The sequence below is a fragment of the Cyclopterus lumpus genome, chromosome 13 (assembly GCF_009769545.1).
Source record: "Cyclopterus lumpus isolate fCycLum1 chromosome 13, fCycLum1.pri, whole genome shotgun sequence".
NCBI lineage: Eukaryota > Metazoa > Chordata > Actinopteri > Perciformes > Cyclopteridae > Cyclopterus > Cyclopterus lumpus.
Genome location: NC_046978.1, coordinates 7,247,472 through 7,391,650, shown reverse-complemented (window position 1 = coordinate 7,391,650; position 144,179 = coordinate 7,247,472). Strand labels below are relative to the sequence as shown.

The following is a 144,179-nucleotide window of genomic DNA, read 5'->3' as shown; positions in this document are numbered from 1 at the left end:
TTCATCATAAATGTGAATTTCTAAACTCAAGTTTCTACCCCTTGGCTCATGGTATAAAGTGGCCAGTATTGGTGTCCATCTGTGCATTGCTCGAAACATCGCCATGACACAAGCCATATCACTTACCAACTACGGTGGTCAGGAGAAGGCTGCATGATAGTGGCAGACGATTTGCTGGTTATGAGCCACAGCTTTTCCATTGTCTATCATGCTGGAGAAAGAGTGTGATCCCCTAAAGAGGCCTGGCAGAGTCTCTGCTTCCATCTGCCTGCATGCCTCGCCATGGAGCCCAGCTCGCACCACTTGAGATTATCCTCACGTCCAAGCTGTTACTGTAATTTGCATTGGCTCATAGGCAGAGGAGAGTGGAGAGGAGGAGGAGCTGCACATGAGGCAGGGATGGTATAAGTGGTCCTGGCAGCACAATGAGCTTTCCTGGGTGAAGTATTATGTACAAGTGGCATGGGCAGAGCTATATTAAAGTGCAATAATGGTGCAGGTTTCCCTTCTGTCTAAGATTATTATTTGTGTTAGGGCATTAGTAAATTACAGAACGGTACATTCAGTATTGGTGTTATGTGTGTTATAGCTGCATTATTCTCAGTTCATTCTCCATGCCTGTCAAAATGATCAGTCAGAATACATCAAACAAATTAAACATCTAAAGACTGTTCGCTTTGTAATGCATTCTTCTAATTATGAAGTGTAATGTTCGTTTGTTTGTTCGTTCGTTGTAACTTAATTTAGATGAAAAATTAGCAAACACTGAGAAAATAAGCAACATGAGAGAGGGCCATGGCCGAGGATCAAACAAAAGTCAAAAACGTACAAGCTACTGTGCCGCCGCCCTCTTTGTTTTCATCATGAAGCGTGAAACCTGGCAAGTGAACATAAAAATGGCCTTGCAAACCTTTCTGAACTGAATATGGCCAAATTTAAAATGGAAGGAGTTCATATTTGGAAGGAGTTGAATATGTTGACTGCTTGATTTTTTTATTAAATTCACGTTTTCACTCAATAAAAGGGAATGAAAATATAACAGCTCTGTCCCGTTCAATTCTACTGAATGTTCTCTGATGTCCTTAATTTTCCAGCTTAATTTGTTACTCACGCTTTTGGATGGCAATTTACTTCAGTGGCTAATTTATCAAATTGATTAATTAGCGAGAAACAATTTCTGATGATACCACCTCCAAAAAATGGGTTGTGAACTAATTATTTATCGCACAGCCACAAGAATAATTGCCCATAATGAACTTGGTGGTAAAGCATCTACATGTGCAGCATTTAATGTGTTCTGCCCATTAACATCAGCCAGTGCAATTATTTCACTGAATCAACATTAACTTTTACGTACGTGTATTGTAGTTACAGCACATTTACAATATTTCAAAGTTTACAAAATGTACATTTTAAATAAAGTCAAGCTTAATTTTTATGAAGACTAGGATGGAGGTTCAAATGTCAGACCAGTTATAATCCATTTTTCATTTAAGATGTCAACAATTTCACACAGCAGTTTGTAACACTGACTTTCCATCATGGAGAAAGTGAAATTACCAGGATTCAGCTATATTAACTTTTGTGCACAGCTCTGAAAAAATAATATAGATACAAAAATAATTTTGTGACAGATTAGAGAAAGCTAAATATGCCTTTCAGTCTCAAAAAACAGGGCTGATAGGTTTGTGAGTAGAGGCTCACAAAGTGTAGGATGAGCTTGTCTGCAGTCACATAATTACTAATTATATTGTGCATTGAATACATTGACCTGATTTCCGATTTTTCAGAAAGTTGTAAACCACTGGTGCCACCAAGAGCAATGATTCTAATAGTTGTCATGACCGAACAAGGACTAGAACCCATACGCACGACTCAAGGCAAAGTAACAACAAAAATCTCAGTTTTATGAAAATGGCTGGTTCTCTGGCACAAAAGATAAGCCGAAATGGCACAGGACAAAGGGAGACGCAGACAATAGATACACAGGGTAAGGGCACAGGTGGAAACAATCAAGAGCGAGGCAGACAATCAGACCAGAGGAGAAACACACAGGGGAAGGAACAAGTTGCCTGAAACAAGAGGAGAGTTGACCTTCAAAATAAAACAGGAAATCACGAGACAACATGGACACAAGACACAAAACTGATTAATTTAACATGACAGTTTCCTGGACATGACAATAGTGAGTCACCATTGTGTTAGTATCTTATGAACGTGCACAAGGACACACAAAAATCAGCTCTGCAAATGTGTTATTTATGTTTATTAGGCTTGACAGATTGTTTTGGTGAAAGCCACTGACTGAAAGCATAGCTGGGTTTACCCCAAAAAAACTCTGCAGGGTAACTTTTACTTGAATGTGGTTAAAGAGTAATTCTGGTTTATTTCAATTTAGCATAATTTTCCATAAATATGGCTATTGTGGCTCTATGCGTCGAGCTAACTTTTCACTCACCAGCTCCGTTGCAGAAACAAGGACTCACACGAACAACATATATCACTGAAAGTTATGCAAGCCTTCTACAACAACTTTGTGAACAAAGATAATCTTTACATTAACCATTTCAAATACGTGTCTCTCAGTCTGACGGGAAGTAAACACAGAAAGTAGAAACCGGCTCACTGCATAGGGATCTACATCCAGGCCTCCTTGCACATTGGTTTGTTAACATGGATCGCTCTCCATTTAGTTTGTGTTCCTGCTAGAGAAGTAGGAGCAAACGAGAGGAGAACTTCATTATCTAACGCTACTGCTGGTCCATAGAGCGTCCGTTGTGTAATTTTTCTGCAAATGGACCAAGATGCCACTTTGGATATTTTTGTTTACCTGAGGCTTATCCTTATAGCTGCCATTGTAATTTCGGATCATAGTGGGTCCAGCAAATTGAATTTTTTTTTGTTAGGCAAATTACTCACTAACCGTTTTGCGGTACATTTTGTGATGACTTTTCTGTTCCAGTTCATTTTGGGGACATCTCTCTAGGACAACAATTTTAATACATTTTATTTTCCACAGCTGTGATCACCCTCATCTATTTTACTTGTATCTTTGCAACACATGTATTCCTCCTCAGTAAAGATAGAACAGTGACTACAGGAACAACACAAATTTCCCGCAGTTTCAGCCATTGCATTTAGCATCCTGAGTTTCCTTAGAAGACAGTATACCGCAGATAAAGTCAGCCTCACACATGCAAACAAACCCGCTTGTGCAGATTAATATGCAGGGTTATTGCTGGCCAGCCAGCAAGTTGCCCTAGATTTAGATCCCTCTGCAGTTTGCCATAGAAGATGCTCCAGGCTTCTATTTTCTTTATTTAATTTCAATCTAGCTTGGAGATGTTTATGTGGAAAGGAGGCTCCTGTAGTTTATCTGAAATCCTATTTACCTGAATCAGTGGTGGTGAGTGCAAAGACAGCATGACCCACAGAGCCTCAATAGTCTCACTTGTGGGAAATATGCTGGGTTGAATAAACGGGAATCATCCTCTGAGGATTGCGTTTAAAGAATATAAAAAATACCTACATGAAACAAGGATGATACAAAACAGGAAAATAAACAAATGCTTCTACAAAAGCAACGGTTTTACAGTCTGCGCAGAATAAAGTTGAATTTGTTTCTTTCTGAGCAGTCACAGTTTACAGTTGCTGGTTCATACTAACAAGTTATTAGTGATAAAAGTAACACCGTATGTATATTTACTGCCCGACTGCCACTGCGTATACATTGCAATGTGCGATTTTTGGCGCAGGGAAGGGATTAGTGAAGCTCAAATGCCCTGTAGATTATATATGAATATAATACCTACAATGTCATGCGTTTGACAAAAGTTCTGCCTAAACCTGCTCTGCATTAGCTTTCCTTTGGAGTTTGTCAAATTGAAGCTGTGCGGTCCATTATTTGTCTGCACTTAGTGAACCACATGCAGTCATAGCTACCTCATTCTCATAAGCATTACAGCCTTGAGTGAATTTGGGCCACTGTCTTCTATATCAATTAGAGCTGTGTGAGTTTTTCATTATTGCGTCCGGCCCTTACTGTAGATGTATTCATGTGTATCCTGTTGGTAATAAATCTCAATTGTTGTTGTTAATTAAATGATATCATAGTCATAAAGCAGAAGGTGCACACTGGGAATTTACTTTTTTTATTGGACTTAAGAAACCACATGATAAATGGGGTCATGTACATTTAGACGGGTCTGGTTGGAAAGCCACACAACGCACTAGTTTAACCAGATTAGAGTCTCCAGCCAAGCTAGCAGTTTAGTGACAGCGGTGTTATGAGCTAAGTGCTAACATCAGTATGTTAATATGTTCACAATGCTAACAAGCGGTTATGTATCTGGTATAATGTTCACCATCTTAGTTTAGCCTGTTAGCATGCCGCTGAGGTTGTTGCGAATGTCATTTGTTTTGCAGATGCTTGGCCATAAACCAAACACAATTAGGAACACAATTACAGTAATTGTATTTACAATTCATCCTGATGGGGAAATGGATTTCGGAAGCACAATCTATCTAACAGTTGTTTATTAAAACTATGAATGTCAACCACATGGTGGTACTAGAGGAAAGGGGAGAGGATCACCAAAGCCTTGAAGAAACATTGACGTGAAAACTTTGAGCTGCTGGTGGCACTAAATACAAAGGAGGATTAAAATTCTAATTATTCCAGTGATCCCCTGACTTTGTATTTAGTCACTGTCCCTAAACTGCTAACTTATATAAATGTTTGAACACAATTGTATTTCAAAATATCCAGATATTTCAGTCTGGATCAAAGTGACAATACCGTTCCTAGAGCCATGACATTATTATGACTAAAAATCCAAGGTATATGTACTGTAAATGTTAGTACCTTTACACCTTAATGACAAAAGCCTTAGTGGTCTTTGACTGTTCCTTTTTAATACAATTGTAATATTAGCCTTATCGTAACTGTTATAGTGGATATTTTATAGTGAATATTTTTTTTTAATTCTAATAGAAATTTTTCGTTGTTTGTTTCAAACATGACTCATTTATTATCGAACAAGCTGATTCGTAATCCAGCTACAATGCACAGACCAGCTTACATTAATGAATGCTCAGTGCGTTGCTGTCTTTTCGTAAAAATGAATAAAGTGTATTCGAACCAGGAAAGGTTTTTAGTTCAGCCATTTGATACATTTTCTCTCTTCTGTAAATCATCTCTTCTCTCCAGTCATCTGTGGCAGCGGAGCACATAACGGGCGAGCATAATGCCTTGCAAGGGTACATACAGAGCAGGATCAATGCAGTATAGGAGCCTTGGGAGGAGGCTTTGGGACCAAGTGTGGATTCCTCAGCATTCGCTGTAGCACAAAGTGGCACCACAAGGCACCAATTCAGCGGGTCTATTTAGCTCGTCTGCACAGCGTGAGGAGGCCACGCAGCCGTTATGCTGGGGAACAAAGAACACAATTATGAAGTAAAACAGCAAGTTGGGAGATAATATGATACATGTAGCAGACCAACAATGAGGTAAAAAGAAACGTCACCACGTGGGGACACATGCAATACAACTATAGAGGAGACAATCACGCTGCTACAGTGTTTGTACTCTGCTTCCTCCCCGGAGTCTTTGTGACTTCATGTCTCATAGGGTCCATTGGACCTGGCAGTGTCTGATGCCTCCTGCCTGGTGAGCCGGCCTCCTGCCATGCCCCTGCTGATGCAGAATCACGATCTGATATGGTTGTCGAGCAGCTCCTGCTTTTATCATGGCTTGTTTGTTTGTCTGTGCTTTTTTCTTCTTTCCGACAAATATGTTGAAGGTGTCAGTAAAACCGATACACAGAGAAAAGTGTAACAGCCAAACTGTTTTGTGGAGACATTTACTGTTCGAACCTTCTAAAAATGACTCAAAAAAAGAACAAATTCAGGCTGAGCCCTTGCAATCACTAATTCTTTCTCATTTTTTAAAGATATAGATTCAGAGTAAAGGAGTAAAGAAAATATTACACGTCATTATATGAAATATAATGCATGTTTATTTCAATTTAAGAAAGATGTTACTGCATCAATGATGATAATCTAATAGTGTGATACTGTATATGATGATGAAACACTCACAGACTTTAAGTCCAATTTCCAATAATACTTGCATACCTCAATCCAAAGTGTGAAATTCAAAAAGCCCAGCTTCCTCTGTGAGTGTGAAGCTCTGCAAAACCTCTCACAGCCAATCTAAAATTGGCAAATGACCACTGTAAACCAGAGGGAAGTGCATTGTCCTATGTATTCTATTACTTGTGACAGCTAGCAGATGGACTGCAGTCAGAGGTTCAGTTGTTTGGGGGCTCAGTTGTGGAAGCAATGTGCATAAAGTGGATCGACTGGAACAACACCATATCTAATAATTGTATGATGCATCAGGTGCTTTGGATTAGTTTGATTATTTCAGTGAAGAACAGTGTGTATACATTAATCAGGAACGTAGTGCGTGAAACCAAAAAAGCAGGAAACAACCACCTCACATGGAAAAGCACTTGTAGGTCATTAATGTAAATCAAGATATATAGTTTTTTGACATATAGCGCATAGAGTATTTGTGAAGATTGTCTGATGTGAAGAAATCATCTTAAATAAATGGTCGTCAATAGTTTGAACACATTTTCAGTGGTTTCAGCTTCTCAAATGTGAATAGTTTCTGGTTTTATTCGCCTTCTGTGATCGTAGACTGGATATTTTTTGGAGTTTTAAACTGGAATTCAGACTAAAGAAATGTGTCACACATGTCAATTTAAGGCCCTGAGAAATGTTTCACTATTTTCAGATATTTTACTGAACCATTGATTGATGAGTCAGTGAAGTAGTTGGAAGATGAATTGCAGGTTTGTGAGATTTTCTTCAAGACTGTATGCCAGTTGTTAGAATAAATATTAGGTGAAGCTAAAATGAATCACAGATATGTCCTCCAATCCTTCCCATGCTATTTCCTTCTTATATTTGAATACATATTACTCATCATTTAGCAGGTCCTCTTTAAGGGGACATAAAATGACTTACCAAACCTAAATCATAAGCTGCTTTTTCAATATATATTAAGTAATTTGTAACTATAGCAGCAGCTATTGAGGGTTGATTATGTTATTGAGGGGAGGTATTTATATTAGAAAGCAGGTAAAGGTGTAATAATCTATTGTGTTTTCAATCAACAAATGACACATTTTGCTCTATCTTGTTTAGGAAAGCTCTTACAATTAAAGTTGATGGAGCTCCAATAGTTTGTGCTCCTCAATTCTTCCTCATTGAAGGTTTTAAATGGGATGTAATTGAGAAGGCCATCTTTGCACGGATACATAATTATAATATGCAAATACTCCTCCTGTTTACAACGATATTCCACATCCCATTTGATGAGATAGGACCATAAATCCCTTGGGCTGTGGAGCCTCGATTTCGGTGATCACTGGTGGATATGGAGCCGACTCCAGTGAACTCAAGCTGTCAATAATTATGCCTGCTGCCTGACAAGAGTCACATAAGGGCAGCTAGCAGTCCACTGCCTGCAACTCCTAATTGGCATTTACAGTTCCTGTCAAAGTCATGTCCAAAAAACATCCTTAATGCATCGGCTCGGGCAGATGTTTTCTTGGGTAAGGGCAAACTCTGGCATTGTTTATCTTCGATCACTGTTTTCAATGTCACTTTCAAAATATGTTTTAGTTAACTTGTTATGCATTGTCTGTATTTTATTCCATGTTATTCATTTAGATTTATTATTTAATCAAGTGTATTTTATTTTCCATCTTATTTTTCGTTGTTTGTGACATTCTCTCCCTGTTTTTATGTCAGTTTTTTAAAATCACTTCACGCTGCATTTCTTGTGTGAAAGATTTTAAACAAATAATGATTGTTATTATTATTATTATTATTAGTCGTAGGAGTAATATAAGTAGTAGAAGTAGTACTGCTAGTAATAGTACTAGTAGTAGTAGTAGTAGGAGTGACTGTAATCCAGGTTTGCCACTAACAAATCTTTCCATTTTCAATCAAACTGCTGAATATGTTTTTCATTAATCAATAGCAAAATGCATTTTGACCTAAACTAACTACACTAACTCAATGAGTAATTTGTCTATAAAAAGTCATAACTAATGTCCAAAATGCCTTGCTTACATTCCTAAAATCCACAATGGCATCTTCAAATAGCTTGTTTTGACCGAATAACAGTAGCCCAAACATATGTAACTATCACATTAGGTAAGAAACACAGCAACAAAAAAGCTCTATTGTAATCTCATCTCATATGAATGAAGATCTTAATGGCCAGAGGTGAGAAAGCTGCCCTCCGAATATCGTTACCACGTTATGTATGATGTCAAAATTTCATCAAGTATGCCATATTCTGAGTGAATAAAGATGGTAGCTAATTGCACATTCCTGTACAGTTTGATGATGGTAGTTAACATGCATAGATTATTCTCACAGAGGACAATTATTTAAAAGATACTATTTGATTGGTATATTTAATCTTTTTGAATGTGACAGTTTTGTGATTAGTTGATTTGAGTAATTGTTGAATTTCTAAAAGCCCGTACTTCTTTCTGGTTATTTGATTATGAGAATATCCTGGTGAATTTGTGCATGCACTAATTGAAGCAGTTTTTTTTCTTCTTCCGGTTTATAAAGAACGGACTGCTGTTTTCACGCATTCCATAACTTTCTCAGAGGTTGCAAAGATGCCTCATCATCCTTGCAGCTGCTTATCCTGTTTAACGTGTAATCTGGATGCTACGTGTTAACAATACAGCATCAGGCAGGTGTCACAGTCAGAAATAGGACGAGCTGTTTGAGAAGGCATCTTTCAGCTTTCCTTTCCCCCCAACAGCATTGTTTGTGACGCGCTCAAACTTCTTACTGCTCATCTTTAATTGAGCAACTGATTATATTAGAAATTGCACAATTTCTTCCTTTTTTTGCTCTCTTTATTTGTTTCTTTTCAACATGTTTGTCTTAATGTGAAGATGGACATGGACAATGTATCTATTGTGGTTGTGTGGGCCGGTGTGTGTTGTAATGTGCTCATGTGTACATGCCTTGTACAGAATTGTGCTTGCATGTAAATATGATGTGAGAATTGCTAAAATAGTATTTGTGTTTAAGATCGCATGAAGAAAAATCCAGACAATTATCAGCTACTTTTAAAAGCCATGATCTGTGTCATATCATATGTTTTCTCCAATTGGTCAGTGGCAAGAACCCTGTAAGACCTTATGTAAAATGAAAATGTCAAGAACCTCCAGAGAAGCACAATGTTATCATTAGGGCTGCAACTAATTTTAATTCATTATTAATCAATAGAATATTCTTTTCAATTATAATATTTGAAAATACAAAGAATATGGGAATGGGTCAGTACGATTTCCCTGATTTGATATAATCAGTTACTTGCTTTGTCAAACTAACAGTCTAAAACCCCCAAATGTTCTGTTATCCAGTTTGGTCCAGTGTGAGAGGCAAGAGGACAATCGCCACACATCCAGATGTTAGGTAGAAAAATGCACAACCTTCATTCAGGATAAACAATGCAAGGTCTGAATGGGCTAATGAGATGTATAGACAGACAGACTGAACATGGTGTCTAAGCCTGCTTGCTTGCAGCACTTTTAAATAGAACTTCAGCCCTTATTCCAAAGAAAAAAATATAATATAATAAAATATAATCTATATATACTTCTTTTTTTTTTAAACGGAAGCATAGCAGGCCAGGCATGAGGCCCTATGCAAGGCTGTACGGCAACGGTTCTGGGTGTAAACTAACCCAAACTCCACCCTGTGTTATCGATTTAATGACCGCCAGTGATATTAAGCAATAAAACAGAAATAGAAATGTAAGGTGGAGCTGCCCTTTTCTTTTAATTCACTCGGCCATTCATACATCTGTTCACGTCCCTTCTTACCTTCTTACCCATTAAGTTTGCGGCCTTGCGTTTCGGGCAGCTCGTCTTAATGCAATTCAAAGACCTACATTCTCGACTACAGTTGCCATGGCAACAGAGCTCCACCCACCCCGAAATACTGAAAGATCAATAGAGTATCCTCGACGGTGTGGCAGGAAATGCTCTGGCACAGATGTACCTCTGAGAAACCATGAGCTTTGTGGCCTAGTTACCATCAGACAACTAACACAATCAAGCAAGATCAGTATTATATTGTAATAATTATACAAACTTTGGCAACAATATTAGATTAAATCTGAACTAAAGATCATAACCATTGAAATTATGTCACCCAACTAAAGCGAGAGTCTTTTGAACAGGAAGTATGATCTGCCTTGCTGTAGCCTACTTTATTGTTTTAGCTTTCCCAGCATTATAAAAAAAAAAAAGGATATTTATTATTGCTGCCAACAATAAAGGAGCATCGCTAAATAAATAAATTCTCTCAGGGGGGTTTTGAATTTTTCTTTTGCTCTCATATTCTTTGTTGAATAAATTGCACAGGAGAAATAGTTTTCTTTTTTTTCAATTTCAAACAGTGTTTTTTTTTTGCGATGGAGTATTAGCTAAGCCTGTAGATTCATAACAAAAAATAAGTGAAGCAAGCAAAGTTTTGGGTCCAATTTTTTTAAATACAGTCTATATAACACAGCATAACAGAGAAGAAAAACAGCAGTTGGTGTCCAGAAAAGGACATGCATACAAACCAATCTTTTAATACGAGCTCTGATTGGACAGCCGTATTTCATAGTTAATGAGGTGCCGTGTTTTCTGTCAGACAGAAGTATGTATGAGTGAGTGGCTGTGCAAGAGGATGAAAAGGGAAATAATTTTCAATTTTCTTTGCCGGCTGTCAAATGAAGTCTGATGTAAAATGAAATGCATTCCCAATTCTTCACTTATCTAATGATTTTGAACATGCATAACAACTCTCATCACACCAAATTTATTTAGTTAGTAACAGAGTCATTGTGCAAAGGTTATGATTATGGCAGAGCTTGAGAGATGGAAGAAGAGAGCTTGGCTTGTGCTTCATTTCTGCTATGACATTTGACATGTGACATTCAAAATATTCCATGGATGTCACCACCAGCGTTTTTAAATCAAATTAAACATTTCAGAAAATACATGAGGCAAAGGAGACAATGCCATATACGCAATGAACACAATAGAGGAATGGAAAATTACAAATACAAAATAAAGCAGAACAGACAAACTAAAATAGGGGAACCAAAGAACTGCATAAAAGAACGACATCTTGGAGTGTACCAGTCCGGTTTTGGGGAGTGGAGTCAGCAGGAAGAGTAGAGGGTGCTGGGGAGCTGTAACAGTTCCTAATTTCGTGCCACCATCTCGCTCTTGGGGATTGTTGTTGTGGTGACGAGCTGCAGCGATGCGCTCAGCCGACCAGAGGGAGGGGATGGAAAGCGTGGAGCAATCAGGCCAGGAGCAAACAAACCCTCCGGGGGAGGCTCTGTGGATGCAACGGGGCCGACGAAGGAGTCCGAGTGCCCCGATGGCCGAGACGAACGGAGGAGCAGAGAAGTCGTTGAGCCCGAGGAGCTGCGAGGTGGAACACTGCAGAACCACGCCAGCCGGGGAGGATGCAATCGCCAACCACGGACCGGACCACCGGAGCACCAGGACCACTGAGAGGCGACCAAGCCTCAGAGCAACAGCATGGAGCAGGGAGTCGGCCGGCTCACCCGCAGCCGCCGGCCAGCAAGAGACCGTCGGCCAGCCAGCAAGAGACCGTCGGCCAGCCAGCAAGAGACCGTCGGCTAGCCAGCCAACGCCAGTTGTCCAGGATTGTCCAGGCGGCAGCGGTGGAGAGCATCCAGCAGGGAGTCGGCTGGCTCGTTGGCAGCTGCCGGCCAGCAAGAGACTGTCGGCTAGCCAGCCAACGCCAGTTGACCAGATCGCAGTGGTGAAGAGCAGGAGCCAACGGCAATCACAAAATAAAAAATAATCCAAGATTTGCAGAATAATTAAGTCAGAAGAATGGCTACACTGTTAAATAACATTTTAAATAATTGAAATTAATGTTAAATTGTAAAAAAGGTAGAAAAAGAACATATAAAAACAGTCCTAGACGGAGCGGCGTTAAGTTTCGCCAGCGTCCCCGTTGCCAGGACTACACTCAAAATGAGTCATGACTAATTGGATGAAGCATAAAAAATGTAAAAAACTCAATGTAAAATCCTCAGCCAGCTTCTCCTGCGTGAATTCAAATAATTATGTTGGTCCTCTTCAAAAATGAAGGGGGATCAAAAGTGTCACCCTGTGGGGTTGGGTGGGTGGTGGGCTGTAGCAAACCAAAATGTAATTCTCTAAACCTAGAAAATAAGTCAGTTGTCATCGTGCTACTTTATCAGCATTAACAGGCTCTCTCATCATCTGTGAAGCTTAAAGTGTTCACAATCAAGATGGATGCCAAAGAGGGTAAAACCACTGACAATGTGGCATCAGCACATTACCATTTTGTGTTCCACTGCGGTCTGTTATTACAGCCAAGGTTAATTTTTTACTCCCCATCACCACAGGCGATTTCAAGACTGAAATCAATACCTTTAAAAGGGAATCAGAGAATCAAAACATCCTCAATGCCTCCATTTTACACGACTCAAAAACAAGCTGTATTTCCGGCGTTTTCACCATAACTTTTTGCTGTCATGATTTACATGACAGGTTTATGTCTAATTTTGCAATACATCTCAGACGCATAGGGAGAGCAGAGAGCATGAAAAGGTCATGAAAATCCTTGAGCGCTGCTGACAAGCACCCTTTTCCACCCTTAATTCTCCTACCTGATGTGGAATTCTGAGGAGAAAAAGTATACACGCTTTGTTGTATGATGGAAGTGCAAACAGCATATAGTTACCCAATATAGGGAAATTGATGGTTGGTGGTGATACAGCCTGGGGTTGGGGGCACAAAAAAAGATTCTGTTTTTTCCATTAAAAGGCTACAGAGACATGTGCTTCTGACAGCATTGGTGCAGCCTTTCATCATCCAATCCCAGGTGCCATTATTTCAGAAAAGCTCCATTTCATTGTGTGATTGATACCTTGCTGGCTGTCTCTGCAATCTTGGTCACACTCTTGATTTTTGCAGCAGGCTATCTTAAAGGCTATGAGGCTATGTATTAATTCAATGAGCTCTATTTTGTGATTCAATGTCTGTCCTATTTTTCTTTCTCTCACACATAGGACCTGGAAACTGATCAAAGATGGACCGTCTGGTTATTTGCGTGCTGCTGTGTGCATTTCTGGTGAAGGGATACAGCTGCCCGGGCCGCTGTATCTGTCAGCACCTCTCACCCACTCTGACTTTGCTGTGTGCTAAGACGGGTCTGTTGTTCGTACCACCCACCATCGACCGCAAGACCGTAGAGCTGCGACTCACAGACAATTTCATCACCGTCATTCGTAGGAAGGACTTTTTCAACATGACTAGTTTGGTCCACCTCACCTTGTCCCGGAACACCATCAGCCAGATCATCCCCCACTCCTTTGTCGGCCTGCGGTCCCTGCGGGCGCTCCACATGGATGGAAACCGCCTGAGTGCAATAAAGACTGACCAATTTAAAGGCCTCATCAACCTGCGGCACCTCATCCTTGGAAACAACCAAATCGCGGAGGTGGCCCCTACCTCCTTTGATGAGTTTGTTTCCACCATAGAGGACTTGGATCTTTCCAGTAACAACCTGCGCACCCTCCCCTGGGAAGCCATAGCCAGAATGACCAACATTAACACACTCACACTGGACCACAACCTGATTGACCACATTGGAGCTGGCACTTTCACATTGCTCACCAAACTGGTTCGCCTGGACATGACCTCGAACAGGCTGCAGAAACTGCCGCCAGACAGCTTATTCCAGCAAGCAGAGGTCCTGTCTGACACCAAGGGCTCCAGCTTCTCTACGCTGGCAGTGAGCTTCGGTGGAAACCCTCTTCACTGTAACTGTGAGCTGCTGTGGCTGCGCAGGCTGACAAGAGAGGATGATCTGGAGACCTGTGCCTCGCCAGAGCACCTCATGGACAAGTATTTCTGGTCCATCCAAGAAGAGGAGTTTATCTGTGAGCCTCCGCTGATCACCAAGTATCTTTCCACTAAGCCTTATGTGATGGAAGGGCAGGGTGTGACTCTTAAATGCAAAGCAGTGGGTGACCCAGACCCAGATATTCACTGGCGGTCACCAGACGGCAAGCTGGTGCATAATAACTCCCGCACCATCCTGTATGATAACGGCACCCTTGATATTCTCATCACCACGCTGAAGGACAGCGGTGCATTTAATTGTGTGGCATCCAATGCTGCAGGCATCGCCACAGCGGCTGTTGAGATCAACATGATCCCCTTACCCTTGTTTGTTAACAACACAGGCCACATGCGTGAGGACCCCGGCCTCTCAGACATCACCACCTCTTCTAAATCTGGCAACGACACCAAAGGCTACGACAAGCAGGACAGGAGGGTGATGGTCACCGAGCTGACCTCCTCCTCCACTGTGATCCGTTGGCCTTCTGAGCGCCATATCCCCGGCATCAGGATGTACCAGATTCAGTACAACAGCACGGCAGATGATACTTTGGTGTACAGGTAAGCCATGGTGGAGGGGGTGCATGGATGGGGAGAGGAGAGGGTGGTAGAGCAGGGACATGAGGAAAGGTGAGACATCTGGCGTTACCATCTGCTAAATGACACAACGGTTCATTATGGCAGATTAGCCGATCCCAAAGATGCAAACTGATAAAGTGTGTCCAAAAATCAGTAGTCAGAATCATTTTTTCATAAATTAGAATGCATGCAAATGCATTGAAATAATAATATGCATAAAATGTACAGTTACTTAAGATATTTACAGATCCAGTAAGCACTTTTTAGTCTCTGATATTTAGATTGTTGCAATCACCTGAAGAGATTGTAGAGTCCAGCACTCTAAGGACAAAAAGGTCCTGTCAGCATCATTAAAACATAATGTGACAATAAACAACAACATGATGCCCAACTATTTCACTGCATGTAACTGTATCATTAGCAAGCGCATACATTAATTGGTTGAAACACAGAGTGTAATTAGTTGTGGTTGTGTAATGATAGGCTTGACTGCAGCGATGAAAGAAGTATTTAGATAATTTACTTAATGAAGATAAAGCAGCAATACCACACTATAACATAAATATTTATCACAATTAAAAGTCCTGCTTTCAAAATTCTAAAATATATTTCAAGTAGTAAAAGTATAAGTACTTGGTCTGCAGAAAAACATATGCCATCATCAGGCTCTAACTAACTAACTAGTATTATTTTAAGCATATTTTAATGCAGAATATTTATCTGAACGGTAACGAGTTGTCATATTAAAAATATTAGATATTTCGCTGTGAAAGTCCAAATTGTCCCTAAGTATAGTGTTTGAGTAACATTACTTTCCACCAAAGAATATTAGCAACAAAATATACTGAAAGTTTACTTTTTGTTTGACTATAGTTGAGTTAAAAGAAGAAAGAAAATTCTCTGAAATGTGGTGGAGGAGGAGTAGAAAGTATCATACAATGAAAATACATAACATTTGTAATTAAGCACATTATTTGAGTCTCTTTCTACCACTGCAGCACATAGAGTTAAGTTAAGCTGCAATGTGTAATATATAAAGTGCACATATATGAAAATGACAAAATCAATAAAGTTGAGTTACACTCTTTTTAAATAGTGCAAACCTTCTTAAAATAGTCTTGAATATACGTATGATGTGTTTATTATGCAATATGTAATGCACATGAACTGAATCTGGGATACAGAGAGTACTTTAGGATTTATGTATTCATAGAGCGAGTTAATAATAGTGGTCGACTTTCATTTCTTTTTTTTCTCTTTTTTTCTAGGTTTTATCAGATATAATGAGTCGCTCTCCTGTATAATTTTCTCATCCAGTTTAGGCATAGAGCTGAGTGTTGTTTTGTCTTTAGGAGGTACATTATTACCTACAAATGATAACCATCAAAGTCTCCCAGTAGGGAAAAGGAACACGCTTCTAATTATATTCACACCAATATTGACCTGAAGGCAACGCTTTTCTTCATCGTATTTAGAGTCGTGTAATCTTACAGTTGCCGACAAAATGTGACCTCAGGTACTCACACATCAAAACTGCCTTCACATCATGTGTCACACAGCTGTTGTGGGGTATTTAGGCAGCGAGTCTCCTCTGCCTCGTTTATCACCTTGGTGTTTACCCTTGCTGTCATTTTATACACAAACCCACTAGTGCAACTTCTCACTACTTTTAGGATATAACATATTTTCCCATAAGTCAACTGTAAGATTACACGACTCTAAATCACTGTCGTACATTTTATGTGTGTCTACCAGAATGAGTGATATGTAATGCTAGAGCTGTGATGGCCCTGTTGTCTTTTTGTTGTGTGGAGCTGACACCTTATGTGTGATTTAATACACTTTATGCAAATCAGTAAGTGTGGGCGTTTTAATTCCGTTGATTAAGTGTATACATCTTCACCACCGCACTATATTTCTCTCCTCTACAGAATGATCCCATCTACCAGCAAGAACTTCTTAATCAATGATCTGGCCGCAGGACGAGAGTATGACCTTTGTGTGCTGGCGGTTTACGACGACGGCATCACATCATTAACGGCCATACGTGTGGTTGGCTGTGTGCAGTTCCATACGGCCAGTGAGGTCAGCCAGTGCCGCTTCATGCACAGCCAGTTTTTGGGAGGCACAATGATCATCATTATCGGTGGTATAATTGTTGCTTCAGTGCTGGTGTTCATTATCATCCTGATGATCCGTTACAAGGCCTACAGCGACCCAGAGGACAGCAAGACCAAGGTCAGTTCCAGCATGCACTCGCAAACCAATGGCAGCCAGCAGCGGCTTCAGCGCTCCGCCTCCAAGCAACTGTCTGATGAGGGCCAGCGTGAAGCTCACGCACCCAAAGAAGTCATGGCGCTGGTGCTGAGGGTGGATAATGAGAAGAAAGAGAATCCAGCAGCCACCACTGCCATCCTGGAGGTGGAGCTGCCGCCCATGACTGTCGACAAGATGCAGAGAAGAACCAGTCTGGATGCACAGCGCTCTGGCCCCCCATCTGAGGACACACAGACGGACAGTAGCCTGACGGGCTCCACCATGTCCCTGTGTCTCATAGGCCCCAACGCTGGCACCAAGGAGGCTCCCAGGCTCAAGGACAAGAAAAGTGCTCTGGCCAACATGGGATTGCTCCCTAATGAGCTGGCACGAACTAGGCACAGATTCTCATTTGACGGAGGGGATTACTCCATTTTTCAGAGTCATAGTTACCCACGCAGAGCGAGGACGAGGTGGCACAAGTCCACCAACCAGCTCAACATGGAGTCATCGCCGCTCGCCAACAGGAGAGTTACATTCAGCAGCACTGAGTGGATGCTTGAGAGCACAGTCTGAGGAAAGCAGCGTAGCCGTGAAAAACTAAATCGGCTCAGCCACACACAGACATGTTAAAACACAAATATCTCTCTACATGCCATATAGCACACACATTTTTCCTGCACACAGCAAATGATGAACACAAGCACATGTACAAACTTTTTGTGAGTTGCTGGAGAAGATCACAGTCTCCGTGTGTCCTGCCTCCCCATCATACCAACAGAGAGGTTTGTTGGCCATGTTGTTTCTTCATGCAGCAGTGCCTTACTCTGAAAAATGTACGAATGGAGGATGCTGCTCACTGTAGTCATAAACCGTCCCATCATTGCCTCCCACCCTGACGATGGGAGGCGTTTCTTTGGATTTTCATTTTTTCTGTGACAAGGGGAGTGTGGCGTTTGGATGTGACTGTTTAATTGTTTCAACAACAAAAAAAGAAGAAAAAAAACTCATAAAAACTGTAAAGTGAACAGCCAGGTATCCTGTTATGTCAATCATGTTTTGGGTTCTTTCAACAACAACAACAAAAAACTTTTGCACAGAAGACACGAAATACAGGAACAAGTAACACCACCAGTCTATACAATAATGAGATTTTAAAAAAGAACAGGATTTTACAGATGCCGATTTCTAATGTTAGCAAAGAGAGGATGAAACAAAGTTGATTCCTCTATGACGGTCGGACTGTATGATGTTAAATAGGTATTGTTCCAGATGTGGCTGTATATTAATCAGTACTGTATCTGGCTGGCCTAGATAAAAAGACAACAAACAAAAAAGAAAAAATATATAAGTATATTAAAACATTGGTGTATGTGTACTAACTATGTAAGTAAGTAAGTCATACGTCACATGACTTTTTACAAAGCATTTGGGTGTTGGCTGCAAGTTTTTACATTAAAAACCTGTGTCATGACACCTCTCCCTATTTAGTATGTCAAAGTTTGGACCATTTATCCCCTCACGAAGGGTATTAAATTTTGTGTGTGGGTTAATTGTATCAGTTTGTTCTTTTGCTTCAGGGGCAGCAGTGTGTTTCCGCAGGGACACACAAATTGTGATGATAAATATTTGATTCCTGAGTACTATTTATAAGGCCTCTGTGAAAGCTGCACAACAACCACGGAAGCAGAGTGGGGTGTGAGACGACGAGGGACATGATAACTGAACGTGAAGAAATGCAGCCAGTTGTTATTAACAAGGGTGTAAGATCAGTTGCATCCCACTAGGGGGAGACGAGGCTCTGTAAAGTTTCCAATAACTTGCAGACTGCAGGGAAGACATATAATAATCGTTATTAGCAGAAAGCCTGAGTAGCATCCTGCTTTAAGATTCAGTTTTCTCTCACTCTGGACAAAGCTTAGATCTTGAAAAGGAGGTAACACTTCACTTAAATCCCACCCATTTAGCCCATGTAAGCAGTACTGTATGCACACAGTCATTTCATGCCTTTATTGTTATGATGCAGTTGCAAGCAGAGATAAGGACATCGTTATTAATGTGTTTGTCAACATGTATAACTCCTTTTGTGAAGCATCTGTAACTGGTGTATAAACAGATAATGGATGATAAATATCACCAAGCTATAATCACATTTAATGATAAGTAATAACACACATGCACAAATACTCAATGTGTTGGAAAATGTATGATTTATACACATGACAAAGAATTCCACCATTGTATGAATATGTTCAATGTGCTTTCAACTGCATCTTGTGGCCTTCACTGTTTGTCCAATTGTCATGGAGAGGGAAGAAGACAGGTTTAAGAAGAGATAAATACAGCATCGAAAAAAGAATAACAAATATATGAGGACATTTTTGTATTATTAAAACTGTGTTTTATTGTAAATTATTCATTGTTTATAAGCCAGTTACAAATGCATCATAAAAAGAGTCATCGTTGACTCAAAAACACTTTAAAGTGTACTTATATCTGCGTACATCTAAATTATCATGTGTTATAAACCACTTAAAATTGTTCATACTGCACATAATGCAGGGGGTGAAATAAGGTGTAACGGAAAAAGGCATGACAGTGGTAAAAGATAAGATCACAGTGTGTGAGGGTTATTTGTTTTGCTGCCACCCTCTTCCCCTGATTACAGCTACTTACACAGGCTGAGATGAAACTGAGCTGCGTGGGCAGCAAAGATAAAATATGGAGCAGCGAGATAAGCCACACTGAAGGTTTTCAAGCCTCTCGAATCTCCCATTTCCATCCTCAGTGACAGAGCGGATTGAGTCGAAGAACTTTGGGATCCCTTCCTTTTTCGTCATCGTTCTCAGCACAATTTCTGTCCAAAAAAAAGTTAACATTTCTAGTCTAAAATCTTGTTTTCCACCTGGAAGAAGACTTAAATGTAGAGTTTATATTCTCAGCTGTCAATTTGTGGTGCACACATTGTTTCAACCCCGGTCCGTCTCCTCATTAACTACTGATGGTTTCCATTGTGGAAATGTGCTGCTGACCATTTCCCACAACAGGGGAAGTGGTTATTTCTATTCTTATGTGTAATCATTATTCAACACAAAATCTGCTCAGGCAGGAGGAGGCTGAGACTTCACACAGTCTTCAAAATTGGCCAGGGCAGCCAAACTAGCAAACACTGTACGGCAAAGCGTGTTTTGTCTCATCAGCAGTTATGTCTTTAAAAGTTACTGCAAAAAAAGTGCCTCGACCTCATTTAATATTTAATGCATAGTAATGTGTGTTTGAAATGTCCAATCTGAACAGGGTTTTGTAGGTGTAACATTTAAAGTCCTCCGTGCTTACCATGCTCGATAAGTTCATACCATATGTCATATTCCAACTGCTGAAATGTTTTCCTTATTTTCTGATTAGCATGTATACTTCATCATTGATTATCATTGAATCCAAGCTGCAATGTTTCGATTCCAATTTGTTGCTTTTGTTGTTGGTCTCCCAGTAGCCTTGAACCTTTGCGTAACTCCACTTGTTATTTTCTGATCTTAACATACTTTCCATTGTAAATAATCAACTTAACATTTCTGGATCTAAAAACCGAAACACTTCACTCACAGTTTTTGTGGAGAGAAATGTGTTTCAATTCAAAGATTAATGTTGTGTAAAATAGCCATTTTCTAAACTTGCTACCATTTAAGGAGAATTTCAGTTCAGTTTCAGTCAGCCAGGAATGTCTTTTTTGGGAACAACACATATTTCATTATTTATTATTTAGCCTGTATTTATCTGCATTCATTTCTAAAGAAGACCAGTGAGTCTCCAGCCATACGAACACTCCTATGACTCTGTGCTGCTTTGGTTTATATACTTACATAGGCCTGCTACAGTGAAGATGTCTGACCTGCTGCTGCTCGTCACACACCACAGGAGGAGCCTGCAGCCCTTTTCAGCTCACGGTAGCTGTTTGTACAGTTCCTCCCTCCAATATGTTAAACTGATCTACTGACCAAATAGACCTGAATCCCAATACAAGCGTCCCGCGGGTTCACCAGAGGAATGCGTTTAGTGTAAAGCGGCAACAGCGGGAAAGGATTTGATTTACATCAGCAGTAACTTATAACAGCTCCTGTACGTCCGAAAGTGGTCAGCAGAAAAAGGGGGATATCTGAAAGTACAAACAGGAAAACAACCCTTTAAACCACAAGGATTCAGACATAGGAGTCACACGACTACTAAGAGCTGAGCACTTTTAAAACAGAGATGTCTCTCTAGTCTCCAGCACAGGACACAATGTAGCTGTTGAGGACACTTACTGATGTTAAGCAGGTAATGTACACCATCGTAGTTCAACGCGTTAGCATGCTAACATTTACTAAGGTAAAGGATCACCAAACTTAATACAGTTCATCCTGAGGGCAACATGAATGTCTGGACCCATTTTCATGACAATCCATTCAATAGACATTTCAAATCCACATACCACCCTTATGGTCATTAGGATGCATCCTCTGGGAACCACGAATGTCAGTACACATTGTTATCTATGTTTCCTGGGACCCTCTTGAAATCACAAGAAGAACTTTCAAAGATTTTATATTCTCCAAAATGTTTTTGTTTTTTTTCCCCCTTGGTTAAATGTTCCAATGTATGTTTCCCTGGGTCAATAAGTTGGAATCGCCCACTGACAACTCATAGCATACGGATGTTATACTCCTTAATACGCCCTCACATTTGTGGTCAAGACATCTTTCTTGATTTTGGCATCCATATCTCCCAAGTGGATGAATTTTCTATTCAAACTTTTAAACGTTTGTTCTTTTGAAATTCTCACTGCAGAGAGCTGTTACCAATCTCTTACAAACTCACACAAATAGTGGAAACGACACCATTACCTCTGCAAAGTAAATTATTTTCGAAGACTTGCAGTAACAGACATTAGAAACTTAAGAATGCAGCCTGTATCCATATCCAAATGTGTATCATTATTTGTAATGTAGCAAGAACATAAATCTTTTTATTGGGAGTTATTTGGATGTAATTCTTTTATGAATAAGATGCCTTGAGTAAATACATGCAGCCATACAACACACTCAATGTAGGATGATGCCCTCTTGCCAAATGCTTATTAACCGTATAATGTATTTTAAAGACCTCCGTCAACATTGATTTGACCAGCTGAATTTCATTTTGCTTTTTTCCATTTCCATGTTTTGGGCATTTGCAGCCAGGCTGAAGACCGCCCACTCTGCTACTCAGAGAGAACATTTAGCCTATTGACACAGACTCAGTAAAGTGCTTCAGGCTTCTCCAGTTCGCTCACACTTCTACCAACACGTCCTTCAGCATCACAAGGTCCCAAAAAAATACTCACAAGGCAAAGGCCTACTACTTGATAACAGATTTATTTTTTGCATAATGTTTAATGCAGATTTGATCTGCCAGCAGCATAGAAAGCTAAATTAATGTTTTTTTAAAAACTTTTTTCCCCCAGGCATTAAATGCACCCACAGTACTACCTAAGCAATACCTTACTGCTCTTCAATATTTATAGAAAATCCTTAAATAAATTTAATTTTGTTTAAGAATAGCAGCTGATTGAGGTACATCTCCTGCATCATAAAAAATGGCATGCTCAAACTGGAACAGGTCTTTGATCCTCTGGCATTTGTAAAGAAATACATCTATGTCTTTCTTTACAAATGGCCTGACGGAAAAAAAGACTTAAAAAAAAAATATATATATTAATTAGAATAATAAGTATTAATATATGACTTATGAACTCGCTTATCTACAGTTAAAACGTCCACCGTATTACATTTCTGTATATGGCTCTGTACACACGTTACCTTGACAGATGGGTGGTCGCTATTACATTTATAATACATTATTTTTAGGAATCTAAATCAAAAAAGCTGGAAATATTCTATATTTTACTCAATAAAGTGGTCTATTATTTATGAAAATGGTTTGAAAAAACTATATGAAAATTAAAATTATGAAATAAAATGTGGTCCACCCTGGGGTTAATGTTTTCTTTGATCTTCAGAAAATATGCAACACCCTCACAACAATAATATGTGTTAAATATTAATCTATTACCCCAATTTAAACCATAATATCTTAATGGACTGTGTGCCCCCAATGCACTTTAATAAAACCGTACAGAGGCAGAACTGCTCTCTTCTGCATCTGGATTGCATTGTCTTTTTGATGTTTACTATATCAAAAAGGTAGAATAAATTGGTCTTGAGAAACAAATACAAGCCCCTCTGCTCTTCTAAAAAAGGTCAGCCTACCTTCAGGCAAAGGAAAATTACAATTGTCTTCACCTTTGTTTACCCCTTCCACCAAAATTCTTTTACAGTACCTAAGAAAAAGAAGTATTGGCTACTCACAAAATGTCAGATATATTCATTATTGTTTTTGGTCTTTAAGTCTAATTTGTTGACGATAAGAAAATTACAGAAAATCACCAGACGCATCGTTAAAAAAAAAAAATGATATTCCAATATTTTATTAAAAACAGCAACATATTTTTTGTTTAACTATGACAAGCATGCAACTATTAGACTATTTGAAAACAAAAATAGAACAGCAAATGCACATTCTTCAAGAATTGGTGAGGAAAGTGTCATAATGTGTCTTGTTTCTTAAATAAAATGTGCAATAAAAAACGGAGGTCAATTAAGGTCCGACATCTCCACATGAGGCAGACATGAGTCTGAGGCACGAATCAATGATCAATCAATGAGCCTGCAGCCGACATAATTCTTATTGAGGCAGGTGGTGGATACCCCACCTTCCCTCTTCGTGCTGCCTGCATTGCCGTACAGTGTGCGTCAAGCCACTGCAGAGGTGGATGAGGTATCACTACACAGAGCGCCCACAGAGAAGGCTGACAGCACAGGTTTAGTGATGTCGCCCTGCAGAGAAAAGCCCTCTGAAGTAAAGACGAACAAAGGAATCTGCAGTAGTTTTCCCAATTGTTACCTGAGCTGTGCGTCTGTCCATGTCTTTCAGTCTCCGTCTTCAGAACTATCACCCACGCTCTCTTTACCTGCGGCTTTCCTGTTTTTTATGCCCTGAGTCCGAGTCTTTATAAGGAGTCCTGCTTTCGCTTTTTGTGCCTGTGAGTCCTTCTCTCCCTTTCTTCTTCTTCGCCATTACTGTCGCCCGAGCAGCTGTCCTCGTCTCTCTCTCTTTTTTCAGTTTTCTTGTTTTTGTGTCGACTCTTAGGCTTTTTCCTCTGCTGCTTGTCTTTGGTAGTAGGACTGCTGTCCTCGCTGTTGCTGTCACTGCTTGAGCACTCCTCTTTCTTACTCTTTTCCTCCTCGTCTTTCTTCTTCTTTTTCTTTTTCTTCTTTCGAGAGGATTTTTTTGATCGTTTTGATAAACTTGCTTCTGTCTCATACTTGGACTTTTTCCTTTTGTGGCGGCTGACCTTTCTTGTGGCACTACTTTTTTCACTAAAGAAAATAAATGAAACAAAATGAATTGAGGATAGGTATAGTAGGTATGCCATAATTCTTTATCAGGGCAATCCACCAATTTTACACATCAAACTTGTATAATCGCTCCTGGAGGAGCTTTCTCAAGTATGGTAAAATGAACCCTTCATGATGTTATCAGGGTTATCGCAGCTTTTAGACAGATTGGTTCTAACTAAAAAAACGACAGGGACGGTAAAAGGTCCTAAAGATGTTCATGTAAAAAACCTGCACCAAACGGATTTTAATTACAGAATTGTTTGTGTGAAGACTAAAAGATTGTGAATTGATAATATTACACTTTATATAAAACATTTAGGTTTAATTACATTAGATGACTGTCATCAGGTGATGCGAGTCAAAGACAATTTTAATCTTTCTCTCACATGAGCTCCAACTTTATGCAAGTACAGTGCTAAATATCCTACTTATTTGATGCAGTGTTGCATTTTTGCTTACCTGTTGCTTTCAAACTCCTCGGGATAAAGCTCCTTAAAGCCACTATGTCCCCACCTGTGACACAAACAAATAACTTGAAGTTGAACTTTTTCAACCTTGTCCAACTCCCCTATATTTAAAAAAAATAATCTTGAAAACAAATAAGGAAACTAATTCACTTGCTTCCTTTTCTCCATTGTACCTTATAAAAATAAGCCATTCTGAGATATTCGCTTAACTAAAACATACTGAGATGAAGGCTTCTTCATATGCTGTACCTGTCGGGATCACTGGCCTTAAATTCATACAATTGGCGACTCCAGTAGCGGGCCTCTCGGTCATCATGTTCTGAGACGCGCTCTCTGCTTCGACTCAGGTCTCTAGGCTGATCTGACACTCGATCGCAGTGCATTTGGCCCCTGGAAAACAACCACAATCAATACATAAAATGGCAAAACACAGCAACAGCTCTCTAAACTAAGAACTACATTATGAAACACACACCCAAATGAGCTTTGGTGTCACTGAAGTTGAGGTGGCTCAAATTAAATAGGGACAATTACTGTTCTTACCTCACACTCTTTGTATCTGGCAAATGTTTGTCGTGGGATGTGTGGACCTCCCAGTTTCGTGTTTTCCACATCTCCATCTCCTCCTGGATCTGCAGTGGGTCAACAAGAGTACGTTGATTAAAGACTGCCCAGACAAACATACATACCTTCTCATACTTACATAGGGAATGCTGTTTTGGATCCCCAACAAGCATTCTGGTATGCAGTATTAAAATACTTAAGAGATATATACGTATATGCCTCAAACAAACCTGCAAATTGGTTTGTGAAACATTCAGTTAGTGAACCTGAAAAGGACGCCAATATCAGTAACCTACATTAGCTCAATAATATTTGTGACCAAGACCTGCAACTGTATCAGTGTCTAAGAAAAAGTATCAGGTCAAAAACACAACATAACACAAGGTTAGGAGCTCGCTTCTGGACAGAAAACCTCAAAAGTCCCCGGTTGATAATGTATGTTTGTTTTCTTCTTAACATCAATGCCAAATGTTACCTAGTTCCAGCCTCTTAAATGTGACTTTGTGCTAACTACATGTCTCTGCATGTAACATGAGGAAGAAGACACCAATTGTGTGGCATTTTTATAACAAAAACAATTAAATCAATTTTTAAAATAACTATAAAAAACTAATAGTTTCAGCTCTAAAACTGGTTTGTGTTGTTGATCGGACATAAACTGCTTCAAACGTTGTGCACTGTTGTTGTTGGAGAGGTGAGTGAATCCTGCATTCTCAGTCCAGTCCTTAGACTGAGTATAAGAAGTAACGCTACACGTATAGTCTACACTCAGTTGCCAATTAATTTAGAAGATACTTATAAATTAATTACTTAGATATTCATATCAATGCAGATACAACTAAATACCAAAAATAGCAGTATAACTCACCTCATCAATCTCAACGGCAATAAAGATTCCAGGTTGTCGTATTATGCTAACATTAGTTTTTAGCTGGCTGTACCTAATAAACTAGTTAGTTATGTTTCCGACATGTCGAACAAATGCATGATCTCAAACGCACCTTATTGTGAGCACCTGTGTGGCGGATTACGTTCCTCAACAACGTCTTCCCCAGCGGCTGCTTTGCCATGATCCCACCTGACACGAGACAAAAGTAAGTCATCGACAGACTGAGGCTATCCGATCTTTGGTTAATTAACCTAAACATATGAGCGATTAGTGTAAACGGATTGATCTTCTTAATATATTACATCTGTATAAAAAAAGTATTCTTTTAGTTACATGAAATCATCTGTTAGCCTAGCTCGCTAAATTAGCTAACACGGCTGGTTATTCAGATGCAATAATGTAATTCGACAATAATTGACCTGTTCAAAATCTGCGTAAACTACTAACGCTAACTACTATCACACTTTCGCCGTCATTTGGAAATGTACACACTACCTTTCCAAAAGGAGTAGCATTCAGGAAGAACAAATCCCTCTTGTTTAGCTATAGCATGGATTTACACAGAAGTACCGGTACTTCCGCTTTACTGGCACACGTAACGTTGTCGCACACTCTACGTCACTGAACGTTGGAAACACTGAACTGTTATTGGTCCAATCGTCCGTCAATCATCGAGGTACTAGCTGTGAACCGTTACAGCTAGCTAGTAGACATTGAACACAGTGCAAATTTACAAAGTAAATTAATTTACAGTACAGGGATATATATATATATATATATATATATATATATATATATATATATATAAACATTAATCGATTTAGGATGAAAATCAATTCACAATAAATGGTGCTCAATTAAGTGGTAGCCTAATTATAGGTAATAAGTAATCTACTAATACTGTATATAGCTGCTCCATTGTGCCACCTACTGAAAAGATGATTTTGTTCAACATTACCCGGTGGGAATTTATGTTTCATCTTATTTTATATGTTGATATTAGACCTAATGTAGATAACTGCCCATCAACTGTATGCTGAACTTGTAGCAGATTACACAAGTTCTATCACACTGATAGAAACAGGCGTGTTCTTGAACGAAAAAGCTAGAAACTTATTCAATTTAGTTTGTTTCTTCTTAGTCATGTTTCATTTTTTCCCCAAGACATTTGATGCTTACTTTAAAAAGTCACTGTGGACTGTCCAACTTGAGAACATTCGCTTTTTTTAGGAAAGAGGTATATTTTAAATGTATTTTCTCTAGATAATTGGTTGAAACTTAAACAGATCACTTTTAGTCTTTGTTGATTCACACAAGTCAAACCAGATTTTAAGCAGAAAACAACCGTCAACATAGTAACAAAAAGCGTGACAATTCTTGTATTTTAAAGCTGCAGAAGAGTCCATTTATCAGTGATTTTAAGTAATCCACTTCATGCCAAATACTGTTGAGATACTTTGATGTTCATTAGAGTTCCAATTTGTGTGACTTGAAACTTCTCCACCACTGCATTTCAAAGGCAATGATGTACTTCATCCGCCACTGCCATTTATTAACTCTGAATGTATTTATCAATGTTTTTGTTTAAACATTAAAAAGCAAGATATATTAAATATTAGTTGACAGATATCAATGGAATTTGGTATTTATATTTGGACCTGAATCCAAGTGGGTACAGGATTTCTTAATATAAGGTATTCTTTTTTTACACTTACTTAACTGAAACAAAAAGTCTTGTTCACATGACAGTTCAACTTTTCCAAACATTTTCTGTTTTTAAGATAACAAATGTAGGAGGTTGTGCTACCTTGTTAGAAGTCTGACCTCTGAGTGCTTGATCAGATCATTTTAGAGCATAGTTGTTACTTTCACTCTATTTAATCCACAAATATGTTTGGAGAAAGGCTGACAGCGAACTAGATTTCAATCATCTTGCAGTGTTATCTCCCAACAATAAACCTAAACAGCCACAGACTTCTTTTCTAAATTGTATTTGACATCAAAAATGGATGGGATTTTCGGGGACAACATCTTATCATCTGTGGTGCTTCATGCACATCTGTTTGCAGGTCACTGAAACATAAAGGTGGGTAAATCTTGTTTCATGGACGGCACAATTTCCAATCAGAATCCATGGTGGCCATGCAAACAGTCTGTTCTATTTTGGCAACTTTTTTAGCAACACGCTTTCATCCCTCAATCTTAATTTACTGCTGTCAGAAATGTGAAATGCTCCCATTTCGTCAAAACATATTAAATGTCATTTGAAAGTCAGTTTTTCATAATTGCATCTGATTGTTCATATGCATATCAAGATCTGAGGAGCGCGGAGGAGCATTAGAATATTACCTGTCATGCAATTTGACGGGCATTTAAAAATAGACTTTGATTGCATGCTGTCCCTTTGGTAAACCGCCTTTCTTCTCACCTCTTCGATCCCCAGTGGTAGAATGACTTTCCCGACACACTTTGAACAGCAAAGTCAACCCTCGTATCTCATCCACACATGACTTGAATAGTGTCTGTTCAAGCTACACGCTGTTTCCCTCAATTTCCTCAGTCACATCTTGGTCTGCCAAATCTTCGTCATATGCCCGAGTTTGTCTGTGCCTTTTTAAAATTTGAGCGAAAACATTTAAAGAATAGAAATGAATGCAAAAAGAACAAGTTAACATTTGAAGGCTTTCTCGGGAAAGGTTTTTCCAGACTGAATTTGCCAAACGGATATTACAATAACACTTTACTAGCAGCTCCATCTCCCCAATATTCCTGCCACAACATAAACTGAGTTGTTTTTCTTTTAATGTTGAATAGAGCTCATTTGAAGTTAGCTACATCCTCTTTCCATAAAATATGTGGAAGTGCATATCTCTTTGATTCACATGCCTTGTGGGACATTTTGGTTTGGTTTTGCCCGCACAGGAAAAAAGCATAGCATTATTAGCATATTAAAATCTGAGAATCACAAGAGGCAGTATATAAAGTTAGAGTGATCCTGATGTGAAGAGTATTGTTAATATGCAGTAAGTGACATGTGTATACCCTATAAGCCCTGATTATTATCGCTTTATCATAATAAACAAAAGCCTGATATTAAAAAATGTCAACAAATGTAGATTTTCAAGTTTCTCTTTCAATCTACATGATGGTTCTGATTTTAGCTGCAGTGACATACAGTACACTAAAAGCATAAGGATTATTGTTGTCTTATCATAAAAACATCAACAGGATTTGGAACAAACACTAAACAAATTCCTATAATAGTTTAGGTTAATAATAATGTATAATCATTTCAATTATATTATAGATATGAAATACTGGATTTAGATGTTATATTTGAGCCACTAATTTTCATTTTTAAAAGTGTTTGTATTTACATTATTTTGGCAGTCCTATTTTACTAACTGCACTGAAAAAATAGGGTAAAGACTTCATTATTCTTCTTTCTTCTGCTTTTAAACTATGTGTGTCCTTTCAAACTAGTGAGTGATACTAATGTGAAGAGTAATATGAATTCATCAAACCATTCTTGCCTCTGATTTCTTATCTTCATACAGTTTAAATCTAATGCATGCATTTCCATGGCTCTGTAATATCGCTCCATAGTAAAGTCTAGCTCTTTAAAGCATATGTTGATGGTGCTCAAACAGAATTTAAGACTGTGTCATTTACTTCTGGGCAGAACAAGCTGCTACTTAAAGACCTGTTTCACATTCTTACTGATGACACCAGTAACATTTCTAACAGCTTAATGACAGCGTACTCAGCCAAATGCCTTTTCAAAAGAGTATTAACACAAGCAGCGCATGTCATAGAAAACCTGCATTTTACATTGTCGTTTAATCTGATGGCTCTAATGTTATTCTCTGTATAACTTCTGTTTTTCAGGCTTTCTGTCACAATTGGAGTAATAATGACGTTCACTACACACAATACACAATAATGTCTTAAATAGAAAGAGCTGTAATTGTAGGCTCATGTGTGCATTCTATAAATACAATTTCTGTTTGGTTATTTCCAAGTAATTTATACACTTTCTGTGTCAATGTATCATTGACTTCTCACATGTTTTGGCTTGCATGGTAGCCTATGTTGTTGTTATGCAAGCTTAACATTTTTGTGAAAAAAAAAAAAAAAAAAAAAAATAAGATTTTCAAGTTTCTCTGTCAATCCACATGGTGGTTCTGATTTTAGCTGCAGTGACAGAGTACACAAAAAGGAAAGGAAAAGGGAAGACAAGGAGAAAATCTCCCTCCCCCTCCTCCTTGTGAAAGGAGAGAGCATTGAGGAAAGAAGGGAGGAGGAATGAGGAAGAGGGGGAGGGTAAACGCACCCAGACAGAGCCATGTCTGACATCTACGCTCACTGAAAAAAGGAAGGACTGCTACAAAGCCAGTGCGTCCGTGCAGAAGAGAAAAAGGGGGGAAGGAGGGAGGGCAGAGGGAATAAATGCAAAAAGACCGGCAGAGAAAAAAGGGTGAAAAAGATGCACAAGAGCTGCATCAGTTCTCGTCTGCAGGGAACAACAAACATTGTGTTCGTGAATGGGAGATGGTGAGCTCAAGCACAAGGCGAGTGCAATGAGAAACCAGGCAGACTTTGGTTGCTGGTGTTGCTGAGCACCAATCCTCTCTCCCTCTGTCTCTCTCTGTCACTCTCTGCCAGCTAGGACTGAGCCTCGGTATGATTTAGGGGACCGGTTGAAGGCTTTTGATTAGGATTTGGAGCTTTATGTTTTAGGAATATGCTGCTGGAGAGGATTTGAACGTGCTGTTATTTCTGATTGAACACAGAGTGCGACGTGGAGACGCCTTCGGTTGCTGCTTTAAGGGCTGCTCCCCTCTCTGCTGTCTCTGGCATTGTTTGGGCGATGGTCCTGACTGAGCAGCAGAGCATCACCCAGATGCAGGGCTACGGCTGTATGGGGGGGTTGAGCTTGTAAACAGCAGCATGGGAGCCAAACAGATGAAATGGTAAGTTCTTTTGTGTGGCTGTTTTAAAAAAGAAAATATACTAACTTTATGTCAATCCAGGCTGCCATTTGTGTCTACTGATTATATACTATACACCTATACACCATCTTAATCATCTAGATCGGCATGTTGGTCTACCTTCAGTGTAAGTAATGCATTTCACTGTCAGATTATGACTTTGATACCCTAACTGTGTAGATTATTGTGCAGTAGGTGTGGGTGTGTCCCTGTCTGTGAGAGCTGAGCTGCTATTACCTAGCAACTAACTGCCATTACCGGCTCTTCTATTCCATTTGGATGAAGATCATACATTTCAAATTATAATCTAACACATACAATATGATTTTTTTACAACACTTAAATAAGTTCCGCTTTTGGACCGTGGACATACTTTTAAAAGCCACAATCTTTGTCTCGATTTGGTAGCATTTATGTCAATTATCAGCTGCTATAATGAACTAATCCTTTCAAATTAACCTCAAACTGGTTAGTTGTGTGTAGAATGTTCATGCTGAATAAGTACACAAAGACACCTCAGTAAAAGTATTAACCATAATGTAAAAAAACTAAATTACAAGTAAAAGTCTTGCATTTAAAATCCTACTTAAGCAAAAGTACAGAAGTATTATCAGCAAAATGTACTGTATGTATTACAAGTATTCATCCCCTGTCAGTGATAGGGGACATGTAACATGTCAATGTTATTGATACTGATGCTTCAATGTGTAACCAATATTTTACACTTCACACTAGTTTTGAATACTTACAGTATTTTACTGAGTGCTTTCCAGACTACATGTGACTCTGCCCCCTGGTTACGAAATAAATCTGAAGGTTTGTGAAATAATTGAGAGCGAAAAGAAGGAAAAAACAAGTTTCTGATAAATATATGTGTATACAGTTTTATGACTCTTCTCTAATCTTTGCTGATAACAAATAAATTATATATATATATATATATATATATATATATATATATATACACATTAATATATATGTATTTATTTTTATTTTAAAAGTCAAGATAACAATAACAATGTTATGCAAATAGTGTGCAATCCAAAACATATACAATAGATATGATGCTAACATTTAAATGAGGTTAACAGTATGGCTCATTAACAGGGTAATAGTAGGGACCAGTCTTGGTGGGGTTGCATTTATATATAAAATATAAATGTATAAGTTGTACATGGTTAGATGTTTATGATTATATCCATGATATTGCACTAAATGTCCTATTATGTCCCTCTGAATCAATTTTATACAGCAAAAAAAACTAACAAAAGTAGTAATGATATGATGTGGTAAAGGAGAGACAGCAATCCAGAGAGATAAGAGGATATTACCTCCAATAAATTGGTACTTGTTGATACTAATGTTTTGAAATGAAACCAGCTGAGGAGTTTAGATAGTAAATATATCTTTGACAGAACTGCTAACAATTTAAGAGGGTCCTAGCAGACATTGCTTTTTACATTTAAGGAGTCACCGTAAGCACTAGTTTCATCTTTAACAATGCATTGATTTTTATAAGTTTATAATTTTTTTTTTTTGTAAAATCTTAATCTGGGAAGTCACCAGTAACTGCAGCTGTTAGATACATGTAGTGGAGTAAAAACTACAATATTTCCTTTTGAAGAGTAGCGAAGTATAATGCAGCATGAAATAGAAGTGCCTCAAAGCTGCAACTAAACACGCTACTATAGTAAATATACTTGTAATTTTCCACCACTGCTGATCAAATGCTGTTAATCTTTTGCACTGAAGCTCATCTCTTGCAAATCCCAGTGTTTAATCTTTGGTTTAACCCGTATGTTCCTAATCTGTATGTTCTTTTGCTGCAACACACAGCAGGGAGCATCTAAAATGAAGTTGTTAGTTTATTGAACTGCTGCACGCTGAGACAATGATGGAGGGTATCTTGATAATGTCATTGTCTGCAATGACAAGATTAGTTGAAGGCAGGTGCTTCGATCCCCTTTCCTCAAAGACTTGGAGATAATCACAGCAGCAACTGATAAGAGACACTCAAGAAGAAGAAGATACTTTCGCTGATTTTTATTATTTATGACCAATACCTGCAAAACATTCCCCCATCAGCCGCAGCTGTACTTTGCATTTAGGTATTTGAATCCTAACAGGCTAAAAACTAAGATGGTTTACATTATATCTGCTAGCATGTCAGCACTGTCATTTAAAGCATCACAAAGCTGCTAGCATGGCTGTAGACTATTGAGTCTTGTTTCCATATGTTTTGGGTGGCAGAACTATATTACAATTATTCCATAAAGAGGCAACGCTAACTCTACAGAGTAAGGGACAATATAGGTGTTACGGTTTACTCTCTGTTGTGATACTTACTTGTGCTAATGCTATTAGATAAGCTGAAAATCCCATCCGCTACAATCTGAATCTCCCTGCAAGTTTATGGCAAGAACATGCTGACTGAGGAAATGTGATCCCTCAGGATATTCTGTGGTTTCTAAACACACGTTTATCCCACAGTTAAGTCCACAGTTATGTTTCCCTCTTAGTTGTTTGGGCCTCAGGAGCCGGGTGGTGAATGGTGATGCTTCTCTATTAGATCTGTTTCTGCAGAGGCAGGCTTGTTGCTGTTTTCCCATGCAGACACAGAGGGGGGGGGAAGAGGAGGAATCCCATGTTAAAGGACCATGCATAATGTCATAGGTCACAGGTCAAAGATGTTGTGTCTATTTTCTACAAACACCACAGAGTGAAGATGACAGCCGGCCTCTACCTCAGGCGGCGGGAGATGCTCTCAAGAAAACAAACCCAGCCACTCAGAAGTCAGAGGAGCATTATGTTTTGAAATGATTGCCAAAGGGGAGCAAACTATGTGAAGACTTTCCTGTGGAAGAAATGACAGAGTTGCATCCGTTCGTGCATCTCCTGTGTATCTTCTGCACGGGTCTCTATCCTGTGATACACTGTTTTATTCTCGACATTGTGTGTTTAAAAACAGATATATTTGAAACCTTTTGTCGAGATGTGCTAAATTAAGATTTGGTACGCTCTTTGGGGAGTTATTAAATCGAATATCCCCATTTTATGTTACTAGGTTTATTTATTGACATTTGGCAAGGATGCAAGCGCACACACACACACACACACACACTCATTCCTGCCTGTGCCCACCATCTGTTTCAGCCTTAGCTCAGCCAGCCCTGCTCACTCCCCCAAAGAGGAGTATGTTATCACCCAGTGTGCTGACACCCCTAAAGAAGAAACACTCCACGATCAGTCTGAGGACCAGGGGGATGACACATCTGAGCTGACAGAGAAGAAATCTGTCACAGGTTGGTTGGCTGCACATCATACCTTTTATAGAGCAAGATGCAAAGCAATGAATCTACAAAGGAAAAAAAAAAAAGCTCCCTTGCTTCATCCCCCCTGTACCTCTCTTCCTTTCAGAGGATGTGTCTCTGTGTGGATTGTGTCCCTCCCTCGGGCACAATGTGCAGGAGGAGGAGAAGTCCTGGGAGGAGCAGCTGGATGCACACCAGGAGCAGCTGGAGAAGGAGATGCAAGAGGCCAGGAGGATGGTGTTCCGCCTTCAGGTGAGTCCTCGTGATGACACACTTAACAAACAAACCACTGCATCTTTAATGTGAGCACATTGACAGAAGGCACGGAGACAGCAGATGCACCATAGGAAGCTAACAGCTCAAATGTAGAACACAGGTTTTAGAGGTTTAAATAGATTCAATATATTTATGAAAATACTAAAAATACATTAAAATAACAGAGCAACAAATCAACTCCTGATTGACCTGGTTTGTCAGGCAAAAGACATGTTACATCCCTGTTAAGGGTTCTACTTGGGGTACTTCGAGGCACTTGGCGATCACCAGATTTACTCTCTCTTTATTTGTCCATTTTAATTGTACACTATTTATAATCTCTACAACTGCTGGTCACACTGACAATCTAATCTCTTTGATTCCACTGTTAAATCAATATTAATATGTGTATGTGATATATAAGTATATAATTCCTTCATTATTACTGTTACATATATTGCCCATATGTTAATTATACAGTAAATCTAAATACAAAATAATAGATGATAGTGACAGTATTTTGTCATGTAAGTTCCTTGTTTTCAACTATATTTTGTCATATTGGTGGGGCAGCTAAATCCACACACTGTTCAGTATTTACAAACAGACGTGGGAGGTGACTTTACTCAAATAACCTTTCCTGCCCACTAAACACTACTGTTAGTTATGTAAAATATATAACAAGGTAAGTCTTGTTTCTTGTCTTCCGGGTCCAAATTAGTTAAACGTGTGTATGATTTTATATATTTGATCCTAACTTCTGTTGTTCCGTACCTCTGAATCACCGCTCATATCTCATATTTGTTCAGTAATTCAAATGGATGAAGTGAAGCCAAATACAGTAGCTTTTAGACATTGTAGACTTTGTTACTATTCCAATGACTGACAGGGATTTATATTGGCATATATAATACAATAAAATAAACAGTAAGTAAACAGTGACGCTTTGTTTCAGGTAATTGATACCAATCTCTGACGAAAGAAGAAAATATCAAAAAATGATAAGAAAACCTTCTTTAATTTGTATTATTCAGTCTGATTATCATGGTGCAGTTTGTGTTTGTAGCTGTGTACTGTATATGTTGGTTTAGAGCAGGTGAGAGGATGAATTATGTGTGTACTCCTGCAGGCGATCAATAATATTTCAATTTAATACAGTTTAGCGTGTGTGTGTGTGTGTTCCTCAGTCGCTGCTACTCCATGGCTCCCTCCCCGAAGAGGACCAGGATGGATCTGTGAGCTTCGGAGATAACCGGTCTAACGCTGAACAGCAGCTGGTACGGTGCCCTCTCTCTAACTCGAGAAACCAGCACTTGCTCGTTACTCTGTGGGAAGTGTCAGCGTGTCAGCCCTTCTGTTGTGACGATGTTTGCAGACATCGCTCTTCTCCCTCTGAGTGAGCGTGGCTACTGTAGAGCACAACTGAATCTCTCTGATCTGCTAGCCCGCTGTCATGCAGGCCCACTGCCTCCTTATACGCTCTGACAGTTTTCTATTCAATAATTACGCTGCTTATCCCCTCTTCCCCTCTCCCTTTTGAAGGTTCTATTCCGCAGTCGTCTGGACCAAAGCACAGAGGAAGCCCTTGATCTCAAGGTACAGTTTGTACATGTAATTAGGTTTAATATAGATGAGCTGCCTTAAAAGCAAATAATCCCCTCCTCTAATGCCTCTGTTCATTTATGTGGGTCTTAGAGGGAACTCCTGAGAAACAAACAAGAGGCACGCCACCTTCAGGCCATCAAGGTAAGCCTATTACTCAAATGTTGTCTTTTGTGTGTGGATTGAAAGAAGGATTCATTCTACTCTTGCACTATTCCCAAATGATGATACTATCGCACACTAAGTATATATATATATATATATATATATATATATATATATATATATTTACATATATATTCTTTCCCTCATTTTTCATAAAGATAATACAGTTTAGAGGAGGGTGAATGCTGTCAATGAGATACAGGTGGATGTAGTCTATCTGTATGCAGGTCCTCTCTGGACATGTCTTTGATCTCCTCCTCTTTCTCATTAGGATGCTTTACAGCAGCGCCTGGCAGTGCAGGAGGATGCTGTGCTGCAGCTAAAGCAGGAACTACTGAGGTGCAACATGGCCAAAGATCAGCTGGAAGGGGAAAATGTGAGACAAGTGATGATTTCCATTTGACACAATAAAGTATTTGACTTGCTTGACCTGTGGATGCAGAGAGCAATACAACGTTCATGTATAATAAGCTGATATGTCTGTTTGCAGGGAGAGCTCAAACACAGGTTGAGTGAACGGAACAAATTGCTTAATGAATATGAGGTATCGTCTTTTATTTGTGTATACATCAAGTATTCTTTGGATACATTCATGCATATGCAGACTTAATTCATCCATCTTTCTTGTGACAATAGCAGCAGCTCGGGAGGAAGGACAGAATACTGCAGCAACAGCAGCAAAAGCTTGATGATGCTCAACATAAATCACATGAGGTCAGCCTTGGACGGGTAGGGATCATGATACGTTTACAGTGCTTCAACAACAGATGTTTGGATGAAACTTATATATGTATTATTTAAATTATTTATTTATAGAACATGTTCACCACACAGAAATTAAAAGAAAAATAATTTACAATTCAAGAATAAAGTTGAATCCGGTAACAAAATGCATTACCCAGATCAGAATTAAACGGGTAGAAACATTTCCAGGAATATAAGATAAAGGGGGGTGTTTTTGATTTTTTTAAATCAATTTTAAAATCAATTTACTTTACATTTTAAAAGTAGATTTAATGGACCAGGCTGGCTGTATTCTGTAGTTTTGTTATTTTCTCGGCAATTTCCCAAAACAGCAAGGCACTGTTGTTTATTCAGCAAACTTTGCTCAAGCACATAATAACATACTAACATAGTTATAGAATAACACCAGCTTCATCCGCCTTATTTACATATGTAAATGTCTTGTGGTCCACTTTGCAGTCATTCAGGAGTGAAAGCGGTGGTTACGGTAACCCAGTGACTTCAACATCTCCTGCAGTATTCCAACACACTGCCCCAGTACGTACGCTTCTTTATTTCAGTTTTTAATCAATAATATTCATTTCTGTTTATTTGTTTATCTTTTGATGGATCGTTGTATGGAAATTAATTTCTGGTCAGAAGAGGGGAAAAAATGTTTTATAGTTTTGCATTTCAAAAATAAAAATACTCATGGTAAGTCAAATTAATGAAACAAATGAGTCAAAATGTACTGATGATGATTAGGAGACACCAAGTTAAAATAACTCATACATTTAGTATTACACTTAGTATTATAACTTTGAACTAGTGAATCAAATTGTACCATCTCATCATTTTTACCCTCCATAAATCCTTTTGTTTTTGTATGTACTGTACATTTTCTTTTCTTGGGGGAAAAATGGGCTTCCACAGTTCTTGCCTTTTTTTTTAAATGTGAAAAAGTTCTATATTTATAGAAGCTGTTTGTCCCAGGGGGAAGAGCTGCAGCTGGTCAGGGAAGCACTGCGCAGTTTGAGGGATGGCTTTTCTGGCCATGACCCCCAACATCACACCCTCGACACCTTGGAGCAGGGCGTGGCCAGTCTCATGGACCGATTACACACTGTGGACAGCCAACGCAGACAGGACAGAGGGGTACGCACACTCACACACACACCATATAGTGTGAATACATCTTAAAAAGTACACATCTGTGGCCTGATGAGTGAGTCAACAACCAATGCACATGCAACTGTTTACCATGAGTAATTGTTTCTTCCTCTAGGAGGAATTTAAATCACCGGGACGCAGAGCCAACTCGACAGACCGTGACTCCTGGCCGCAGAGCTCAAGTGAGACAAACATAATGCTTGTTGTTTGTTTAGGATTAGTCATCCTTTGGCTGTTGAATCAAATTGTGCTGTACTATTACACTGCTATGTATGGACTGGGCATTATTGGCTCTGAGGCTAGAGCCAGTTTACACTCTGGTTGTGAATAACAGTATTTGTTGTTTTCTCTGATTATTTCCAGAAATGGCACACTCGCTCAGCAGCCCGGGCCTGGACACCGGCGTCTGCACTAAAGTGCTCTACTTCACTGACCGCTCGCTCACTCCGTTTCTGATTAACATCCCAAAAAGGTGAAAATAAAGACACTTTATACAACAGTGTTATTGTTTGTTTCCTCACCGCGTGCATTCATTTGAGGCAAATTGCTGTTTTGGTTCGAGCTGCATGCAGACCACACATATGGCTTGCTTCTGGCATGAAGTGAGCTTCTTATAGATTCAGTGTCTGTGCTGGTTTAATGTTTATTCTAGAAAAGCTTAATGTCTCCGTGGGCGTTTATGTGCATGTATAATGACTGATGGTGTGCTCTTATAGGCTGGGCGAGGTGACACTGCGAGACTTCAAGGCCGCTGTGGACAGACAGGGCAGTTTCAGATACCACTTCAAGGCCCTCGACCCAGAGTTTGGCACAGTGAAAGAGGAGGTAGGCGTGGGAGTACAATTATATTCAACTTCAGCAGGCCAATATAAAATGGCAGTTCTGGAGTAAGATATGCTAATAATAGCTGTCTGTGGCTGTGCTATACTTCAAAACCGAGTAGTCATTATCACTTTCTGTCCAGACCTTTGTATGTTAGATGTGAGTGGTTCTTAAATAAGCACATTTTGGATGCTGGCTATTCAGGTATTCCAGGATGGAGCAGTCGTGCCTGGCTGGGAAGGGAAGATTGTAGCGTGGGTGGAGGAGGACCACGGAGAGAGAAGGTAGAGCCTAAATACCACAGATCACCACTACAAACCTCAGTTGTTCGCACTGGACCAGGATTTCAATGAAAATACTTAAACGAGAAAAAGTATAATGCCACTAACCAGGACCAATGGATATACACACTTGTTACAAAACCATGTTTTAAAAGTGAATGTTTCATATGAAGAATTTGACTTGACATTGAGGTAGCACTTTATTTTTAGGGAATTGTTTTCAGCTCTAAACAAATGTGTTAAATTACCAATTAATGGTCAGAAATGTGATACTGGAAACTGATTTACAATAACATGTTTAAAGTTGTGTTCTAAAAAGCTGTCACCAGTTCATGGTAGGCAAGCTTTGAAATAAGTGTTTAGTAACATTTTTCACTTTCCAGATTGCCAAATAATTATGTTGTTCTGCATCAATTTTGATGTTTTAATAAACGTGAATTATCGCATGCATCATTTTGTTGTCAATTATTCCCTGGGCGTACAGTAATGACACTGTAAACCAGCTCCTAGCCATTATACACCTCCACACAAACCCCACAGATTGTTATTTATGTCTATTCTTTTTTGGGGTTAATAATTACATTAGCTGTTGCAGATCAACCCACACAGCACAAAGGGACACAGTTGTTTCAGTAAAAACATCATTTTTTATTTGAGAGCAGATCAGTTTAATGTTTGCTGACTTTTTGAGGCAGAGCATGAGACGCTCCGTAGAATAATGTGTTCACAAGTCTTTTCACATTGCATAGCAGTCATTTGGTTTGTTTTGGTTATGCCAGAATTTAGCCCTACAACTTCAGCCCATTCCCAACACAACTGATAACCTCTGTTAATTAGTTTCTCCATACAGGCAAATAATTAGAAAATATCCACTCTCAAAGTCAGCCTTCGTGATTTCTTGTTAAAAATGGCGTACGCAGAGTCTTCAATCACAGTTTGGGGCAATTCCAAAAACAAATAGTAGACATCCTCCACTTCCAGTAAGATGTCGTCCTATAGAGAAAAATACATTCAACACACTGTTTGACTCATAAATGTAGAAAGAGGCTAATGTATTTTTTATGAAATCCAACTTTGCCAAGACACACATTGGATTCTAAAGTGGTTCAACTGTTCAAGGGAGTGTGTAACCGCTAACCTCTGAGATTCTCAGCTGGCACTCTGACATGGAGCAAACCTTTGGCAGATCCACAGTCAGCTCCATGCTGTGAGCAACTCCTGTGGTATCGGTCTTCACCTCAAGTTGGTACTCTGGCTTCTGAGGCTGCACAAATGTAGTCGAGATGACCTGGATCAAATCGTTATTTTTGTGCTCTGCAGGTCTGGAGATGATTTGGGCTGCCGGGTCCTCGTGTTGTTTCTCAGACCGCAGAGAGGAGAATTGTTGAAGGAGTGCAGCAGGGTTCTGACTAACTGTAAAAAGAGCACTATGGATTTTAAAAATAAACTGTGATAGAAGGTGAAAGATGATACACCTACAGCAGCAAAGGGAAATGGTTCCATCATCAAAGGGCTTGCAGCGGCTTATTGAGGTGTCAGACTTATTGCTCTACCTGTGTCGGGTTGTCTGGAGGTGTCGGGCCACTGCCGAAACCCAAGCCGGCGGTGCACGTCATCCAGGCTGCTTTTTGGGCAACAGCTGACGACAGTGTACTGCTGAGATAAACGCATCCCATGCTGCTGCTGGGCAAAGCTCAAGGCCAGCAGATATTCCTCTGTTTTGTCTTTCTTACTGCCCTGTAGCACTGCAGGGTTTATTGCCACATCCAACACAGAGTACCAACCTGCGGAGGAAAAACACAACCATTTGTTCTTCTTCTGATGTCACAGATTGTGACGCAGCACAGATTTGATATTTACCGTGACCTTCATTTGTGTCCGTTTCCAGTTTTCCTGAACACATTGGTAAAGGCATGCTGGGATCTTGAGGTGCAGGCACACGTTTCCAGCTGCATATGTTGATGTACAGTGACCCTTTCTTGGGCTCCTGTTGAGGACAGATGTGCCGTCTGTCAAAACACACCGAATGAACTATAAACACACACAGGTTTGACGGCTTTCCTATTAAGGGCTAGATAGTGCTGTTTATTAGATACTACATGTACTATTGGTTTTGGCTTCTGATTAGTGGATACTTTTTTTTGTTTTGTGTGTGCCATGTAACTGAATATGTTTGGGTGTTATACTGTTAGTTGGACAAAATAAGACATCTTAAAATGTTTTAGAAACTTGTGATTTTCTCAATTTGCTCGAGAAAATAATCTAGATATTCTAGATATCTACCATATTGCCGAAAAATGCCACTCATACTTAAAATAATCTAAGTTTAACTGACTGTCAGTTACACCAACCAGGTATACCTTTTTGTCATAGTTGTATACATATAGCACCAAATCATAACAGGAGTCATCTTTTCATAAAGAGCAGGTCTAGACACTCTAGAATAGTATTTACAAAGACTTTCTTTTAACAGGCAGGAACCTCCAGCACAGCCCGGTGCATAACGATAGAGGAAAAGTGATTTGAAGGGAAATGTTTGTGTCGTGAGAAGTACTGTGTGCAGGCTTTTATAGCCACAGTAAAGTTGACTATTGCCTTTTCTTTGACGCCATTTATAACTTACCAGTATTTCAGTGCACAGGCAGGAGTCGAGCTCAGGCGGTGCACGGAATTCAGCTCCTTCCTTCATCTGCTTGTCGATGAACTGGCGGTAGGCTGCGGGGTCATTTTGAGAAAGATCGTCCAGGATGGACCACAACTGGTTCACTTGCTGGAGAGCGGAGGACATCTCACAGGGACGCCGTGGTTGGACTCCACACGGGCCAACAGCCTCAGGAAGGGAAATCGAGGGGGTTGGAGCCAGAAAGCAGCTGCTCTCAGTGCTTCAAATGGTTTCGTAGACGAGCTAACTAGCGAGGAGCTTAGCTAGCTTACTGTGTGTCAGTTGCTATGGAAACGTTACACCTGGCAGAACTGCGGCTCAAGAAACACACGGGACACAGTTTTATGAGAGCGATCATTTATATTAAATACATGAAAAATATAACGTAAAAATGCATTTTGATGTCTTCAGCCTGTGAACATTATTTAACGGACATGTAGGCTACAAATAAAAGATATCAACTATGATTCAAATGTTTCAAACAGTAATAGCAGGAGCGCCCGGCTATGCTGTATGGGCCTCTTCAGTAATTCTGCAAAGACAAACAGACATTATTAGCAAGCAGTGTAAAATCTATATTTACAACCTCGGCTACAGTTTCCAAATCCTTCCTGTTGCTGATACTAGTCATGGTAAAGGCTGTGTACGAAATGTATGATGTTCTGATATTTCTGCAGTGAAGTTGGAAATTTTGTCATCTTTTACTTATAGGCTACAATAGAAATATACAAACACTGCATTATATATTTTTAAACCAACACATCCTGCATTCAAAAGGTTAACTAATCAGAGGAACGGAAGGAAGCATTATCTGTAAAATATCAAAACTAAAAGTACTCATGAGGCAGCAGAATTACTTTGTCTTTATTTTTGATGCATTCGGGCTGAACTGCAACATTAGGTCAAATGTAAAAAGTCCTCTTTACCTCAATCATGTCATAGATCCAGCCCAAAAATTCGGCCACCTTGGTGTAAACTCCTGGATGGTTGGGCTCAGCGCAGCCTGTCCCCCAGCTGACGACCCCTACCAGCCTCCACACGTTTTCATCCTGGCAAACCAGAGGACCCCCACTGTCCCCCTGGAGAGTTAGGCACAAACACTGTTCACTGTTCAGACTCACCCGGGCTTCATTATGCCAGTGTTTCACAGTAAACAAATCACATCAGAGAGAATCGTTTTCAACGCCCTGCAGGGGAGTTATTCAAAAGGTATATCTGACCTGGCATGCATCCACTTTCCCTTCTGTGTATCCTGCACAAAGCATCCGTGGCGTGATCTCTCCATTGTACATGCAGGAGCTGTTACACTTCTGTGTGCTCATTATGGGAACTGGCGCTTCTTTTAGAGTATCAGGTGAGTGAACTGAGCGAGAAGAAATGCAATTAATGCTGCTCTGTCAATACACTCTGTCATCATGTGTGAATTAGACTGGCAGTGGATGTCAATTTGCTTAAGAGCAGTGCAGTAGCATCTTACCACCATCAGGCTGTGTGTACCCCCATCCAGAGATCCAACACTGTGTTCCTCCTGGAAGATCATAGTCGTACTGAGGCAAGCAGACGGGCCTAATTGTGTCTAGTTAAAGGGAACATATACATAACAGTTCTAACAGGTTGGATACACGATTGTATAACTTGATTTTTCCTTCAGATTATTTATATAGTTACTACCACTTTTATACATATTACATATTTCCCTCTGTTATGGTTTTGTTTGGGAATGGGCTCCCTCAAGTTAACCGTGTGCTATAAATATGTATGGGTTCTCAAGTCATTATTATTTTATGACATGTAAGTTTATTGTGGTCCAATATGCAATTTATAATAATGCATGTGATGTGAAACCTCTTCAGCAAAGTAAGAGATATCTGGTGTGCAGTAGTTAAGTGTTTTAAATGAAAGATTTTTGCAATAATTGCTTTTTATTTATTAAAGGAGAAGGATACCACTTGTGTGGCTGTCTGATGGAGGTTTGTTTGCTAAAAAATGTGTCAGCATAATGAAATGAAATGGTAAATTGAGGCCATAGTATTCTCATTTTGTTGTGTTTTTGGGGAGCTGCTATCTCGTTTGTGTGCAAAGCTCGTAATGAGCCTCCCATACTGACCTGAGAAATTCAGCGGGGTCCGCAGTTTCATCAGGGCTATATCACTGTCGTGGCTCCGGTGGTTATAGTTCTTATTGTAAATTATCTTCTCCACAGCGTATCCTATGTGCTGAGCCATTTTAGCCGAGTTGCGGGTGACAATACCAGCGTAGACCACCCAGCTGGATACCTGAGGTAGTCTGTAGCTGACATTTGAGAACAGAGAAGAAGAGGCAGATACTGATGAGGGAATTGTTTTGTGTCCAGTTTGGTGCAGCTATTAATGACTGATTATTCTCCTTCGAGAACCTTTTAGTGCTGGTAAGGTCAGCTGTCTTACTTGTGCACACAGTGGGCAGCTGTGACTACCCATTGACTGGTGATGATGGAGCCTCCGCAGGTGTGACGGTTGCTGTAGTAGAGGCTGACTTGCCAGGGCCACCTGCCCAGCGTGGCTTCTACTCCCCCGATTATCCTGGGCAGCTTCGCTCGCGTCCCACACGCTACACAGAGATCCATTCATTAAAAAGGAATTGGACTGGTCAGAAAGGGCTGTAGCAAGTGACATCATTCGCTCTGTCTGCTGCCGATATGAAGCTTTTTTGTGAGGTAGTTTTAAGCAGCTACAGCGCTTGGTGTTAAGTCACAAAAAAAGTTTAATTTGCTCACCAAAACATTGCAAAGCGATAACCTTCCCTGTGATACAGTTCCCCCTAAATGAAAATAAATGTTGTAAGTAACGATGCAAAATGAACAAATATTTTTCTTTGCATCATTACGAGTATGACGTCAGACAAAGTGCCTTACCTGACTTGCCACATATTTTCCAGATTGCTCCTGTGTTCTGAGGTAATTTGTATGAAGCCATCAGTATAGTTTGGCCCGATATCAGTTAGATTCACTCCTTTATGCTCGGTCAGTCTGGTAAGAGAAAATACGCAAAATGGGCAAGAGTGAGTGTGAAAGATAATTCAGACACATAACGTGTGGAATACGTTAAGGTATTAGCAAATCATAAATAAAATGAGCCTTCAACCTTGGTAAAGCAGGCTCAGATTAAACTCAAAGTTACTGAGTGGGTTCTACAGTCTCAATCAGCTGAGATAGTGTGTGATCCGGTCAGGAATGCAAACCTCAGAGAACCAAGCTGTCTGCAGACCAGCGTTCCCAGTGAAGAGTTCCACCTCTCGTAGCACACTGGCAGCCAGGTGGGCAGCGTCCCCAGCTGAATCTCCAGAAGGGAGTTCTCTGGGCTGATTCTGTAAAACACTGAACCTGATTGATTGAAAATCCCTCCAGAGACAAGCTCTCAGTCAACAGTAATGAACAAGCCTCTTCTATGAGTGGGACATGATTAGGAAAAAAACAAGCATCTATGCTAATGTAGTCAATAGAAACAGATCATTATGTGGGATGTTTTCATGTATGTCAATGGGCATCTCTCAAGAGTGAACAAAAGGCAACAAGAAGCAGCTGTCGAATGGTAATTGTGCCACTGTTCAACAAAAAATACCTTCAAATGTGAACTATGACCCAGTGTGATGAATCGCATAATAATGTGCAACCACACACACATGCAATTAATTCATAAATCAGTGAAGCAAATGCCGGCCTTCTGAACAAACAAAGAGATGAGGAATCACAGACCTTTCCTGGGGTCAGAGATGGAGATATCTTCTGTCACATTGCAGAAAGGCGTCTCCTTTGTGTCCCCAAGTCCCACTGGGCTTTGGGAGTAGGAAGGCCTCAGCAGAAGTTTCACTATATGTAAATAAAGATGTGGTTAATCAGTCTTTTAATTAGCAAGGGAGATAAGCAGCAAAAATGTGTTTATTTTTCTTAAGTGTTACCAGATTATCTGAATTAATACCCCAAACAGACAAGCCCTGTTTGGCAGAGCAATACAATTGCAGTCTGCAGATAAGGATGCATGACATATTTTAATATCCAGGAGTTCTTTCTGGTGATTAAAGGAGAAAAAGCTCACTAAAATACTCTGCATGATCTTGTTGTATGTTTGCTTGTTGCAAAAGCTTCTCAAATAGGAAAATGTGCTGCTCCACCTTAGATAAAGATATAAAATGTGTATTTTGAATAATATATATATATATTTATTTTCAGTTGTAGTCCAATACAATTGTTTTAAGCCTTACAAAAGCTGATAGTATATTGCCCTCAAGAATTTCAGTATCTGTTGGGCTGTGCTGTCACCTGAGGAAGTATAGAAACCTGAGTAGCTGTAACAAGACATCTTGCACATTCGTCTCAACTATTCCTGGTTGCAGTTAAACTAATTTACTGATTCTGTCTCAACACAATGACTCACCTAGAAACCAGACACCTACAGCTAAGGCTCCCAGGAGTCCAACTGCACACACTGCTGCCAGCAGCCTCACCAGCCTGTGAGCTAAAGTAACATTAAGAATGGAGTCAATGCCTCCGGATCCCAGATATGAGCTGAGAAAAATAATGAAATGTCAACTGTTACATACACAGCACATTGACACACAGTACCGGGACAGGGACAGCTATATTCAATACGTGCACAACTAAAGAGTTGGAAAGCAAATCTACACAATGACATTTCAAAAAATAAACTGTAGAGGGTTTAAGCTTAATCAAACATGACCTTTATATTTAGGGTAGCATATTTGAATAGCCTTCATTGTTTTTTTGCACTGGTGACACAAGATTGTGTTGTACTTTTATGAGCATTGGGTGGTGCACCACAGAAGCTTACCGTGACTCGTATTGTGAATCCCTTTTAACCACCCCCATACTCCCTGGGTCCCTGCAACTCCTGCTGTTTTCTCTGAATGAAAAGGATGGCTGACAGCCGCAGGGTTCTCAATCACTGACAATGTGTCTCCATCAAGACTCTATAAGAAGTACAGTGAGTACGTCAGGCCTCATTTACAGTGTGTTCCTATTTGTTAGAATTTTGTCAAGTTTGCATACTTGTGGCAAAAACTACCTGCTGACCACCTGCTCCCAAACAGCAGTGCACCTGTCAGGTTTAATTAGTAACACTGTAATCTGTGTGTGTGTTGTCCATCTCTTCAGTGTGCAAGGTATATGTGTGTGTTTCTATTGGGCTTAATCTAGTATTACAGTAGTATTACAGTCATTATAATAACGCTATTCACAGATGTGAAATGTATTGCTCTGTGTGACACTTGAGGGGAGCTTAACATGTAATTCTGTTTACATTATTATTATTATTAGTTGCATATAGTGCAAGAGCACTTAGGAAATTCAGCATTGCAGAACATTAAGAAATTCAGCTGTGCAGCATAGGTCATTTGATGCACATGAATTGTATAAAAAACAAGAGTAAATGTGACAGAAACAAGTGTGATACAGTTCTGTAGTGAGAGCTACAGCAGCCGTTCCTATATTTGTGACGGTGCAGGTGACAATGTGAGAGAGGTGTTGTTGTCAGGATTGCATACATTAAGCAGATGGCGCATGGTGGAGTGAATAGTTGCTCTATCTTACCATGTTTCCTTGGGTACAGTCCTGAGGAAAAAGCAGCGGTGTCCGTGCTCATCTGGAGGCCTGTGCTGGAGGCAGAGAGGTCCGTCCTGCTTGCAGTTGATGCACCATTTGCCATTTAACAGAATGCAACTCTGGATTTTCCCTTCACAAAGAGACAATGAGGTCAGCAGCAGTGCAGAGAATGAGGCTGTTGTTTGTCCAGGGGGGTCATGGGACCTGTTGAAGCAAGCTGAACCAGGTCTTTGTAGGGGGAAGCATCTCCAGAGATACCTCCAAGCCGACTATTGATAGGACACCGGGTGTTGCCAGGTAACACTTTTTACCTGTGCCAAAAGATTGTCCATTTACATCTGAGACATGTTATTACCTGACAGTTTGTAGATTTTGAGAAAAGGTCATTATTGCAGATTGTTGAAAAGCCTCATATCATGTCAATCCCTGTCATGTGGAATCCAAAGCTATCGTCTCTCAACACTCAAGAACAAAATGAAGTCTGTTGTGTCTGCCTGATGACAGATGAGGCTTTCTCCTCTCTGCTCACCCGTTTAACCATCTCACAGTCAGACTGTGTCGATATTCTTTTTCTCTATTAGAGATATCATCTTTGTTTTAAGTACAGTGAAAGAAAAGTTGGCTGGAGTGGCTTTAATATAGATTCATTAACTCTAAGACAAAAAACATAGTTTCTTTAATTGAAAATAAATAAATAATTTGATCCCTGGAAGTAAATGAATATATGATACAAAGGTTGTATTTGTGTCTCCCATATGCGCGGCGTGGGATTAGTCCAGGTGAAGGGAACAACTGCCAGGAAGAAAATTCCTCCATATCCGACCGTCGAGGCAGAATCCAAGAAATGGCTCAGATCTATTTGTCTCATCTAACAGGAGCCATACGGAATTATTTGGAAATCAAACACAGAGTAATGAGCCCTGCAAACGGCATGTGATGAAGCAACAGACGAAATACATATCACGAGGGTAGTGAGGTTAATAATGTTTGATAATATTAGCATTGTGCCTAATTGTGCTGTTTTGGAGGCAAAGGAGAACACAGCCGCTGTTTGGTCATTTTCAAAGAGGTTTGATGTCTCCCTCTTCTGGTGGAACTTGTTTTCTCAGACAGCCAAGTCAACAGTGATTTGCATTTGTTTGTTAGAAAACATTTTACCAGGAATAAATCAATTTTAGTTTGGGGATAAGCATGTACCTGATCAGTTCTTCCATTATTGTCATTTATCCCTCATGCATCCTTATTTTGTGGTGTAATATGTTGAAGGCAAACTCCTGTTTGGTGAATAGTACTTGAAAGGTGGTGCCTATGATACGCAGTAGGTATTTTATAATCATGTGTTAGTTTAATACACAGAGCTAAAACTGTCTAGTGCAACAGTCCGGTAATAAAGCCTTCATCAAGGTTATAATGTTACGTTTGGGTTGAAACCTTTGAGTTTGTGTTGCTGTTGAAATGTTTTGAGTTATCGAACCAAAACGATTAGTTGATTCATCAAACATCAAACAGAAAAAAACTGTCAACAATGTTGATAACCGAGTTGTCATTTTAATGCATTTATCAAGCAAACACACAACACAAACTCCAGCCCACAAAATGATCATGAAGGTGAATCAACACCTCTTTTAAAACCCTGCTCTTGAAAGGAGCGTATCAAACATACTTCAATTCATGTAATAAGAAACAACCTCAACTATCTCGACAAAGAAACTATTACTTCATTATCTTGAGTATTTGTCTGGACACAAAACTAGACACTGACGCAAGAAATACAATACAAGCCGTAATTATAATGTTAACATTTTGATACGACATGTACGATAACAATAACGGCCTGTCACCTTGGTGTCAAAGAGTGACAGAGGCCCAGTGTGGATGTAATACGTTCATGTACCACAGTCCACTGTGGAGTTGGACATCTCTCTGGAGCTTAGAGGGTGAATCCCTCTCTCTGTTTCGTGGAGTGAGATTTGATCATCTTCACTCTTATCTCAGCCATTAGTATATTTGCCTCTTAATGTCCAAACCTTGAACATCAGATCTCTGTGTACCTGCTTGGAAATCCAACACTAGGCTCTAAATGAGCAGAAAAGAAGGAAGCTTCTTTTTTAAGTTCACTTCTTTGCCAAAGTCCAGCCCACGAGGCATTTATTTATAAGTGACTTATTGATGTGTGGGCTATCAAGAGAGTAGTGCCATTAAAGCTGTTGGCCGTGACCTCTCAGCAGAGGCTGCCATTAAGGGTTGGACTGCCAACAGTCACACAAGCTTGAGTAACCATAACACCACCTCTCATGTTCCAAATGTATATATCTGAATGTATTCCACTAAATGTTTAACTTTTTAAAGGAATCGTTTTGGGGAATACATTTCCCTTTCTTGCAGAGGGATTTACACCACTCTTGTAGTGGTGCGTTAAATATGAAGCTACAGACAGCCGTCAGTTTGGCTAATCTTATTAGCTAAGCTGCCTCCGTCTATACCGAACCAAATCTACTTACCAGCACCGACAAAGCTTACTAATCAACATGATACATCTGGTTTGTCATAAACGACAAATATGTAGCCTAATGGGGATGTAGGTGTGTTAGCATGAGCCAGGCTAGTTTTTGTCCTTGTTTTTATCTTTGAGGTTAATCTAAACTGACTGCTGGCTCCAGCTTCATATTTAATGCACAGATTATCTGCACAAAAGTAATTTGCTTCAACACTGTTAAATATATAAAAATTCTGTTAATAATGTTAACAAAAGGTTTGCCCAACATAAAAATTGAAAGGGCAATGCTGAAACTTAACATTACACAATTGCTTGACAGGTCTTTTAAACATAATTTATAATTGACAAGTGAGGAATTGAAATTAATGTTGTATGATGCTGTTAAAGGTTTGGTTAAAAATGTTAAAAGCATCTTTATTTTCACAAAAAAAGCACACAATGCTTTTACTCAAAGATTTTCATTGAAATTGCAGAATATGGCTTGGCAAACAAGCAGCCAGATTGTATAACACTCTTTGGTTAAACTTAAAATTTGATTCTTCAGCTCCGGGGTGTGCTCCACATGATGCTTTGGGGGATATAAAGTCTTATTGTTTTTTTTCTTTTGATAAACTTGGTACATTTAAATGAATGCAAAATTACCTAGATGTTGCTCCTGTTTGTTGACAACTATACCAAATTTGATACTGAAAGAAAATGAAAAACATGATAATTCTCAAGCTAATGGAGTTAATGTAATGTAATGTAAAAGATGGAATATCTTTTTTCTGAGGTCGCTGGAATTCTGGACGTTTATTAACATAAACATTGTTAGGATGATAATGTTATCCTTGGAGAGTGTCAATTGTACCTAAAGCTTATTTACCTCAAAAGAAATTGTTCCCTGAGTTACTGACATCTTTTTCCTAATGTAAGTTTATGGGAAAACATTTTTTTATTTCTAAATCATAATTCCATCATTTGGCCACTATGTATAATTTGCTTTAAAGCTCGCCTCTCCAACCTGGGGGCTCGGGTCAGATTCAATTCTCAAACCACACAGCTCTGCGTGGAATTCTTATTTTGAGCTCAGAGTTCAATTCTTGCATTATGTGAATATACCTTATTTCAAATGTGTACGGTCATAAATTACTGAATAGATGTTTAACTTTACCAAAGCATGGCTGAGGTTGTTGGCTCCGCATGTGCGCAGTGTCACGACACAATCATTTGCTCAGGAAATGAGGCCAACTCTAAGCTGCCCAGGTCATGATGCAGCAGAGGGTGAGTGAAAAGACCTCTCATCTATGCCCCCCATTTAGTAACGCACATACACACACACACACACACACACACACACACACACTCACACACTCTCTCTCTCCTCTGTGCTTCAATAATGCTTGAGTTCTTGTGCACTGCTGGATGTTAGCCGTGGTAGAATACTGCACTCTTGTGGTGGACGAAGGACTTCCATTTAAGATGTGCTGAGAGGAACCATGACGTGAAGTGAAAATAAAACAAAAAAATGCTTGATTGATTTTTGTGTAAATATTCAACAAATCCATGTTCATGGCAACTTATTGTATGATGATTAGTTGTTCACCTAGATTTGATTCCTGCTTCAATATGTTGAAGGTCACTGTTGGAGATCACAGATAATGCCGGAAATGTCTAAGAAAAATAGCTATTGATAGAGAACCTGTGAAGGACAGTTTGTAGCTTTTATAATATTTGACTGGAATTTATAGTGTGCAGCATATTGTAATTACACACAAATACATTTATGACAAATCTAAACATGACAGTCTGGCCTCATCATAGCAGCTAAATGGTACGCAGTTGTGTCTGTATTGAAAGTGGCAGGATGAATAAATAGCTGTCATGTATGTGTTTGTGTCTTGTCTCGTAGAGGCTTATGATAGTGAGGGTGGGTATGAGCAGAGCTGCTCCCCACCAGATGGTGGGTGATGTGGTTTGGTTTAGCTGCCCACCACGCTCACTCTAATTAAACAAAGAAGATAACATTAGCATTGGCTCCCACTCAATCTGCTCCTCCACCCAGTGTGGCCTTGTGCTGAAGACGGGGTGAACATTGAAGGTGGAGTTACAGAGTCAAAATGACATATTTGCTGCAAGGGCTAAATTCATTTCTTTGTAAGAAAATTACTTCTGTTGGAAGGTTACAAAGAATATTTCAGTTCAGATGGTTGGATCAACTAGAAATATCTGAGGGCTTTTCCAACCCTTTTCCAACTGCTGTTGACTCTTGAAATACCCTTGAGCAAGGCACATATTCCATGCTGTTCCTACTACTTACTAATAAATATGTCATATAATATTTAAATTAAATAAAAAAATATTGAAATAGGTCACCAGTAACACCTAAATAGATAATAGATTTTGTAAGCAAAATGACTGTTTTTTTATTATATAACAGGGCAGTCTCTTGAAATTGTAATAAATTTATTTATTTGTTAAATTTTCCATTTGTCATTATCATTGTGTTGTCAAACCGTTGCTTATATGCTGCCATATATAAGAAGCTCTGTAAGCAAAGAGTGATTTTTTTAAGTCAATGAAGTCTTATACTGTCGTTGAAAAGAAACTCGAATTATTCCTGTGGGTCGCAAAATGTATAGTTGGAAAAAACACGAAAGAGCACTAGAAAACAAAAGTGGGATATTTGTAGAGAGAAATTGTAAACACTGCAGCCTGGAATTTGTCTGACTGGGTTGAAGTTATTTCTAGAAAATAGATTACACAATAAAACATTCACAGGGTACTCGGAAGATACTTTATGATAAGATGTGGACAATAGAACAGGAAACCAAAGGAAACCATTATTAACAACATTAAAAAGTACAGTAAATGCTGCCGGTACTTGTATCTAATAAAAGGTTTCGCTTTTGTTGTGCAGAAAGCAGTGGCAGACCTGATCTACTGATTCTTAGCACCTTTCACATCTGGGATAAAACACAGGCCAGCTGTGGCAGAGTGCCATCAGAGGTCACCGGGCCTGGAGTGGTTCCAGCTGTTTTCAAGTTGCCCAGCTGACACATAAACCTTCACAGTCTCAAGCTAAAAAAAACGGTAAGAGGGATCAGCAACATTGTCTTTATCCAAATGATGGGCAACGCCTAAGCCGCGCTGTTAAAGTGAAATGTTCAGGAATCAGGACCACCGAGAATGTGGAGAGAAGAGTCAGACCTGTCTTCAGCCATCCTGGTGAATTTCTACCGCTGCGTGATCGAGAACATCCTCACCAACTGTGTCACAGTCTGGTACGGCAGCTGCTCTGTCGCGGAGCGCAAGAGACTGCAACGGGTGGTGAAGATCGCCCAGCGCATCACAGGTACTCCACTCCCAAGCATGGAGGAGGTCCAGAAGAAACGCTGCCTGCGTCGAGCCCGCAGCATACTGAAGGACTCTTCTCACCCTGCTCACAGACTGTTCTCCCTCCTGCCCTCAGGCAGGCGCTTCAGGAGCTTGCGGTCAAGGACCAGCCGTCTGAGGAACAGCTTTTCCCCCAGAGTTGATCCCCATTACACCACTCCATCATGCACTTCAGTCACTTAGATACAATCTGTTTGCACTCAAGTAAATATGCACTGAATATTTGCACTAGCAACCCTAGATAGTTTCCATTTATAGTAGTCTCCGTTTATATTCTGCACTATTTAATGTTAAATTCATCTGTATTGTATTTTATAATCTGTATATATTGTTATACTCTCTGTTGCACTTCTGGTTGGATGCCAAACTGCATTTCGTTGCTCTGTACTAGTACATGTGCAATGACAATAAAGTTGAATTTAATCTAATCTAATCTAATGAGTTCATAACAGGGAATTGACAGGGTAGTGGAGGTGTGTGTGTTGTTGTGTATAAGGGAACAACTCCCTGTAGTGACTCCTGCGATATGCCCTCCAACCTCTATTTTAATATCTTGAAGGGAAAAACACACACTATTGGGCTACCTGCTGGTCTGTTTTCAAAACAAAATCCTAATCACTTTTAAGGATTTAAGTTGATTTTGTTACTTTACTTTCTCTAAAAAAGTTATCAGTTATTCACTTTTCACTTCAGTGATTTTCGTTTCTTTTGTCTTTTAGGCTTTGTTCAGTGTTATCTTGTTGGTAAATGTTGTTGTGGTTGTCTTCAGACTAAAAGGTACGTCCTGCAGACACCTCAACTCAGGGCTAGAAAAAGCACTTCACCGTCTCTGGATGCTTTTAGGTTAAAAACAGAACAGGGGTGTTTGTAATAAAGTTAAAATGCAACATTATCTATCAGAACAAAATATATCTCGAACAAGGAAACTCAACATAATGTTTAGTGTCAATACTATGGAAACCATGATAACCAATTTCATCTTAATTTGTTAATTCATTATTTGTCCCGTAACCCAACACCTAAAACAAAACCTCTACCCTTGTGTTCAATTCAATTCAGTTTATTTTGTATAGCCCAATATCACAAATTACAAATCTGTACACATACGACATCCCTGACCTTTGACCTCACATCGGATCAGGAAAACTCCCCAAAAATAACCTTTCACAGGGAAAAAAGGGAAGAAACCTTCAGGAGAGCAACAGAGGAGGATCCCTCTCCCCGGATGGACAGAAGCAATAGATGTCATGAGTACAGATGAACAGAGTTACAGAGTTACATAAACACATTACATGAATATGACAATGTATGAATGGACCTCCACAGTCCATGAAACAGAAGGAGGTAGAGAGGAGGAGGGGCGGGGCGATCAGCAGGGCCATGGCATGGTCCATGTATAGATGAGAGAAAATAAAGTATCCAGTCGGCACAAATTGACCTTAATTGGTACATTAGACAGCTTGAGAACATAGCAGTAAATGGTGGAGGTGTGGATTGTTCTTGTATGGTCCTGCATTGTCTCTGCAGCTTTTACATGGCCAAATTGCTTTAAAACAGGTCAGCAGGCATGAGCATAAGTATGGAGGACAGTTTTCTTTTGAAATGTTGAAGTGCCCCCCCATGCACTAATTACCTCTTTTACAGCCATTAGCAGCTGAACAGCCTGTCGATCAGGTGAGTTTGGTATGTTTCCTTTGTTGTTGGTACGTAGTGAGTCATAGGTTGAAGCCTTGGAGCACTGACCAAGCGGGAGTTTCTGATGCCCTGAGGTGATAATGTCTGGAACTTCATATCAAAAGTTTTTTCCGACCCCAGCTTTAGAAGGTCTTTTAACCCTAAATAGAGCATTTGGTTGTTGCATTGTCCACATGAAAAAATTAAATTAAAATAAATCCAAGTATTACAATGTTTGTGTGTGCATGTTCATGTGCTGGTTCCGACTCCGACTGCCAGGAACCTCGGAGTGACGCTCGACAGTCAACTCTCCCTGACTGCCAACATTACCGCAATAACACGCTCCTGTAGGTACATGCTGTACAACATCAGGAGAATACGACCTCTTCTCACTCAGAAGGCGGCACAGGTTCTGGTCCAGGCTCTGGTCATCTCACGGCTGGACTATTGCAACTCCCTCCTTCAGGTCTACCTGCTGATGTCATTCGACCTCTACAGCTCATCCAGAATGCAGCTGCTCGACTGGTCTTCAACCTCCCGAAATTTACCCACACTACTCCGCTCCTCCGCGACCTTCACTGGTTACCGGTGGCCGCCCTCATCCGCTTCAAAACATTGGTACTTGCGTACCGTGCTGCGAACAGATCGGGTCCGGTCTACATCCAGGACATGGTCTAACCTCACACCCCAGCCCGTTCACTTCGCTCGGCTTCTGCCAATCGGCTTGTAGCTCCTTCACTTCGAGCTAAACACTAAACAAAATCACGACTGTTTGCTGTGCTGGCTCCTCATTGGTGGAACGAGCTCCCCATTGACATCAGGACAGCAGAAAGTCTCTACACCTTCCGTCGCAAACTAAAAACACATCTTTTTCGACTATACCTTGAATAGGTAGCACTTAAATGCCGTAGTAGCACTTAAATGTCCCTTACTGATAGCACTTTGTTGTTTAACACTTTAGTAGCACTTAAATGGCACTTACGGATAGTACTCTGTAGTTTAACTTTATTGAAGAAATTGTACTTGCTTGATTCTTGTTGTTCTGAGTTTGGACTCATGGTTTTATGCACTTATTGTAAGTCGCTTTGGATAAAAGTGTCAGCTAAATGACTTGTAATGTAATGTAATGTAATGCATGTTTGTGTGATAATAACAATTTTGAAGATGAGTTGGATATTTCATTGCCAGAAATACAAATTTGTAAAATATAAATGAGCGCGGAGACATGCAGTCAAGAGGAGAGGAAGTGCAGGAAAAGCATATATTTTGTGCAGATATCCTCTTTTACAAATATTACTGGGTACATTCCATATCTCCAAAACACAAATATTGACAATTTGTATAATTTAGAAATATAATTAATATTATTATTAGAATCTTTATATACTTTTTTTGTTGCGGCTCAAGGTGGGCGGGGCCAGGCCCCGTGGTTTTATATTGGCCAGCCACCACTGCTTGCATGAAAGTCACATTTGTGATTTCCCCGAGCTAGGAATCAGAAGATGTTGTATCAGTGTGTATGGACAGTTTGAAACTCATTATGTGTCCTTGTCATAAGTCCATGAGTTCATAACAGGGAACATATAAGTATGACATATAAGGAACTCCACAGTCCATGAAACAGAAGGAGGTAGAGAGGAGGGGGGGGCGGGGCGATCAGCAGGGCCATGGCATGGTCCATGTATAGATGAGAGAAAATAAAGTATCCAGTCGGCACAAATTGACCTTAATTGGTACATTAGACAGCTTGAGAACATAGCAGTAAATGGTGGAGGTGTGGATTGTTCTTGTATGGTCCTGCATTGTCTCTGCAGCGTTCACATGGCCAAATTGCTTTAAAACAGGTCAGCAGGCATGAGCATAAGTATGGAGGAGAGTTTTCTTTTGAAATGTTGAAGTGCCCCCTCATGCACTAATGACCTCTTTTACAGCCATTAGCAGCTGAACAGCCTGTCGATCAGGTGAGTTTGGTATGTTTCCTTTGTTGTTGGTACGTAGTGAGTCATAGGTTGAAGCCTTGGAGCACTGACCAAGCGGAAGTTTCTGATGCCCTGAGGTGATAATGTCTGGAACTTCATATCAAAAGATTTTTCCGACCCCAGCTTTAGAAGGTCTTTTAACCCTAAATAGAGCATTTGGTTGTTGCATTGTCCACATGAAAAAAATTAATTAAAATAAATCCAAGTATTACAATGTTTGTGTGTGCATGTTTGTGTGATAATAACAATTTTGAAGATGAGTTGGATATTTCATTGCCAGAAATACAATTTTGTAAAATATAAATGAAAACAACCCATCAAGGAACGTTGCATGTACATGCTTTCATTAGATATGTATGGAGTATCGAAGCTATTTCTCCTGTTGATTGTCTCCAATCCAACTTCCGGTGAATGATCACGACTGTAATTTCTGCAACAATGTAGCAACAATAAAGTGTTTTGAGGATATATTTTGCTGAAGTTGCTTCCAGAGCAGAATGTCACTCAATACCAGACTCACTCAAACATGACTACATCCCCCAGTACTCGCTGATTGGTGTCAATACAAAAGACTACACAATATCAACAGGTAAATGGACCTGTACTTGTAAAGCGCTACTCTGGTCTTCTGACTTTAAGGATACATAACTTTTTTTTAAATATTAAAAGTAATATGATCTGATTGATAACATGTCGATGTGTCCTTGGCGACATCGACATGTTATATAGTATAGTATGCCGGTAAATGTCTAAAAAAATATCGATACTCAATGAGTCAGAAAAAGTCACAGTATAGTACTTTGTTATTTAAAATCCATAAACAATGTATAATATAATCTGAAAATGTCATATTAATGGCTGATGTAACCAGTAAGAACTCTCCGTGATGATGAGGTATTAAAATGTATGGAATCTTAAAACAGGAAATTGATTCTGTTCATACTAAGACTACTCGATGGAAATGTGAATTGCTAAAAGGAATACAAAATAATCATTTACAGTTCAATTGTATGAACAAATTATCATAACATGATCCACTTTTATATAATAACTTGTCCTGAATAACATCCAGTTTAACAATAATTCATAGAGCACCTTTGGAACATGTTGGCTTGACGAAGGTGTCGGGAACCACGCAGGCAGCAAAAACAGTGGGCAAATCAGACAACGTGCATAAAATAGTAAATAGTTTTATTCTTTTTTTTTTTTAAACCATGCCACCGAACACTGACGCTTACAGAGTTGTGCCTGAATCCACACTGAGAAAACACTTTCACACACTGTGTTACAAAGCTGTAATGGAGAGGGATGCACACATGGCAAGAGGAACAACCCTGATTGGATACCAGGTCAAGCTTTGATCTGGCCCTGAGGTAGACAGACATTGACAGAATCTAAACAATGCTAATCACATCATTCTAGGACACATCAAATAAAAAGACATCTGCATTATCACAACATAGAAAGATCAAAGAATAAACCCTTTTCAAATAAAAGTGCTCCGTTTCTTTTGGTCCACCAAGGAAATCCATTTATAGTGCATGTTCATGTAGAATAGATACAGTGAATGTGTGTCTTCATGGCACTCGGTGTCGTTGGCTACTTAGGTGGGCATTGGTAAAGCCCACAGACGACCAGATTTGCGATACACACTGTTTTCACCCAGAAATCTCAGTCCATTGTCACTTTGAAGGGAACAATTTGATGCAAGTCTCAAGCAACTGTGCTGTAAAAAGTACACACTTGTCTCAGAGTATCAATCACAATCACAGTATGTTGCTTCCAGTTGCAATGTTCAGACAAAGTGGATCTACATGGCAGTCTATCTTTAATTAAGTAACAATAAACAAACACCCAGAAACAACAACCAGTAGCACAGACCCATGTACTCAAGCACATCAATGCTCTACTTATAAAAGAGGCACAAGGGAGGGATCTTAATCAAATCAGAGACTTATAAAACACACACATTAAGATGTTTCTCAAATCATACCAAATGTAAACAGATAGCAAATTACTGTAATACAAAAATACAACATGTTTAAATCTATAAGGCCCGTGTTAGGCTCACATTAGGGAATAACATACCATGACAATTTGTACATTACAGCTACACTACAACTGACAATAACCTGCTCATAGTGATTCAATGTCAGGATTTTCTTTTCAGGTTTTGTAAAAAAACAAAAAAAACCTTCTCATGTTCTGTTCTCTTCGGAAATTCAGATTCTGTAATCGTAGAAGACATCTATATATAGTTATTGATACAAACCTACACATAAAAGAGGCTGTTTTTTTTTTTTACTCACTGCTTGTCCGTTGATGATGTATGTGTATGTGTTAGAAAATTAAAACTACCGATGACTGAACGAATTGCAGTAGGTTTAAAAGTTAGGAGAGGCTAGAGCTCTTTCTCCTAAACAACCTACCAAGGTAACAGAGACTGTGTGATGAAGACCAGCACATATTTGGTAACAAATAAACAACATATAAATAGCACAACCTTTGCAACATTGCAAGAGAAATCCAAAATGTCAGCAAGCTATCTCGAAAAAATAACACCCACTGCAAGAAAGACAAGGCAATTAAAGAGATAAAGCGTATGAGGTCAAAAGGTGGCAGCCATTCAAGTACATGCAACATAAAAAACAACTCCAAAATAAAATTAGAAGTCACAGGAATTTAGGCGAGATAATGTTGCAAATTTCAGCCAATCAAGCCTTCGTGGAATCATTTTCATCTACTGCACAATCAGAGAAGATGACTCAGGTTGCCTGATGGTTTAATTTCAATCAATCAATCAAACAAAAAGCTTCTGCTACATATACAGGTCAGCAGTCACAGCCATTGTGGTTTTCACTTTAACCACAGTGAATCCATTGGAGATGCAGTTATCAGCTAAACTGTGTGTGTGAGGAGGGAGAGTGTGTGGATGAAATTTTTTTTTTCCAAGAAATTTTGAGTTTAAGTAATTTCTCAGGGAAAATGTAAAATATTCAGGGTTTCCTGCTTCTCAAAATGTGAGAATTTGCTGCTTTTCACTGTTTTCATATCATTGTAAACTAATTATCTTCAGACTGGACAGTTGGTCAGACAACATAACAGCAGTTATCTGAAGGTGTCACCTTGTCACCAAAATGTGACTACTTTTCTGACATTTTTCATACTAAACGATTTATCACTTAGCAGTAAAAAATAATCTAATTGATAATGACACTAAAGATTAGTTGCAGCCCTAGTGTGTACACACATTTGTATTGGTGCTTGCATGTCTCAGTTGTCAGGTAAAAACCTTGTATCGCCCAGAATGACAACTTACCACAATGTCATTTTTCAGTTTATCCAAAAAAGAGTCTGAAATATATGTGTTTAAACCCATATAGAGAGAGACATGTAATCTTTCAGCATGAAAAAACAGCAACACTGGAGTTACGAGGTTTTCCCCCCCAACGGTGACAGTGTGTGTGTGTGTGTGGAGGGGGGGGTCCAAGTCCTGCTCAGACGTAACAGACGTACAGGTAAGTCTTTTCTATCCTCCAGTCCGCTGGCACATCCTCTGGCTTGTGGCCCTTTATGTGCTTCTGCATGGCGGCCAGGCTCGGGCAGAAGTCCTGGCAGACGGTGCACTGGTACGGAGACGCTCCGTTGTGAGTGCGCAGGTGCTTGATCATAGCTGAGTAGTCTCTGGAACGTTGGTGACACAACTTACACTCGAATGGCTTCTCACCTGAAAAATTCAACAATACAGCATTAACCTTGTCGACCTGGAGCCAGAGGGAATGACAGGTGAAACGGGACCCCCCTCTATTTCAGCCCACTGTACTTGTTGAGGTATTGTGTGGTGTTTGTGTGCGTTAATGCTCTAGGATTAGACCTATATCGGTTTGCTAATTAGTATTTGGCTAGTCCGAGTCATCCACCGCAAATACGACAGAGGTTTCTCTTTGACCTCAGCAAGGAATCAGGTAGCAGTTAGTCAGATCTGCAACCTGGAATAAAATGTAGGCCTGTTGCACAGCTTTATGATATAAATCAGTGGTTCTGTCATGTTTTGTATATCACGTAATTACATTTAAAAGCACTCTGAAAGTTTCCACTTATACTGTAAAATAGCTTTTAAAGCTGCAAACCATCAAGATGATCAAAAATGACTCGCAAGAATTTACTTTATTTGGTCCCAGTGTTGATTGGATGTTTAATGCCTTTTTTTACTCTGAACATAATATATTCTTTGTAGGACATTTTAGCTTAAAAACGGTATTTAAAAATGGCATTATTTTATTATTATTTCTCTTATGGTCAACAGTCCCATGAAAATATCAAAAGCCAGAAAGGATTTTGTCTGACTCTAAATGTTTTCTGACTTCCCGCCCCTGTTATTGTAATTCAGTCCAAAGACAATTTGTCTCTAGAGAAAACACACATCTTTAAAAACAGGTCACAAATATAATGGTTGCAATAAAAAGAAGTCTACATTCTTTTATAAAGCAACTGGGCTCTGTAGCTCTGAGCAAATGCTACTCAAACAGTAGTATAAGTAGATTTTTTGCTGTGTACCGTTCACATTTTGTGAGTATTTACGCTGCAGGAAAGTGAATGCAGCAAAAGACAAAATAAGCCACACAAACAATAAATGAATAAAGTAAAATAACACATTAATAAATCTTAATTAACTGTTGCTTTTGGTCCATTTGTGGGACTTGTTGACAAAAAACTAAATACTATACCACTAGGCTTGTGGTTTTATATTGAAAATTGATATTTAATAACTATACCAAATCACCCCCGTTAGTGGATCTAAAATTCCCCGAAGACCTTGCTACCCTGTATGTTTGAGTGTGTTTTTGTGTCTGAACTCTCACCCGTATGTACACGGTAGTGTGTTTCTAGCTGGTGTTTGAGGCTGAACCTCTTCCCACAGCCGTTGCACTCGTAAGGCTTCTCTCCCGTGTGGATGCGTTTATGGCCCCTCAGTGTGCCGTCGTCTCTGAAACAGCTCCCGCAGAATTCACACTCAAACGGGTGATCGCCTGAAAACACCAACACAATCCTTTATCGTGGAGAGCATTAAAGGCTTTATCCTTGGCCCAACATGGTACGGATGCCCATTATGTGGCTGCGTAGGTCAAATCGTCACAAAGCCCTTTCTGCACATGCATATCAAGCAGGGAAATGATGTGCTTTCAGACGTTGCTAATGTTATGACATGAGGACACTCCTCTTGTCTGCTAATAGCTAATAAAGGTCCTCCAGGCATGTACTGCTCCGTTCTCTATACTGTAGTTAATCTATTTCTCTCCTAGGCTGAGGGTTTGACTCATCTCCAATGACCTATGTGCCTCATTATCTCAGTGTCCACAGCAACAGCCAAGTCAGAGGATACATTGCTCTCCTCATTACAGGCCGATTCTCCCCAATCCCCCCACCCCACTGTGGAGCAGATGACATTTACAAAATGTTACTTCCAAGCAGAATGATACAAACAAGATACGCTGCCATGGCCAAAACTCCCTTCACTTCTGTCTCTTCACATCAATTATGTATTTCTCCTGTCTAGACATCAAGCCACCCTGACAGCTGGGAGTGTTATTTAAGGTAAAAGAAGAAAGGGGGACATCTTTTCAGTAAATATCTCTCAGTCTCCTGCGGCACTGAGACTCACCCTCGGTAGAACACACAGACAAGTCATTTCCATTTGCTTCAATATTTATTTGGGTTTCCTCTATCATTTTGGGTGAACCACACTAGAACTGACAGCCGTGAATTGCAGAAGCCCAAAGGCTGTCTAAGAACCCAAAATATAAACAGGATGAAATTGCCCAAAATATGCACCGGCCATAACGGTACAGTGCTGTCATCAGAGAGGTGAGTCATCTTATGTGAAAAGGAGGGTGGGAGAGGATGCATGCAAATTGTCAAAAATCTTGATGCCAGTAACCTAAGGAAATTAACCCATATACACAAATAAATACAGCTGTCTTTGACTCTTTTTCCAAAATATGCATGCGTCTGACACCACATGCTTATGTTTTATGACAGGAGATAAAACTATAGGCAGCGATGACGGTGCAGAGGATCCATCTCTTACCCGTATGCGAGCGCAAGTGTCTCTTGAGGGTCGTGTGGCTGGGGAAGGGGCGCTCGCAGTGGCTACAGATGTAGCTGTGCATCCCTGCATGGACCTCCATGTGCTGCTGCAGGGCCTTCTGGGTCTGGAAGCGCTTTGCACACAGCAGACAGAACAACGCCATGTCAGTCCCTGGAGAACACACAAGACACAGACGCATAGTTATTTCAGTACCATACACAGACAGGGCCTTAAGTGGGGAAACTGGGTCACTTCAACTTTGTGTTAGTCCTCAGAGGGAAAAGCTTCTTTCAAAGAGCAAGTGCCTCTACCTAAACTAACTCCCCTAAAAGCCCGCAGGCACTTTCAACATTCTATTTTAAACCATGAAAGTCATTGTTTTCTTTAAGAATTTCCCACACAATGCACAGCATGCCAATCACACAATCAATGGCTCCTTCCTGGTGTGTTAGATGTGTAATTATTCCCTTCATTCCCCATCAAAAGTCAGCTCTAGCCTGTGAAGTCCTCTGTCTCTGTGCTCAAAGAGCGGCTGATAGTAGCTCCACCCTAAATGATGCCTACTCTATGCGCTCTGTGCAGAATGTTAAGTAGTGATATCAAGCCATTAAAGGCAGGACTGCAGGAAAAAAACACAATCCAGTTTAATCCTGTGTGTGACCTGGCATCTCTTTGGGGCTGCTTTCCTGTTGCACAGAGTGTGGAGAGGAATACAGATAGGGAGTCACTGGCAGGGTAGCTCAAGTCAAAATGGCTATGTGAAGAAGATCCATTGGCTGTCATACAGTCAACACTTGATCTACGGGCTGTGTACGCCAGCACTCAAATCCATTCTGGCATTCGCACCGATGCAAATTCATACATGCGGTAAAACTGAGGGACTGTTTAATCAGCTGCATTGGACATAATGTGCATGTCCTAGAGAGTGAGGCTTTAATGTGAGATTATGAGGTCCTTATTTCTCTGTCTGCTCAGGTTGCAGATCATTTACAATGCTAGCAGGTCCCATTGCTCCTGACTCAGATTCAATCAGACATCTCCAGCGGAGGATCATTAGTAAACAGAGGACTGTGCCAGCACTTCATTGGAATTCAAGTGGGGTTGCTGTGTCGCATTTAAAATGCAGTCTGATGAGGTCCACTAAATCAAATCATTTGTTACTGTTATTGAAGTGCCTCGAGGCAACTGGCAATTAAATTGGAATTAACGCAGGGAAAGGGATACAGCACACTCATACTAAGAGGGAAGAGTGTCAGACACTTGCTTTGGGTTCAATCAAGTTAACAGGCAAGCCTGTTCAAAGTAGAAAGAAAGGAAACAAATCAAGCAAATTCACATTTTCAAGGATAAATCAGAAACATTCATTGGGTATTGTTTACTGATCCACGTATCACAATTTGCCCAAACAAAGTAAGATGCTTCTTCAGGCTTCACATTTCACGGACAAGTATAATTTGGCACAGAGCACCAATCCTCGTCTTTGGAATTACGGTGCATCTTTTGAAACCGAGTTCTGAAATGTTCACCCCAAAATGGCACTAATAGAACTGATCATTCGTAATCATTAACAGAAAGAAGACAGGATGAAAGACATTCCCTGATCCAAACAATCCTGCAGGGAGGCGATCCAGTGGAATGAACTGCACCTGTTCAGAGGCTTTAGCCTGTGGACTTTTGCACAAAGGGCACACAATGAGGTTCAGGCCCTCATTGACCAAGCCCATTAGTCATAGGCTCCTCACGCAACTCCTACAATCCCCGTCTTTATGCTGTCGCCTAATGACCAAAGTCCTTTCTCACCCATGGATCACAATATTTTAGTTGAAGACAAAAGACCCTCCATTCTCAACGCCTCTGCGCCCTCTCCACTCCCCTTATTCGCTGACCATACAGGAAATCCTTTCACTGTCCAACCAGCTTCCCTTTCTGTTTGAGTCATACCTAACTAATGCCAGTTCACTAGACACTGTGCAACAGTGGAGCCTGGATAATGATCTATCCAAAAATGGATAAAGGCATTTAAAAAGGCACAGGATGCAGTCTCCGCATGACCTGAGATGTGGAGCCACTTGAACCAGTTTCTCGTGTAATATTCGTTGCTGCCAGCAGGGGGAGTGCTTTCTGCTCCAATGTGTCCAGGATCCCTTCGCTGCAGGCAGAGCAGAGCCTGCAAACAGCTGAATAACATATTAAACACTGTGTAGATATATCAAAGCTACTTTAATCAAGCTCTCTGCTCTCTCTTCATTAAATATCACTTATTGTAAATGCGTGTTTCAATGCAGCCTGCATACTTTGTTCTGTCTGCTCTGAAAGTTTAACATTCCAGTTTCTTTGTGGAGGTTAAACCGTTCCTCCTGACACACTCGCAGACTCTCACAGATGTATATCCCGATCCTTCTGTCACCAATAATACCGAAACTTGAGTTAAGAAATATGACAAATATTCTGTCACAAGAATCTCACTCTTGATCTCAGGGTGTCACACGGTGACAAGAGCTCAGCAGTCGTTGTCGGTTTGATTTTGCACAACCGACGCTGAAAATAACAAATAACAAATAATATCTTGAAGTGTAAACAAAAACCTTTCGGAGGCGACGAAGTGTTTGTGTGCGTTAGTGGTGGCATTTCGCCGTGCTGCGCTCTGTTAACTTTTCAAAGAAAAGGGATTTGCAGTTGTAGAGTTTTCCAGTAAGCTTTGGTAATAAGTGCAGAGGAGCTTCTTTATGAGAGAATAAGCCCTAAAGTTGGCTGTTATTGCCCCCTGCTTTCTCACCCTTATCCAAACAATGGGCTCGGGATTTGGGTTTTAAGGCAAAAGATGACCCCTGACCCTTGGCCCTCAATGGGGTAAATACCATGTAATCAATGGTATTCCTCAAAGGCTGGAGAGTTGACTGAGCATTGTGTTTACTGGGAGGGAGCCTTAACAGTGAGAATAATGATTGCTTTCAAGCAAATCTGCTGTGAGGCAGAAAATATAAACATTTACTGTGTGCATTATATTACTGAGCTGCTTGTCACAATTAGGTTAGTAATTCAGGACAGTGTGAGGTTGCTATGCTATTTCAGCACATCTCCACTAAGACCATGTCTATGCTCATGTGACTTAACATGGTCTGCCTTCATACATCTGCCACTTATTCAGTCCAACCGAGGTGGGAGCCGGCCACGCTCTCACGCTGCCTAAGAAACAAAACCATGTGTCTAGGCAACCAGATAGGATCATGGTCCTTGTTGGGGTGAAGTGTTCAAGCTAATCCCTTCATTCACAAATAAGCGCAGCCTGTTTCCTTTCAAACGGCAAACAAAAGTTTCCCCACCCTGAGAATCTGGGAGTAAACCCACTGCAAATTGAACAAGAGGTTGTGTTCAGTGTCGACCGCAGATCTGTATAATTTCTACTGTGTTAATCTAAACTTCAGTGTCCCGAGCCCACCAATTAAACTGATTGATTTGTGAATAATTTGTCTTTTACATTTGCTGAAATATATGGGAACAAAACATTGAGTTTGAACTGCAAGTATTTAAAGAGATGCTTACAGAATTTGATCTAATGAGGGTATTTGTTTCGGCAATTTGTGAATGACAGCCGAGTAAGCTAAACAAATCTTCTGCTGCCATCAAAAGAGCAAGGAATTTCCCAACGATTTTTACAATTTACATTATCACATCATGGCTGATCATGTCCTCTGGCGAGAAAATGCAATGTGAAGACACGATCAACTATGTCCGAAGGCCCTGCTCAGTGTACACGCAGTGAGCTCGCTTTCTTCTGGCAAACAGATATCACCCAGTTAAACATACACAGTTTTATGCAGGCTACATTATGTGCTCGACCTCACATGACACGCTACTGTATGTGTTTATGCAGACGGCTGGCTGCGGTTGTGGCAGCTCGAGCAACACATTTACAAACACTACAGTACCTTAAACAACCCGAGCGCTCATCAGCAGACTGCTAATCTACCCAAGTGAGGAACAACCGACTTAATAATTAATGCAACATGAGATACGTTCCTCGTGTTTAACCACCATTCCATGGATCGGTTCATTGAGGTCACGCGTGGGTTTGGTTTGCCTCGATTCCTAGAACGTTTCCAATATTTTCTATTTTCTGCATTTCACTCGACGGCAAACGACAAGGCATCCCTGGTCTTTGTGTATCATGACAGCGAGTGCAAATAAATACTGGGGGGTGCAATGGCCAAACAGAGCACAGTTCAAATCAGTTGAAGGCTTGTATGAATTACAACTGGGTATTAACAGGAGGGTGCAGTATGATGACGGACACACAATTAGGGGAGCTAAAAGGTCTACATTATAAAGCCGGGGCTGTATCTGAATGAGCTACAGGACTGTTTAATTAGGACTCGGACAGAAGGTAATATTATTCACTTGATGAAGCAGCCTGTTATGTCTGGAAACAGTGCAGCTGCTGTGAGCACACAAAGGCAGCACTCTTACGGCCTTTGCCTTGAAGGCAAGGTGGCAAAATGGTTAGCCAGTATGGCTTGAAGCACACTGTATACAGTTCATTTCTGTGCGTGCTGTAGATAAGCTACACAGTCTTGGGTTGTCCAAAATTGAAAAATTGGTGCCCCAGAGACCTTGACTTGCTCTGATGAAACAAACCCCTTTGTTGTGAGAGCAATTCAGAGACAGATCCATTCTTTTATTTTGGGCACCGACAAGTAGGTCAGAGGAGACTATGACAGTGCTGTGGTGAGGAGTAAATAGCAGCACATGATGTTGTTTTCCTCTCAGTCCTGGCATCCAACACCAACAGCACTCCTCCTGCCCTCAGGAAGTCCTCACATGCCCCCTACCCCCTTCCCTTTCCACAGTCCACTCCGCCCCCAAATCCTCCACCCCCTCTTTGATCTCTAACTTCAGCCACCCGCGGCAATTCACCTCTGACATATCAAAATAGCTAAAGAGACTTTCACTGTCGCCAGCCGGTGTTGCCAAATTGCTCCAGAGTGAGATCTCCCAAAAGTAGCTTTATTTCCCTTTCCAGAGGAGGTGGACTGCAGTTGTGCAGCTGCTGAGGTCTGACAAGTGTTAATCTGCTAAGAGGAAACTCATGTGGCTCAGTGGTTACGCCACATGGCTAATTAAAGCCGAGGCGGCACAATTGGCAATGAGAGATCCTGGGCCATATCCTCAACACAGATGATTTAATTACCTGTAACTCCTGTTGGTGTAGGCTGTGAGGGCTACAGTGAGAGTCAGTCAAAAGCTCCATGCGTCACAGCAGAGCGAGCTGAGACCACGTCAAAATGAGAGAGTAATGCCCTCCCGTACCCTGCTCTGGATACACTGCCAAGCTGAAACCGAGCTCTGGATGTTTACAACTTGGGGAGGTGAGGGTAGAATCTTCTCGGCGTCGTTAACACCCCTCCATGTCCACAGCCATTAAGTATTCATACTGTGTGTGCCACCTGGAGTTACAGTTACATGCCAATGCTCCTGCGAGGGTTATCGTCTTTCTCTGACAAAAGCAGAAAAGGTGTGGATTCAGACACTGTTGGGCATATGTATCGTCTGACAACAATACAACTTACTTTTCAAAGTTGGAGAGTCAAACAGGTGTTGCTAAGTCTTTTTTTACGTTACACTAATACCCCATTAGCTTCACTTATTAAGGCTTTATCATATCAATGACAATAAACCTGTCATAAGTAAACCAGTTATCAATGCTTTGACAGATCGTGTTGTTTGGTATTTATCATTATTGTGTGGAAAACAATTGGTCATAGGGTTTTTTTGGTTTAGGTTTCCTCCCCTAAAGGGTTGCAACTAACCATTATGTTCATTATTAATGAATATGTTGGTCATTTATATGTTGGACAATAGTTTAAAGTGTCCATCAAAATGTCCCAGAGTCAGAGCAACGTCTTCAAATTCACAGATCTTCATTTTATTTGCAAATATTGACTTTAGAGAGGCTGAGAACACTACATGTTTGGGTACTTTGCTTGAAAGAAATACTTAAACAATTAATCAATTATCGAAATAGATCATGTTCTGTCAATCAACGTATCCATTAATTACCCATTCATAGCTTATTACAGATACACTGATGTAAATGGTTTCATATAGTTTTTCATAGTTTATTACAGATACACTGATGTGAATGGTTTCATATAGTTTTTCATAGTTTATTACAGATACACTGATGTGAATGGTTTCATATAGTTTTTCATAGTTTATTACAGATACACTGATGTGAATGGTTTCATGTTTGCTTGTGTGCTAAGATTTAGCAATTCTATCGTTATATTTTATGCACCGTAGGTTTAAATCTGTGTTATGTTTGACGTGGCCGGCCTTTACAGATAATCATTTTTTTGTTGATGAAGAAAATATTATTAATAATAATAATGTGGCTTGATGATACAAATACTAATTGACACCCAATTGTTTTATTTTTCCTGACTATCTCAAAGATTATAGACATACTTTTCTTGTTTTACATATTGCCTCATCTCATTGTTTCCCTTTTCTCTCCCTAGAAAGCAATACGCTGCAGCTTGCTACTAATAACACAAAAGTCTGTTAATGTGGGTTGTAAGAATGGATTTAAAAGATTAAAATGACTTTGCTCCTCGGGCATGTTGTTACAAACCCTAAAGATCACCATCCAGGTTTGGCCAACAAAAAAACACAACTATTAAGAAATGATTAATACCGATGCCAACTGTTGATGCCAGCAAAAGATTTGTAATACAAACATGTTATGTACATTAAGATTATTGATAAACAGAAGGTGTTGTTGATTGTTAGTGTCAGGTAAATAATTCCACAGGCACTCTCACGCAAGAGGTGAGGATCGTATGTCTGTGAAACTGTAATACTTGCACTGTAACGCTGGCGCTGTAAAGCGGCTATGGAAAAGTTCCATGCCGTGGGTTTGGATGCCAAGAGATATTAGTGGGTGATATGTGAGAGGGCCTCCCACCTTCATGTTGATACATTATGGAGCATCATGACAGGAACAGTTTAACCTGCTAGCATGACACGCAAATTTAGACCCACAATTGTGATTCGTGTAGTCATGGCGTACTCAAAAGTTCATTGGCATGCTGTCCAGGTTAGACAGTGTGTGTGTGTGTGTGTGTGTGTGTGTGTGTGTGTGTAAATTACCTGTGTGTGTTTGCCTGTGGGCTTCCAGAGCATCCTCTGAGGAGAATGTCGCTCCACACTGATCACACACCAGTGCCTCTGCAGGAGCTGTAGAAAGAATCAATTTCATAATAAAGTATCTTGATGAGACAGTAAACACAAACGAGTGTGTTTGTAATTGTGGAGTAAGTCAGTTAATTTAGCATTTAAAGGGAACTGTGGGGAAAGCGACACGATGGGAACAAAGGCACCCTATTTCCAAAGTCACCGAAGAGCCTCGCTTGTCACACACTTGCGCTTTTCAGGTGTTAACATAAGGAAGCAAACGTGCGGAGCACAATGGAGCGGAGGGAAGCGCCATTAAAACACAACTCAGAACAAACAAAAGCACCAGACAGGGTGCAACGGCCCTTCTTCTTGACTAAAAAGAGCCAAGCGGGAGAGTTTTATTTACCGTGCCCTGTTATCAGTCTCTGAACAGTGAGCAGACTGTCTGCCTGAGAGGCCACAGAAGGACTGGGTGTTCTCTCTACAGCAGACGCTTCCCGCCTGCGGCACATCTCTTTATACATTTTTTTTTTTTAAAAACACTTCAGAGTCAACACCCCAAATCCCATCGCATGCACTGTAACTACAGTTCCTAGTTCACCTTTGGAATGCCCTTGTCTATTCCGATGAAGACATGAAACAGACAAGTATGCATACTGCTTGCAGAGATGTTCAATCCTTGTTCTGCACTCACCTCACACCTGCACAGACAGACACATAGGACCGATATGCACACACACGGACGCACACACGCGTTCTCGCTCTCTCACACACACACGCGCACACACAGCTGTTTGGATGTGGGTTGGCGCTCACAGAGATGTAAATCGGTTGCAGATCCATACTGGCCCAGGGCTCATTCACTGATCTATTTTCTGCTCAGCTGGCTTTAAATGAAGTTAAAATGAGTCATTAAAACACCCACAAGCTTTGGGAACTCTGAGCGCTACGGCCTAAATGTGGTCCTCTTTCAACTCTTACGATGCTTCTATACACAGACACTGTGCCACTTGTTCCCAGTGCTCCACACAAATAACAAAAAAAAGCCCTGATCTGTTCATTTCTAAAAACAATTTTTTTTAAAAAACAAACTGGTTACTGTTTTGGAACGGTGCGTTTTGTTACACTGTGCACAAAAAAAACTTGGTAGAAAGTAGTCCTGTATAGGAGCAATACTAGAACAGTGTGGATGCTGATGTTGTGTGACGCTGTCCAGTGTGGTGTGTTGTGTTGTGTGAGATTGTGTGATAAGGGAAGAAGAGAACATAGTGCATTGTCTTGTGCAGTCAAAGGCACGGAGTGTGCTCTCATCCATAAACCATCAAACTGTCTCCAGACGCGGCTGCAATCGTCCTCCATCAAAACACTTTGTCTGGCATACCAAAATAAGAGCCAGCATCGAGCTGAATACCAAATCAGCCCATTAGAGCGGTGGAGCACTCGCTCCTTAGCAACCAGCGGGATCTAAGGCTGCTATACCGAAATACACGGTGACAAAGAAATGAGATCCACATCTCTTTTTTTGTAGTATTATGGGTTGACACATCGGGATGCGGAGAGTTTATGCAAAAATACGAATTAGGTTAAAGGTGCTGCTGTTGTGGATGTCACTGTGAATTGAAAATCAAAGCGTGTTGTCGAAGATCTCAGAGTGATGCAAGACAAAATGCGTGCTTAGGGTTATGCAGAGGGTATAAAAGGACAACTCAGGTGAAGTTTAAAGAAGCAGATTCTCTCTCATCTGTCAGCAGTATGTCATGTCGGAGAGGACAGGGACCTCGCCTTGTCTATACACATATTCCAACTGAGGTTTCTGTTTCTGTTTTAGTTTCATTTTTAGTCCCTGATCCCCCCTCCTCACCCATCCCCTCTCCTCTCCTCACCCCCTCCCCCCGCCCCCCTCTGCTCCTCTTTCTCTATTTTGGATAAAGTAGCTGGGAGAGCAGTCAGGTCTGATTAAGTCTGCGTTTGGGTACAGTGTGTTCCTGGACACACATCTGCGAGCGAGCCATCACACACGCTTCGGAACACTGGCAGAACACCCAGGCCTGCCGGCAGCTGATGATGTCATCACTCAGAAGGGGCAGAGCTGGCGAGCTGCCAGAGTCTCCGAAAAAACACAGAAACGATTCAAACGGAGAGAGAGACTAGAGAGCGACGGAGAGGAGAGGGAGAGGTACGTAGACCTAAGCATGGAAAAGGAAGCATGATCCAAGTATTCGGAGCAGCACTAACTGGCAAGAGGAGGAGGAGGAGGATGAGGAGGGGGTGTTGTAGTATGAACAGGTGCATTTGAAAGGCCGCACTATCAAGAAGCTTCATGAGCACTGAATACACTAAGATGAGAGTGTAAGAGTTACTAAGTACCTGTGTGAGACAGCATGTGCATCCTTAACCGCATGCTGTCCAGGAAGTGTTTGCCACAGTATTCACAGCCGTGGCCTTTCTCCTCGTTATGCAGCCTCCTGTGGAAAGACCAACACAAATGCGAGCGTGTTAACAGCGACGAGAACAGAGCGAGTGTGCACTTGTGATAAAAAAAAGTATCTCGGTTCTGTGCCTTTTTTTTTTTCTTTTATAAGGTCTTGCAAAGCCAGAAGCGTCATTGTCCTCGTAACAAGAGGAGCATGTTTAAATTACGTCAAGAATCCCTCGCTGAATGCAACATCATTAGTGTAAGAGGCCCATGGAGTTGTGAATCACAACGCATGAATGCTAAAAGAACACAGACAATAGGATATCTGGCTAATTTCAGAGTGCAGACATACGCGTGCCTCCACCCGCCAGCACTGCAAGACACTGGGCATGCACACAAGAACACACACACACACACACGCACACAAACACACATCAAGTACATGCACGCAAACTCACACCCGAGCATAACATGCACACACATACACTTCCCCTGTAACTGCAATGAATAGGATAAAAGACGATGATTCGCTGAAGCTCTGCCGGCAGCAAAAGCTATCATATCATATCACACACATCCAAGCATGCAAGGCATCTGTACTGTTATCCTTATATCACCCTGCTAACCGCCTAAGAAGAATCCACGATTAAATACACTCTGCGGTTGAAATAAATGAGTCTCGAGATATAACTTAGCATGCTTGAAATCCACATTAACATATTTGGGGAAAAAAACAGTGACACGTGTCCAATGCTTTTCCCAAACCCGACAGGTTTTTGGCATTTTATCGTAATTTTAAAAATCTCAATGAAAGATGATAGTTTACTTGAGCATTCAAGTAAGACTAACCCCTAACCCAGCAGTCGGAGTCAAACATGTACCTGTGATGTATATATTTCCTTGTTTTCTCTCCACAATTGATGGTTTAAAGAAAATAAATACTAAACTGGTGGTGTCATGGTTTAAAAGGCTGACCATGTAACCACACGTTCTCCGTTCGGGTCCAGCTCGACAGGTTTATTGCATTTCATTGCATTTCATTGCCCATCTCTCTAATCTTATTTCCTGTCTCCAGTCCACAATAATTGAAACGTAAAAGATCTCAATGGTATTATTTCAATCCCTAAAAATTATGTTAATTATTTGTAAAACATTTAATTTAATAAATTTGTTATAACCTTAAAAATAACCTTATAAAAAGAATGCATTTTAGTTTCTTTATTTTGTGTTCTTTTTTTAAACAAGGACTACTTGAGCAAACATTCAGAACCAAATCTGTCAATTATCTGTAGTTGTTCACACTAAAACTGTGGAGAACCTTCTTTAACAACACAACCACCAAATGTCAATCTGCAGACCAGGTGTATGCTTAGTGACCTGGTTACAGACCGACAACAACTTCATTACATCCTTAAGCAGTGCCACCAATGCAACTCCTTCTACCGGCGGACATCCGGCTGTCTCCATGAGTAAGCAACGCGCATCACTAAATATCCCACAGGATGCTCTGTTTCACCGGGCGGTTTCAACACAACTCTGGAGTGGCACGAGAATGAAATGTCAGCCACGGGCGCGGACAGGGAAAGGCTGTGAGCCTAGTGTAGTCCTGGCAACGGGGACGCTGGCGAAACTTAACGCCGCTCCGTCTAGGACTGTTTTTATTTGTTTTGTTTCTACCTTTTTAACAATTTAACATTCATTTAAATTATTTAAAATTTTAATTAAAAGTGTAGTCATTCTTCTGAATCAATTATTCTGCAAATCTTGGATTATTTTGTTTATTTATTTTGTGATTGCCGTTGGCTCTTGCTCTCCACCACTGCGATCTGGTCAACTGGCGTTGGCTGGCTAGCCGACGGTCTCTTGCTGGCTGGCCGACGGTCTCTTGCTGGCCGGCGGCTGCGGCTGAGCCGGCCGACTCCCTGCTCCATGCTGTTGCTCTGAGCACCCTCTACTCTTCCTGCTGACTCCACTCCCCAAAACCGGACTGGTACACCTTTTATTACCTCCAAGATGTCGTCCTTTTATGCAGTTCTTTGGTTCCCCTATTTTAGTTTGTCTGTTGTCTGTTCCTCTATTGTGTTCATTGCCTATATGGCATTGTCTCCTTTGCCTCATGTATTTTCTGAAATGTTTACTTGTATTGATGTTATGGTTTTACCTTGCTTCTATGTAGAGCACTTTGTAAACCCTGTTTTTAAAGGTGCTATGTAAATAAATGTATTATTATTATTATTATTATTATTATTATTATTATCCTAATCATGAGCTAACTGCGAAATTAGGACTTTCGGCTCACAGATTTCCTTGTTTCTAATGATTAGTGATGAGTCAAACACTGCCGAGCACACACAATTATAAACATCTGCAATCAAGTTAATGAGAGTTGTCACTCAGCTAGTCTGTAACTTTTTGCGTCCAATAACAACATTTGAACTGACAAGCTTGTGAATGAAAGAGGAAAGAACAAAAAACAACAGAGCAGGTTGTGAAGCAGAAGTTATCCGTCATGGAGCTGAAGCGTCCAGCCTGGTCCCTGCTGAGAGGCTCCTCTCTCCTGATGCAAAGGAATGCATATCAAATAGCCTGCAAAGCAGCCTGTTGTGTGAGGCACGCTTCTGCTCAAATAATCAAACAGAATTTAAGAAATAAAGCTTTGTAAATACACTACGGCCTCTTTCTATCAAATCCCTGACAGAGACCCGATTCAAAACTTCCAGAGATGTCTCACTGTTAAGACATGAGAGCAGGTGTCCCTGAGAATAAATTAACATATTTGCTGTTGCTCCTTCCAGCTTTTAACTCTCATCCTATTTTAAAATGCTGGGGGGGAAATAAATTCTGCAGACCAAGAAACGGTTCAATTCAAGGGACACGCGTCCAATGCTTTCCCAACAGCATAATCAGCTCACATTCATCATACCGCACACATGCACCTGCACATTACACGCAACAGGCGTTTACGTCTGTAAAAAATGTTGAGCAGTGAGTGTAAAGGCGTCATGAAAAATGTCACTGAGACTAAAAAACTATGCCTTCTTTCTTTTACTTTTAACAAGTGATTAATAGATTTTGGACACCAGGTGGTTACACATTTTCATTTTGTTTCATTTTCCAATTACTTAACACGCAAAAATGGATTCAAAATATATTGTAGTGCTGCAGGAAAGTGTAAGAAAGGTGGTGTTGATGGATGCTTTGTGCATGTTACCTGTGCTGCTCCATGGCCTGCCTGCTGTGCAGCTGAAGCCCGCACTCGCCACAACACTGCTGGCTTTGAGCCTGGCCCTCGTGCCTCATCCCTGCTGCAAACTGGCCCAGCCTGGTGAGGAGCTCCCTGTGCAGCAGGCCTTGGTGCAGGAGGCCGCTGTAGGCCCTCGGGTCCAGTGGCACGCCCACGGACGGGGCCACTGAAACAGACACTGGCAGCATCCCCTCCCCAGTGTGGTTGGAGGGCACAGAGTATAGGGAGGCCAGATGTTTCTCAGAGATCCCGGGGAAACAGTCGAGGGAGTTCCCCACTACTTGTCCTCCGTCTTCTGGGCCTATGTGCAGCTCCCGAGCGCTGGTGATCACGCTGCCTCTCATGGGCGTCCCCGGGCCCTCGTCTCTGGCCTGGTCTGACATGCAGCTTCCCTCTCCTGTGCTGGATGACCTGCCCTCGCAGCCGTTGGCGTCATCCACCAGCATGCTCTCTGATTTTATACTTCTGCCAGGATCCAGGATTGAGGCTTGGGATAACTCTGAACTGCGACGCGGAGGCTGCTGAGAGCTCTCCATGTCTACTTCCGTGTCCAGCTTGGGGCTCAATTCAAGAGCCGTCTTGGGCTCTGGGCCAGGAGAGCTCCCCTCCGTCATGTGGTAGAGCGCCAGGTGGTGTAGAGCGGTGGGAGTGATGCGGTTGGGTCCATCCTGTATGGAATGCTTCTTGGACATCAACATGTGCCTCCAGTGCCTGGCCCTGCTGTGGTCACTGTGGTCTCCGGAGCTGTGAGTCTTCACAGCCACCTCCTCGCTCTCTTCCGCCTGGATGGTCTCCAGCACCTTCAGGCACTGCTCCTCCAGGTACTCTATCTCCAGGATCTCAGCGGCGTACAGCAGGTCATCCAGGTCTTCGGCTGTGGCCTGGAGCGAGGCAGTGTAGGCATACTCCAGGATCTGCTGGAAGGTCTTGGGGGACAGGAAGTCCAGGGCGTAGCGTAAGCTGCTGCGGTGGAACAAGATCTCGAACATTTTGCTGGTGCAGGCCAGGACGGTGCGGTGCGCCGGGAACTCCTGGCCGTCCACCGTGATGATGACATCACACAAGGTGCCGGTCAGACGCATCTGATTGGCACGCTGCAGAAGCGTGCTGGGGTGAGTAGGATTGTGGAGCTGGAGCACACCCATATTTGTCAGACCCGTATCCACTCGGACCTTCGCTGAGCCCACGCATGAGGTGTGGCTGCCCTGCCTTCTTCACTTGCCTTCGGCTAGTTGTAGGTCTGTGGTTTGGGATGAGGGGAAGAGGATCATTAGTGGCTGTCTCACTTTCAATGTGATGCAAAAATAATGATACATTAATTATACTCCAGTGTACACTTTCATCCATGATCTATCAATACTCTTTAAAATAATATCTATCAAAACACACCAAATTAAATATATATTCTTTGAAATTCCAAGCCACCGCTTGATCTTTTCAGGGGTTTTATTGCACACACCCTCCATGTTTATGTATTTTAATTAAGAACCAAAAGCAGACAACAGGTCGATACGCACAAAGCAACAGTTTCCATTGCAGGTGATTAGTCTGAGGTCACGTCGCTGTAATAACGTCTGCATACTGAGAGGTGACGGTTCAATTTATCAAGCTCCTCACGCGCGCACACACACACACACGCGCGCGCCCTCAACAGGTAGGACCGCTATTAACAAACGCCTCGAAGGGCTGATTAGTTCATTTAGGCTGCGCACGTTCATGATTAGATGTGTTAAAGGCAATTACGCGGCTCTGTTAAAAAACCCTAAATAAGTTATAAAACTATCACGGTAATGAAGCTCCACCGTGACACACGCACGCGTGTTCTCGCCACATTTAAAGAGCCAAACGACTGTGTGAGTGATGGTACGCCGCTGTATGATGCTTGTTGTCGGACCACCTCGAGTGATGCTGACAGTCTGCATCCTCAACTAACCGCAACCTCGGAGCGCATCAGGTGCAGACGCACAAAATCCACCTTTTATTGTTCAAACACATTGCGACAAATTAACCCTCTGCACGCGCGTGTTTACTGACAGCGCGGCGCGGATTGAGGGAGCTCGAGCTGTCCGAAAATAAAAGACCCGAGTTGATCCAAGACGTCGGGCAGTCTGCGATGTGCTGAATCAAGTTAGTGGAAAGCCGACATCGGGCTGCGGTCAAACTTGGAGTCAATGTCCACATGTCTGCTGTAAAACGATATTATACAAAGCCGGTGCAAAACTGACATTATTTTAAAAAAAATATTCACTGTTCAAATAAGTCAGAGATTGGAAAGTAGTTCATCGGAGCAGAGTCGCCTAAAAAGATCCGCGTGGCAAATAAAAGTGTCGCGTGTGACAGTTGTCCTTACCTGTGTCTCCTCACGTCCTCCGCTGACTACCCGGCCAACATCATGGTTACACATTTCACAGGACCCGCTCCAAACTCAGTCCTGTTCCCAGTAAGCAAATCATCAGCCAGCCACGGCAGGGAAACCAGCAGGGGAAAAGCAACACTTCCGAGTACCGCCTTCAAAATAAAACGTGACCTGAGAAACACGTGTTGCAATGTTTGACTTTAACGTGTCGTGTTTCTGTTGAGAATCAAACCGATGAGGTACGCAGTTGTTAATACATATGTTGCAACCAAACGTAATCATCTAGTTGTTGATGTGTTTTTTTTTTTAACAATTTGGTTTGTGGGAAGTTGATAGTCAGATTAAGACTATCAAAATAAAAGTAAAATATAGAGTAAAATGGTATTAATCCACAATATTATTGTTAAACCATGATGTGATGTACAGGTGCTTTAATTGCTTAAAGGAAATAGTAGAATCTGGGAGCTGTTAGTTGTAACATTATTTACTATTTCCCAACTTTTAGGTAACAATCAATCATAAACAATGACAGCAACCATCTCTGAGTAAAAATGGTAAAAGATGCATTGTGTTTATTTTGTAGAACTAAAATCAACTTTTTTGGTGGAGGTTGTCTGTCTCAACACACATTTGTCAAATCTTTAACTCTTATCCTGAATATGTTGCATTGCTTACCTGCGTGTGGATACGTAATATTTGGATGAGTAAGAACAATTCTGTTTTCACTAATAGCCTACATTTCTTCTGATGGTCACAAAAGCTATGTAGAAAATACAAGGAATGAAAATGTTTAGTGACACATTTGGAGAGCTCACTAGTTGTCTTTGAAGTCAAACAAAAATGTGGGAGGGGTTCTTTGGTGTGCAAGCAAAGCTGAGCAAGTGGGGGAAGGGGAGCAGGAGTCACATAACTCAATCATGTGTCTGTATGGAGAGAATATTGAGACGTTGCAAGGAAACCTAAATTCTGCTTCTGCATTTGTTTTCATTTCTGACATTTCAACAGATGGTTGCTAGGTGGATTTTAGAAATACTAAACGGCACTCTGGTGACCCAGTGCTCTAAGGCGCTGACCCATGTGGTCAACTGAGGTCAAGAATGTCAGTCCACAATAATACACCCATCCCCCTTCTGTCTCCACCACCTTTCAACTATTTGTTAGCTGTTGAATAATTTCTCTGCACTTTATTTTCTTTGCACGAGGGTCTGAATGTTATTTCAGAACAAAATCCTGGTGAGAAATGGGGATTTTAGTCTTTTTTTTCTCCTTCATGTTGACTTTAAAGCAGAAACAAATAATTAGAGTGAACTACTGGAACACGCCTTTAACATTCCCATCAGGTAGAATGCAGTAATGAAATGCATTGACCTCATTTTGAAATACTTTACTTGAATACAGCAATTTGATGGCACTTTACACTTTTATTCCACTGCATTCATTTAATAGCAATGTTACATGATTTCTATCAAATACAATTTATTGTTGTATAAATTAAACAATAGATTATATTAAATTGTTAAAATTAGCTCCACTTGTACAATGACTAATGTTGTTGATATATGGCAGCTGATAATACTTATTTACTTATTTCAACATTGTGGTTAGGGGGTGTCGCAATTATTTCGGCCATACTGCTGGAGGGAAACTAGCCCAGCCTTAAAGGGGTATTTCTTTAGTAGTTTGTGTACCTAACTACTTCCTAAACTAGTAGAATAATCTCCCGGAAATTCCCAGATGACATACCAAGAAAAACACCTTAATTGGCAGCGACAGCAATGGGAGGACAACGAATAAGATGCTTTTGTAAAAGTGCCACGATTTTAATAGAGCTGTTGCCATTGCTAAACATTTCACTTGTCCCTCTTTCTGTCCCCGTTTGAAGGCCAGATAACGTGACTTCCGGTGCCCTCGCGGCTGCCGGCTGCAGACTTGACTGGCTGCAAAAACGTCGCCGGGGCGACGTCACGGCTCTGAACGCTCGCCCTCTGCTCCTCGTCTCCATCAAGGATGCAATCAGAGACATCTACAGGGCATCCGACCCACTGACGGGGGCCAGATTGTTGTCCTGGAATAAGAAGCAGATCGGGTATAAATATCAAATCAGTTTGTATTTCACAGGACGGCCGAGAAATATGAAATTCGGCACGAGGGCGCCGTCGCTCAGTGTAACAGGATGCCTCGCCGGCTCTGTGCTGGCCGCTGTGGTTGTTGACTGTGTTGACTCCGCACCGGTTTGCTAGTTCATGTCACATTAGAAGTACCGAGGGGAGAAATGCCACAGCTGAATATATCACGCCCTCCCTGGAACATAGTATTTTGACATCCTACCCTAAAAGTATTAACTTTACTCCAGCACAAACAGGCTTTATGTAACACGTGTTTATTTGCGACCCTATCTACCTCAACAAGTGCCCCGGGGACATGTCCAGCCCCAACATAACCTGTTGGCACTGTAACCTTTCTGTAAATAGTCCCGTGTGTCCATGACATGGCGAAAACAAAAGGCCATCCAAACATTGGGATTTACCGCCACCTGGTGCTGAAGACGCGTCGCTACGTCGTCATAATCTAAAGGGCACGGTTTCTTAAAAAGTCATTGAAACGAATTACAAAATGGGCCACGACAAAATTAGATTCTGAAACCACTTTTTTATTTTGTACATGGGTTAGCTCTCAGACTGTACACAACAGATATGTTCTGAGTTTGACCCAATGAAACCAAAAGGAGCGTCCAGTGACACGGGAGCAAGGTGGTCAGGTGACCTCAGGGGAGTCCAGCTCGTCGGATCGGTGTTCACTTGTCTTGATTTCTATTTTCTAAAGGTTTTTTTGTTTTTTTGGTCTTCAAAAAAGTTGAATCTCCCGTTTCAGGCGGGACCACCCTGCTTCCTGTCAATGTTTATCCTGAACTTGTCAAAGCAGTCGCTCTCGGTGAGTGATTTTTGTACAAAAAGACAAAAACTAGAAAAAGAAATTCAAAGACCACATTACAGAACACTTGAATAACAACTGGGGGAGAGAAATAAAAACAATGTGTAATAATGCCAGAACAAGCCCCTATTGTAACACTCATTACCCCCAAACAAACACAGGCACGTCCATCTGCCTTGTAGTTTTACGTTATAAACTGAATTCATGCCAAGGCTCAAAACATCTTTCTTCACTATAGCTGGCAATATATAGTGCTGTGACCAGAGACGGACAATTTCATACACTACACGTGTTATAATGACCACATTAGTCCATGTATCATACTTTTCTGCTAATAATACAATATATTAAATAAAAAGAATAGGCTAAATCTCTCACGACAAAGCTATGCAGATTATCATAGTAACGGATGACAAGACAATCTATTGACACACAGGCACAGTGCACAAGCTTGCAGGCAGGAAATGGAAAATAAATCATTGTAATTTTTAAATAGTACAAAATGCTTTTTTGAGTTTTTATTTTATTTTTTGGCTTCAAAAGCACAACTCAAAAGTACGAAGCCAGACCTTTGATCTGCTTTAACGTGAGGAATAAACGGTAGCTGTCGGAGCTGTCGCCCCCCAAACAAATAGGAGTTGTACATTTAGCTCAAGATCTTAAGGTTCACGGTTGTTCAAACTTGGCTGAGAATCAACAGTTCCGCAGGCAGTTTGTTCTTTCTGTGGACATTTGTGTTCAATAAGTTGCTTTTTTTCCTCTCTTCTTTTGTTTTTTTTATCAAATACATTTTATGAATGAATACCATTACTGTGGTAAGGCAGAGACAGACTGATTATATTAGATCATAAAATGGGCCAAATCTGATGTGATCATGTACACTGTTGATGTGTGGGATTCTCTCTCAATCTCTTCCCCCCTGCAGCTGGCTATGGGTTAATCCTGTATCTTTTATAACCATAGGAAATATGGTTATAGTCCAAACGTCTGTTTAATCAATGCTAGAATATCTGCGAGAGATGAAACATCCCTGTAGGAGACAAAATGAAACAATAAACCTTGTAATCAAAACTTCACAACCACTTGCAGAACAAGCTAATAAATGAGACACGCCTGCAACTTAAGAGCCTCAAATAAAAGAAATGCAAACAGTTTAACAAATGAACAGTAAAACAGGAAATTAAGAAAAATAATTTCTATATATTGTCAGTTATTTTGTAATTTGTTCTTTTTACATTTCTCATAGTAATCCAATACTTGTGTACAACTGCAATGTAAACTCAATGCGCAGAACAGAAAGTAGAGTCTAATTTCATATATTTACCACGCGATCATTATGATAAGAGATTGTCCTTAATCATCCCGACTGGTTCAATAAAACAACAATACAAAAATTAAATAAATCTCTTTTGATCTAAAGATAAACTTCTTGGGTGTAAACATTTAATGAATGAAACCAGAACTGAAAGTACTGTCAACGTGTGTTGTTTTGAATATGCAGTTAAGAGCACTGGAAATCAAAACTCCTGCAGTGTTTCTCGCTCATTGCTGCTGCAAAATGTTTTGGACCGGGCAGGGGTTTCCCCGGCCCATCATGCTTTGCTCTCAGTGGTGTTCGTCTGTAAGACACTGTTGTGTTCTGCTGCGATCTCCGTCAGGACGTTTGATAAGTCTGCCTCCTGCAGTTTGCCTTTATCATCAGAAAAAATCTTCCTGCAAGAGAAAAAAGGAGGAGTGCAAAATTAGAAACCTGGTCATCTCTGGGTAGAAAACACAAATCTCAATAAACACAATTTTAATCCTTTATTCTCAATGACACCTTCACCCAATATGTAAGAAGACAATATTTGTATTAAGAGGCCTTCTTACATATTTCTTCACCACCATGACAACAGTCCGATCAAATTAAATAAACAGATGACAGAACTGTGTCATCGACTAACCTTCCTGATCCAAAACAGTGTTTATCAAATATGAACTATTTATCAGTTCTGCTTCAACAAGCCTATGTCGGCACAGTAAAGGAGCCCTGTGTTTGTGGTATGTGACCTCCATGTGCAGCTTCTAGCCGTTGAAGCTCAGGATCTAGATCCTGCCTGCAGCTCAGATCCAGGAAATTCCGTCTAAACTCTCTTTGGTAACGATTTAGGCAACAACTCAGAGGCATTCCCTTACTGCCTGAGACACGGTCATTGAAAATAAAGCCCCTTCAGACGTGAACAATGAAACATCTCTCTGTTAAGGCCATACGGTCTTTCTCATATAGATATACATCTAAGTGTTTGATAGGACAGGAGAGTTGAGGAAATGCCACAATGCTTGTGCGATATCGCCATCTGGTGCACGAGAGGGAGTAGTGGCACCGCCCAGTTGGAAAGCAACGATATCAAGGAAGAGAATGTTTTCTGTTCTCTTCACACTTTGCATCAGTGTTTGAATTTATTTCCCTGTTGAAGCCTTGATTTATATAAAGGGATGCTCAGCACCAATACGTTTGATGAATTTCATATCGTTTATTAGAGTCTACTGTATATTTACTAATGTTCAACAGGTTCGATTACCGTTGTTCTCAGAGGGTTATTTACAAATGTTTAATGTTTAAAAATGTCTCCCCAACAACTCAAAACTGGTTCATTTACAGTTTTTTTTTATAATTTGATAATTATGTGATACATTTGTTACAGTGCTTGTGAGAAGGTGGAACAAGACGTGCACGTCTTTTCTCTCTGTATTTAACTTGCTCGAATAGATGGAGTTGTGACAAAGTGTTGCTGTTCTGAACAGTCACACTCAGGTGGAGTGAAACGCCGTCCGTCGTAGAGGAGGAGCGGGGGCTGGATAATCATATCAATCTTAACACTGCACACTTTCATACCGTCTCTGCCGGAAGGTATTTATAGTGATGCACACATTTGTAAAAACAAAAAGTGACACAGGTAGATGTGTAACAAATGAAAGAGAAAAGCTCAAACCCTGCTTGCTTTCTCTCCTCTGCACGTTGGATTGTCAGATTCGATTAGTTTGTCGGAAAGCTGTCTGTTCGGGGGAGGGGCCTTCCTGAAGCTGTTAAACTGAAGTGCCTGTCAGAGTGCTGAAGCACACTGGCAGCTTTAATCTGACAGCGTTCAACACAGACTTGTGAAATGTTGCTGGGCGTGTAATATTGTAATATTGACTTTTACACATACTCAGTGATGGGACAGACATGTAACGTTGCTTCACATGTGTGTAACACGGTGCATGTCTGAAAGGGACTTGTCTATTCTTGTGGGGAATGTTGAAAAAGTGGAGACTGTTACACAAAAAAAAATACAGAACCATCATATCACTCGTCCATCACAATGCACAACATCTTACTAATATTTCAACCAATGTCATTACCACAGTTTACCATTACAATATTTCATATTGTGTGGTCAATGGCAAGATGCGGTGGTGAATGAATGGGCATACAAGCACACACTCACACAAACACACAGATAAACCTCTAGAGGGAGCCGTACTCATCGTTGACAGGAGGAGCAGTCTTGGCCAGAGTCTCTGACGCTTCCAGAACTGGGCCAGAGGGGGGGGAGTCTGCTCCGTCTCCATTGGGCAGAGAGGGGGCAGAGGGCGGGCTCTCTAAGCTAATAAGCTCTGCGGGAGGCGGAGAGGGTCTTTCTGTCCCGTTTGTCAGCTCTAACTCTACATCTGCACTTATGGGCCCCACGTCAGGGACTAGAAAGTTGTACCTCTCGGATGGCGATGTGAAGAGATCATTTGAAACCGGCGCCATAACACTGGGGGGAGTAGAAGAAATATGAGTGACAGGCAAAGGAGAGGGGACGTCTGCAACTAGAGGGGCAGATTCTTCAGCATCCAGGACTTTAAGAGCACCGTGGATCACTGAAGGAGAGCCAGTTGCAGCATCTTTGGCAGTGTTATCATCAACAGTTTGGTTAGCAGGTTCATTTGTCATGTCAAAGGCAGTGGGGCTACTCGCACTGGGGTCTGGGGCAGCTGTTTCTGATTCAGGGTCTGGTTTTGGAGGGGCAGCGGCGGTTTGCGCCGGCGTCTCGGCGTCTGAGGCTACCGTGTATGGCTGTATGGGAAGCTTGTTGGCAGGTGGCCTCGGAGCACGTTTCTTGGTGTCAAGTGTAGGAGAGGGTGACGAGGAAGACGAGGTCAGTGGAGATACAGACGGGCTACCTTTCGCATTCAGAGCTGCAAGTTTAGGAGAGTGTCTACGCTTCGGTGGTATCGGTGTTCCAGATTTTTGAGCTATAGTCCATTCAGGCGTACAAGGAGGAGCGGTTATTTTCTCCGGTTCTTCCGGGTTGTTACTTCCTCTTTGTTCTACTAACGGGGCCATTTTGGCTTCGATGGCAGAGGTGGAGATGAGGGGAGTTGGAGGGGCCGTGTTCGACTCTGGAGTTGGGGCCGGAGCCAGAACCAGGGTGGGTGAGGGGTCGTTGGCTGGGGTAGACAGACTACAAGTGAGGGTAGTGGTCTCGCTAGAGGGGCTGTCCTGAGCGGGGTCAATTGTTGCAGTGGCTGTGTCAGAGTTGGTGGCTACGGAGGAGAGGTTGTCCAGTGCCAGAGCAGCAGTGTAAGCCCGCAGCCTGAGAGAGCAGGGAGAGAACAGAGACACACAGACTAGACACCAGGGTGACTGTGACAGAGGAAGGGTGGCCTCGGACGAGAGCATGCAGAGGGATTAGTTAATTCACACATACATAGGCAAAGCAACTGAAAAACAGCAACTATTAAGCCCAGCGAGAAAAAGAAAACAAATAAAAAGAGGGCGTCATGCTGTGAGTGGACATTAAAGGATACATCCCATACACACACCAACATGGAGTACACTGACTCGTACAACTAATGTACTAAAAAGAAAAGCACCAGTCTTCTTGCCGAAAACTACAGAAACACGCAGTACCACCTATAAAGGGTTAAACAGTACCAGTGACAATCTCATACTGTATCATCTAATTTGTCCAGACTGCTGATAATGAGAGATGGCTTGCCCAGATTGTCAAATGGCTTCCTATGAGTTGACCACACTCAAGGACAAAAGGCCTTTCTGTGTCTTTAACTGGTAGTGCTTGCACCTTGATACAATGAGACGGAACATCTCCAACGGCTGGAGAAGAAACACAAAGTGCAGTAATCCCTCGGAAAGGGAATAAAAACAGAAAAGCAACACAGTTCAGTGGACTCCACCCAAGAATGACCTGAACTTTTAAAAAAAAAGTTTTCAAATTTTGTCCTGTTGAATAAGATTATTATTCTTTGAAGTGGAGTGCAATGTACAACAGCTAAAGAGACTTGAGCGGTAAAAAAGGCTGTACGCCATTTTCTACTCACTCTGGCTCTGTGAGAGGCGTGGTTTCATTGGGTTCTGTGGGTCCTGCTGCGTTATGATTGGCTGAGCACTCGTCTTCGGTTCTGACTTCCACTATTGGCTCCTTGGACTCGTCTTTCCTGCAGGACAGAGGGAGAACTATCTTGTTAAATGGCAACATATTATCTCACATATCTGCCACAGTGAGAAGAGGTGATACATGACAAGTGGACAGTAATCCAATCAACACAGACTGTGAGAGGATTCTTTTTTTCAATTTAGCCAACTCGAATTAGAGGTGGCTGTACTGCATGTAGCAACAATCAATACACAAGGCAACTTCCCATTCAAATTGATCCTAAAAAGCCTTATTGTGCTCAAGAGAGTATATGTTCAATGCACTTAAATCCAGCATCCATTATATTTTTACTGAAAGAGGGACTGCACTCTTAATACGTCATCTCATTTATGGGCTCTTTTCTTTGCGGTTACTGACTGTGCGGACCATAATGCACTGCAAGATGTTGATTTTACTCAAGAGGCACAATATTTTTTTTTATCATGGAAAACCCTTCCCCAGTTAGCTCTTGCATTATCAGCCTAAACATAAAACCTTCAGCTCAGATTCTTAATCTTCTTTAATGTCAGCGCCTAAAGGCCTTCTGGGGAATGTAGGAAGTCACTAATTAAAGTGGAAGTACACTAGATGAAGTAGACCAAATGTAAATAACAGAAACTTGATCAAAACAATTCCTGGAATACATTTATTGGTCAATGATTCTTCATAATTCTTTTTAATCTATCAATAATCATTTACATTTTCTCATTATTCATCAAACCAATTGTTTGTAATTGAACGAATGGTTAAGATTTCTTTTGAGCTGTAAACACAACACTAACAGTTGGCTATTCACACATCCGGCAGACACTTAGCAACATCAGCATAGAGTCGTGTGGTAATAATATGTGATCTGTATCTGGAAATAATATGTGGATATGCAGGTCGGATTCATTTCTTAGTGCAGTCACGGTAAACAGATTGCATACACAGCTGGCTTAGATCCCATCACTCTGTCGCTGCGATCGCATTCTGTGTGCATCTACACTTTGCATTAGGATAGCCAGAGCGCATGTTAATGCCTGTTTAAAGTACAATATTCACCCTCCTTAAAGCTCTGTTTTGGTCTCCACCAACTCTTGGCTCTTTAGCTGCTAAATGTTCTGATATTTTCATTATGTAGTCGCTAACTTCGTCTGTCTGAAGTTTGGTGCTGGGAAGGTAGCGTACAGTTGGTTTATGAGAGCTTTTTTACTGAAAACAGCTGCCTACTGCAACTGGAAACCATGCGGATGCCATCAGTTAGACTGAAATAATACAGTAACGTTTCAATCTGCAAAGACAAAACGGCCCACCAGAAAGATTCTGTCTGGTGGGCCGTTCAGTTACAATAGACACTTTTCAAATTACACATCTGATCCATTGTTAATATATAGACATGTTATTAGCAACTTTAACAACACCTCAGTTGCCAGTTTGTGAAAAATAAATTGCATTTATGAAGAGATTAAAAGGGAAACTGGGCCCTACAGTGTGACGGAACTTTAATTTTAATCTGGCCGACGATAACAGTCACTGTGTAATAGTTTGAACAGCATGTACTTTGTTGTCACTGGTACTCACATGAAGGCTGCCTTGCCCTCCTCCACGTTGTGCCCTTTGGTCCCTGTGCCCGATTTACCGCAGAGGCACATGATGAGGCCACATTTGTTGACAAAGTAACAGGTGACATCCACAGCGAGCAGCAGGAGTAGAAATACTACAACAAGGATCCCAGCCCAAAGCATGATGCCCATGGAGAGCGCTGCCTCTTCACCCACATCTGCCAGACGAGAGACAACAGGGGGAGCTGAACAACTGTAGCGTGACACAGTTTTATAGAAACAGCCAGGAACAACTCAATAAAAGTGCAGCTATGCTACTGTAACACCAAATACGTCCATAAAACAGAAACAACTCACCTGTTATGAGCACTCAACGTTCTAGTTGTCTCGGCATGAATTAGATGCAGTGTGATGTTTGTGTAGACTGCTGCTTGACTAGTGATCAATAATGTATGTTATGGCTAGTGTTAAAAACCCATAAAAAAAGATGTATCGATATATATATTCAAGCAATTTATTTGGTATTAGAAAGAGCAAACCAAAGCGTACACTGCGTTGCTAGTTACCCAGAAATGCTGAATATTTTATGGACAAAATGAACATGAGGCTTTTCGCAACATCACAAAAGGCGATAATGCATCTTTACTGTTTGTGTAAAGTCAACTCTCTAAAATATCCTAACTCTAGATACCAATAATTAATCAAGATCTGCTAGAGAACCAAATGCAGCTGAGTAAAGCACCCTCTAATATAAATGTATAAAAACAGGTATTTCTGAATGATATTTGATACAATTACATGCATGAGAAATATCTGGACATTTTTCTTAGTAAACAGCATAAAAATAACAGTATCCATTTGATATTTCCATTTACAGCTGCTTGTCAAAAATTACCAATATTGTTATTACAAACATTTTTCAGTTAAGTGTTTCTGTTTTCAACAATATAAACGTTAATGTTACAAACCGTTACAGTACATATGCAGAATTTTGTGAGCGATTAAAGAATATAATAGTATTTATGTAAACGGACAGGCACAGCTCTCAGCCTTCATTCTGTTTTAAGTGCTATTTATTTTAATATAACCTCATTTAAATTCTACTGTTCAATACTGTACACTGGCAGCTCTCTGTTGTCTAGTGCTGATGACACGCTGGTGAGCGAAGTGAATCTGTGGGAGGCCGAGGATTTCCACTGCCTTTGGTTCAGCGTGTCTGTCTGGTCTGAAGCCACACAGCACCCTTTTCTCACCCATAACAGAGACACGTCTTCTCACCCATAACAGAGACACATCTGTCATCTGTTTTTAGGAGTGAAAGCGTCCAAAAGAGAAAGGCGAGCTCTCCGCTACAGTTATGGTGTGAATTCCCCCACGAAAACTATGAGAGCAGGAATACGGTGATGAGGGACAAGATGAGTGATACCAAAGTGTATGTCACGGATGAACAGCCCTGAACGGCTGAGGAGCGAGGGGCAGCACAACCCCGACCACACCATAATGCACACAGGGCGAGACGGAAATGTTCACGTGGTCCACCCCACCAATGTCCAGAACCAGGCAAGAGAGCAGGAACATTGAGAGAGAGGACACAAGAGAGAAAGGGGAAGAGAATAAAAGACAGAAGGAGGGGGGAAATGAAGGGAAACAAAGAGGAAAAAAGAGAAGGGTGGGGAAAACAGAGGAAGAGAGAAGTGAAAATGTGTCAAAAGCAAAAAAAAAGAAACTGATTTCTTGTATTGAGGGAGAAAAAAAAATATACAGCAACACATCAAAGCAAAAGCACAGCACAAAGGAGAAAACTACAGCGTGTGGACTAGATGGTGACTCATTGGTGGGTGAGTGGGAAAGGCCTTGGATTGGAAAATGAATTAGAAAAGAAGTGAGAGGAAGACATAATGATCTGTGGTGATGTTTCAGCGAAGCACTCGGCGGTGTCAAGCACCTAAAGGGAATCTGACAAGCCGTGTGGTTTTTTGTATGAATGGTAAAAACCTTTAGCTGCAGTTAAGCCCTCGAGGTACAAGTTAATTAGTGGTTATTAAGAATCAATGTAAAGGCTGCTTCCACTCAATGACAAACTATCCACTCTAGCTGCTGTTTTAGCAGTAAACAAAGCTAAAGGAAAACTATAATCATTCAGATCCAATCATTTCATCCTCCGTGGAAAGAGCCTGTCCCAGTTCTGCGAGCGCAAACTCAAGCTCCTTTAGCAAGGCCTGTCAAAACTTGAAATTCAGCCGTAAAATCATTTCTGTCTCACCGCCGTCCAGGAAATCAAATTTTTTCTGTCGATTTTTTTTGTGTCATTCACCTTTCAGAGCTAGAGAGTTAAAAGTAGACTGTCACACTCTGGTTTTGAGCTTTGAGTTTGGTTCCTCAGTTTTCTGGCTGTTTATTTCCAGATTAGTGCGAGTGACCTGAGGGAGGGTACCTGGGATGGCATCGGGCTGTGTGGACGTCCTGAAGGACATGGTAGCTGGCTGGGACTTGCCCTTCTGATTCTCTGCCACCACGTAGATATTGTACTCTGTGTCCCACTCCAACCCGTGGAGAACCACGTAGTCGCTGCCGCTGGGTTGGCGGATTTCTGGTTTCCACTCTGACACCTGTATCTAAGGACACACAGATATATATACACACACACATACATACACACATACAGTACATGCTTTAAGGGTTAACACTAACGCTTATTTTTATTATCAATCTTAAGATGTCCAAACTATGGACCATCATTAGAATTCTAGGCGTTGCTGAAATATCACGTTCACCAAAAAATGGGATGTACGGACGGACCATTGAAGTTGTAGCTTCAGTTGATGAGGACTAATCACTTCCGCTCTAACCGCCTTACTTACTGGTTTATATCGGACCAGATAATGTAAAACGGGCGAGCCGCCGTCGTCCTGCATGATCCAGCGGACTTTGAGAGAGTTGCCTTTGGGTTGAAGTGCCCCTTCGAGTTTAGGAGGATTGGGATTCCCTACAGGCACACAGGAGCAAGTTAGATGTTATTTAAAGCCTCACTTAAAAGATGCAGAGAACAAGGTTATTGTATCGGGAGAAGATTATATCAGGTTACCAATGCCTTTGAAAATGTATCGCAAAGAAAAACAAAAATGTTGATTAGAAATAAAAGTCACAACTTTAAAATTGGCCTCTTTGTTGTCGTCCTTTTAAGTCACTTGCCCTTCTTTAGTTGCCAGCCGCAAGATGGGATGTCTGAAGTCTAAGACTAATTACCAAATGACACACAGCCACATGCTTATCTGATTCAGTCCAAGTTGCTGAGTAACATTCACCCAGTGGCATACTCCAGGGGAAAGGGTTATTTATCATTGTGTAAGATATGCATTTAACAGCTAAATAAATGGATTTACCTTTAAGGATAACCACAAGGTGAAACGTTTGAGCTGTAAAACATTCTTTTAATGCACTAACCTGTGTTTTCAACATCTCAAACTCATTTACACAATCAATGTTTAAACACTTAACAAATAACACAAAACAATTAAGTCAAGTAGAAATGTAAAACAATTGAATTATTTGTCTAATTGTTAGTTTTTTGTATTCACTACAGACAAGTGTCTGATCCGGCTTGTGGAGTTCCTCAGGGTTCAATCCAGGGACAAGTCATATTCTCCCTTTAGGACACATTAACTGTTATTTTGTCTCTGATTATTGATATATCAATGCTCCTCAGCTTTATGTATCTGTAAAATCTGGGAAACTTTCATATTTCAAATTTGTCTAAATGAGATCAGTGCATGACGTCATTCATTACCTGCAAATAAATTAACACACAACTGAAGTGCTAGCCCCAAATCAGAATCACAAAAGGCTTGTAACTAAAATTTGATTTACAGAAATTTAGGGGGGAATCTTTCATCCAAATTGATGAGAAACATATAAAGTCAGTTATTTAGTCCTGTTATATTTAAATAGAAAGAAGGAATCATCCATCTGAACTATTATAATGCAATATCTATCTAAGCCAACACGCTGTAGCACGTCTACAATATGTTTAATACATTAATAGTGTTTCACAATTTGTCTCCATCTCAGATTAACAAACTCTTTCAAGACATATTTATTCTCAAAAAAATAATAATTCTTTAACAATATTTTCTTGTCTTTAATTGAATCTTCTTTTTTGTAACTGGGATGCAAATTGTAACCCTGGCTTATAAAAATGGTCCATAAATAAAGTATTAGTCACTAACAGACGAACAAGAAAGAGGTTTTTAATGGTTATTGTTTATACTCTGACTCAAAAGTCAGATTTCCTTCAAAACCCTGGTAAAATCAGTCCAAGTTAGTGGATATAGCCTTTAATGCAGCCTACGGTTAAACATGATTAACAATATGGAGGATACAATGCACAGGGTAGCTATTGCTCTCAGCATGAACACTACAAACTCTTGATTGAGAACCAGAGCAAACTGCTGATAGGGGCAGTTTTTTGCAGGTATGTGGTGTCGAGACTGATAATGATTCTTCTATTATTACAGGAAACTCTGTTTATTTCACACTTGATTTATAGGAACACATCCTAAAAGGAGTCGAGGTAACATCCCTTTAGGTAGCGTGCCATCAACACCATCCTAGTGATGCTGATATTAAACACTCTTGACTGTTATATATTACCGTGAAGACAGCTCTGGCTCTCCCTCATTTATCCTGCTGAGGCAAATGTCTACATGACTGATTAATGGGATTGAAGTAGACGTGTATTACATGATTGCATAGAAGCAATTAATGTGTTGTTTAACTGTGGGATTCTACAATTAAAGTGAGGCGTCTTCTTTCAAAGAATCTGCAACAGTAAGTTACCTTCTGCTGAGTGGAGGGGCACCATCAGAACCATGAAAGCCAAATAACAGTAACATGAAATGACACATGTGAGTGGTTGAACGAGGAAGGAGGACATGAAGGACAGAACAAAGTCAAACAGAGTAAATGACCTGCACCTACTGATTCATCAATGCTGAAGGGCCCAATTCAAATGTAAACATTCCCAAATTACACCAAATAGCTGGAGCCAGAGGGGAAATGTGCAGCTTTTCATATGCAGAGTTTGGCATCAATTCATACTGTCATTGAGTGAATTAATTCACACGGTGCAAATCAAAATGATATTAATATTCATATTTGGACAACTCAGCTGTCAAAACAAAGAATGTGAGTGATATAAAAGCTACAGGTTACAGACACAACGAGTTTGCATTTATAATCGGGCTATACTAGGTCAAAAAGTATACATGTTCTATGCTTTAAAGTCATTATAAATGCAGCTAATCAAGAGGGGTGAGGGGGTTATCCTGCAGGGATAGACACAGCTACGGCAGTAACAACTAACTAATCAGCTATTATCCTCTCTACAGCACAAACCTGTGTCTTCAGTGAAAAAAGGAAAAATGCTGTCTAGGGACATAACAGAGAAGATATCAGGTGATCTGAATCAGTTGTCTGCACAAATGATGACTGAATCTCTACAATAACACTTCACTGGAGAGCTTAGTGAGACACATTCCTGCCAGACTGCACCAGAGACGCACCTCACCTCATTCAAGAATAGACTTAAGACTTTCCTGTTTGATAGTGCTTATAGTTAGGGCTGAATCAGGTTTGCCCTGGTCGAGCCCCTTGATATGCTGCTATAGGCTTATAGGCTGCTGGGGGATGTTTTAGGATACACTGAGCACCTATCTCCTCTTCTCTCTCTCTCCTTATGGATGAATTTACATCTCTCCATTGCACCTTATTAACTCTGCTTCCTCCCCGGAGTCGTTGTGACTTCACATCTCATAGGGTCCATTGGACCTGGAGGTGTCTGATGCTGGTGAGCCGGCCTCCCGCGTTGGCCCTGCTGATGCCCCGCCCCCTCCTCTCTACCTCCTTCTGTTTCATGGATCGGAGTTCCATTCATACATTGTCATATTCATGTAATGTGTTTATGTAACTTTGTAAATGCTGTTCATTCTGTACACATGACATCTATTGCTTCTGTCCATCCGGGGAGAGGGATCCTCCTCTGTTGCTCTCCTGAAGGTTTCTTCCCTTTTTTCCCTGTGAAAGGTTATTTTTGGGGAGTTTTCCTGATCCGATGTGAGGTCAAAGGTCAGGGATGTCGTATGTGTACAGCTTGTAAAGCCCTCTGAGGCAAATTTGTAATATGTGATATTGGGCTATACAAAATAAACTGAATTGAATTGAAAAAAAATGGGGGATCAACACATTTAATATAATGATTGCCACATTTAAGGTGAGAACGAGACAGAGTCTGCACACATGATACTGAAAGGCTGTTCTAACAGCTTCAAAAGGAAGTTAAAGTTATTTTATTATTATAAAATTGTATTTCAAGAAAAATATTGCAGCAAAATTACTGCAGTTATTCTAATTCATTTTGAATTATTAACTCAACGAACATCAAACGGTCTTCAGCGTGAGAAGCTATTACAAAATGTAAAATAATAAAACGTTTAAATTTGGCCTGCTGTCTTAGACCCCAATTAGCAATTTTTGAAACTTCAACCATTAATATTCAATTAATAATACAAAACAGACACTGATCGTTGACTTCGCAATGGATGTCAAACACAGAGAGACAGTTGAGTTAAAACAAAGCTGCGATAACGCACTAAAAGCATCAAAATGAAAAATAAATCTTAAAGTATCGATAAGAGTGAGATTACATTAATAACAGAGAAGCTTATTTCATTCAGTCTATTCTTAATTTGATACTGATGAACAGCACTTTAAACCACCTGATACACAGTCAGAGCACTTTAAAATGAGAGCTGAACAAAAAGAGATGAAGCACTTACTTTTGTAAATGTAGCCTGATGGATAAGATGAGCAAATGGATGGAAAAATAGATGATCAAAATTATGAAATGAACATATGAGGAGCTGATATTATAATATGAAGCCAAAAGGGTGGGACCGTTTCTCTTCCAGAAACATGCATCCCCGACCAACAGAGGGGGCTAAAGACTAAATAATGGGTTCAAGACTCACTACAAGGCTGTATTTGTAAGGACTGAGGGATAATTATCGGTTTTATATTCCAATTCATGGTTTGCAAGGATGTTATGAGCTTTATAAAATAAAAATGGTAAATTATTGTGTGAATGGATCCAAGTGCAGCCTATGTGATGAAATCACAGTGCAATTTAATGTGCAAATTAGCAAGATGATGTTGAACCAGTGGGAATTTATGACAAAAATGCTTCCTGGATTCTTAGATTTTATGAACCCTCCATGTGAAAAACTAAACAAAACAAGGAGGTCAGTGAGTTACATCCTGTTGTCAGTTTGACTACAACAACAAACTTAGACTGAAAATACACTGTCAGAAGCTTTTGTGACGCTGTCTCAATAATAAATGGGGCGTTGGTGTTGCTGTCCAGCAGCTGCTTTTATGGATTAGTTATGGGATGGACAAGCACTTCCCACTCCAAGACCTAGAGGAGAGGACTTCAGGTAAAGAGTTTGTGGAGACGGGGGGAGATAAGAGCTGCACTGCAACATGTGCCACTTACGGACAGGCTCCGTCTTGAAGAACTCAGCAGGGCTGCTTTCACCTTCACCCTTGCCGTTGATGGCTGACAGCTTCACTTCGTAGCTGGTCTCTGGCTTCAGGTCCGTGATAGTCGCCTCACTGGTGTGGCCTGTTACAATATATCAGAGGCAGTGCAATCCCTGTTGAGAACACCTTCATACTTGTGATTAGCGGTGAAACAAACGCACCCCCAAGTTCAAACAATACATACTTAATTAATTCCATCACGAGTAAACACTGATTAGCTCAATTCTCCTTTCATTCCAACAATGTTTAAACAGGTAAATCTATTTAGCAATGGTCTAAAAGGTCTAAACACAGCGTACACAGAAACAGAAATAACTGACATCATGTCTAGATTACTTTGGCAATTCCCTCTTTATATTGTCTATTTCTCTTGTGTTACACTATTTAATACAAGTTTTAAATGAAAATATAATTGAATTTAGGGTAATGTTTTATAAGACCTAAAAAAATAAAATAATCTAATACCCTTCCTCCAGCAGAACAAATCTACATTAGGACTGACCAATAAGTAAATACATGTAGGATCAAAATGTCTCGTGCAATGAACTGTGTTCAAATGTTCCGCATTCATTAAACGTAGCGAAAAACAAAACCTTACATAACTAATTTTGTTTATTACTATTTGCTTAAGAACCTTTTCTCCAAAACAACACCATCTTTTTTGATTTGCCTGGTGTTCTCACCATCTTGGACTTCATAGACCCGGTCCACCCAGCTGCCCCGGCCCTGGGCCCTCCACTCCGCTCTGTATTTCAGGACAGGAACACCTCCAACAGACTCTGGCTCCTCAAACTGGATCTGTGCTGTGGTGGAGAAGGGTCTCACCTCACTGACGGATGGAGCCGATGGCACCTCTGGCAAAGGGAGGAAATGCACAGTGACAACGAAAACTGTGAGATTGCAGCCCGCCGACGTTGTCAGACTCCATTGTTACGCGAACAGGCTGAGCTCACTTACAGTCCAAAATGCATCTAAAACTGATTCAGCTTTGTACAAAAAGTGACCCTGTGTGACACTTCAATATAATGGTATTGGTGTTGAAGGGTATAAAAATAAAGAAAATGCCTGGCCTGTAGTTCACACAATTGATTGACGATTTATTACTCATTTAGATTCAAGTAAGTCAAGATTAATGATCAAAATAACCAACTATTGGTTTGGCTAACTTCACTTAACTTAAAAATGACATTATCTTAACTATGTAAAGCCCTGGGATTGGCCACATCAGAGTACTGGCAGTTGTTCTAAATTCTTACAATAGTAAGAGCACAGATTATATATACCCTTATCAAATCTGCACTGAATCACTTTGATCTTTGAAATGAAAAGACACTGATTATCGTGGTTGTCCATGTTTTCCATTAATTTACTTTACTTGAGAGTGCATTATCCCCCTGCTCTCTGTACCTTTGGTCTATTATGTTGCTAAATATACAGCATGTGGTATCAGCTGGTGGTGAATTGATGTTAAAATGAAGTAATACACACACTAAACCCTCGGATGTGCACACAAATGCAATGGAATTGTCTACTGATTATTTACTGCATGTGTCATTACTAAAAATCAATGTCCTAAGCGTTCAGAGAAAGTTTACACCCTGCATATCATAACTAATGATTTAAACAGCACAATTAAATCCAAAACAGCAAATGGAATATAATTCACAGAATCTCAGCTGACCGGCCTGAATGAGCAGGAACTCCTTGGACTCTGTGCCGATCTCATTTGAAGCAGTGCAGTTATAGCTCCCAAAATCATTTTCGGATTTGGGGGTTATCTAGAGGAGAAAAACAAATATATGAAGGGCAGTGTACCAAAACAGATGAACAAATGTGTGAGTCAAACACTCGGAAGGTGACCTTTTTGTTTGTCCATTAGAGTAGCCTATTTTTATTTGTTCCTGTGAGCTTTCTGGTGAATTATTCATCAGATTTTTCTTTCTCCCCACAGCTGAAAGAAAACCCCTTCACTTCGAGTCTATGCTCATTAACTCTTGATGACACAGTGAGGTACACAGTGTGTTTGTACGTGCACATGGAAAGGCTGTGTGTATAAGCGTACATATATTTTATGAAATGTAATTTGTAGTTTGACACGTGTGTATGTGTACCTGCAGGTAGCTGGCTGATGGACTTCTGAAGATCTTGATGTTGGTGGTGTTTGAGTTGGGGAGCTGCAGTCCATCTCTCAGCCACACAATAGACACATCACTGGGATGAGCTTTGACCTCACAGCTGATATTGACAGCGTTTCCCTCCCAGGTATATACTGCCACTGCACCGTGAATCTTAGGGGCATCTAGTGAAAGATATTCATTTAGTTCTGCCGCAACGTTTACGGTGTTGTTGTTTTAACAGTGCCGGGAAAAAAAGTTATTTAAAATGTGCATTCTATTATGGTACTCATATTGTAAGCCGAAACACTTATATCAAGAGAGAAGGAAATACTGTACTCACAGCGGACCTCCAGAAACGCCGGCTGATCGTCCTCTCCAATGGCACTGCGTGCTGTGCACAGGTACTGACCCGCGTCTGTATACTTGACATACTTCAGAGTGAGGGAGGACACACGAGCATCACTTCTCACCACTACATTTCCATCCAGGCTCTAAATGGGAGCAGAAAATAGCTTGGTTTAGGAATAAAAACAAAAAAAACAATGTAATCAGTAATTTTCTATTACCATATTGCACATAGCTCATTTCTGCAAAAAGAAGTGTGACCTGAAAAAAAACAACTTCAGAAAGCCTGCCTTTAACGACCAGAAGAGACATTACGCTAATGAAAAAGGCAGTCTGCGCTGTAAAGACGTGGAAACATAAGGACACCGTTGACAGAACAGGGGAGCTTATCAATAATAGATGAGAGAAGCACGAGAAACCATCCAGAGCTTTTCACACGGAGGGCTTACCAACTTGTGAAATATGCTGATGCATGAAGCTAGACAGCAGAGCATTACCTTACATGCCACACTTGCACTTTTCTGACGGTGCTGAAGAGTCACTGGACTCAATCAGATGTTTTCAGGAAAAAAGACCCTTTAAGGTGATGACTTGTGGTGTTTATTTGGTATTGCACCGTGTGTTGCAATGCTCTCTTAACTCACATCCAGCACGTGACCAAGTTCCAGTGATGAAGGGCACACGCCAAGTCACCAAGCATTTGACACCAGGGGAATAGCATAAGACAGCTGGATAATGAGAAGTGTAAATGACCTCGCTGCTCTACAGATACCGGGTTTCATTAACTTGATAGGCAGAGTTACAACATCCGACCATAAGTGGCTTCCTGACCTTCAGGGTCAACAACTCTTTGTTGTTGTGGTTGCTGTTGTCATGCGACACTAAACCCCACGTGGGTGTACAGTTTCAGACTAAAGTTCTCCTTTTGAAGAAACATTTTATCATAGGGCACATATCTAATTAAAACATGTATTATGCAGGTTCTAAACCTTAATTTTCCCCAAGTGCTTATTTGTGCTGCTAATGGCAGAGCAATTATTCAAACTCAGTACGTCTAAAGATTAGTTTATGGATTTGGGACTTTATTTATTTTTATATTGTATAGTCCTGATACAGTAAGGGCAAAACAATGACACGGATGCTTTTACACATATTGAATGAGGGCCCAGCCATGTAAGAGAAACCCTCGCTAGTTTGTATGTAAATTCCATAGACAAAGCATGTCTGGGGCATCCATTATGCATAGCGGATAGCAGGACCAGGGACACACTTACATAACACACTACCCTTTTATTTAGACCCCCGGGCAGAAAGCCTTCTCCCTCGACCCCTGTTGCACTGCTTCGGACACCTGAATCTGTGCAACATGCCACACTGTGTACTGCCTCAAAGTCCTCGTTAGTCAGTATGTTTCAACATTGAGTCCTTTTGTATTGTGTGCTACTACTTTTTAAAGAATGCAACATCAAAATGTCACAAACCAGAAAAAACCCAACATATGAACAAAAGTTTCCCCATTGGAAGCCCGTAACAAACATCATCATCTATGGGAGGGAAATTATATCTTCACTGAAACGTAATGTTGTGATTCGTTCATATTTTATAGTATGAATGTGCGATGCAGCATAGTAGTTTAGTCTATCAGAAACATCCTCATTAAACATAAATTATTTGTTGACTTTACTGCCTTTAAGAAAGAGACACAAAACCAAGCAATAATGATTTTCAGACAGGACCTCGAACAATTCAGACCCAACTGACAGCAGAGCTCTCCAACAGCTTCTGCAGCTGTACCAGCAGAGGAGAGAGGTCCTGCTGCAACGTCAGGGCATAACATGACAATACACTGAGGACATGTTAAACTCATGTCTCACCCAATCTTACAAATGCACCTTCCCCTGAATGTACCTTCCCTTCCGTGGCCTCATATTTCCCCGTGCTCATACTACTCTGAGTGCTTTATGATGGGATCTTTTGCAGAGAGACACGCTGATCAATTCAGAATGCAGGTGGAATATACCCCATATTCCTCTGTCGGAAAGTGAGAATTAGTATTGACCGAGTAATGCACTTGCAACCTGAAATCCCAAATGTGCTGCAAATATGTTGCTGAAATATAATTTGAGAGTTAATTCAAATATGCTTCATAAAAATAAAGAAGCACGGCATAACTCAGTTTTAGGGCATGTGTGTTCTTGTTTTAGGGAAAAAGTGGCACTTGCTTTTGATTATCTGTATTCTTCTTTTAAAACTATGAATCTTAGCATAATATGTTTGGGCTTTTTGTCCAGCTTTCTTTCTCTGTCAACGTGTTGCTGCCTCGTACTGCATGCAACATGTCATTGCAGCTATGTTTAAATCACACAAACCTAATGATTACTGTCAGCATGTGCTTGATGAAAAGTCTTCCACACCTCCTGCAGTGAGTAGAGGGTGATACGTTTTTCAATTCTAAATGTTTTGTAATCTTAGATGTTATTAATGCGTGCATATCAAACTGTCACTACGTCCTGATTGTTGGAATCAGCTAATGTAAAAAACGACCCATTCTAAAAGGAGTAAAAGGAATAGATGTGTTTGATGTCCAGAGCTTTCTGCAAATTGAAAATAAAACTGCGGGGCTATTTGAAGAACCAAATGATCTAAAAATATGTATTCATTTCCCTTCCATGGTACAAAAGTAAAAATAACAATGGCGAGCCTAGTATTTGATCTTGCACCTGAACCCGTGATGAGCTAATCATCAACGACACACTTCGTGAGAGCAACACAATTATGTTCTTTTGAAAGCCAAAATGTTGAATCTGTACTGCCCACTAGTATGATGCACTCAGCACTAAAATAGAAATGCCGAAGTGGTATTTCTCACCAGATTTCGCACATTATATAAAACACATATTTGATAGGGAAGTCAATTGGTGGAAAGCTTAAGCAGGCAGCTCTTTCTTTTGCCAATTTTCACTTTCTTTCAGGAACAGTCCTTCGCCCTGATACTCTGAGCAGCTGCTCAAAGACATCTTGCATACACATTCCTTTATATTTCGTCCCAAGAATTAAAGCTATAAAAAAATGTTTTGGATGTGAAAAATACATCTTGAAGTTATAAATCAAGAATTGGTATCAAGGCACGAGTGGAAGGACAGAGAAATGTGATGTCTTGTGTTGACTTGTGTGCTTGCAGGTATGTCAAAGGTCTGAAAGGGAAAACAACCACCGGCTGAAGTAGACTGCTGCATGTAAAGTGTAAACCAAACATGTAAAACAAAGAGACACGTTCAGACAGGCCCCCGTGGCATCTTTCTCAGGGGTTAAACTCTCTCTGACCATTAATTGATCAAGAAATTTGATCTGCGTCCATCCAGAATTGAATCAGACTCCCTTGACATGAAAATAGCTTGGTGTAGGTAAAAAGTCATGCATTTAGAGTACCTTGTGTTGCTCGGGCCGAGTCCAAGATGCCTGTAGAGGACAGAGACAAAACAACAAACAAAAGGCAAAGCCGTTCTTAGAAAGTAATCCTTATCCAGGCAAAGCTGGGACGCTGCACATTGCATGCAAGCGTTAAGTGTCCATAGTATTTTTCGTACATCCGCAGTCCCTGAGCTGAATGTATGATTGTGCCGAAAATCTGCAGATACAATAAGATTTATGCTTTGGATTTCAATAGTGGAGAAGCTTATTATGTGACAACAGGTGGTTTTCTTCAAAAGGTGTATTACTGGAGGATTTCTTTGGGTATGTTTTTTTGTTTATACTGCAAGCTGGAACAAGGCTGCTTCTAACCCTCAAAGAAGAAGTTGTGTATTGGCATCACGATAACTGAAATGCTTACGGATAAAAAGGTTATGGGTTTATCAGGAAGAGGTGAATCCATTACACAGCCACAAAGGGATATATATGGCAGCCTGTTTGGTAAAAGTAGTACAGCAGTTATCGACTAACAATCCATGTTTGAGGCTTAGAGCAATAATATGTAAAATCCAAAAAAAATGAATTTGCTCTGTCACTGTTGTATTTACTGCATATCTTTCTGAGAATTACAAGAAATAGTGGTATAGTTTATTATTTAAGCACACTTGATTGATTTCTGACTGGGATCAACATGAGTATGATTGTGTGATTCAGGGTTACAGAAGCAATAGAATCACATATATCAAGATAGATAAGTGGCAATCAAAATGATGTTGGTCATATTTCCAACTTGTCTGAATGTAGAATTACTTCACATCATTGCAGATCAAATCAAAACTCTGAATAATAAACAAAAACATTACAACTGTTCCAGTCAACATGCCACGTCAAGTTAAATCACAATGACAGTGAGAAGCCCAACCCCACAAGACGGAAAGCCTTTTAGAAAGCATGCTCTACGGATTTCATGATGCTAAAGAGAAAATATGTTAAGCATGGCAATGGGATGTGATGACCCACACAGCGAAAGAGTGTTGAAGCGGAACAAGCAGAATAATAAACAGCTATTTCATCATCAGGTGCAACTGTTAAGTAAACAAAAGCAACCGTCAATTAATTTGCAACTACTACAAATCCCCCTCTCATAATCAATGCTGATGGCTTGTAAATGCATATGGTGTGTTTGAATTCACTTAATATCATTGACAAACCGGATTCTCCTTTTAATATGAAAAATAAGCAAAATAAGGAATGTAAAAAGAGGAGATGATTAAATACGTATTGGACAAATCCCATGCAAAGCTCATAGTGTGAGTGTAATTTCACTGTGCTCTTAAGAGCATTGCACGTCCTGTGCTGTGACAGTAAAACACACTGTGCACGTACGTCATTAACAACAGCAGTTGGCTGCATATCACGACGGTGCCGAGAAAGCGCGGTGGTCCAATTAAAACAAGCAACCTAACAGTCTGGAACCGCCGCGGCTGCACGCGCTCGTCTGCAGCGACGCTGCTGCCGTAAGTGAGCTGACAAGTGTTCGCCGTCATATCTGTGACAGGTGTTTGTCTCAGAACAGCAGCACATGCAAACTCTCAGAACAATATGATGACTGCTCTCTTGGGACTTGAGCCCACTGTTATTCCCTCCCGTACAGAATTATCCCAGCTCTTCATTCTGAAGAGGGCAATGCCGGGAAAGAGGAGACATTACTAACACGAATACACTGAAGACATAAATGTACGGCAGCCTGCTGGTGTTTTATTCGCTGGGCGTCGCCCGACTGGAAGTGATGACTATGCATGGTGTCGTCGCCCTGTGTCATGTACTGCTGAGCCACAGAGCTTCTGCCAGTGCATCGCAGACAACTGAGCATGTCAGTGAAGAAGCCCTGATGTGATCACCCCACTACTGAGCGAGCAGGCGCGCCGTTGGAAATGAGCAGCCTTTTGTGTTTCGAGAAAACAATGCCGTCTTTACACTCAAAGATTCCTCTGTTTCAGAAGCCCGGCCTAAACCGCTGCCACACCACATTAATTACACATGTTTATCAAGCAACTCATTACTTATATACGTGTGCATTTATTTCTCTCACGGATATGGAATCTGGATATAATCCAGATATTAAACAATCAACTACATACTTTGAATGTGCTTCTAAGTTTTATATTTAGTCCTTTTTCACAACAACCTCCTTTCTGTATAGTTACGGTTCAAAATATTTCCAGAAAAGTACAGCTTGAAAACTTTGAGCATCAAACGAAATGTTTAATATGTATTCAAATAAGCGAATAAACATTCATTATGTAGATAATGTACAAAGGATGGATACATACTTAATTTACATTTTCCACACTTATCTTGAGTGACTCCCAGAAAATGCATTCAAAGGATTGAAACACCCGTATACCACGCATAAAAGATGATTAAAGTTTAACAATAAATATATAAACATTAACTTTAATAGCCGTATATGCAAAACTATTCCCAGATAAGTGCCAATTTGAATTTGAAACAGGGCGACGCAAACAAGCACCCACGGGTATACAACTCCTTTTTTTCTTCCCTTTTTTAATGTACAGTACCACTGATTTTAGATTGTATGATACAGTAATCTCCCTCTATCGAGACACATTGTGCACCCATTTTACTCACTGTTAAAGTTAAATCGTTTTGAGTGGGGGGTTATTCATAATTAATTTGTTTCTCCCCGTGTTAACCTTTAAAACCTGAGACCACAGTAAAAAAAAAAGGTAAACAGAGTCAAGCGAAGCCGGACAAGATTTCAGATCGAAAAAATTAATGGCTAATTTGACACAGAATATAAACTGTAACAATGACTTGTTTGCTCATATGATTGAAATACAGAATGCTTAAGGATTCTCTAATCCTGATCACTTTGCTCCAACATTACTCAGCAATTCAATACCCTGAGCTACAGAGACCGTGTCCTCTACCTGCTGCATTTTAAGTAGCATTCTCACATGAAAGGTGAATTATTATTATTATTATTAAAACCTTAACTCTTGGCTCTTACTTTAACATGAAGCTCTACTGAAAGAGTGCAATATAAAGCAATTGACAGGTTGAAAGGGTTATAAAGGGTGTAAATGTAAGCTTAAAAAAGGTACACTGTGGAGATTGTGACCAATAGAAGCACTATGGAACAATGGTGTACATGTCGGACTGCATTAGTTTTCCTTGTGCATGTGCAGGGGACACACTCCTGCCAATGGTTTCAGAGAAACCCTGCAACAAATGTAGGAAAGAAGGAGAAGGCTCTGCACAAGTAAACATGGATGGAAACAACGCAGGTTTCAGATTTCAGTTTCAAGGACACACACATGTTTTGGTGAGTGACTGTGATTGTAAACATAGACTTTGTTTGAATACTCCACAGGCCACCTTTATAATTCAAAGAAATATGTATTTTTAGGGTTGATCAAGGTATACATTCCAGCTGTGAGGGCGGAGGCAGGCCAAAACCACGTAAACATGTACATGATTTTAAAATTAAAATTAAAATATAAAAATGTGATCCGTTGCATAAAGTAAAATACTCATTGATTATTCCGCTACTCGTCATTGTCTCGTCATCGAAAATAGAAATTGGTTATTTACCAAAATGTTGGTTTATTGCTATAAATTACATTACATTACATGTCATTTAGCTGACGCTTTTATCCAAAGCGACTTACAATAAGTGCATTAAACCATGAGTCCAAACTCAGAACAACAAGAATCAAGAAAGTACAATTTCTTCAATAACGTTAAACTACAGAGTACTATCCGTAAGTGACATTTAAGTGCTACTAAAGTGCTAAACTACAAAGTGCTATTAGTGAGAACCATTTAAGTGCTACTAAAGTGCTACTACGGCTCTACCTTCCCCATTCAAGTTATAGTCGAAAAAGATGTGTTTTTAGTTTGCGACGGAAGATGTAGAGACTTTCAGCTGTCCTGATGTCAATGGGGAGCTCGTTCCACCAATGAGGAGCCAGCACAGCAAACAGTCGTGATTTTGTTGAGTGTTTAGCTCGAAGTGAAGGAGCTACAAGCCGATTGGCAGAAGCTGAGCGAAGTGAACGGGCTGGGGTGTACGGTTTGACCATGTCCTGGATGTAGACCGGACCCGATCTGTTCGCAGCACCGTACGCAAGTACCAATGTTTTGAAGCGGATGAAAGCGGCCACCGGTAACCAGTGAAGGTCGCGGAGGAGCGGAGTAGTGTGCTATAGAGTAATAGTCTGCCGTCTTGTAATCATAAACATAACATCAATGTCATTTGTTTTATGTATGCTGTGAAACAGAATAGTTGTCTGTTCCTCATAAAGCAGTATTCAATAATTATCTTTCACATCACTTTAATAATTCTATTATTGTTGGGTCACTACGCCTGTAGTCTAACGATAAACAAAACATTACTGATAGAGTATGTATAATGAAGGAAAGTACTGTATAGGAGTGAAACAAGTCCATGTCCCAGATAAACAGTACTATTCAAACAAGAAATGACGGGAAAGTGAAAACGCATTCAAATGAACTGCAAATGAATTCTGTGTATTCATCACCACCACACATCTAAGCTGGCTCAGTACAGTTCTGTACTGGCTTTCCAAGATCTTTCATCAATATAGTTTTGAGAAAATCCTGCACTTAAGATCCTATTTGCTCAAAAATGTAACAGCTGCATTTATTTCAGTTCAGCATGTCCACCCCAAACGAATGTTGTTTCAATAGTCACACCATCCCAGATGAAATACAGCTGTTATGATGATTACAGATAGCATGACAGAAGGACATTAGATGAACAAACAGAACAAGACCAATAAACAATTAGCAGCCGTTTCCTCATGCATTCATTAGAGACCCACTATGGAAATCATTTCCCTGGTTGATAATCACAACTTCTAGGGAAAATGTAAGAAATCTGCATCTGCTCTTTCTAAACTCTACGGTCATTCAGTAAGGCTGCTAATCATTTGTTTGACGACAGCTGTAAAGAGATGCCACAGATCACGAAACAAACTGCAGACTAAAGTGCAAAACACACGACCACCACAACGCAGCTGTGCCACAGTGCTGCATGTCAACGTGTATTGTAGCTGCCTGTTTCTTTGTTAATGTCAAAGAGACCCTTTGTGTTATTTATTTTCTAAGCATCCACAGAGTCCATCTTCAAACCCACAGTACAGCTTGCCAGCCGATGTCTTTTAGGAAACAATGGTGGGATGCAAAGCTCTGAGCGTTACTCAAGCCCACTTATGACAGCTTCAAGACCACAAAAGAAGACTATCCGTCAGACAAGGAAGTTGAGTTTCAGCAGCTGGCAGGTGTACTGCAAACAAAAGAAATGCTGCTTCTCATGGGACATCTATACTTGATAATAGAACAGAGGCGTTAACTGTTACTGGCCGCTGCATTCATGTGTGCCTATTCACTGAGAGTGTGTAGGTTCACAAGAAGAAAAGAAGAGGCCTGTCGTGACGTGCGTCATATGGTGGTAGCGTGTTTTGCACTCAAAGTGATGCTTCACTCAAAACCTATTTTTGAATATCAAACACTCAGCCCTGTAGGCTTGACAGTTGGTATCATGACAATTACAATGGATTTCAGTAGCAACCAGTTTTCAAACTTGGGGAAATGCCCATTCAACCTTCCTGCTGCAAGAATCCACTTCTCCACTGACCACTTTTACCATGGGTATGTTTCAAACACTTCCATTTTCATTTTGGTGTGTTTTGATACTCAAAAAGATTATTGGTGGAGCCCTCGATATGCAAGTGATACTGACATAAATGTTAGACAAACTACAGTACGATGAAAATGATAGACGGACTGAGCTGGGCTTGAATCCAGGCAACCTCATGCTGTGATGTAACGTTTGAAATGATCAGGCAACAGCGACACAGAAATGGCGTCTCTCTTTTATTACATTATTAACCAAATTGCCATCTGATCTCGTGAGATAAGCTACACTCACTTTCCATCACAAGATCAGTGTGACAAGTTTACAGGCTACATTTGGGAAGCATGCAGCAGTCAAATCAATTTCATGAACTCTGATGAGATCATTCCTTGGGGTTTTCAAGAAACAGCTGGGAGATTTTCAATAAAAAGAGATTATTTGATTTCACTGGGAGGCATACTTTGCAAAACTACTCCAGTACATTTCTGTGCCACGTGGATTTCATACCTGATAGATCCTGTTTAGATGTGCCTGTAGGAAGAAAATGTAGTGCATGTAATGGACTGGCTCCAGAATTCCTCTATGAACTACAATATATCTCTGAAGCATTTCGCCCCTCATTACCTCTCAACTGTAGCAAGAACCCAAGGCCTTGAAGAAGCAGGCCATGTGGGCAATAGATGTGCGAGAATACCAGGTATTCATTGTTTTTGATGGTTTGCACATAGAATATTGCAGAATACATAACCCGAGAGAACATAATATCATGATGATTGGTAAAAAAAACAATTTAAAGAAATGGCAGCAGTATATTAATAGATATTGATAGTCAATAGAACATACAAAATTAAACTTTTCAATCTCCAGTAGAATGAGCAGAATGATGATAATGGGGATTGAAAATGCTAAAAAAAAACACTTGATCGTTTAAGTGTTCATTCCAGAAAATACTGTACAATGGGAAGCAGATACAGTTTAATCATTGCCTCAAATTGCATAATTATTTGGGGGAATGTTATAATTGGGTTTCTTATGGAGATTGTCTTGACATTTGGGAAAACTCAATAGTGCACTCCACATTACTGGCTGAGCATCGCTGAGCTAATTACAGGAGATCCTCTGGGCCATCGAGAAGCAGCTGATCATTTAGGGGAAATAATCAGCAGTACGTAATCTTGTTGAGGAAACGGCAGAAGTCCCCCACCTGTGCATGATCAATATACCTCGTTGAGACACCGGAGTCCTGCAGGTTTGTGTTCCTCCCTGATGGTTACTATGCAGAGTGTCTCAATTCCACATCACATGCTAATCCGTTATAAAATATACTGGAAGAAAGTTCATTCCATTTTGTACGTGCAGGAACTGGTGCATGAGATTAATTGATATCAGTTAAACGGCAACTTATAAATAACTTGAATTACCGCCTCACGGTTGTCTGCCAAAGGGGACGTTTGTGCCAAATCAGCAGAAATTCCATCGAGATGTTCCTGAGATATCGCCATAACAAGAAGGCTACGGATATGGAAGTATCAGTAATTCAGTAAAATAAACGTTTATTTCTATATAATTTACTTCCCGTGCCATCTCCAGAGACAATACACCCCTATCATCACATCATTTTCGTTCTCTTTTATTAAACTCTACTAAGTGGTTTCAGAGTCTAATTTCCCCAGTGTGTATTAGTTACTTAAAAACTTAGGTTAGAATGTATGTATAGTATGCAGCTGGGACACAGATTTATTAGTCTACTTTGCACCAGTTGTGGTGGGAAATTGCTTGCAGGACATCAGCCCTCAAGGAGCAGAACTGAGTACCCAAGATTGAGATGTTTAGCTTCCACGTTGATCCACACTGCCGTTATTATCTCACCTGCTCTCCTTCATTGAAGACGTGCTCACCGGAACTCCAGCTGATGGTGGGAGTTGGATCTCCTAATGCCTCACAAGTCAGAGTTACCTGCTCCACCATCTCTGAAGTGCTCTGGTTTACGATGTATGTGATCTTAGGTTTGACTGTAAACACAAACACAAAGTTGTTACAAAGGCACGAGCACAACAAGACAAGCCAGGTGGTTCAGCAGCACAGATGCAATAAGTAAGAATGCAACTGGATGTGTGATGTGTTCAAAAGGAGGCGGATCAGTAGCTTGACACTGGTGATGGGGGATTTATATGGCAGCACCACTATGTTTAAGCTTTTCCAGTCCCAGAAGAGGCACAGTTGTTCATGTAATAATAATATATTTAGCATCTCTCAAAGGAGTAGATTTTCCTTTTTGTTTACTTTTGAGAGAACTGTTGCGTAACTGTTACCTGAGCTAACCTGAGAGCGCAGCAAGGTGCCACAACATGACATTGGCTGAGCGAAGCAAACTAAAGCGTGGGGTGGGGTTGAGCATTACTCTGTGCTTTCACACATTTTATTTTTCAGTCCACTCTGAATGATGAATGCAAGAATTGAGCAATACATTTGTAAATTCAAAATGCAAGTCTATTCATACTACTAAATACTGTATCATTTGCAATTTCTGAAACCTTGAAATAAAATGCTTATTAACTCAACCAATAATTATGACATAAAGAAAGAAACAGCAGTGTTGTCATTTTGTCATTTCTAAATAAAAACATATTTGAACAAGCAACAATTTGTATTTTTTGTAAAACTGTATTAAAAACTAAATAACATTAAAAGCCCTATTCGGACGGGATTCACATTACAGGGGAAAATATAATCGGAAAATTACAGGATATGATTTGTAATGTTCAGCAAGACGAAGCTAAAAGAAAAAGTCAACAGACGGGAGACAAATATACTGCATGAGAAAGAAATCGCACTCCTCAGACTCAGTCAAATCTTAACACACAAACTTCAACACATATTATTATAATTCAGTGGATAAATAAATATATCATATATTTAATAGTAATATAAACATATGATCAGACTTGGTGTTGACAGGTACTAAATATTCAAGAACTCCAATTAGGATCAGGGAAAAGAACACATTGAAAAAGTGTTCATATTCAGAAGCTCAACAAGGAAGCCCATGATTGCATCTTTTCCACATTTATGTAAGGAGAGCAGAGCATTGTAAGTGCAAGAAAATTGTTTGGATACCTGTTCAGCTCTAAAGACAACCTCTGTGATCTCATGGTGAATTCATGTGACTACATGCACAACCGATTGTGGTTGTGATTGAAATGATGCTCCATGACAGAATAAATGGACCTGTCCTTGTAAAGCACTTTTCTAATCTTCCGACCACTCAAAGCGCTTTAACACTACATTACATCATTCACCCATTCACACACTGATGGGAGGGGCTAAGGTTCCACCTGTCCATCAGCAATAACTTAAATTCATACACCGTAGGCACAGCTATAGCGTTTGGGGTTAAGTAATCTTGCCCAAGGATACATCGACACGGGCTAGCGGAATCGGGGATCGAACCGCCGATCCTCTGATTGGAGGACGACCCTGCTCACCACTGAGCCACAGTCACAGACTGGGCACATGAGAAGAAAAGCAGAGCTCTTCCCACTTGGCCAGTTCTCTGGATCCTTAAGCTTCATCCTTACATGAAACAACCACAACCCACACTGAAAAAACACCTCATCTTGTATCCCTTAGAAAACAGACACATAACCATACTATTGTTCTTCCCCCACCTACATAGTCTTATACCTCATTCCCACACACTTGGAACATTTTATATTATCACTTTAGTTCATGGATGTATGTACAGTATATAAAACATTCTGCCTTACCAAACACTCTCAGACTGAGTTCCTTGTCACTTTCCCCAGCCTTGTTCTTGGCAATGCAGGTGTATTCTCCTTCATCCAGCTTGGTAACATCCATTAATGTCATTTCTGAGCCATCATCATTAAAGCTGTACTTCTCTCCTGCCTCGAGAACCACTTCGTTCCTGTGGAAAATATGTGTTTCAACATTAAATACATCTATATACTCGCTTTGAAGCTAATGTTAAAAAATATATAATACAACTGGTTTTCAAATAATGCGTTGAGAAAATAAATCAATAGTTTCTGGATCCTTGAATGAAAAAAAAGAAAAGGATGAGGTAGAAGTGCAGTGATAAAAAAAAAGTGTCAGAGCAGAAAATAGGGTGAATGTTAATAATGGCAGCCATATAAAATAAATCATGTAACTGTCTGCAGTCACTTTTTTAGGGTTTCAATACAGCTCTCAGCAAATGGCAGCTGCTGTCTAGTTGCACATCTATAGAAAATGTGTTCAAGGGCGACACAGCACTAAAAGCCAGGGCTGTGCGCCCCAATCGAAGCAGCCTGCACAGCTAACTGCTGTCTAGGAAACAAGATGAACAAAGCAAAAAACTATCAATGGCTGTATTCAGACACACAGAATAATAATGTGGCTATTGATAACACTCCGGCCTTTAGGTTTCACTGTTTACATGCACTTTTGATAACTTGTGATTAAGTATCTGTTGAGCTGTAGTGGATGTTATATACACTTGCATATGTAAATGAGAGTCTATGTTTTAAATTAATGCATAAAGAAAGATAAGATAATTAATGAGGGATATTATGAGGAATATTCTGAAGAACGTGTATTAAAACATGTGTATGATCACTGTATTATTAACGGTAATGTGAATTGTAAGATGTTTTATGGTTGTCCTAATAATAGGATGACTCAAGTATGAATGAAATGTATTGGTTCTGGTTTCTCTGGAGAGATCGTTAAAAACAGCTGTTTCTGGGCAGAAGAAGCTTTTATTCTGAAGTGCCCGGGAAGCGGAAGTATGAAGCAGCTGGCGACTTCTCAGGTGTGAACCTCAGGTCTTGTTCGCTGGTCAGCGTAGCATGCTGTGTCTCTGAAAGGTATTTGCATGAATATCTCCACTAACCAATGGAGCTTAGCTCAGCGAATGGACTGCGAATAAAACTAATTGTGAGACGCGATTTTGGTCTCTTACGTGGTGACGCCAGACAGAAACTGCTGGCTACGTCAGGAGCGCTCGAGGAGAAGCGCTTAGCCAGAAGACTGAGCGTGTCCGGTCCATGTATGTACTTGATGATCCTTGTTTGTTATGATTAAATACGTTTGATTATATATCTCTGGCTTCGGAACTTCTTCTTCCAAGCACCAGGCAGCTCGAGATTCTTCTGAACTTTTACAGTATCCCATAGCGATAAATAAACCAGCAAGTACAGTATAGCCCTAATATGCGTGTTACTGTATGGATATTTCACTGACTGTTTGAATTTGATTAGTGCAAGATATGTTTTATGGTTCTGTATTCTGTACTAAACATTACATCATGATGTCGTATTTATATAATCATGTATAATTAACACAATTCAAAAAGAAGCAGACAGAGGGTGTAATGCCCTCCTCCTCACCAGCCTACTAGGCTCTCTCTTTCTCTCTCTCTCTCTCTCTGTGTGTGTAGGTGGCTAATTGCTGATGTGAACCTGGTGTGCTGGAGTTGGGGCTTGATTGACCAGCTGCCTTCAAAAGCTCCACTCCTGCTCTCAGTCTGCGCCGGACTATAGACTCAGTTCAAGTTAGTTCTAGCTGCCGCTAAGACGTAGCTATTGAGATTCCGAAAACGTCCTGTGGATTCCATGTCCTAACCGTGCCTGTCTTCTTGCCCAGGACCAGCAGCTGGATTATTGCCCCGACTCCAGCTCCAGAGTTCTGCCTGCCTGCTTCCGTTATTAGACATTTCCAATAAACATCAGTGACTTTACTCCTGTCTCAGCCTCTGCGTCCAAAACCTGACCCCCTGGGTCTACAATGTGAGTTTGTAGGATAGATCGAGGACATCAAACTGCTTCAGCAGGTTAAAAGATAAAGATAGAAGCTAAAGCCTACAGATCAGTGTGAAAGTGAACCACATCCCCTGGTGATCCAGACAGAAGACACTGAACTTAAAGAACACTGTTCCTGTAGAGTTGGGTAGGTTAAAGCGGCATGTGTAGACATGTTGTACACATTCAGTAGCTAACGTAGCATAGATATGCTAATGCTATTCAATAAGGTGCTAACATACAATTTATGGATAGTTTAAACTTTAACAGGCGTCCAAGATTGAAAATGAATGCCAATCTCTACTAGTGAATACGTTGTTTGTGTATGCGAGTTTACACAAATTAAGAACATTAAACAACGAATAAAAAGTTAATCTTTTGTTTTTAGATTTGTATGTATATGTCAGTTCTACAAATATACATGTTCAAATGATTAGGGCAATGTAAGTAAGTAAAGTTAATTTATATTGCATTTATAATGAGCCGGCATCTGACAAGTGGCGCTGCAAAGCATTTGTCTCTCCAGTTGCTAGCAGAGTTGTACCTTGTCCAGGTCACCATGGGTTCAGGAAAGCCATCAACAGCACAAGTTAACATGGCCGGCTGCCCGACATCTGCTGTGGAATTCACCTCTGACTGCCATACCCTGATGGTCGGGAGCACTGAGACACACGGAGATAGATCAATTATAAAAGAAAAAATAAATTGGAAGACAGACAGATACATAGGCAGATAGTCGCACAGATAAATAGCAGCGACGGAGAGAAAACAGAGACAGAAGCTTTGACAAATTCAGAGCACTTATTTTAGGCACACTCATTTGCTTGGCTCAGAAGTTGCAGGAAACAGACTTCATTAGCATGGAACATCTTTGATACACGGTTGCTCTGGGCAACTGGTTCCACATTGATGCTGAGCCGAGTCGCCTCTCAGGATATACAGCATATTTAAGCGTCATGGGACACCTGCCACACAAAAACATGCACACAGGAACAAAAAGGAAAAGGAAATAGTGCGAGGTGTGCTCACCGTTCACAACGACCTTGATGACCCGCAGATCAATCTCGCCGCGGGCCATGAGGCGACCCTCGCAGGTATACGAGCCCTCATCTGTCTTCTTTATGCCACGGATTTGAAGGTGATTGTTGCTCAGTACTTTGAAGCGAACTGAAAGAAAGCAGAAAATAAATGTCAGCCGTGTTTTATATTTGGACTGTTTAAAGTCAGTATTTGACGATAAACAGCTGCTGTTGTGCTACATTACATTGTGATGTAATGAACAAAAGACTCATTTTGATGTATCAATATATGAATTTAACACAGAGGTCTGATTTAATAACCAATATCTATGCATTATTATCACAATGTCGTATCTTTGAGCATGCCCAACACTCCTTTCACAAGCTCCAGAAAGGGAGAAATACATGAGACAAGAGCTCTCTCACTTGGATATGAAATATGAACCAAACTAATTTAATCATGTAATTCAAAATACTATCACAACCCATGAGCTTTTGTTATTATTTTCCAGTGAGCAATACCAACAATGCCAAACACATTATGATATTGCTCAGTGTCAGAAGTTAATAACAGAGAATCTGGTCTGTTTTCAAATTCAAAACCAAATAATTTTTTTCTTTCAAAGCACAGGATAAACCCTGGAGGAGACCGGTAATAAAAGCAGGGCATGAACACCTTCAAGTCTCTGATAAATCTACATATCCACCATGCTTGTGCCTGTAGTTGTATGTTGTTGTCGTTTTTTAGTTTGTAGTAGTCTATGTCCATTACAGTTATAATAAATTAGTCACATTTTCAGTTTTAGGTCAGATTATTGTTGTAAAATATGCTTCATGTTTGTTGTCATAAGAGTTTATCCTCAAATCTGAACTTAATCAATGATGTTAGTCTGTGATAAATCTGGCCATATCACATTGTTGATATGGTTATGCTTATACATGTAGGCATGCATGTATGTAGTATGTATGCATGTATGTATTTATGCATGTATGTAGTATGTATGTATGCATGTATGCATGTATGTATGCACGTATGTATCTATGTAGTATGTATGCAGTATGTATGCATGTATACATGTATGTAGTATGTATGCATGTATGTAGTATGTATGCATGTATGTAGTATGTATGCATGTATGTATGCATGTCTGTATGCATGCATGTATGCATGTATGTATGCATGTATGTATGCACGTATGCATCTATGTAGTATGTGTGCAGTATGTATGCATGTATGTAGTATGTATGCATGTATGTATGTATGCATGTATGTACGCATGTATGTAGTATGTATGCATGCATGTATGCATGTATGTAGTATGTATGCATGTATGTATGCATCTATGTAGTATGTGTGCAGTATGTATGCATGTATGTAGTATGTAGTATGTATGCATGTATGTAGTATGTATGCATGTATACATGTATGTAGTATGTATGCATGCATGTATGCATGTATGTAGTATGTATGCACGTATGCATCTATGTAGTATGTGTGCAGTATGTATGTAGTATGTATGTATGCATGTATGTATGCATGTATACATGTATGTAGTATGTATGCATGTGTCGTATGTATGTAGTATGTATGCATGTGTTGTATGTATGCATGTATGTATTTATGTATGTATGTGTATATATATATATATATATATATATATATATATATATATATATATATATATGTATGTTACGTGTCAGTGTTGTGTGTTTTCCTCTCCCTCCATGTTTTCCTTTCAGGTGCCATCAGTTGCCAGCTGTACAGGTCAATCCGGCTGCACCTGGGTTCCAGAAGGCCAGCTAGCCAATCAGCTGAGTGGGCCCCGTTATAAAAGCTGTTTGTGGTGGGAGGTTGAGGACAGTAGGTAAGTTTGGGGTACCCTGTACATTTGTGCACTCACGTAGGTACTTTGTGCCTAAGGCATGAGACTATTGGTTGGTGCTGCCTCTGTATTGTTTTGATGGACCTTTGTTAGATAGCCATTTTGTTTGTTTCTTTCCTAGAGGTTGTTAGCCAGGCCTAGTTTTGTAATCTTGATTTCTTTTGTTTGGCACAACCACAACTGTCCCAATCTCTCCCACTTAGTAGAAGTTTTGGGTTGTTTGTTAAACCGCGTCATAATAAATGTTATTTGAAGCTGTTACTCCTACTTTTGACTTCTTTTCACTTATTCTTTGACTGCCATATGTTCGTCTCCCCCCCCCCCCCCCCCGTATCCCCTAGACCGAGAAGGGGACGTAACAGTAAGTATGTATATATGTACTGTATGTATGTACAACAGGATTTTATGCAAACCATTGTGCAAACTACTAGACCACGAAAAACTAAACGTCAAACAATATTGAACAAAACACTAACAACAATATTAAGAATGTGTTGAGTTAAAACAGATAACAGGAGCTTAATAAAAATATGATCCTCAAGCTGATTAGAGAGCTCTTACCATCTTTTTCCATTTGTATTTTGGCTCCTTTATACTTCCAGAACACACTGGGTGGAGGCGAACTGATGACGTCACACACAAGGTTGGCACTGTCTCCTTCTGTAAACTCTTGGGGTGAGGGTGCGTTTGTGAAGGTGATTTTTTCTGGAATAACATAAAATCATAAATACTTTTACTCATCGATCATTTAGTCTCATCAATACTGCTGGGGAGAAATGCATTCTTATTCAATATTACAGATAATAAACTGACACGTGAAATTCACACATTTTCCCTGCTTTTTTTTCTTTTTCTTCATCCCTGGAGGTGTGCTTGGCAATTTCGCCAATCACCATTTGTTTTCCACACAAAATATTAAATTCTGACCCATTTTCCAACCAACTTCACTTAAGAGGACTTTCTTTCAGGCATTGTTTTGCTAGATCATTATCACACACAACAAACCCCCCATGACTCCCCATTTTAAGTTACACACACACATACAATGTAAAAAAGTGCCTATACAAAAATAAAACTGGAGCTGTAACACTCATTACCTGCAGGGGGTAAAAGTGGTGAAATTGCAGCAGCTGTTGTGTTCTTTGACTGCAGGCTGTGTCATCACATTACATCTACAAACTTATCCTCATACTTCCCTTTGCTGTAAGTGGAAGAGGTTGGCGCGTGTGTTACTGCTCCTACAACAGCGGTAGTTCACTTAATGTGAATGTATGAGTTTGTATGAGTGGACTACAAGACAGTTCCAGGAAGAGCTTCAAATCTAAAAACAGTTCAAATGCCCTTCTTAAAACACAAAAGCCATATAATGCAAGTCTCATTTATCAAGTAAAAACATTACTATTTAAAACACAGTCTCACCCCTGCCTGTTGCTAGTGTTTGGGAAGTAGTGAGCATACAACTGAATATATGAAACTCAGATTATACTGCACGAGTTGTGGGAGAATTTTTACTTTGATAAAGTTTTGATAAAGAATTCAAGGTAAAACAGGGTAATGTATTCTGTTAACGTCTACTGAGCCAAGACAAATGCAAATTACAAACAGAAAAATGCAATCTTATTTTGCTGTGTATTGATTTTCATATGCAGTAGCTACATGGGTGACCACTTCTGATAATAACCTAAATAGGAAATGAAATAAAAGGAAAAGTTCTGTTTGGGAAAGGATTTCATCTCTGATGGACATTTGCTGATGCTTGGCATTCATGGAAAATAAAAGCCATTACTCACAAGAACTGCACAACAGACAGGATCATTAAGCAGCCCTCTAATGGTCTTCCGACCGTTTATTGAACTGATGAAAAAATCCATCCTCACTTGAAAAGAAAAAGAGTAATGTGTTGCCCTTGAGCAGTCAATAAAATACTATGAGAATTATACTTCTCTGTTCATACTACTTAATAATTTGGAGAGTGTGTGAGTTGAGGAAAAAAACTTACGGAAGATTTTCACTTTGACAGTTGACTCCGCTTGCTGGTCTCCAATGGAAGCGACACACTTGTATGTCCCTGCATTTTCTGTCCCGGCTTTGTACAGTGTGAGGGTGGAGGATGACTCATCGTTGCGGGTTACTGTTACGTCTTGTCTGTTCGGTTCTATCCTGTCCCCACTTGGTCCAAACCAGTCTATGTGTCTGGCAACGCCGACAACTGAGAGCACAGTGAAGAGCAGCTAGTTAGAAAAGAGTTATCTAAAACGTGCACATTCGACACAAGAAAAGATCCCCGGTGGCCACAGACTGAATATTTTAATGTGGGTTGTTCATGCTGAATGTTGCACTGTAGGTTGTTCATGAGCCTGCATGGACTGAAGCCTTTAAACTCTTTACAAACAAAAAATATCCAATAATAAACTCAAACATTGTATGCCATTGTTTTGCATTGAACAGGCAACACTTGACAAGGGGGTGCTGTGTAACAAAGGTCAATCATTGATTCAATTGATGACCAGGACATTCCAGCCATATGGATAGATGTCTGCATCCTTGACCCCTAAATCATCAGGATGTCACTACATGTTTTTAACAGATGGCTTGAGGTTGGTAATGTAAAGTACGTGTACTTTGTCTGAGAACCAGTTAATAATGTCCAAATTATATACAAGTACCAATTTATTTGTTTCAGGTTACATATATTTGATATATTAACAAATGGTTATTTTGATATTTTCATTAGAATATTAACACAAAACACAGACCTGTATCAGTTGGCATGTTGAATCTTTGCAACTTCTCTTAAAAAATGAAGGTAAAAAGTGAAAATTGATAGACAGGATGCAGGTTTGAGAAGTAAAGTAAACTTACCTTCACACATGAAGAATTTGGACTCCCCAAGACTAATATCACCGTGGCTTGGAGTGATCTGCACTTCCAATGAAACTACAACAGAAAAAAACAAATATAAAACACAAAAATCAGAAACTTTCTAACATAATAAATTAAGCACAAAATCATGTATACATCAATGTATGCCATCTAAAACCAGGAAAAGAAGTAGCCAAAAGCAGGAAATCAGCACTTTTTTATATTTGATTAACTCAAATTTGATTAGTTAATTACCGGGAAGATTATGGAGTTCACACACACTTTACATTTTCTCACGTATCTTTTGTTCTCGGGCAGAATGGTATTCCCATTTGATTATCTAACACCAACTGGAGGTTGCTGGAGGCATATTGCTAAATGCTTAAAAATTATTTGATTGCAGATAACAGTTGGTACAAGGATTGAATGTATAACGTTAAACACACAACAGCAATTAAAACAATAATAAATCAAGCTGTTTTCTGATTTCCTGCATTTGGCCCAAATTACAACAGCTTTTATTTTCCTTGCCTGTATTTGGCAACAGCCATATCTTTCACAAACATCCACATGTTTGAAAAGGCAGTAGGTACATGCCCATGCACATCAAGAAACAGACTATCCCAGCTTTGGCTCCAGCAGCCCTATTAGCACTAAACCCTGGTATTTCCTGTTCCTCTTTTGCCTGCAGTCTTCCAGCACTGCAATTATTCAGTTAACACTCAGCAGTTGGTAAGAAGCATTGCTGTGACTGCCAATGTGGTTTAAGAGAAATTACATTTAGGTTGCATCAAAAAGAATAATCTTGTCTGTCTAACAACATATATACTGTCCCTCAGTGAAAGCCTGCACTTGATAAAAAGACAGATTTCTGTTATTGGACACGGACAGAAGTACGGCCTGAAACCCTTCTGTGCTTAATTAGAACAAAGCTGCACTTCTTCCTTGCAGAATCTCCCATGGGGGCCCTGTGGTGAGACTAAGAAGTGTGACTAAATGGGCCCAAAATGCATTAAAATCTATTTGCCAGAGTGACCACAGCTAGGTATAACTGGCAAGAAAAAAATACGTTCCAAAGCCCAAGTTAACATATTTTAATTGCTTGGGTTCCTTTTCGACGAAAGGTCAGACATCCAAAAGACGATTTATCTTGTGAGTGCAGATAGTTAAATAATTAGCCGAATCATCAAAGCAAAGTAAGAAAACAAGCAAATACAGTATTCACATTTGAGAAGCTGCAACCAGTGACTATGAAGAATGTTGATTAAAAGAACACTTCAATTATTGATCAGTTAGATTATTGCTCGGTGGAGGGACTGATCAATTAAATCGCCTCCGATTGCAAACCTGGCTGACATAGCAAAATAGCCATTGTTTATCCTGAACCCAAGAAAGCTCTATATCAAAAGTATAAAAGGTTACCTCTCTTGTATCCTATTGATTCTCATTTATTGAGTTAATAATTGTTATTTAATTCAGGAGAGATTAATAACAACCCAAGGTAGGCATGCAATGGATGGCTGAATTAAGACCTTAACAAACCTGTTCAGTATACCAAAGTTTGAATGCACTAACTACTGTTTACGACGTCTTCCAGACCAGGACATTACGTGGTGTGAGTGTGATCGCCCATCCCATCAGAGCAGCAGCGTCAGGTAGAAATGGAATATAGATTTTGGCTATGAAAATCACTGTGGTTTCTCTGTACTATTAATGACAGCATGCTTTGCAGTTATTCAATTGTTTGGAGATTTTATCTTTAAATGAGCCAAATTGTTTCATTTAGTCAGCAGGGTTTGATGTTCAAAGTGAAGGAACATGAATACCAGGCATCAACAAACCCTTTGATATTATTTTCATATGAACTGCTATCTAAGACACTGTTATGTTAATTTACGGATAAGGTTTTTGTTTTAATTGAAACAAGGAGATAACTACTGATGGTATTTATTTAGTGGAACAGGCAACTCATTTGCAAAGGAGGCAAGGAGATGATGAATAATCAATTCAAGTGAAGTTTATCTGTAAAGCCTATTATCACATTGAATGTCTGAAAGTGCTTTATATTTGTAATGGTTCCACAGGAAGCCAAAACTATCTAAGCAGGTGAGGAAAAAACCTTAAAAAAAACATGCCAGCTGTATTTCTACTGTTGAAATGTGGTCTAATTGTTGTATTTTGTAATTCTATTACCACATCAAGGGGTAAATCTATTATAACAACTCCAATAAATTAAAAGGAGTGAATGAAATAAGCCCTGTTAGGCATAGATATACTATCAATCTGTCATATATTTCAATTCAAAAGGAGGTGGAGAAACGATTAAAGAGATGGGTGAGATGTGGGGCAGGTGCTGAATTAGTGTCTTGTAGTGTTCGGCATATTGACTAGAATGACTGGGTTGCGTTCCAGGTCATCCGGGAGTATAAAAGCTTCTTTTTTTTTTTAAAGAAACCGTCAGAATATCGCAGAACTACGCTTAATGCTTGCGATAGCATTGTGTTTCAGGAGCCAATTAAATGCAAAAGTGGAAAAAATGTCAGTTGTCGGTTTATTAGGTACTTTTCTAAAACAGTTTCAACAAACCTGAACACCCTGACGTTCATGAAGGTAGGATATATTGCATTAGTTTCAGCTGGTTGAAACTTAGAAACCTGCAACTGTCTACTGTATATCCCGTACATAATTGGATAAATAATAGAGGAACAGGTCCTATAAATTGCTAACTGATAAATCGCTAACGTGCCAAGTAATCACAAAATGTGATTCAACTGGATCAGCTGTGTGAATTAAATCAATGTCAAGAAATCCGAATGCAGTGAGCCAAATTGTGAAACCTGCCACTGCACTCCGCAGTGTTTCTTATAATAAAACCAACAAAGCAAAACTGTTGTCATTTGATGAACAATCCCAACCCCCATTCTCTGCCTCTCGCTATACGTTGTTCTTCTTATTCTGTAGAATGTCACAATAGAAGAACAATACAGCTGCACAGTCTGGGAGTTTTCTAAACTAAAATATTCTGTAGCTCAAGCAATAATTTGTTTACTCGGATCGAATTCAGCACCATGCCCCATATTGCACATAGTGATGAACAAGACAGTGAAATTAATTTCCAACCAACAGCCATCTTTTCATGTATTTAACCGGCTAACAAGCTACTCTGGCTCAAGTTCAGGGCTCAAAGTCGACGGTGGCCAAATAACAAGAAATGAGTCAAAGTAGCCGTGTGAATTCCCAGTGATCCATTCATTTTAAACCCAGTAAGGCTGAGAATGATAGAAGATATCTATATTACAGAAGTTAATGTGAGAGAATAGAAGCATACATAATAATTAGGGCTGGGCACGTTAACGCGTTATAAATACGTTAACGCAGCAATCCATTAACGACGACAACAGCATTTATTTTTTTTGCATTGGGAGGGGCTTAATGCTGCTGCTCACATTGACCGAGAACATGGAAAAATGTACTTTTAAATGGACATTTTCATTTTAAATCTCTACCAGACGGCGTATTTGATAAAAACAAAGTTATTTGTAACCACTCAAACTGGAGTTATCTCATCACCGGAGTACTACGAGCATGAAGTACTACGAGCATGAAGTACCACAAGCATGAAGTACCACAAGCATGAAGTACGTCTTAAAGGCGTCACACAGCATTGATGTCACTAGCTAACCAAACAACCAGTGGAGCGAAACCTCGTCAGACTACTTTGGATGCGGCGTGCGGAGAACTGTGGATAAACCAACGCAGGAACAATGAACACATGAACAATGAACACATGAACAATGAACACATGAACAATGAACACAGGAACAATGAACACATGAACAATGAACACATGAACCATGAACACATGAACAATGAACAATGAACACATGAACAATGAACACATGCCTCGGCCAAGTGGAGAGCAGCGGACTGCAGGCCGCTTCCTGTAGAGGAAGATGTCGGTCTGAGGAGCGTCCTGAGAATCACAACGAATGACGGAGCGTACGAGCCTCAAGACGCACCGTCGATGTGTATGAAACGGAGCGGACTACAAAGATGGCGGCGTTACAACGGGCACCAACTGTTGCTCTCACTGGAGACGACTGGACATCGCTGGGTACCACAGTTATCTCTGAGTCACAGTTCATTATATTGATGAACTGGGAGCTGCATTCACGTGCTTTGACTGTCATGGCAACAGAAGACAGACATGTTTCAGAAACGTGGGCGGAACATTGTAATCATGTTGCACAGCAGTGGTCCGTTTATAATCATGTCAGAACACTTAGCGGTGAAAGAAATATAATTGCAGTGCGTTTGACAAAGTTCTGAACAATGCAGAAAGTTTGTGGGCCACTTAAACTAACTGTTGGTACCTGTTCACTCTATATTTATCTTTCTTTGACTGAGATTCTCTAAAGGAAAATCCACAGGCTGTAAAGGCTACGGTCCATTCCAGCTGTGTACTTTCTTTAGTGCTAGACCACTTAACATCACTCTACAGGGACCATAACTACTGAACAGAGACTGTAATGATGTTCTCTGATAAAAGACAAATGTTTCTTCTGGTACCTGTTCAGAAAAAAAAGAAAACAGATTTAAATTCTGTATGTTAACTTGCTGTTGCTCCCAGAGTGCCTGTTATATTGTTCTCATAACATTACTTTAAAATAAAAGCGTGTAATACACTAGTTTTTAATTTATGATTGAATTTTACGCATAATGCGATTAATCGCTGTTAATCACAGAAAAACCATGCGATTAATCCATTAAATGTCTTCATCTTTGCACAGCACAAATAATAATGCATTTTTGCCTGTTGACTTGTTTCTTTGAAATTAATGAGTAATTGATCATCAATATCATTATTAAGAGTGTTTATTTGAATACTACCATGTTGCCAATATGTAATTATTTGATATTACATTCAACAATTTAAAAAAAGACAAATGCAGCATACACAAAGTATATGGAGCCAAATCAAGGGCAATAGTTTTGTTAATTTGAAAAAAAGATCTGATCTGAAAATTAAAGTTTTAGTCTTTGAAAAATTCAACAATGTATTCGAAATAAAAACAAGTGTATGAAAAGTGTTGTTGGGTTAAATATAATTTTGATTCAGTTCTGTTTAAAAAAATATATATATCTTTTTTCAACTTTCAAACAGTTTTGAATCTTATTTTCAGTTTTTTTTCTCTGTTTTAGACCATACTTGGTATGAGTTGCAGTATAAGAGACATAAACTATGCCAGGTTGAATTTTCAGGTTAAAATCTTTTTTTCAAAACAAACTATTGGCCTGGATTTGATATAAATGAGTCAATTCTGAAACCTCTTAGCCAAAGGACCAATACACTTTTTTCAAATATTAAAACAAATGTTATTAATAAAAGCTGAAGAATTAAATGTGAAATGTATTATCATATCCTTTTTAGTCATTAATCTGCACTGTAATTTTGCAAATTGCTAATAACCAAGAAAAAAATCTCTAGCCAACTGTAAACATACTGCAAGCCTCTAGCTGGAAAAGAAGATTAAAAGTTTGACTGTTTATCAAAACTGGAACGAGGACTTAAAATTAGTAGAAAGGAAGGTGTCACTGGAAGGTGCTATGTACCAGTAACCTGAGGCTCATGGAACTTGTATACAAACCGGAGAACATGTCCAAACGTGTCTTAGGACAACACTCGACCGCTTGAGAGACCTACTGAGAAATATACTATTTGAGTAGTAAAAGTGGCCTAGTTCCAGAAAAACATGCAATGCCCCAACAGTTACATTTTACATTTCATAATAAAATAACTGTTCCGACTTCGCTCTTCATCCAAACAAATTACCCTTCACATAAACTGAATGAAGACAAAACACAATTAACCTCTATTGAGCGCCTATAATTCAATAAATGAAAAGAGGAACATGAAGTTAGAATGCAAAGGAGACAGATGACGTATGAACAAAGAAGGATGGTCTGCTTCAACTTCTACACAATGCTGAGACAAATACCAAGAAAACAGCCACAATAAATCTCATTGTTGTTCCCATTTCCCTGCAATCAAACAGAAAATCACCAGGCACATCTGAATGCAACACAAGAACTGTGGCTCTGACATTAGCAGTTTATTTGTGATGTAATCTTTACTGTAGCTGTGGGCAATGTCATACTTGGATGCAGGCTGATTATGACGATAGGAGACAGCTTGCAGTGTCAATAATGCATGTGTCTGTAGGTCATCCTCAAAACCATAGTGTGTGTAGTCTTAGAGCAAACTCATTAAATATATAATAACATGGAGTAAAAACACAATATAATTAGTGGTGGCATGAAGCGAGTTAATTTATCCATTTCTAAATGCAGGTCACAGGACATTGCACAAAAATATGTGGTGCCATTTACTGGCAACTGTGAGGACCAGAAATGACTGCAAATTTCCTAATTCAAACGATTTCAATTCAAGGGTCATCTCCATGATTTCTCCAGAACAGCCATGGGGCATTGTACTACTTAATACCACTTCATACACATGGGCCTGCACGTGTGTGGGAGTGTTTGTGTATAGGGATGGCGGTGGAAGGGGTTTATTATTTCATGAATGAAAATGATGTACATTGATGTCCTTGGGCTCCAGTAATCAGTGGCTGCAGTTGGAGAGCCTTAAACAGTTCCATGTAGCCTGATCTCGTCCTTTCTAGCTTGGGTTTAAGTTCCCCGCGGGAATAAACTGACTTTTGACGGTTATGTTGGAAGTGACTGATAAGATATGAAGAGCAAGGACACCATATAGATGAGAATTAATGCAGAGCGTGGTCTCTTTCCTCTGGCCTCTGTAGTTATCTTTGAACAGCACCTCGGGTGCTACAGCTTGTGCTACTGGATGTTGTAGTAAGCCTCCACCCAAGCCGCTACTCGCTTCATTTACCATGTGGGATTATGCTCATTATCTCTTTTGCCAGTGTAAATCACACACACTTAAACTTGCCACAGTTATAAACCCTAGCTTAACTATCTGTAATCTAAAATAAGAATCTGATCTGTCCTTCAATGGAAAGGTATGCCAGCCACTCAGGCCTGAAAATCACTGAGCAACTGGTGTTACAATACTAAAACAACATTATTTGATATATGTGTTGCCCAAGGTAATGGCATCATACTACAATACAAAACACACACACAAAGTTGATGGCTTCATTCAAGAAAATACCACTATTTCAATGTCAAACAACCTTTAACTGCTACCATCTTTTTTTGATTAAGAATTCAATTGACTCTTCGCAAATAGATGGCCCCTAAGGTTGGAAGAAGATACATATTTTAAAAACAATACATTTCTACGTTTCCAGGGATGAAGTGCCTCTGCCTCAGTAAAGGTGCCAGTGTGTTTTTAATCAAGACTTACTCACAATATATATCAATGTTTCTTGTTCCACATGTTCCAGCACAGGAAAGTTATTGTGAATTTAGAATAAAATGTACATTACAATGTACTGTGCAACCTGATAGAAATAAGACATAAGTATGTAATTTGGGTGTTTCGGTACACAAACCCCTTCACACATTTAGATTCTGAACTTGAAAGGGACAATACTCACCCAAAGTGGCTGTATTCAGGACTCACTATTTTAAGGAACAAGTGAGTGTTTGCTTGCTGCTCATGCCTCTCAACCACAGTGATAAAATGCTCCAATGTCTGCACCAGTTAACCACATACTGTATTTAAGTAAAAGCTACAAATTCAACACTGTGTACAATATTATTCAGTGAAACCACAACATATTTAAATAGGACAATTAATTTGTAGCCCATACCCTTAGCAAGCCCCAAGCTGAGGCAGCCATTAAGACACTTTGGGCATTTTATGTGTGCCTTACTTTTAAAAACATGATAAGACTGCACAACCGATGACTGGCAGCTCACAGTAAATCTCTGTGCATTTCTTTTAAACAAAAAACACTAAAGGAAAGACACTGCCTGGTTCTTAATATCTATTTTAAGGCTTTCAGTCCAAATTACCCATGTTAAACCTAAGTCTTAATCCAAAATGTTCTTTCTATGGTATCTGAAGAACTTAGTACGGAGGCTTATGATATTATAAAGGTGTAAATTATTAATGGCATCTAAACATTTATATATTCTGCAATCACAGTCAGCAGATAAAAGGATTTATTTTGTGACATGGAATGTTAGGTGTTAAAAAAACGAGGGCGTAAAAACTCGAAATACTGACGTAATGGTCATATTTATGTGTTACATAATAGGGCAGCCCATATTAGAATAAGAGGCCGAGGCAGCAGAAGCTGAGCTGCCACAGTAAAGATGATTAAGACTATCTGTGTTATGTGCAGCTCGACAGGAACACTGGACCCAAACGCCGTCAATGATGGAGAAGCAACTTTATTGCTAAACAGGATTCCAAAAACAGGCTTCAAAAACCAGGATACAAAACACTCACACAAGATCTTCCACGATCTAGACAAGACGAACCGACAAAGGGGAATGACATGAACAGGACTTAAATACAGAGGGCTGGTGCAGGTGATTGGACACAGGAGGAAACAATCAGGAACAGGGCAGACAATCACAGGGACAGGAAGTGAAGAGAAACAGAGGACACGAGAGACAAGGACTTCAAAATAAGACAGGAAACACGAAACAACACTACAGATCCTGACAATCTGTTGTTGTCATATGGGCGTTTGAAAGGTATTTGGTTGTGATATTGAAGTATCATATAACCTTTCATATTTTAGGGCACATCCCTTTTATCACAAATGTCATAAGCCAACAAGGATCGATTTCTTGCGTACTGTAGCTTGAACAATAAGGAACTAAAACAATGCCCTGATTTAAATACATCACAACACATGCATGGAAAAATAATATTTTCTGATCAAATATACTGTAAAAATATCATGTATACAAAGATACACTAAATATCTTTGAGTTTTTGACTGCTGGTCAAATAAAACAAGCAATTTGAATACATCACATTTGCCTTTGGTCAAATTATAATTATAATAACAATAATACACCCTCCACAGGTTTATTCTAATTATTAGACCGAATGCAGATCTATATTTCTTAAAATCAGAAACCGAAGAACCAACCACAACAATTATATTTGTTTTTGCATTACGCGATTCCCCAAAAGATGTATAGATAAGCTACATCATCTAGCCTATTCATTAAAAAAATATTACAATCAACAGTTTAAGAGAATACACGTTGTTAGTTACCCGATTATGGGAGATTTTTCACATCCTGAGAATGTATTTGTGGAGGGTGTGATATGCATCACTTGAGTCTGTTGCCATACAAAATTGTATTCCCAAGCGAAATTCAAATTAGAGAAGATATTTTTCCAGTCTATGCCGTTGCACATGAATGCACCACTCACAGACTTGGCACTGCATTTCTAAATACTACTGACAAGAATCAGTCATAAATACAACAAAAAATACAATTTTGGCCGGTGGTGAATCTATTTGGTTGAGTCTCTCAAATAATATCTATATATGATATAATAACACCGGAGCAATGACATCTTTTAAGTAGCGTTATAACTCTGAAGCCAACATAGAAGTTAAAATGAACTCCCTAATGGGTGCAAGCCTCTCTGAGCTACTTCCTTTGCCTCTCTTTGCTTAAGACAAGCGAAGTCAATGATCTACGGTGCACTCCACGTCAGTGGCCAACAGAATTTGCCCTCATTCAATTTAGTGCGAGTGCCCCTCAGCATCTGCCTCAGCTGTGCGCCACACAACGAAAGCCCAGGGAGGCAGAGATCTGAGGGTCTGTGGCCCATCATGCCATGCTGTGTACTCCTGTAATGAGTCCATATTTAGAAGGCAGAAAACATGGCCAGAAGAAAATTCAGACATCATACTGGCAGGGACACTTAACATATATAACATTAATTGTGTAATCATTCAGAAAATGATGTGAACACAAACTACCACAAAGCAGGACAAACACGTTTTGTCATCTATGTGAAACATAATTAAGTCCAAAAATACCAGTATAATTTTCGTCCAGCGAGCTGTACAACCTGTTCAAGGACTGAGAGGGAGCAATATGTCACTATGTCTAAAAATGACATGCATAATCAGTGATATGGAAAGATTCTTGGAGGCTGAATACTGGGCACAGTGCAAAGACTTGTATGAATCCTGTGTGGCGACTACATACATTAATAGGGAGCCTGTGTGGCATGAACAATGACTGAAATTGTAACATCTCTGCGAACACAATGAATCACCACGGACTGTCGCAAAATAACACTCGTTCTTCCAGATTAATCATAACAGTGTTTCTCCAGTGGCTTCCCTGTTAGTGCTAGTCACGACACAATCCCATGAAAAAGCCCACAAAGCAGCCACCTTCCTGCCACTTGTGAAAAAGCTTTTAAAATTTCGCAGAAAATAATACGTTAATTCTGTGCCAACAGGGCATCATTTCATGCGTCCCTAATAATTCCTGTAACAACAAAGGAGGCAAAAAAAGGACAGGGAGGGCAGGAGGGAGGGAGCCACAAAGACCACTCAGCCACAAGCTGCCTTGGACTACACAGAGCCCCCGAGCCTGGCACATGCACACAGCTCTCTCTGTGTGTCCATTCAGAAGGCAGACAAGCTGGGACGAGCCGGAAAAGCCTGCCTGTGACTCCACAGGAAGAGGATCAATAAGAGGGAATGCACCATTTCAGATACAGCCAGACAGAGCCAGGGGCAGGGCAAAGAGGCAGAGCAGCACTTGAGAACTCATTATGGGGTGTAGGATGACAGTGTGTGCAGCCACTTCTTGGGAAGCCACTTCACTTCCCCCTATGAATGGGAGAGACGACGCAGACCCATTAGAGATTACGACAGACAACACAGTAATTGGATTAAAGCACTAATGAAAATAAAAAAACTGGCTTGAGCGTGTCTCTGTCAAGGTTACAGAGCCGAGACAGATGATTGCGTGAGCACGTTGATCGCGAGTGGAGAAACCTGAAGCCCAAACTTATCCTGTGACCAGAGAAATGCTGAACAATGTTTACCACGGCCATCTCCTCTCCCTCACTTGCTGGCATAAACGGTTGGCTGAAGCTGAGCATTTGGACGTCACCCACCAGCAGTCAATCACATACTGATATCCCGCCTCTCATAGTCTGATATTAACACCTGCCAAGTATCAAATGCCAGTAACTTTAGTCTGCAAGTGAATAAACAAGGGTCACCCACTACAATAGCCAAGACGATGATGCCTCAGCTGGTCTTTTCCTGTCCTCTTATTATGTCCCTATCACCACTATGCGCTTCTTATTAGCTGCCTCAACAAAAAAGCTGCTATTTATTTATTTCCCATTTAACTGAACGGTTTACCGGCCAAACAGTACATTAAAGATAGCCACATACCAACAGCCAGCATGATAACAACAGAAAGAAAAGACCAAAACAACGAAAATATCTACGATAGGCTGTGTGACCAAGTTGTGTCAAAGTCTCTATCTGCACATCTCTTTGATGAATTTTTCCCAACGTTTTTGATTTAATACAGAACATGAAACAGCAATGAGTAGGTTGTGTTATCAGAGACCCATCAAGCAGACAGGTCATGAAACATACTGTTAACCGCAGTCTGAAATTACTGTAGAAAACTTCCTTTTGAACGTGAGATTTCACATGTATCTAATGATGTTGAACATTTATACTTTCCTCGGTGCTCAAAAACATACACATGCTCAATAAATAAAAGACAAAAGTATATAATTATATAAATGATATATATATGGCTTTTCTGTTAGCATTGCAAAAAACAACAGCCCTAGCTGTGTATTGACTCTACTATTTTAATCAACAGTAATTTTAATTTCAATGAAATGATAGTATTTGAATGCATTGTAATTGCTTTGATTAAAGAAAATATTGTCACTAGCGGTTTTATAATTATAAGCTGCTTATAGCAAAAATATTGACTCTACATAGTTACATTTGAAAACACCATGATAGTATTACAATTCACCTTTGCCCAATACTTACTTCCACAGATTAGAGGTTGAATGTGTAAGGATGAAAGTCAACGGCCGTGTTAACCTTAGCTATTGTTCCATTATAAGCAGGACTGTGCTAGGGAGACGAGCCGGTCACTGTGATTACTCAGAACATGCATGGACGCACATTAATTCATTATAATATATTAAGTATCTGATTAGATTAGTTGTTCGAAATGTTTTTAAGATGTTCCTCCACAACTTCTTCTGGACTTGCAGTTGTGATAAATTGCAAGCTTTATATGTTAGAATTTGGTTGACCATGGGATCTTATTACAGAGGTTAGAAGGGGCGACTGTGGGTCAGTGGTTAGTAGGTCCGTCTTTCAATCAGGGGGTTGGTGGTTCGATCGCCCTGAATTGTTCCCTGTAGCTGTGTTTACAGTGTATTAATGTAACATGATTGTAATTCGCTTTGGATAAAAGCATCAGCTAAATGACATGTAATGTAATGTAATGTAATGTAGAAAACTGGGTGGGAATCTCTGGTACTGCTCTAAACTGGTTCAAGTCCTATCTCGAGGACAGGACGTATTTTGTTGAAATTGGTAACTGTGTCTCAAACCAAATGGCTTTGACCTGTGGGGTTCCCCAGGGGTCAATCCTAGGACCCCTATTATTCAATCTGTACATGCTTCCATTAGGCCAGCTAATACGCAGCTATAACGTGTCCTACCACAACTATGCAGATGACACTCAGGTCTACGTGTCACTGACGGCAGGTGAATATGGACCTGTAGATTTACTTTGTCACTGCATCAAACAGATCAGTGTGTGGATGCAAAACAATTCTCTCCAGCTAAACTCAGACAAAACTGAACTCATTGTCTGTGGCCCACAGAAACAAAGACAAAGTGTTATCAGTCACCTTGAGACTCTCTCTCTAAAACCCAAAAATCAGGTTAGAAATCTAGGGGTAATATTGGACTCAGAAATGAACAGCCACATTAAGTCAATAACATCAACAGCTTTTTACCATCTAAAAAACATTGCCAAAATCAAAGGAATAGTGTCTAAACCAGACTTGGAGACTAATCCATGCGTTTGTCTCCAGCAGGTTAGACTACTGCAGTACATCCAGAACGCTGCTGCTCGAGTCCTGAAATACGACCATATTAGTCCAGTGCTCAGGTCTTTGCACTGGCTTCCTGTTGCTCAGAGAATAGACTTTAAAAAAGCTCTGCTTGTGTACAAATCTCTTCATGGTCTAGCACCGAAGTACATGTGTGACATGTTAGAGCCATATGAACCATCTCGGGCTCTGAGAAGCTCAGGGAGTGGTCTCCTGCTGGTGCCCAGAATCAGGACTAAACACAGTGAGGCTGCATTTCACTTTTATCCTAAAATCTCGAACAGTCTTCCAGAAGATGTAAGACAGGCCTCAACTCAATGTTTAAATCCAGGCTGAAAAGTTCTATTTGACAACTGAAAGTACTTTATCTGCACTCTTCGCTTTTAATATAATTAATTAATGATTATTTTTATGGAATGATTTTATTTGCCTTTTTGTAATTTTATGTACCTTGTGTACGAATTGTGCTCTATAAATAAACGTGCCTTGCCTTGGAGAGAGAAACCATAGCACCCAAAGTAAACCGGTTTGGTTCAAAAAGCTGGTGATAGGCTGGAGCATGCAATCCCATCAGCTCCTTCAATGTGTGCATTGGCGTTAACTCCGGCTTTATTTTTGAGCCTCAGAGGTCACCGCTTGGTTTAAACATCCGATGTGCTGAACTTGAGGAGGATTAGGCAAGAGCGCAGTTAATGTAAGCAATGGTCAGTGAACCTGAAGAACTGTGCTGTTTAGTCAGCCAAGTCTGTAACACAAAAGTGAATCATTCGCACTTTCCGTGGGAGAACAAATTCATACTCTGACTACACAAGCAATTACTCATGGACAACCTGGTATTACACCTGCTAAGCAAATCTGTTCATGTTTACTGTTAGCATGTCATCTGTGATCTGACGCATATTCAATGCATTATCAAGAGATTGTTTACCATTGAGATCATACCACATACCGTTAGCTTAACAGAAAAACATGAGCAAAAGGACAAAGGACCTTGTTTTGATTTCATTAAAAGCACAAATGGGAATGTTGATCCTGTGTTCCTCTCATGATCCTGATGTAGCTGTCACTACAAAAGAGCAAGGAAAGCCTAAGGTTATGTTTTGCATTCTCCGAGACAGACTGGCTAGGCGTGGTCTGTCTTCACAACGGCTCCTCTGAGGGGCGACAGATGGCACAGAGGCAACTTATGACACACCATGAGCTTAGATACACACACACCTTGTTGGCCAATCAGAGACTGGACTGTAAAAATAGACACGGGGACAAGGATAACCTCCAGCGAATTGACTACTCTATTCCTCAGGGTTAGAATCTCTGGAGACAGATCTACAGAGAAGGAAGACTATCACCATTAATCTAGGCACTTAAAAACATGGTTGTGATTAATTAGAGTGAGGTAATGCATTTCTTCAGACTTTATGTCTGCTCCGTTATACATGTTAGGACTCTCAATATGTGATAGGCTCAGCTAAGTGGCTTGGACTAATGTCATTACCAGTGGACATGCATGGAATTGAGGGTCATATCTATCTTAAATGGTTTTCAGGTGTTATACCGTGACAGCAGAAAATGAGGTTATACATGGAGTAAGATATATGCTGCCTATAAGCATATCAAACTGCCCAAGATCATTGCATGTGCCAATATTTGTTATTGGTGGTTATTGTTGGACCTCATTGGTTTGACCTTCAGATGAAAACAACCAATCAAGACAGCTAGTTAGCCTAGTACAGATTCGCCTCCCTTGATATTCCTTCAGTTCAGTCTGAGGAAGAGCCGATGCAGCATACACTGCACATTTGAGATGCAGCTCATTGGATGTTGTTACAAATCCTGTGAGCTGCACTACCGGAATAAATTGCTCAGGGACCAAAAACTGGGAGATTCTGTTTAAGTCATACTGTATTTAAACTGAGAATTAATTTAATGCATGAAGTGAAAGTTTTCATTTTCGTAAAAGGATCTTCTGTGGACAAGGTCTAAAACAGAAATGAACACAAAAATGATTCCCAAAACATCAGGATAGTACATAGTGGACATAGTAGAAAGACATAACATAGACTCCACATAGGAAATGTCTTGACCACAGACTGAATTTTTTGCAACTCAATTCTGGTTTGTCATCTAGATTTTATTATGCCGTTTAGACAGTCTGAGGCCTCACTTGGATTAATTAGTTCTCTGAGGGACACAAACTTCTAGCAATAATTGAGAACTAAGATGTCACAGGTAAATTGAGAATCAGTCTGCATGAAAAACTCGAAATAGTTTGACATTGATATTATAGACTGCCCAGGTATAAAAACAATTCTCATTGAACAACAAAAATTAAATAGTTTTAAAGTTTAAAGGTTTCAAAACTACCCATGTTCATTCAAGCCATCACACACCACCACATGCGAGGGTGGAGTCTTCTTTAGGAGAAAGCGCAAGGTCATATGTGAAATCTCTGAGCGATTCTGTGAAAACTAATTATTCCACTGGTTTCATGTCTAACGAGTACCACAACTTGGTGACAACGAGCATGCTTCACACTGACTGTGGATGATACTCGGCAGCTATTAGTCTACTGATGACAACAGAGACACACAGCCAGTCCAATAATACGCAGTTTAACGTTAACCATCACAGTGTGAAATAAAGTATTACTTTACGTTATCCGCCAATGTTGAGTAAAATTGCGATCAGGACATTGGCATTTATGCTTTTCTAGTCGGCGATCCGTGAAGATGTAAACCAGTGGTTCTCAAATGAGGGTATCCCTGAGGGTACGTAAAGGCACTCCATGGGGTACGTGAGATCTATTTTTAATTAGCTTGCATTCAAAAATCCTGTAAAAATAGTTATTTAATAAATATTCAATAAAATATAAGTGTAAGTTCATAAACTGAATATATATTTGATATATTCTATATTAAATCAGACACTGATGGCACATTATTACCTTCTTTTCTCAACCAAAAATGATTTTGCGCTGGTTAGGGGGTACTTGGCTGAAAAGATCTTTCACAATCACTGAAGAAAGGTTGAGAACCACTGATGTAAACAACCAATCCAAGTTTAAATTGACACCAGGAGAACTACGTAGTAATGATGGCGGCAACGAAGGTTCTGTTCGGTTACATTATGATGCCTTCAGGTTCTGTTCAGTGAAAATGAGCATTGGGCGAAGGTAAATTACGTTATTGTGACGTGCTCACATGTAATCTCGTAAAATGTAGTGTTGATGATAAACTAATAGATAGAAGAGAAGGAATTATGACCCGTTTGTTTACAATGCCTCTAAGCTGCTTATCATACATCATTAAAACAAGATTTGTTTTAATCAATAACTACACAATCTTTTATTTCTTACATTCGTATTATCACTTAAATTCCGTGTTTTTATAAAGAAAAAAAAAACACTATAAATTACTATCACAAAATAAAAGGATAACATTTCGAATAGTTGATGGCAATTCAGAGCAGATTGAATGATTTTTGGAACGTCGTGTAGACCAGCTGCTATAATTAAACAACAAAAGGGATCTGTACCTGCCGATCAATGATTGTCAATTAGTATCGGCGGCAAAAAATATGTGATCGGGATCTCTAAAAGTTATATTTGATCTGTGATCCAATCTGAACCGTGAGTTTTATGATCCCTTGCAACACCACAAAGGTGGATGCTTATTTATCTGACACACCATGATATCAACAAACCATAAAACCCTGTGTGAACACATTTTCCAATATGGTGCAGTAAGACCAACGAACGATATGAACGCCACAGCTGATGTCAAATATCCTTAATGCTCCAGCGTGGTGGCTTACATCCAGTGGTGAAACGGCGCCCTGACCCTGTTCAGTCAAAATGTGTTTCCACTATGTGTTACTGTGGCCTGTCAGGCAGTAAAAGCAGCCACGCACTGTCATAAGGCAGAGATGCCCTCACATAACCCGTCTCCCCACTACTGGCTGTTGTGAAGGACACACATCCCCTGTATATCATTAAGATTACAGCGAATGATTACTATTTGCTAACAGCATACTGAATAAAGTCACTGAATTTTCTTTTCATTTTTTAATCCACATTTACTGTGTTTCCAATATTGGTCTGTGAAATAGTGCTTTACAAAATGTGTATTTCTTTTTTCACAAAATCTCCCAAATGCCTGAAAATGTCTGTAGCTTGAAAATGACTAGATACACAAAATAAGCTGTAGGGAGTATAGTATACGCAGCATCAAAGGCAAGTTTTGGGTGGGTAAATTGTAAAAAAAAACTAGCATTGCAGTGTTTTCCACAGGAGTTTGTGAAGACTGTGGTTGGTGGTCCACGGACCCTCTCACCTGAAAATAAGAAAGCGGAGCAGGACCTCTTCCCGGAGCCGGCCCCCATGTTTCTCCAGCAGCCGATGTCAGAATAAACAAAAACAGGCTCTAGATGGGCAGTTTGCGTCTTCGCGCTGCACACAGAAGAATTTACAGTTGATTGCAATCTGAAACCTCACTGCTGGATGTCTCCAAATCCTAGACAAATCGACTTAAATTCATACACCGTAGTAGACACAGCTACGGGGAGCAATTCGGGGTTAAGTATCTTGCTCAAGGACACATTGACTAGGGCTCGCAGAGGCAGGGATTGAACCGCTGATCCTCTGATTGAAAGACGGACCTGCTAACCACGGACCCACACTCCAAGTCCCCGGGAAGCGGCGAGGTCCAACCGATGGGTGCTGTGAAGTTCATGAGCCAGTTCCAGACCCGGCGGTAAAAATCCACCTAGTGCCAGCCAGCCCATCCAATAAAAAATATTGTTGGTTTATATGAACTCTGGCGAGACAAATTAGACTTAAGGCTGACTGCACAGTTTATGTAATTAATGTGAAAACACTGAGCATTTGCACAACAAACATGAACATGAATCTATTTAAACTGCTTCAAGCTTCAGAATGATGAGGAAGTATTTAAGACAGTAACAACACATTGATGGTGATTGTCTTTAGATTGGTGATTTCTCCAAATGTCGTGCTTCCATTTTGAAACAGTTCAAGGGGCGCATAGATACCATGTCTCTTTACACTGGCATGGTTACTCTGACTATTGCTGCAAGATCATTTAATTTGCTTCAGAGGGCCTGTCATCTGCCTTCGCACTCTATGACATCCATGGAAAAGATGAACAATGGGGTTCATCGTGATACATCCGGCTTCTGCTGGCAAAGAGAGCCAGACGGCTTTTAGGCAGTGGAAGTCAAAGACTCACACTGAGAGGAGATCCTTCAGGGAGGAGCGTGAGAGAAATGGTAAAAAATATATAATAAAAAGACAGATAGGATGCCTAGTGTCAAACTTACAGTGTACACAAAGAAAGGTTGACCTCAAAAGATCGCACTGCATTACAAACAGAGTTATTTTGTTTGTCTGTAAGTGTAAAGGAGCAATACACGACATTGAGAGCATTAATATAGCAGCAAACAACTATTAGCTTGTGTAATGGTATAGTTGTGTAATGTCTATCTGAGCAGAGAATGAAGTCCCTCTCCATGCGTGTGTGTTGTAATCCGAGCTTCTCCTTGCTTTGTGCCTGTGCTTTTAGAGCATGTTAGTGCATGTGAGCGTATCCCACTGGAAAGCTTAAGTGTTATGTATCTCAACATAATTTCAAGACACTAAATATTGCAGTAAAACTTCAATGTCTAAATAATAAACAAATCTTTTAAGATAAGGATCATTTCAATGTGATATGAAATAATATTTTCAAATGTACACCGTCGAACGTCTGAGGTAATGTTATAGCTAAAAAATACCTTGCTCCATATATTTGGTCATACCGTCCAGCATTTCATGCACTGGAATCGTTATTAATTCTAACCGTACTGTTTTCCTGTGGAAAGATGGACACAAACATGCAGTGTGCTTCATCCCAAGCTTTCCACCTACGAACATGCCAACTGGGCTTTGTTGGAACGGACAAAAAGGCCGATACAACTGCTGAGAATCAACCCCTCGGGTCTTACACTTATTTCTTTCACCTTTAGGCCAATATCCAAAGCTTGTCACCAAGCTTGCCGTGAGCCTTTCCAGACAATGAAATAGTAAATCCTCATGACTCCTCAACCGGGCTAAAAGCTGGTCAACTGTTCCACTGAAAAAGGTGAATCTGAGGTTTAATAATAGGCTGGAATTTCTTTCAATAAGGTTTCAAGAGGAATTTAACAGTACAATTACACAGTAGTCAGAAAACACCCCAGTTATGGGGCTAAACTATATCCAAACAGCCTTCAGAGTTTGAGAACAAATCTAATCAACCACCAGCCCTCTACCACTGAGACGTTAACTATGGTACTTCAGTGACCTCTGACTCGGAGATGGACTCTAATCCCCTCCAATATTCCAGCTACACCTCCTGTCTCTTGGGTCGAGGAATTCTGCTCAGTGCTGCACTCAACTCGATGATATTGCCTGTGAATGTTAGCAATTGTGTTAGCCCTCAGTGAAAATGCCTTAAAATTACCTTTAGCTTCTCAAAATTCCTTCCTTCCCGGTCTGTCTGTGAAAAGGGATGGGGTAACACCCTCCTGGCGAAGCTACTGTTGGGATAAAAGATTGTCGTGGTTTCATGTATAACAGAGGAAATGCACGGCTAAATTAATTCCAGGTAACGGTTACCAAAACCTCAGTTTGAAGGGAACTGGTTGCCAAAATGGGGAAAAAGGACATGTAAAAATATGAATGTCACAATGCCATCTGTTTCAAGGCCACAAAAGCAACATGGCAAATGGTGGTAAGAGATGGTGTAGCGTCCTTAACATTACTCATTAGTTATGTATTTGGGTCAATAACCACAGGCCTATATGTGCTGTCCAGGATAGAAATAAACAAAAGGTCAAAGTGGATGTTAAGATCTCAGATATCAAATGTATCAATCTGATAAAATGTTTAAATTGAAATGAAAGCTGATTATTGTGAGTGTCTATTTGTGTGAACATAAGTTGAAACGCTATTAGAATAATTAAAAAACAAACTCAAATGTTCACTGTGTGACAAGTTTACTACAGCATAGTCATCGATTCGATCAATACAGCTTTGTAAATATTTAAAAAATATTTCATATTTAACATACTATGGAAACAGTTAATCGCGATCAACGCACTTGCGTTTACAGGAGCTACACAGTTCTACTACTAAATTAGAAATAGGAGCCATGTTGCTATGCGGCCTAGGTTTCTTTCTATCCTTGGACATATCGGTTACATAATTTTAGATTACTCTGCCCGGATGTTTTAATTAGGTTAATTCCCTTCCCCAATGCTATCATTTTCTAAATGTCCCTTTTTCTTCTAGTACTCTAAAAATCCTAAAACTGTAACATGGACCCATAAAATCAGCTTCAAAATAAAGAAACACTGAACTGATCCTGGTGTATGTAAGTTACAATACATTTATAAAAAGGTAATTATTATGTATCATAATTTTTATGAGTAGGGATATAATATCTATGAATAAAGAGCCATTGAATAAAGAGTTGGCAGATTGAATGCAAAGTTTGAGGGTTATCTGTGCATGATTTCACACAAAAGTACTCACAATGCACTGCAACCCACTTTTATAAATCCGACAAAACTTCCCAAAAGATGTTAAGTGGGTTAAAATATTCTTGAGTGACTGTTGAAATACTTATGCAGGCTGCCCAGCCTGCATAAGTATTTATGCAGGCTGTATTACTGCTTTAATGAAGGAGGGTTTCTTTATAATAATGTTAAAGCATGTTATGACTTGGTCTGAAACAGAGGTATCTCTAAATTGCCAGGCGATGACTAAGCCAGTAGAGGAGTATGACGTTAGAGGAGAGGGTGACACACTATGGTAACTGCATAAAAAGAAAGCATGGGGCATAGCAATCAGAATGTTCCCTTCTGTGTGCATGGTGATGCCTTCCTTTAGTGTTTCAATAATGAATGTACCGTGATGTGCATGGATGCATAAGAAGACCCACACAGGGTGCTTTCAGTCCTCACAAGCATAAGGAAAATGGTAAATCAGTCTGTGCAGGTATATAGTGTAGGGAAAAAAGGTGATACATTTTGCCAATTGTACCTTGCATGTACATAGCTGAAGGTGATGGGTCAGATGTGAAAAGAAAATGGCCACGTTGAAATGGCTCAAAGTTGTCTGCAAAATTGTCAACAGGAGTTGGTGGTCTGAACAAACAATTATGCCTAACAGATAATTTGACACTATTAAAATAAGAAACTTTCGCAAAGTCTGCAACACCTTGTCACAGGTTTCTTTTGTCCCACAGACTAAATGCTAAGACTAAAAAAGTGGATAGGCCATACAATGCCTAAAGGTTTACCAATGTAGGGTTACAAGGCCACAGGGATCCTGTGTTCACAGCGCTGACCTCTTTTTAATTTGATGAATGACAAGGACACGCTGATCTAATTTCTTGATAGTGCTGAGATCTTAAACCGTTTTCAGTTTTGAGAGAAGCAGACACACCGTGGATGACGTTAGCAGAATTGCAATCTTGAGCAAAAAGGGAGGTGTTCAGTACTCACGTACATTAGTAACAAAATACAAAACAAGCTAGACTGCTAGGCGACAGTCCTGTTTTTAACCCGTTCTGTACGCTTCGAGTATAGCTAAATACTAATATAATATCTCAGGCCTCACAGAAGTAATCACCAAAAAAAACACCACTAAGCCCTACAGCCGGCGCCTCATCTGTGAGCAAACCCTCAGGAAAGGGTGTTTAAGTTGCTCCCACAGTGCTTTAACGGTCACGTGCATGTGTGATGTCATCTTTTTACGGTCCCTGGGCAATGCAGCTCCTATCAACCCTCTCAGACCTGGATCTGTCTGATACACTCCCTCTCACTAGTAGAGTCAAGGAGTCCTGGCTGGAACAAAATCTCTCTCTCTCTCTCTCTCTCTCTCTAACATTCAATTAAAAACACAGCATCTATGATTTGCAAGAGATCTGGGAGCTTTAAAACTACAGCCTACACTCTGATCTATAGGAAATGGATATACCACTGATCACTGTTAAGATAGCTATGTGAATATGTTGAATAGCTCAATTAGCTAAAACATTCATGGCTTGACAGTTATTTCCATGATAGTGTCTCCCGATACAGTGGTTGTGTTTTTCCATTATCAGTTCCATTCGGAAACATATTCTGGTTCAAGTTTAGCAGAAGTCTGTCAGTCGACACTGTGTTCTTGGCAGGTTCAGTTATTTGACAAGTCAAAACCAAAATCACAGAAATGGAGGTGAAAAGATACATTAGGCCCTGCACTTAACTTGCTTTGGCTGTATTTCCTTCAAACGTCTGTCTGACTTTAATATGATGTTGTCGCGAACTGCTTGACGCAAATGCACATGTCGGTGCAATCACTCCTGCTGCTTTGATTCATAAACAATTATCACTGGTTCCTTCACCAACACACTTGCTGTCCGTGATGGTTTTAATTTAATGCTTAATTGTGTTTTGCATATAGTGAAGCACCAAGCCATGACTATGTAGCGTTAAAAGGCTGAACTGACGTGAAAGAAAATTGTATTGACCATAATAAGACGTTGGAGTCATTTATTATTCGATAATGCCAAACATTTGCTTGGTTTCAGCTTCCTCAAATATGAGCATTTGCTTAATTTCTCGCTTTTGGATAATTGGAATTAGAATATATTTATGATTTGTTGCTGGTCGACAAAAGAAGAATTGAAGACATCAACCAGATAAATTGAGGCAGGCCTTTTGGGGGGTGAATGGGAAAGAATCTATTTTGTTAGACCTCCTAAATAAATAAATAAATAAATATGGGAAACACTGCTGGCGGTGCACGATGTGCACACACTGTTCTGAAGTAATCACTGCTCTATCAAGTTGGAGCAGTTGGACTTGCAGCCATTACTTTTGGCAAAGTTGATTTCCATCCTCATGAAGCCAAGTCAGACGTGAAGAAGTCTGGAGGTTTTGTAGGTCGGCCTGGAGTCGGCCATGATTCCATCTTGCTTTGCAAATGGAGCAGCGTACGTCATCATTCCCGCATGGTCTGATTGATGATGTAATACAGGCTAAGGGAAACAATCCTACAGTAAACTAGAGAGAGACACATTATGCTATGAAGCAAGAGCCATCTGGTGAGCTGAGGATTGCAATTCATTCAGGACATTGGGAACTCTTCTCTTATCACGCCTGGTTTTGCTTCACCTCTCTCTTCGAATTCTGGAGGCTATATCTCATTTCATGTCAGAAATTAAGTCTTGAAAATTCTTCCACATTCCAGTTATCAGTTTGAAGAGGATCAATTAATAATTGTGTCAAGAGGCTCAACAAGCCCATTGAGCATGCAGCCAGCAGAGAGGAAAGGAACCAGAAAGATGGTTCAGGTCTTCCAAATCTCTATTCAGTCATAAACACGCCAACTCTGCCAAAACATCATCGATGAATTTAGATTACAATTGTCTTTGTTTTGCTTAAAATTCCCAAACTGACATTTATAAAAGTATAATTTCTGACATTTGTGCAGCGCAAAACCCTACAATAGCAGATTTAATAAAGGAGTAGAAAACAAACATTTGTATTTGAGCCTAAGTGACAGCACATGAGTTATGGGAAGAAGAGATCAGTCTACCGAAAGGTCAGAATCCTCCTATCTCTGTTAAATCTATATTCAACCCGATCGACCAAAATGAGGTTATTGCAGATAAGGCTGATAAGTGACAAGAAACTTTAGTACAGAAATGCCAAAGACATGTGATTAAGGGCATTTAGAAACAGAGCCAACATTACAGAGCGTGTCCAAGTTTCAACTTATAAATATCAGCCTCAAACATGACGGCTAAATTATATAACAACTGTATTAACAAGGTCAGATGGAGTGAGTCGTATAATATCTCATCTATTATAAAATGTAAAAAGATATTGTCCCTCAAACAGAATAGAGAATTTCAAGAGGCTGAAGTTTCTCAGTTTATTCTTTATCATTTGTAGATCTCATCTCATGCTTCCATTAAATTAAGTATTTCTCAAGATATTCAGTAGTATTATTATTAAGTGTTTAAGTGCAATTGGATACAGAATAAATAATGTGTCAAATACATTAGAATATTCTTTAATTATATTAAGAGGGGACTGAATCATAATCATAAGGGTCGTGCAAATTGACATTTCCACATAAAATGTTCCAATGAGCCCAAGAGAAATAGCATTACCATGACAATGCAGTGAGAGTTCCACTTCCTGTGTGTTTTCCTCTCCTGCTCGAGGACACCCCTGCACATATGGGATTGTATAAAGGATTAAAAGGCTATCCCACGACAACCCTGATCCTGAGTGTATCTGAGAATACTACACCATAATCGCCTCTCATGGCAAATTACTGATGTTAAACCTCACAAAATGGGCGTGCAAAAGCTATTCAAAATGCAATTTGTCACAAAACTCACTCAAATTAAATTAAATAAGGACACATTTTACCAACATATCTAATTTCAAAGCCTTTATCGTGGCATCGGATTACATAACAGATGATTCAGAGTAGAAGTGGTGCTTGCTATGCATCAGTGTGCCTCAGAGACCAAATAAACCCACATTGTCCCTGAAAGACCATTCATGTACTTCACGCGAGCCCGCATCGTGTGTCAGTAAGCCCTCTCACGTGCCATCACACGTGCACACATTTGCACATTTAAAACGCGTTTCATTTGTGCACAATGAACCTTTAACTGAGAACGTAAACGTGACTCAACCCAGAAGGCTGTTGGAGCGTGCGCGTGTGCGCGTGTGTCTACAAATACAAGGAGCACAGCGTCACTCCCCGTCAACAA

The 144,179-nt window shown here is 40.2% G+C and overlaps 7 protein-coding genes across 7 annotated transcripts; 2 read left to right on the top strand and 5 right to left on the bottom strand.

Moving 5' to 3' along the window:
• The first annotated feature begins 13,200 nt into the window (after nucleotides 1-13,200).
• On the top strand, nucleotides 13,201-17,426 carry lrfn1 (leucine rich repeat and fibronectin type III domain containing 1). The gene is made up of 2 exons (XM_034548751.1): nucleotides 13,201-14,576; nucleotides 16,526-17,426. The coding sequence occupies exons 1-2, from the start codon at nucleotides 13,201-13,203 to the stop codon at nucleotides 17,424-17,426; spliced, it is 2,277 nt and encodes a 758-aa protein (XP_034404642.1).
• A 5,896-nt stretch (nucleotides 17,427-23,322) lies between these two features.
• nkapd1 (NKAP domain containing 1) lies at nucleotides 23,323-26,832 on the bottom strand. The gene is made up of 6 exons (XM_034548814.1): nucleotides 26,741-26,832; nucleotides 26,358-26,434; nucleotides 25,336-25,424; nucleotides 25,042-25,182; nucleotides 24,785-24,838; nucleotides 23,323-24,304 (listed from the first exon to the last, which is right to left on the bottom strand). The coding sequence occupies exons 2-6, from the start codon at nucleotides 26,424-26,426 to the stop codon at nucleotides 23,935-23,937; spliced, it is 723 nt and encodes a 240-aa protein (XP_034404705.1). The 5' UTR covers nucleotides 26,427-26,434; nucleotides 26,741-26,832; the 3' UTR covers nucleotides 23,323-23,934.
• dixdc1a (DIX domain containing 1a) lies at nucleotides 26,388-40,016 on the top strand. Its single transcript, XM_034548813.1, has 16 exons — nucleotides 26,388-26,450; nucleotides 31,039-31,218; nucleotides 34,390-34,538; nucleotides 34,654-34,799; nucleotides 35,990-36,079; nucleotides 36,345-36,398; nucleotides 36,498-36,548; nucleotides 36,841-36,945; nucleotides 37,060-37,113; nucleotides 37,206-37,298; nucleotides 37,773-37,850; nucleotides 38,286-38,447; nucleotides 38,578-38,644; nucleotides 38,826-38,934; nucleotides 39,179-39,287; nucleotides 39,489-40,016. Exons 2-16 carry the CDS (start codon nucleotides 31,196-31,198, stop codon nucleotides 39,570-39,572), a joined length of 1,374 nt encoding a protein of 457 aa, XP_034404704.1. The 5' UTR covers nucleotides 26,388-26,450; nucleotides 31,039-31,195; the 3' UTR covers nucleotides 39,573-40,016.
• A 407-nt stretch (nucleotides 40,017-40,423) lies between these two features.
• pih1d2 (PIH1 domain containing 2) lies at nucleotides 40,424-42,353 on the bottom strand. The gene is made up of 5 exons (XM_034548991.1): nucleotides 42,189-42,353; nucleotides 41,426-41,552; nucleotides 41,119-41,349; nucleotides 40,704-40,978; nucleotides 40,424-40,558 (listed from the first exon to the last, which is right to left on the bottom strand). Exons 1-5 carry the CDS (start codon nucleotides 42,351-42,353, stop codon nucleotides 40,424-40,426), a joined length of 933 nt encoding a protein of 310 aa, XP_034404882.1.
• A 397-nt stretch (nucleotides 42,354-42,750) lies between these two features.
• Nucleotides 42,751-49,037, bottom strand: tmprss5 (transmembrane serine protease 5). Its single transcript, XM_034548990.1, has 14 exons — nucleotides 49,021-49,037; nucleotides 47,829-48,027; nucleotides 47,054-47,192; nucleotides 46,640-46,720; nucleotides 45,961-46,074; nucleotides 45,447-45,582; nucleotides 45,121-45,234; nucleotides 44,983-45,026; nucleotides 44,654-44,816; nucleotides 44,335-44,519; nucleotides 43,705-43,803; nucleotides 43,448-43,590; nucleotides 43,154-43,306; nucleotides 42,751-42,759 (listed from the first exon to the last, which is right to left on the bottom strand). The coding sequence occupies exons 1-14, from the start codon at nucleotides 49,035-49,037 to the stop codon at nucleotides 42,751-42,753; spliced, it is 1,596 nt and encodes a 531-aa protein (XP_034404881.1).
• Nucleotides 49,038-60,845: 11,808 nt separating this feature from the next.
• On the bottom strand, nucleotides 60,846-77,738 carry zbtb16b (zinc finger and BTB domain containing 16b). The gene is made up of 7 exons (XM_034548989.1): nucleotides 77,732-77,738; nucleotides 76,240-77,449; nucleotides 72,980-73,077; nucleotides 70,586-70,672; nucleotides 63,437-63,607; nucleotides 62,211-62,378; nucleotides 60,846-61,075 (listed from the first exon to the last, which is right to left on the bottom strand). The coding sequence occupies exons 1-7, from the start codon at nucleotides 77,736-77,738 to the stop codon at nucleotides 60,846-60,848; spliced, it is 1,971 nt and encodes a 656-aa protein (XP_034404880.1).
• A 5,356-nt stretch (nucleotides 77,739-83,094) lies between these two features.
• Nucleotides 83,095-130,353, bottom strand: ncam1b (neural cell adhesion molecule 1b). The gene is made up of 22 exons (XM_034548988.1): nucleotides 130,297-130,353; nucleotides 119,265-119,385; nucleotides 118,402-118,611; nucleotides 116,964-117,107; nucleotides 114,530-114,667; nucleotides 114,045-114,162; nucleotides 111,467-111,627; nucleotides 109,569-109,711; nucleotides 108,207-108,230; nucleotides 102,032-102,061; nucleotides 98,598-98,748; nucleotides 98,252-98,439; nucleotides 97,822-97,918; nucleotides 96,824-96,994; nucleotides 96,094-96,222; nucleotides 93,381-93,383; nucleotides 91,406-91,530; nucleotides 90,979-91,159; nucleotides 88,564-88,762; nucleotides 86,906-87,022; nucleotides 85,063-86,160; nucleotides 83,095-83,272 (listed from the first exon to the last, which is right to left on the bottom strand). The coding sequence occupies exons 1-22, from the start codon at nucleotides 130,351-130,353 to the stop codon at nucleotides 83,152-83,154; spliced, it is 3,726 nt and encodes a 1,241-aa protein (XP_034404879.1). The 3' UTR covers nucleotides 83,095-83,151.
• Between the last annotated feature and the right edge of the window lie 13,826 nt (nucleotides 130,354-144,179).

Bases quoted from the DNA above. Each gene is read 5' to 3' on its own strand.
- dixdc1a (XM_034548813.1), top strand. From the start codon at position 31,196: ATGGGAGCCAAACAGATGAAATG. The intron at 36,080-36,344 runs GTACGGTGCCCT...TCCCTTTTGAAG, and splicing joins CTAACGCTGAACAGCAGCTG to GTTCTATTCCGCAGTCGTCT. The intron at 36,946-37,059 runs GTGAGACAAGTG...GTCTGTTTGCAG, and splicing joins ATCAGCTGGAAGGGGAAAAT to GGAGAGCTCAAACACAGGTT.
- tmprss5 (XM_034548990.1), bottom strand. The intron at 47,193-47,828 runs GTACCCAAGGAA...TACTTCTTATAG, and splicing joins GCTGCTTTTTCCTCAGGACT to AGTCTTGATGGAGACACATT. The intron at 45,235-45,446 runs GTTTGCATTCCT...TTCTCTTACCAG, and splicing joins AGACAGCTTGGTTCTCTGAG to ACTGACCGAGCATAAAGGAG.
- lrfn1 (XM_034548751.1), top strand. From the start codon at position 13,201: ATGGACCGTCTGGTTATTTGCGTGCTGCTGTGTGCATTTCTGGTGAAG. The intron at 14,577-16,525 runs GTAAGCCATGGT...TCTCCTCTACAG, and splicing joins GATGATACTTTGGTGTACAG to AATGATCCCATCTACCAGCA.
- pih1d2 (XM_034548991.1), bottom strand. From the start codon at position 42,353: ATGTCCTCCGCTCTCCAGCAAGTGAACCAGTTGTGGTCCATCCTGGAC. The intron at 41,553-42,188 runs GTAAGTTATAAA...TGTCCTCAACAG, and splicing joins GCCTGTGCACTGAAATACTG to GAGCCCAAGAAAGGGTCACT. The intron at 40,979-41,118 runs GTAGAGCAATAA...CTCTTTTTACAG, and splicing joins CTCCAGACAACCCGACACAG to TTAGTCAGAACCCTGCTGCA.
- zbtb16b (XM_034548989.1), bottom strand. The intron at 73,078-76,239 runs GTAACATGCACA...GTCTTTCCACAG, and splicing joins CAGGCCATGGAGCAGCACAG to GAGGCTGCATAACGAGGAGA. The intron at 62,379-63,436 runs GTAAGAGATGGA...TGGTGTTTTCAG, and splicing joins ACACTTGCGCTCGCATACGG to GCGATCACCCGTTTGAGTGT.
- nkapd1 (XM_034548814.1), bottom strand. From the start codon at position 26,426: ATGGCAAAGCAGCCGCTGGGGAAGACGTTGTTGAGGAACGTAATCCGC. The intron at 25,183-25,335 runs GTAAGAACAGTA...GTTGTTTTCCAG, and splicing joins CCAGATACAAAGAGTGTGAG to GGGCCAAATGCACTGCGATC. The intron at 24,839-25,041 runs GTACAGCATATG...TTTGTGTCACAG, and splicing joins AAGGCCAGTGATCCCGACAG to GTGGGGACATAGTGGCTTTA.
- ncam1b (XM_034548988.1), bottom strand. From the start codon at position 130,353: ATGCTCAGCTTCAGCCAACCGTTTATGCCAGCAAGTGAGGGAGAGGAG. The intron at 117,108-118,401 runs GTAAGTTTTTTT...ATGTTATTCCAG, and splicing joins TGTCAAAGTGAAAATCTTCC to AAAAAATCACCTTCACAAAC. The intron at 91,160-91,405 runs GTAAGTAAGGCG...GTGTGTCCTTAG, and splicing joins ATCTGGTCCGATATAAACCA to ATACAGGTGTCAGAGTGGAA.